The sequence below is a fragment of the Lynx rufus genome, unplaced genomic scaffold (assembly GCF_022079265.1).
Source record: "Lynx rufus isolate CCGP_SWC_20201006 ecotype Redwood Valley unplaced genomic scaffold, mLynRuf1.p SCAF_17, whole genome shotgun sequence".
Lineage (NCBI taxonomy): Eukaryota > Metazoa > Chordata > Mammalia > Carnivora > Felidae > Lynx > Lynx rufus.
Genome location: NW_025814831.1, coordinates 9,430,178 through 9,574,356, shown reverse-complemented (window position 1 = coordinate 9,574,356; position 144,179 = coordinate 9,430,178). Strand labels below are relative to the sequence as shown.

The following is a 144,179-nucleotide window of genomic DNA, read 5'->3' as shown; positions in this document are numbered from 1 at the left end:
CAAAGGCTGAACTGGGGCCAGAGGATCTGCTTCCAAGGGGGCAAGTTGGTTCCTCCCACACCGCTGCTTGAGCGCCCTCACAACATGGCTGCCAGCTGCCCCCACAGCAAGCACCCTTGCAAGGCCAAGGAAGAAACTGCAATGTGTTTTATGACAGACCGCGGACTCACACACTGTCACTGCCACCATGGGTGGGAAGCAAGTCAGCGGCTACATTCACTGCAAGAGGAACTAGACTCCACCCTTTGAAGGGAAAGGTAGCAAAAAATTGGGGGACATATCCAAATCACCACTCCGCCAGAAGAATCTTCCCAGAGCCTTTCTCCTATCCCATCACTCCCTCCTTAAAGCTCTCAGGGACAAAGCTTCACTTTCTTAGCAGCCAGTGATGACTGTCCTTTTTCCTTTATTCATCCCATCCCTGGCCACTTCCCACCTTGCCTTCCAGAACATGCCGGAGGCTTCCGCATCTCTGCACCTCCGCTCAAGCTGCTCCTTCTGCCTGGTCTTCCTCTCTCCTTGTTGGTGTTGTTTGTTTGTCTTGTTTTTTCATTTTCTTATTTGAGAATAGTGGAGACACAATGCTACCTTGGTTTCCAGGGTACAACATAGCCATCCAACTTCTCTATATGTTACGCTGTGCTCACTGCAAATGTAGCCACCCTCTGTCACCACATAACACTGTTCCTTTTGCTCTCTGTTGACATGTTCCTCGTCTTTCGAGATCCAGCTCCAGAGTCACAGAGTCACCTCTGTCCTTCTCCACACACACCCAATTCTGTGCCCCACACCCCCACGGCATCCATCACACTCTAGACCACAGTTGCCAGGAGCTTGGGCAGGGCGTGGGGGACACGTGGCACTCACCTCTGGGTCCCTACAGACAGGGTGGAGCTCAGCACAGAGAAGATGCTCAGAGCACATTGAAAGGACCATTGCAGGGGCAGGTCACGTTCTCATAGTTCGAGAGTTCGAGCCCTACGTCGGGCTCTGTGCTGACAGCTCAGAGCCTGGAGCCTGCGTGGGATGCTGTGTCTCCCTCTCTCTCTGCCCCTCCCCCACTGGTACTCGGTCTGTCTGTCTGTCTCTCTCTTTCAAAAATAAATAAAACATTAAAAAAAAGACAAGTGTTTTAAAAAAGTAAATAAATGAATACATACGTACGTACATACATACATAAATACATAAATAACAATTGCACTGAGGAATGAGTTAGTCACAGGTGCCCAGTCTGGCCGCTCAAAGCCAGCCAGCTGGTCCCGGAAGCAGAGGGGCTTTTCCTAGGAAATCCCACCGGTGAACAGCAGGTTCTTTCCCTTAGCTGTGGCTCAGCCCGCCACCCCCCACCTCCCAGCCAATGAGCCTGCCCCGGAAGGACTCACCCACCCAGGAAGAGCTCCCCTCCCACCACCTTCCCTGACTCTCCCTGCCCTGGGCACTAGGGAAACATCTACTCAGTCTTGCCCTCTGGTTGTACTCTCCGCTTTCGATGTGTCTTCACGCCCACGCTTTGAGTTGGACCTTGCAACAGCCGTACAAAGCCAGTCAAGAAGAGAGCAGTGTTTTACTCCAAAGGAAACACAATGGAAGCTCGGGCAGGCCAAGAAATTTGCCTAAGACCACACAGCTAGGGAGCTGTCCAACCCCCGTGCCTCTTGGCAGAGGGTAGAGAGGAAGTAGCCTGAACAGTGACACTTCCAGAAAATGAACCGCCCCATGGTCTGAGTCGCACCCAAGAGTGGAAGAGGAAGAAGTGAGTTAATGATACAGTCGCTAATACAGGAGCAAGAACCTGAAAACCGTGGTGCCGGTTGTTTTCATAAGTTCACGAAAAGTCGATAATTATTCGTGCTTGTTGAAGCAAGAGCACAGCTTTTTGCCCACTGTCTTGGATTCCCACCGCAGCCCTGAGAAGTAGGTTCTGTTATTCCCATTTTACAAGGTAGGTCACTGAGGTTCAGAGAGGCTAATTAACTTACCCAAGGTCACACAGCCAATGAACGCGCCGAGATATGAACTGTCTGGTTCCAAAGCCCCTGCCTTCCCTTGCCATCACGTGACCTCGGACTGTCGTCAACACTTGGCTGATGGAGGTTCTGGAAGCACAGCGCTGCCTTCTGCCAGAAGGAGACAGGGTGTGGGCAGATGGGCTGTGGTCTCGGAGGCAGGTTGGAATATCACTGTCTGGCATGATATCATCTTTCTCCTCTAATAAATTACTCACCGTGACCAGGCCACGAGAGGCTGAAAGATGCCCAGCTCCCTTGGGAGGGGCCCACGCGATAAGGAAGGAATGTGTTTTGCATCCTCCCATCACGGAAGCTTCGAGGAGGCCCAGGGCCCAAGACTGACTGTTGGTGCCGCGGGTGGACACCGTCCAAGGAAACATCCCAACGGAGCTGCCAGGCAAACAACACAAGCTCTCGGCTCAGCCCAAGGAGACGGGGTCCCTCTGAAAGACCCCAGGGAGTCGGGGGCGCCCCGGTCTCTGAGCACGCGGCAGAAAGGGCCTGAGCGCCCCTCCCGACCTCGCTTCTGGAAGCTGCTTGCTGAGTCCCCCTCCTTCTGCGTCAGTTGTCTCTCCTCCTTCTTGTGACCTTGAGGTGTAACAGCCTCTTTTGCGCTTTTCTTTCAGCGTCGAAATGCTCAACATCACCTCGCAGGTGCTTGAGTCCACTCTCAACGGGACGTCGTCCCAGGGCTGCGTCTATGCCGAGTGGTGGAGCTGGCTCAACGCCGTCCAGGCTCCCTTCCTCTGGGTCCTGTTCGTGCTGGCGGCCCTCGAAAACATCTTCGTCCTCGGCGTCTTCTGCCTGCACAAGAGCAGCTGCACGGTGGCCGAGATCTACCTGGGCAACCTGGCCGCGGCGGACCTGATCCTGGCCTGCGGGCTGCCCTTCTGGGCCATCACCATCGCCCACAACTTCGACTGGCTTTTTGGGGAGGTCCTCTGCCGCGTGGTGAACACCATGCTCTACATGAATCTATACAGCAGCATCTGCTTCCTGATGCTGGTGAGCATCGACCGCTACCTGGCCCTGGTGAAAACCATGTCCATGGGCCGGATGCGCGGGGTGCGCTGGGCCAAACTCTACAGCCTGGTGATCTGGGGGTGCACGCTGCTCCTGAGTTCGCCCATGCTGGCCTTCCGGACCATGAAGGAGTACGCGGCCGAGGGCCACAACGTCACGGCCTGCATCATCGTCTACCCGTCGCGCACCTGGGAGGTGTTCACCAACGTGCTCCTGAACTCCGTGGGCTTCCTGTTGCCCCTGGTCGTCATCACCTTCTGCACGGTGCAGATCATGAAGGTGCTGCGCAACAACGAGATGCAGAAGTTCAAGGAGATCCAGACGGAGAGGAAGGCCACGGTGCTGGTCCTGGCCGTGCTGCTGCTGTTTGTCACCTGCTGGCTGCCTTTCCAGGTCAGCACCTTCCTGGACACGCTGCTGCGCCTCAACATCCTGTCCGGCTGCTGGGATGAGCACATCGTCGACGTCTTCACGCAGATCGCGTCCTACATGGCCTACAGCAACAGCTGCCTCAACCCGCTGGTGTACGTGATCGTGGGCAAGCGCTTCCGCAAGAAGTCACGGGAGGTGTTCCGGGGACTGTGCCAGAAGGGGGGCTGCGTGTCGGAGTCCACCAAGACGGAGAACTCCATGGGCACGCTACGGACCTCCATCTCGGTGGAACGCCAGATTCACAGACTGCCCGAGTGGGTGGGGAACAGCCAGTGAGGGCCGCCCCGAGGACTACGGTTCGCGTGGGTGAGGGTGCGGTTACAGCTGCCCCTCAGGATGTGCCCGAGCAGGAACGGAAGGCATGCGACCTTGGGCAGTAAGCCGACGTCTCCGGCCAAACACAGGCGCTTCGTTCCCGCCCTGCCCAAGATGCAGCGGGCGAGGCTGTGAGGATGGGGTGACCTCGTGCCCAGAGCCAAGGGCTCCATAAACATGACGGTATTATTGTTCCCATTTGCTGCCACCCGTGGGCCAGTCTGCTTCTTCCCAGGAGTGGAGGGGGCCTGGGGACAGGGACAGGAGTGACTGAGTGTCCCTCCCACATGGTGTCCCAGCCTGCCCCAGCGTGCCAGATCACGTCTCCGGGAGAACTGCCACCCCAGCTTTGAGGCCACGGCCGGGTCCACAGGCGGGGGGCCTGGCTGGAGTTTTGCCTTCAGTCTCTTAAATCCTCTCAGCTGGGACTCCGGAGGATGATTTCTCAGATCAGTGAAGGTTGAACTCTGAGGGATCCCTGGTAAGAACCCGGAGACCAGGATCCCATCACTCCCCCTGCCCATGGGCGAGATGGTCTGTGCCAAAAAAGAACTCGATGAGCACTTAGCACTTATCTAGCACTTGCTGTATAGGCAAGTATTGAGCACCGCGGGCAAGAGGGAAGAAAAAAGCAAGTATAATCTCTGTCTCCGAGGAACTCGCAAACTCGAACAGGGATGACTACTTCCAACGACCAGAAGGCTGTTCTGCGACGTGGTGGAGCGAGGCACCCTGGCTGGTGCAGAGGAGAGGACTGAGGAGGAGCCTGACGCCCCAGTTCTGCTGATAATTAGTGGCACGTCATTTAATCCCTGCCTGTTTCGTCCTCTGTGACATCAGCTTGTTGGGAGGACTGAAAGACGTAACAGGCACGAAAGTGCTTGGGAAAAAGGAAAGGTGCTATATAAATGTGAGGCTTTATTAGGCACACAGTATGAAAATAAATTTATTATAAAGAAACGGACTCGGGTTTTACAATAGCTCTTTAGAGGAGAACCGGTATTGTAGCTAACGGTGCTGTAAATAAAGCACGTCTCAGGGTTGGCCTCATAGCAGGTGCGCAACAACGTTACCTGCCTTCCACCTTCCCGTAACGCTGCCCGCCCGCCCCCCACACATACATACATACACACGCGAGCGTTCTGCGGACACGCCACCCCTTCAACGTTTGATTTGTGATGCCCGAGAGAGATGTCTGAGTGAACTTGCCGGGGACTCATGCTCAGACTGGGGGTGGGCAGCACTCAGGCGGAGTCCAGCCCGTCCACCGTTGTCCCGGTCTCAGCAACCGAGGGCACCAACCAATTGCCACCCGAGGACAGCAGCCCAATGATTTGGCACGAGGGGTCACGGACCCCACAGCGCTGATCCTGGGACCAAGCTCCCCTACAGGGCTGAGCGCCTCATTTGGGCCAGCTGGGTCTGAGTCACGGCGTGGCTGCCTGGTCTTATGTGACCAAGAGGAAGCCCTGGGGCCCCACACGATGAACCCAGAAGGGAGAACGCCCTCCCCCAGGGGCCTCCAGCCGGCGCTGCGGAGAGGCTGTGGCTCCGCCTTCGCTGGGCGGGGCCGGCAGTGGTTGGATGGGGCAGCGGTGGGCGGGGCGATGGGGCAGCGGTGGGCGGGGTGATGGGCGGGGTGATGGGCGGGGCGGGGCGGGTCCCAGGAGTAAGGCCACAGGAAGCTGGACCAGCATCCTTGGCCAGAGGCTTAAGAGACAGTCCTATCGCCAAGCCCCCGGTGCTCCAGGGAGGATTCATTTCTTTCTTTCTACGCGGCTCCCAATCGGCCTGCTGTGGCCGGCAGGCACCGTGGGGAGTAAGGAGAACGCACCTCCTGGGCTCCAACTCTCCAACGTCATGTGGCGGAGAACCAAGGCGGGGAGGGCCAGCTCAGTAGCAGTGGAGCTCAGGAGCTACCAGGATGGTAAGGGAAGCGACACCAGGACAGCATTCATTCACTCAAAGTAATTGGGATACTTGTTAGCAAGCCCTCTCCGGAGAAGATGGAAACCCCAAAGACCAGGAAATCTTGGATGGCAAACAGCCCGTAAATCCTCATCAAACCAGCTCTAGATTTTAAAGCAAAAGGAGTCAGAAAAGATTCCCAGCCTTTGTGCCCCTGCCACGCACACCCCTCTGCCCCAATAAACACACACACTCGTAGCTGGAGAAAGAAAACGGTTGAAGAAGTAGGAAGGGTTTAACATTTTAATGGAGTTAAACCGCGCGCAGACTGTGAGTGGAATAAAAAGGAGGCTGTGCTTCGCAAATGTGTAGCACTCATCCATCAGCGGGTGTGTGATGGGCACCTAATGGTCATTTAGCTCTGGACACCTAATGGTCACTTAGGGGTCCTCCCGTGGCCTGAGGAGCCATCAGTCTGCAGGAGGGCAGCCGCCCAGTGGGTTGTTTTGACACTGTGATAAAGAACATTGTCCTGTGAAAGACCCAGAGAGCTGTTACATTGTAAGGAGGGAGCCATTCACAAACAATGAGAAATGGATGAAGTGTGTAAACATGTGTCTTTTCCATACAACTTAATAAACGGTTGAGGAGTTTTTTTGCAGTAGTTTTTGCAGAGGCTTTTCACGTCACGGTTCCCGAAAACCTTAGTTTTGTGAGGACACTGCAATCAAGAGGCAGCGAGAAGGCCATTATTTCCGCTCAACCCACTTTAGGGCTTCTGTCCTGCAGAACATCAGTGTCCAAGCTCTTGTGATTGTGTATCCCTATAAGAAAAAGAATTTTGATTATGCATACCCAATGTGTAAACTCATTAATATGTATTAAACTGTAGGCTCTAAAATATACCGAAGTAGAAATGTAAGAAAATTGAATAGGGTTTGATAGTCTCCCCTGTCCTACGTTCCTACAATGGTAACTCATCAAGCTCCCACCAGGTGCCAGCGAGCCCCCATGAGGCCCTAGAATCAGAGGGGTGGCAGCAAGTTCAATCATTCATGCATGCAATATATATTTACTGAGGACCTTCCCTCTCACCTCCCCTTCCAAGCAGGAGTGTCTTCTACAATGTCTAGATTCAACAAACAGTTGTGTAGCCATTGCTTGCATAATCCCAGTGATGGGGAACTCATTACCCACTTCATTTGGGGGACCTCCTCATTACTCACATATTCATTCATTCACTCGTTCATTAAAGAACACTTCTATTCTGTCTCTACAGAAGTGGCATTACTCTATCTATACACCTCCACGCACCCGTACTAGAAACCTGGGGGTCATCGGTCAATACACCGTCTCCCCCATCCCTCCCACCTACCGGATCAGCACCTCTTTCAGATTCCAGCCATGTGTTTCCGGGACCTATCTGCTTCTCTCTATGGCTGAGCATTCTCTCACCGCTCTTGCCGTCTCTGATACTGACCTCGACCATCTGCCAGCTCTTATCCTTCACTCTGTATCCAATGACGTGTCTTCACACAAATACAACCGTAGAGGGGCTATCCCCCGAAAGAGCAGCGTTTAGGAGCCGAGGCTTGGGATGAGGCAGACCTGGGTTGGATTCCAGTCCCGGTTCCGGCCGGGGCTCCTATTTGTCGTGTGGTCTGGAGCATCTCACCGATCCTTCCTGAGCCTACGTTTTCTCATCTGTAAAAGGGGGCGAATAAGGGCATCTGCCTTACAGAGCTGTTGACGGGATTTGCGCAGAAAAGCCTCTAGCCCGGTGCCTGGTACACGCTCGACACGTGTGAGCGGCCACGATGGTGATGATGATGGTGATGACAGCTGTGATGAAGACGATGGTGAGGGCGAGGACCATGCTCTCTAACAGGAAATCCTGCAGACGTGTCCCGGCACCCGGGATAAAGTTCTACATCCATAACGTGGCTCGCGAGGCCTGTCATGAGCCAGCCCCTGCCTTGTATCTTTCCCTCTCTCCACTTCCTGGCTCGTTCTCTGCCCTCTGGCCCTGGTGTCCACGACTGGATAGAGTCCGACAGATTTTCCGTGCTCCTTCCAGTGCTCGCGCCTCCCACTCGGCCTGCACCCTTCCCTCCCCAGCAGCTCTGAGCTTGGAGAAAGTTGCCCACCACTGCCCGAGGGAGCTCACTCCTCTGAGGGACTTTGGTCGCGGGGTAAGCGTGACTCTAGGATGTCTGCAGCCCAGAGGGAAGCCACCTGGCTGGAAGCGTGAACTGGGCTCTCGGCAGGTGGAAACGGGCTGGGAAAGCCGCCCTCCCACCTGCCCCCAGCCAGCCGAGCAACATGAGCGGCCCCTGCCTTCCCGACCCTCCGCGGCCCCCCCGCAAGCCCACCGGTGGGCCCCTGAGCCTGCCTGGCCGAGTGGGTGAGGAGGTGGGGTCGCGGTGCAAACTGAATGCCAGCGACCTGGTGGGACTGAATGCTAGCGATGAGGGCCGTCGTCGATCTCTGAAGTCCCTGGTGCAGTCTTCATGATTTGGAAAGCAAAGTCTCGATCCGCAGCCACCGGCAGTGTGGTCCCCTCTCTCCTTGCTCTTAGCCCCTGAGCCCATGGCAGAGCCACACCTTCTGACCTCTCGCCAAACCCTGGAGGATTGGGAGCAGTGGGGGGGGTGGACAGGGGCGAGGCGAGGAGGTCACGATTCAGCAGTGGGAATGGCTGGAAGCCTGATGGCTTGCTTGTTGTTTTTTGGCTGAGGTCAAATGGCCCCATGATAATGTCTCACACTCCGCTGACCTCTTTTCAGACCCTCGTGACCCTCAGGGAGGTGGGCACCTGCGTTACCGCCAGTTCATGATGGGGAAACTGAGGCCCAGAGAGGGCAGTTACTTGCTAAGACCCCACCGCTCTTCAGGAGGGGTGCTTGTGACTTCACTGGGGGGGGGGGTACGAATCTGGCCTCAAGGTGCCTTCCTGCGGGGACAGCTTCTGAGTCCGCGCTGGGGCTGTTTCTGCCCTAACAGAGTCTGAATCTTGTAGGCCTCGTGAGTATTTACCTCCTACAGAATCCACCCCCCCCCCCCCCCACACACACACCAGGGGCTGGAGGCTGACACCTTACCCTGAGATGTCCTCCGTAGCAGCTTTATCGAGATATGACTCACAAGCCAGACAGCTCACCCATTCCAGTGGGTTCCGCTTACCCCCAGAGCTGTGTGCTCACTGTTCTCTAGTTCCAGAACACGCTCATCACCCCAGCGTGAAATCCCCCAGCACCGCCTCCCCCCACCTCCGGGAGCCACTAACCTTCCCGTCTCCAGACTTGCCTCTTCTGAACATTTCGTTCGGATGGAATCATAACACCACGTGCCTTTTGGGTCTGGTTCCCTTCATGTGCCCGACGCTGAGAGGTAACATTTCATTGTAGGGGGAGAACTTGGGAGGCCAGGCCTTGAGGCCCCACCACGCCACCTACTCGCTGTGTGATCTTGGCCAACCCCTCACCCCCCCTCCAACGGCCTTTGGCCTCAGTTTCCTCATCTGGAAACTAGGCAGCTAACACCCTAAGTGTGACTGTCTTACCCAGAGCTAATGACTCTGGAAGGAGGGCTCCCTCCATAAACTGTAGAGGGCAGCACCAATGTGACAGCGACTGCCCTGGGCTTGGAGCCAGGTTCCTGGTTCACATGCCAGCTCTGTCATTCCCGCCTCTGGGAATTCGGGCAAAGCCAGTCAGGTTCTCTGAGTTTCTGTTCTCTCACCTATACAATGAGAATCCAGGTGCTGTGAAGAGGCACAGAGATCAAAGCACTCTCATGGGTTAAATAGTATTCCGTTCCCCCCTCAAGTTCATGTCCACATGGGACCTCAGAACAGGATCTTATTTGGGAATAGGGTTTTCACAGAGGTCATTAAGGTAGGAGGAGGTCGTACCGGATTACGGTGGGCCCTATGTCCAAGGACTGGGGTCCTCATAGGAGGAGGAGAGACACAGAGGCCACAAGGAGATGTAGTCAGAGATCAGAGTGACGGTCCCACAAGCCAAGGAATGTCAAAGATTCCCCAGAACCGCCAAGAAGCCAGGAAACACAGAAGACACTGTTCCTCAGAGCCTTCAGGAGGGCCCCAACTTGCCGACACCTCGATCTTGGACTTCTGGCCTCCTGACCTGTGACAGACTAAATTTCCGTTGCTCGAAGCCAGCCTGTCTGTGGCACTTGGCTCCGGCAGCCCCGGGGAGGCGGCCAGAGGCGCTGTAATCGTTCTGAGGACGCGCTCACTCACCTTTGAGCCTGCCCACCGGGGTCCACACAGACCCCTTTCCCCCCAGCAATGCAGGAGTCAACCAGAAGCTTCCTTGAGGTCTCCTGAGGGCTGGCGATGCCAGCTGGTGACAGAAGTGTCCCTAAGAAAGAGCAGGATAGAGCATCTGACAGAGCTCGAGGGAGTTTTTCCAAAGGAGGATCCCCAGGCCTTTCTCAAGGTCATGTAGGATGTTAGGGGCAAACCCAGGCCCCCCAGAGTGTACGAACCACAGACCTGCTGGAGCCGGGTTTATTAAATACCCCAGTCCCCAGGCTGCTGGCCCAGGACCGGGGCTGCCCTGTTGCCCTCTTCCTTCCCCAGGCCCCAAAGCCAGGCTGATTCAGGGCCTCCCAGACCAGGCTAAGTAGAGGCCACAGGGCCTGGCTCCCGGCTTCCGACTTGGTGGAAGGTTGTTTAGGGACAACCCCACAAGATGAACCAAGACAGGGTTCTGAAGCTTCCCCGGACACCCCGTCCACGCTGAGTCAACTTCCGAGGCCCACACCGAGGGCCAGCCCTGTCTGTCTGTTTCCTCTCTGGGGTCCCGGCCAAGACAGAGGACGGCTTACATAACCCTTCTTGTGCAAGAACAAAGCAATAACCCAGGACAGCTCCCGCTGGCTGTGTCACCACAGCGTCTCACCTGATCCCCAAACTCTGGGAAGGGGCCCGCTTCACAGACCAAGAAACCAAGGCTTCCGGAGGCGGCGCAGAAACCGGTCCGAGGTCACCCAGCTCCTCGGTGATGGAGCTAGGATCCGAACCCTCCCTGGCAGGTGGCTCTGCGGCCCAGACCCGCCCGCCCCGAATTCCAGATCAGACCTGAGGACCGGGACCTTGCTTGCAAGGCAGATTTTTCCCCCAAAGTACCTGTCCACTGGGAGGAAGACAAAGCAGTGGGACCTTGGCATCCCGACTGCTGGATGGCCTTTCGGGGCAGTCTGACCCCTGTCCTCGTGCTCCATGGGGAAGAACAGACCCTCTCACGGCGAGAACTGGTTGTCTCTCCTGGGTGCCCCCACCCCATTAACCGCCCGAATTCTTTCTCTTCAATTCAGTTCTAAAATCATTTTCTCCTAGAGCCATAGGGCTCACCTTCTACTCTGTAAGCTACTGTGGTGCCATTGTTTACTTTGGAAGATTTTCCCCGAAGTTTCTCAAAACGAAACAAAACAAAGTGAAAACAAAATAACGACGACGACAACAACAACCAAAAGCAAAACCAAAACCTGGCTCCTGATTGGTCCGATAAGTCTCGGAACTGCAACCACGACACCTTCCTCGCGAGGCTTCACAATGCACAAAAGCGTATTAAAGGCCCTGAGAAGTCCTGCAAGGAGGCATGCTTCTCTAAGCCTGGTCTAACCCCAGGTCTCCCAGACTTGATCGGCATGGAATCTGTTTTCCATTGGCTGCGCTTCCTGTTCTCCTTGCCCAGCACCTCCTTCTCCACCTAAAATGTAAATGTCGGCACTCCTCAGGCTTCAGCCCTAAGCCTTCTTCTCTTCTCTCTGCGTGGGCCACCTTGCTAATCCCAGCCAGGATCATGGTTCTAAACGCCATCTGTGATGGTGAGTCTTACGTGTCAGCTTGGCTGGGCTCCAGCACCTGGTTCTTTAATCGCACAGGAATCCGGGGTTGCTGCAAAGGTCTTTTGTAGATGTGGTGAACATCCCTTACTTTAAGTAAAGGAGATTACCCTCAATAATGTGGTGGACCTCATCCAAGCAGTTGAAAGCCTTAAGAACAACAACTAAGATTTCCAGAGAAGAAATTCTGCCTCAAAACTGCTGCATGAGCTCCTCCCTGAGTTTCTAGTCCTCTGCTCTGCCCTATGGATTTTGACATAGCCAGCCCCTGTAATCACATGAACTAATGCCTTGGAATAAATATCTTGATTGATAGATAGATGATGATGATGATGAAGATAGATCATCCATAGACAGATAGGTAGATAGATAGATGATAGACAGATAGATAGATAGATAGGTGATAGACAGATAGATAAATAAATGATATATAGACAGATAGATAGATGATAGACAGATAGATGATAGTTAAATAGATAGATGATAGATAGATAGATAGATGATAGACAGATGATAGATAGATAGACAGGTGATAGAGAGATAGATGATAGATGACAGATAGATACATGATAGATAGATAGATAGATACATAGATACATACATAGATACATAGATGATAGGTAGATACATGATAGATAGAAAGATAGATAGATAGATAGATTGACTGATGATAGATAGATAGATTGATAGATGATAGATTGATTGATTGATTGATAGATGATAGATAGATAGATAGATGATAGATAGACAGATAGATGATAGATAGATGATAGATAGACAGATGATAGATAGATAGATGATAGACAGATAGATAGATAATAGATGATAGATAGATAGATAGATAGATAGATGATAGACAGACAGATGATAGATAGATAGATAGATGATAGAAGATAGATGATAGACAGATAGATGATAGGTAGATACATGATAGATAGAAAGATAGATGATAGATAGATAGATAGATTGATAGATGATAGATAGATAGATAGATCGATGATAGATAGATAATAGATAGACATGATAGACAGATAGATGATAGATAGACAGATGATAGATAGATAGATGATAGATAGATAGATGGATGGATAGATAGATGATAGAAAACAGACAGATGATAGATAGATGATAGATACATAGATAGATGATGATAGATAGATAGATAGATAGGAATAGGTAAATATCCTATTGGTTTGGTTTCTCTGGAGAGCCCTGCCTGAGACACATCTATGCCAACAAACTCTGAAACGTTAGCTCTCTTCTGAGGCATCTTCTCCGAATGCCCAGTGGAGAACCCCATTCAACTATTTCACGTGTACCGTCGACGTATCTGTCTCTGTCACATATCTGTAGCCACCATGAGGGCTGGGACAGCCAAGGATGACCCCAAGTCTTCAAGGGAAGGTGCGCGTTGTCTTCAGCATGTCATTTCTCCTGTGCCCAGGTCGTAGAAGCATTTCTGATCACGGGGCACGGCCTGGTTTCTTGTGTTAGAGATACACGCTCACAGCATCAATCCCATCCCCGCAAAAGACATACGAGCACTACTGGTTTCTGTGGGAAACGAACTTGATTTCACGCCCCCATTTCTCACCGGACGCGTAGGCCATTTAGGCCCGTGGGCTGATTGAAAGATGAGGCAACAGGCTTTCCATACGGGCGGCTTCTGCCAGATTCCACAGAGGAAGGTCATAAAACTGGGAACATACGTACCCATAATTCATCTCATCCTGTGAACGTCCATATGATGAAAGAGTGACATTTTCCGTGGATGTATTTGATCTCCGCAACAGCTGTCAGAGCAGGCAGGGCACCTTCGCTGCCAGATGAAGAAACTGAGGGTCTGAGCCTTCCCGGGACTTCCCCGCAGGGTCCCCCGGCTCTCTTCCCACCCTCGCCCCCTCCCCCCCAGCGCCAGGGGAGTATCTGCGCTCTCAGAGAACTCACTCCGATCTGAAACCGTTTCGTGCTCTTTGCTGCACCAAAACAACAGCCTTTGGGGGCAAATCTGCACAGAGCGGACCCCAGGGCAGGGGCTGAGGGGTCCTCAAAAGGAATGAGAAAACGCGGTCTGAGGCTTGACCCTGGGCTTTCTGACTCCTAAGTTCCAAGTAAGCCTTCCACAAACAACATTTGTGCACATCCACGTGGTGGGCCTTCCACCTACAATGTTTTTTGTGTTTGTTTGTTTGTTTGTTTTGGCTGGCCTGCCTTCCAAACTCCTATTCATCTCTCAAAACCCCAGTCAAATATCCCTCTGCCATAATTCTTCCAAGACTTCCATTCTTTAGGCCTTCATACTTGGACGTAACCTTGGCTCTTCATTATCATTCTGCCTTCCAAGGCGTGCAGTCACTGTCTGCCTGCCTGCCTGTCTTTGTCCTCAGACGGACCCCGCGCTCCACAAGGGGACACGGAAAAGGCTTTGTTCACCTCCGTCTTCCCATTGCCCACAAGGGACCTGGAGCCCCCAAGGGGTTCAGGACGTGCGTGTTGACATAGGGACAAACTATTGATATTCCGATATGCAGCATAAATAAATAGGGTTATGAATTTATTCAGCAAATACGTGCTGATTGAGCACGTCGGCTCTGTTGTAGGAGTTCCGGAGTAAGACTCTCATCAAAAGAGGTAAACACCTTGCCTGGTGGAGACACAGGAAGTAAAAACTAAACAGTGTAGCCAGGTGGTGAGAAAAATGAAGCGAGCGGAAGGGAGGAGGTATTACTTCAGGGAAGGGCTCTCTGATAAGGGGGGATTTGTGGGGGCCAGGAGGACCCGAGGGATGTGGCTGTCTACGGGAAGGGTGCTCCAGGCACAGGGAACGGCCAGTGCAAAGGCCCTGAGGCGGAGAGGACGTGGCACGTCTGAGACAGAGCAAAGAGGCCAGAGAGCCAGTGGACGAGCGGGTGGGGAGCGTGAAAAGGACACTGAGAAAGGCAGCAGGGCTGTGCAGCCTTGTGGGTGGGCCACTGTCGATCTCAGCACTTTCCTGTCCCTGCGAGGGGAGCCTGAGGGTTTCAGGCAGAGACGTGACCTGGTCTGGCTCAGGCTTTAGAACATAGAGGATTGTGGCTGACCCTCCCCGGTCACAGGTCATTTCCAAGTGTTGTACCCCGGCCCCGGCTGCATTAGCTCTGGGATTCTCCTGACTCCCCTCAGGGAGGGCCTGCTGAGTCTCACTGTCCAGGCAGCGTTTTATGTGCAAATTTCTAAACTTGCACTGGTTTGTGGAACCCCTGGCCCAGTGGGCTATTTTCTGCTAAGTGGCCAGTGCCCAGAGCCCCTTACTTCTAAATTTTTTTTTTAACATTTATTTTTATTTTTGAGACACAGAGAGACAGAGCATGAACAGGGGAGGGGCAGAGAGAGAGGGAGACACAGAATCCGAAACAGGCTCCAGCCTCCGAGCCGTCAGCCCAGAGCCCGAGGCGGGGCTCGAACTCACGGACCGCGAGGTCATGACCTGAGCCGAAGTCGGACGCTCAACCGACCGAGCCACCTAGGCGCCCCGCCCCTCACTTCTAAATGGCCGTCGGCTCAGGCCAGGGCAGTGCTCCCAGCTGCCTGAATGCCCGGGACACCTTCAAGCCGGCCCCCGTCGCCCTGTCGCTTTCCAGGTATCTGTGCCTTGTTAAACCTACAAACTGTAGGATTTTGCATCTTGACACCAGACCCTGGCCCCATCCGTCCCCACCCCCTCTGTGCCGCACGCTGCGGGCTCTCGTAGAGTGGTGTTTGCACACTTGGCTGAAATGTTGGCTCGATCATTGCCAGACGCATGGGACGTGAGCGGCCCCCGGGGGCGAGGGGGGGGCGCCAGGCCTCCCCCTCCCTGCCCCCTGGCACCCAGCAGCCACCTGGCACCTTGCAGGTGCTCCCTACGTGTGTGCAGAATAGAAGGATGAACACTCAGACCTGTGCTCACAGAGGACCAAAGGGGCCTTGAATGACGGAGGCGCATTAAGCAGAAAGACAGGGGCGGGGGGGGGGGGGGGCATTTCCAGCAAACGCTCACAGGAAGGCGCGTCCAGAGGCATTAGGAGCCCAGGAGTCACCCGTCAGGAAATGTCCCAGGGTGGAGGGTGGCTCCGCGTGTTACAGCAGGACCACAGGGGAGTCCGAATTCCAGGGGGTTGGGCTGTTGTCCTAGGAAATGACAAAATCCAGGTGCTCTGGAATATTAACCCAGCACAAGCATGGACAGAAGGACAAAACTCAGAAAGCTAGGAGATTGGTTGGGAGTTCTTTGTCGCAGACGTGTCTGCCACGTGACTGTCTAACACCTACGGCCGGAAGGAAGGCTTGGACGGAGGGGAAGGTGGCCGGCTGGGCCTTCGGTCCCGGCCAGAAGCGGGCCGGCCTCGGTTCCTTTCCCGCGGCGACACGTAAAGATGATAAAAGAGACAGCTCATGTCTTGTGAGGACTGAGCGAGAGCCCTGAAGATGTCCGACATCTGTAGAGATGAGCCCAGGGAGGTGACCTTGCAGAACCTGCTGGATGTGACTAGGAGAGGAGACAGGGTGACTCCGGGGTTTAGTGACCAGAGAACTGTGTGTGTGCCATGGTGGGGACTGTGACCCGTGTGTCCCCAAGTCCCTTAAGCTCAAGCTCACCTTCTCGGAATATGCATGGAGCATAGCCCGAGCCCTCAGCTCAGGAGACCCCGCTGCCTGGAGTCCCCAACATCAGCATCAGGGACAATCCAGGGAAGGTTGACCTGTCCCAGCACGTTGGCCAGGCTGTCCTGTTTCTAGACGTCAGACGTCAGCCCTGGGTCTCTTTCCAGCCGCCTCTTCATGCCTTAGAATAGTCTCTTTGCTGTCCTGTTCTCCCTACAGAGGCCCCACACAGGCCCCAGGCCCCAGAGGACCCTCACCCCACTCCCGGCCTCCCCCTGCCTCCACGTTACAGGGGCCTGTACCCCTTCCTAGATGTAGAATTCCCTCACCCTGCCCTCAGCCTTCGGAATTCAGGCCCCCTTGACCCATAGGCTTGGGTTCCCTCACCCTGCCCTTAACCCCCCAGAATCCAGGCCCCCTCTCCCCACAGACTTGGGGTCCCTCACCCTGCCCTCAATCCCCCAAAGTCAGACCCCTCTTCCCAAGACCTGAGGTTCTCTCGCCCTGCCCTTAACCCCCCAGAATTCAGGCCCCTCTCCCTAACACTCGGGGTTCTCTCGCCTTGTCCTCAACTTCCCAGAATTTAGGTCCCCTCTCCCCACAGACTTGGGGTTCCCTCACCGTGCCCTCAACCCCCCCCCCAGAATTCAGGCCCCCTCTCCCTAACACTCAGGGTTCCCTCGCCTTGCCCTCAGCCCCTGGAATTCAGGCCCCCTGTCCCTAAGACTTGGGGTTCCCTCGCCTTGCCCTCAGCCCCTGGAATTCAGGCCCCCTCTCCCCACAGCCCAGAGGCGGAGGGCAACTCCACTCCATTTCCCACCCCGAGTGAGCCATAGGAGGAACATCCGTTTTCCTAAAAGAACTTTCCATCCCGCCCGCGGGGGGAGCCCCCAAGGCTCTGGCAAGGCTGCCACAGAGTCATCTCCCGAAGCCCCGCTCATCAACCATCACGTGGCAAGTGGGCCACCAGCAGTGGGGGCCACAGGGTCCTGCCACACACGGGCCCTTTCTCACCGTCTCACCGTCTCTCCCCGACGTGAGGCGGGGCCAGGGTCCAACCGAGTGGCTCACCTCCCGCGGAGCTGGTCTCAGGGACCCTCCCGAGTCAATGCCTGTCTGGGCAGGAAGGCATCTCCTAAGACAGACACTGGTGAGAAGCAGTCCAGTCTCCACTCCTATGGAAGAGAGAAAAGGCAGTCACTCTCTGCAAATGGTTTCCACTGGTGAGACCCCCATCTTCGTTGCTAATTAGGAAGGCCTGGGATTTGGAGGCCTTCTCTGATGAAAAGCTACCCAGACGCTGGCCGACATTCACCTAACGTCTGCGTGACTGAAACATCCCAGGTCTCTCCTCACGTGAAGGGACCGTCCCCAAAGACAAATTCCAGTCTCCTCCCTCAAATGCTCCCCAGCTGCTGAGTCTCAGAATCTTCTTTGTTTCTTCTGCTTCCACAATTTTAATATATCTAGCAACAGGAGAAACTTGCTAGAAAGTTCTAAAGTGTAGTTTGTCCCCACTGAGGTGTCAGTACAGAGAAAGGAAACAGAGAAGGCTAGACGCTGAAGACAAAGGGGACATTTTTCTGCCCCAGACACGTTGGGTTCAAGGTGACGTCAAAAGGGGACATGGAGGGGCCCCCGGGTGGCTCAGTCGGGTAAGCGTGCGACTTCGGCTCAGGTCATGATCTCCTGGTTTGTGGGTTCGAGCCCCGTGTCGGGCTTTGTGTTGACAGCTCAGAGCCTGGAGCCAGCTTCGGATTCTATCTCATTCTCTCTCTGCCCCTCCCCTGCTCATTCTCTATCTCTGTCTCTCAAAAATAAATAAATGCAAAAAAAAAAAAATTTCTTTTTAAAGAGGGGACATGGGGCATCCAAGAGGCAGGACTCGGGTGTGGGGAGGGCTGGGGCCCTGAGATTTGAGGATGACCTTTCCAGAAGCCACAATTCAAGCCCCAGGCGTGGATGCATTCTCCTGCATTTAGGGAGGGAGTTTGAAGCATCTTAATTTTTAAGAGGGAGGGTTAGGAGCATTTCAGTTACAGGATCTTGAGGCCAGACACTCAAGAAAGCCAGAAATTTCTTACTGTCTGAACAGGAGGTCTTGAGCAGTTCAATTGGATGTGTGCAGACAAATAGGTTTCAGAGCTGCTGGGGAAGATGAGGAAAAGTGTATCTGATCCCATTCAGTTCTGGACGCTGCAGGAGTCAATTTTTTTCCCAGCTCACTGTTTGTTTAATGGGGTCCACGCTAACGGATTCTTGGCCGTGTGTCCTTCAGGACTGAAACTCAAAAGGGACGTTGAAGTCAGCTCCCACAAAAGCTGAGGTTTTGTAGCAAACCTCAGGCATGTGGGACCCCGTGGTGAACGGGGCACAGTCATTACTCAATGTCCACTGAGGCTCGAAGGGACTGGATGATGCCAGAATATGGTTTAAGGGCATATTGGCCAACGTACTTTTTTTTGGCAGAGTCACTGGTCTCCCCAGATGTCTCCAAAGTAAAGAGGGGGGCTGGGAGCTGAATACTCTCTTGCCAGCCTTAGAGAACAGAGCAATTTTCCTTTTAAACCCCAGCTTGCTTCTTCCATCGAAAGACTCACTTTCTCGGCAATCCCTCCAGTGACCTCATTGGACAGGAGGTTGGGCAATTTAAGGCCATCGCGTTTCCACGGTGCTTCTCAGCCCAGAAAACACCTCCAAAGGCAGCTCTCGCCATCAGAAACCCAGACGAAGTCGCGAGCTTTTTCATCCCCTGAGTAAGTAAACAGCCGTCTCTTTTTTTTCCTTTTATGAGAGCAAGGTGTAAGAGGAGATTCACGTCTCGTTAGAAAAAACAAACAAAGAAAGCTTCCGCTTACAATGAAATACTGGCAGGATTTTCTGTTTTCTTTAAGTGTATGTTTTGTTTTTTGTTTTAAACGTAATTCTAAATCAGTGGGAGAGATTGTATTCTGTGTGCCTGCTTCAGGGTTTAGTTGCTTCTCCAGCAGAAAAGGAGGAGAGCGTCTGGACTAGCTCATGGAGGTCCCAGAAATTCTTTCTTGACATCAAGGCCGTATGAAACACGTAGAGGCTGAATAATACAGCCCCTAATGAGCTCCGTGTGGACTCTGACCAGTTTCAATCTACGAATTTTGATTTATAAAAATCAAATCGGTCTTCCCAGGATTGCTTGCAAGATTTCATAAGGCCAATAAATTGGTTGGGTTCTTTGTGGCTTGAAAATCGCATCTTAATTATGTGACTGAGTTGAGATTCATTCATCTCTCTGTATTTCAAATGCCTTTATCTCACCTCACTGTTGAAATTGGAACGAATTCCACGAGGCCCAATCCGTTGAAGAAAGTGGTCTCCCGAGTAGCACATGCCAGGGTTGAAATATGCAGACTCAGAAAATATCACGTAGAAATTACAGAATCATCTTCTCTAGCAGGCCTGCCCAACATCACCTCTCCGTTTTTCAAATAAGATCGAGTATTACCGATACTATCAATAGCTGCTGTTTATTGAGCACCTACTATGTGCCAGGCAGATATCAGAGCTAAAACTAAGAACTGGTGAAGGAAGGGCTCTCCTTTCTGTCCGACGTCATATAAACACAGACAACAGCTGGTAAAGACAAACCCTTTCAAAATGAGCCCAGCTTGAGCAGACGTGCCGTGTCCGTGGGGGGCCCACGGACACAGCTGGGTCCACTGGGACGGAGGGCAGTGTCTGCTAAACCAACCAGATTCGAGCTGAAGTCAGAGGTCTCTGCCGGTGGCTTGGGAGGCAGCCCCTGATTCCCTAGGGAGGGCGAAATTCCCTGAATTTCCTCTGGCTGCCATTAACAAATCAGCACAACCTTAGTGGCTTAAAACAACACAAATTTATTATTCTGGAAGTCAGATGTTCAAAATCAGTCGCACTGGGCTAACGTCAAGGTGTTAGAAGGGCTGTGTTCCTTCTGGAGACTCCAAGGGAGAATCCTTGCTTTTTCCAGCTTCTTTTTAAAAATTAAAAAAAAAAAAATCTTTTTTAACGTTTATTTATCTTTGAGAGACAGAGAGCGCAAGCGGGAAGGGGCAGAGAGAGAGGGAGACACAGAATCTGAAGCAGACTCCAGGCCCGAGCTGTCAGTACAGAGCCCGACGTGGGGCTTGAACTCAGGAACTGTGAGATCATGACCTGAGCCGAAGTCAGACGCTTAACCAACTGAGCCACCCAGGCACCCCTATTTTTTTAAAATTTTAATGTTTATTTTTGAGAGAGAGAGACAGACAGAGACAGAGCATGAGCAGGGCAGGGGCAGAGAGAGAAGGAGACACAGGATCCGAAGCAGGCCCCAGGCTCCGAGCTGTCAGCACAGAGCCTGACGCGGGGCTCAAACCCACAAACCATGAGAGCTTGACCTGAGCAGAAACCAAGAGTCGAGCGCGTAACCAAGGGAGCCACCCAGGCGCCCCAGACTAGAATGTATTTAGTTAAGAAAATGTCCTTGCTGTAAGTGCCGAGGTACCTGCTAATCTCTGAGCAAATTTTGCCAAGCAGAGGCTATTCTCAGGTCTGACTCTTTACATACAAAATCACGTAACTCTTTTAGCCCACGTATGTTCACAGGTGATGCCTTTATGCCCTAGTTCAGAGTGGCTTTCAACAAATATTTTTACCAGGTAATATTTTTACTCTACAAATAAGTTGTAGTTACTTCCCCTTTTTGAACGCTTTGTGAAACTTAGAGCCTGCGCATCGTAGGTTTTCTCAATTTCGTCTCATTTGTTGTACGGAATATGAATTTACCCAAGTGAAAAGATTCTTCCCACAAACTGAGATATTCCAAAGTTCACTACAGAGATTTAAAATCAAATCTTGTGTGCCACCGATCTCGCCTTCTTTAAACATTTTTCCCCTTTCGCAATAAATGTCCTTTATTTTCTGCATAATGCCTTCATTTTCAAGGTAATTACAGTCTGCTAAAAGCGTAAAAGCAGGTGTTTTGGTGCTCCATTCTTTGAGTAAGTTGATTAAAGATATCCAATTGATTTGGAACAAAATTCAAACAAAACTTAGAGTTCCGCTTTAACAAACAGCTTAGTAACATTTCCGGGCATTTAGGCGCAAGGTCCCCTAAAAGTGATTGATGATGGGGCAGCAAAGAAAGGAAATACGTGCTCTAGGGTTTGTTGTTTTTTTTTTTAATTCATCGTCGACCTTCTTACGAAAAGCTTGTGGTTCTGTAACCCTGTGCACCCATCTTTAGATTTTCTAAACTTTGTCAACTCTAACCTCCATTTTAACTGGTAGAGTATTGAGGGGCGCCTGGGTGGCTCAGTCGGTTAAGTGTCTGACTTCGGCTCAGGTCATGATCTCGCAATTGGTGAGTTTAAGCCCCACATCGGGCTCTGTGCTGACAGCTCGGAGCCTGGAGCCTGCTTCGGATTCTGTGTCTCCCTCTCTCTCTGCCCCTCCCCCGCTCATGCTCTGTCTCTCTCACACTCAAAAATAAATAACATTAAAAAAGAATTAATTGGTAGGATCCTGAAACTTATTCATATGCAGTCGCAAACGGTGTGTGCACCAGTGGCCTCTTCAAAGTACATTTCTGTTCCACTGCTCTCCTATTTTCGAAAGAACATCGCTGTTACCATGACACCACACCCCAGCAAAATCTGTATGTGTATTATCATCACAAAAATATAACTCTAGTTCCAACGTAAACAACCGAAACTGAATTTAGAATAGCATCCCCCAGAAGTCGTTGTTCCAGTCGCCCAGATGGAACTTCCAGAAGTTTTGCTTTGAGTCCGCGAATTGGATCATGTTTGGAACTGACTGATTTTTTTCTAGTGGAAGAATCAAAAGATACCGATAGCATTTTCCCTGTGCGGGGAGTTGTTATGAAGCGGACCCATGATCAGCTGTCATTTCCACTGTTACCTGTGCAGGAGATAAACTGGAACCAAAAATGAGCTGAATTAATTGGCAGAATAGTAGCTTGATCTGAATGGAAAATCCACGTTTCCCAGAGCGACCTGTAACAACGCCTTCTGCAGCTATCTGGGTGCAACTGGTGTCTTAGGGCAGACCTTTTACAATTACTAACTTCTGGGGCGCCTGGGTGGCTCAGTCGGTTGAGCGTCCGACTTCGGCTCAGGTCATGATCTCACGGTTTGTGGATTCGAGCCCCTCATCAGGCTCTGTGCTGATAGCTCAGAGCCTGGAACCTGCTTTGGAATCTGTGTCTCCCTCCCTCTCTCTCTCCCTCAGCCCCTCCCCTGCTCACACTCTGTCTCTCTCTCAAAAATAAAACACAGGGTTTAAAAAATTAAAATTACTAACTTCTGCAGTAGCAGCTTTGGGTCTTAGGTTTTCTTGTGGTTGGTGAAATCGCCACAGAGCCCTGCCTAGTGATGTAAATAAACATCAACAGTCTGTGCAACTTGCAAATTTGTTGCCAACTTCCTTGAGAAACCTTACATCGTCCGGAAACTTTCATCTTTTAGCTCATCAAGGCCAAAAGGGCATATTGCAAATTTTTAAAGTGTTTCCAGGGGAAAAAAAAAAAAAAAGAATTCCACAAAGAAAAATAAATAAATAAAACGATTCCCAAATAACCAGATAAATATTTAGCTGTGGATTTACTGCACAAGAGTGTCTCGACTCTTCCGTATGCACTCGGTCAGAGTTCTCCATGCCACAGATACTCCACAGCCACCAGCCCTTAATCCCCCGTGTATCCCACTGACCTCCCCACTCGTGGCCAAGCAGTTCATTCTCCCCTCTGTCTACATTCTCCCTCGGTGGTTTCGTCCACTCTTGGATGTCCACTGTGTCAGCTCTTGTCATTGAATACCAGACTTGAATATCTAGTCGCTGGAAATCCCCACTTGATGTCCCCACTTGATACTTCAACCTTGAACCTTGACATGTCCGAGAGTGAACTCCTGATCTCCCTGCCGCCAAACCCTGCCCCATCTTCACACTGCCATCTCCATCTCAGCTGATGGCAACGCCATATGTCCGGGTGCTCTAGACAAAAATCTTGGCATCATCCGAGCCTTCCTCTCTCCCCACCTGTATCCGACTGAAAATCATGGCGGCACTACCTTCAATATAAAATCCGGAAACTGATTCCATCTCACCATTCCCCCTGCTTACCACCCCCGTGCTACAATTTTATTCAGTATGTTTACTGTTGTGGGCTCTCTCCTCCCAGGAGGCTGGAAGCCTCTGAGGGGTCTTTGCTAGTTTGATTCACTGCTCTGTCCCAAATACCTAGAACAGGGCCGGGTACATAGTAGGTGCTCAATAAATACTGGCTCAGTAGGCAAACGCATGGAGGAACTGGTAAATTACACCTCGGTGTGAACGGCACAGCGTGTGAGTTACACACAGCATCCAAACTCGAAAGTCATCTTGTCCTCGGTTGAGGAAAGTCGTGGTCAGGGACATCAAGCGATTGCTCAAGGTCACCCAGCCAAGAATGGTTCACAAGCTGCTCGCTGTGTGAATGGGGATCATACGGGTCTCCTGAGTCAGCTGTGGCCAGCTGGACTGGCAGGTGCCCATAAATCCACGAGTAGAGGATGCGATCCCTCCTTTCCGTGGGGTTCCAGAGGGCGGCGGGACTCAGTCTGCTTGCTTCCCACCGTATTCCTCCCCCACTGAAACTCCGCGTGGGCATTTGGGAGGCAGGCCTGCTGTGTGGCTGGGACTGTGGCCTTTCGGGTCAGCACAGACTGAGGGCTCCCAGGACAGGCTGTTCGCTTCCGAGCCTGGCTTCCTCATCTACCGACTGGGAACCAAACATGTAGCAGAATCGAGGAGACAGAGGCCCGGCCTCTGGAATCAGACTGTGCCGGGCTGAATCCCCTCTCTACTCCAGCCCCCTGTGCGACTGTGGACGAGTGATCAGTCCCTCCGCGCCCCGTTTTCTGAGCAAATGTAGATGACGAGGCTCTTACCCCCACAGGGCTGCTGGGAACATTAAATGAAAAAGTACTTCAATGTCAAACTCTCCGAATGGTGTCTGGCTTAGAAATCATCTCATCAATGTTAGCTGCTTTATTAATGTTGTTTTACTGCTGGTAATTTGCAAGCCCGGCTTCTCGTGCTGGAAACCTCCCACCGTTGTCCTTACCCCGTCCACCCCACTGGTCTGGGACCCAATGGATGGACATCCCCGCTGTCTTCACCTCTTGCTAGCACTTCCTGATTCTTTCTTAGGTCCTGGCCCACTGTCTCCATGTCTGCATCGCCTCTGGACGGTGAGCACCTTCAGGCTGGGGGCTGGGTCCTTTCCCTGGCAAGGTGCTGGCACAGAGCGGGTGCTCTTTGATGTCTGCCAAAGAGCGAACGATAATAATCTGGTTGTTAATAAGACCGAGTGCTTCCTCTCGGCCAGGTGACCGTGCCAAGCTCTCCATAGATCCTGTCCCTGGTCCTCACCACGGTTACACAAGAGGGATACAACTAGCTTTGCCTTTCGAGGGATACGACTAGCTTTGCCTTTCGAAAAGGGAACTAAAAGTTAGCGGGTCTCAGTGGCTCACTCCAAGTGGCTGCGCTCGGAATTGGACTCGGCGTTCAAAGCCCTAGTCTTTTCCTGTGTCCCAAGGGGCGGCAAACTTTTCCCCAAAGGGAACAGACGGCAGCTATCTCCCGTTCTGCAAGCCGCAGCCTCGGCCGATATGTAAGTGAACAGGTGCGGCCGCGGGCCGAGACAGCTTTCTTGTCCAAAGCTGGCGGCGGGCTGCATCCGGGCCTCGGGTTGTGGCTGGCCGCCTCCCCCAGGTGATGCCACATGCTGGTCGTTGCAGGTCGCCGCGGATGGCGTCCCGGACCCTCCTGGAGCTCCTGTCCCTGAACCGGAGCCAGCCCCCGCCCGCAAACGCCACGTCCTGTGACGACGCTCGGGAGGCCTGGGACCTACTGCACGGACTGCTGCCGGCATTCATCCTCGCCATCTGCGCCTGCGGCCTGCTGGGAAACCTGCTTGTGTTGTCCGTCTTCCTCCTGCCCCGGCGGCGCCTGAACGTGGCGCAAATCTACCTGGCCAACCTGGCCGCCTCCGACCTGGTGTTCGTCCTGGGCCTGCCCTTCTGGGCGGAGAACATCTCGAACCGGTTCCGCTGGCCTTTCGGAGCCCTCCTCTGCCGCGTCGTCAACGGGGTCATCAAGGCCAACTTATTCACCAGCATCTTCCTGGTGGTGGCCATCAGCCAGGACCGCTACCGGGTGCTGGTGCACCCCATGGCCAGCCGGAGGCGGGGGCGCAGGCGGCGAGCGTGGGCCACCTGCGTGCTCATCTGGATGGCGGGGGGCCTCCTGAGCGTCCCCACGTTCCTGTTCCGCTCCCTCGCCGCCGTCCCGGAACTGAGCGACACCCGTGCCTGCGTGCTGCTGCACCCGCCCGGGGCCTGGCACTTCGCGCGGATGGTGGAGTTGAACGTGCTGGGCTTCCTCCTGCCGCTGCTGGCCATCGTCTTCTACAACGGCCAGATCCTGGCCTCCCTGCGAGGGCGCGCGGAGGTGGGCGGCACGCGGAGCGGGGGCTCCACGGATGGCAAGACCGCGGGGCTCCTCCTCACGCTCGTGGCTGCCTTCCTGGTGTGCTGGACCCCCTACCACTTCTTTGCCTTCCTGGACTTCCTGTTCCAGGTGCAGGCCGTCCGCGGCTGCTTCTGGGAGAAGTTCATAGACCTGGGCCTGCAGTATGCCAACTTCTTCGCCTTCACCAACAGCTGCCTGAACCCGGTGATTTACGTCTTCGTGGGCCGGCTCTTCAAGACCAAGGTGCGGGAGCTTTGTAAACAGTGCGTCCCTAGGAGCCTTCGTCCCGTGTGCCCGGCCCAGCGGAAAGACATCCTCCAACTTTTCTGGCAGAAGTAAACCGGCGGGGAGTCACGAAGCTTGGCTTCCGGATCCGCGATTTCGGACATCGGGAAGTCCTGTTGTGGTCGGCTGGGACAGTGAGCCCCCCGAATGGCCAGGACCCAGTCCCTGGGGACCGTGGGTGTGATTAGGGTGGGAGGACTGTGCACGGGTGATGGAGCCATGGATCTCGAGAGGGGGAGATTATAGGGGACGGTCTGGGTGGGCCCGACGGAGCCACAAAGGTCCTTGTAAAAGGGCAGCGGCAACGTCAGGGTCAGAGAAAGCCACGTGACAGCAGGATCAGAGGCTGGAGTGTCGTGAGGAGCCCCAAGCCATTGCTGGCACCCGCTGAAGGCCGGAGAAGGGAAAGGAGACGCGTTCTCCCCTCAAGCTTCCAGAAGGCGCCAGCCCTGTAGACACCTGACTTTAGCCCGAGGAGACGGACTTCGGATGTCTGGCTTCCGGATCCATAAGGCAATAAAGTCGTGTTGTTTTAAGTCATCCAGTCGGTGGTAATTTGCTACAGCAGCCATAGGAAACTCATACAAGTGTCCGGTGAGGGTCTCTTGTTACATTTCCACTTGCCCGCCCAAAATTTTCTCCGCTGACGGCTAGGCATGCAGAGATGATACGGCTAGGGGTCCTAACCCCAAGGAACTTGCAGAAATAATTAGAGTATAAAAGAAGAAAACAAGAGGGGCGCCTGAGTGGCTCAGGCGGTTAAGTGTCCAACTTCAGCTCAGGTCATGATCTCACAGTTCGTGAGTTCGAGCCCCGCGTCGGGCCCTGTGCTGACAGCTCAGAGCCTGGAGCCTCTGCTTCGGATTCTGTGTCTCCCCCTCTCCCTGCCCTCCCCCGCTCACATGCTGTCTCCCTCTCTCTCTCTCTGTCTCAAAAATGAATAAACATTTAAAAAAAAATAAAAAATAAGAATTAGGAGGTGACACAAAGCAGGGTAACTGCCCCCACCGCGTGAGAGGAGGTGCTCAGAGCCCAGAGGAGCTGGGCCCAGGATGGGTGGCTGGGCGGGGATGGGTCTGGAGGGCTTCCAGGAGGAGGAGACATATAAGCTGAGTCCAAAGAACTAGCAGTTGGCCAAACCAGATGGCAAAAAGGTGTGTTCCAGATAGAAGAAACATGCTCGACCCAGAGGCTGGGAGGCTCAGAGGTTAGGAGGGAGAAGGATGAGGAAGGTGAGGTATAAGGTGGTCACGGAGGGGTTTGAGGCTTGAGGAAGACCTAAGATGCTCAAGGGCAGGGAGGGAAGCATGGAGGCGCCGGAGGAGGGGGGTGCTAAGGGCCCGGCTGAAGCTGGAAGGCATTGATCTAACGTTGTGTGAATTACTCGAGCAACGATTTCCGGCCCCAAACAGGTAAGACAGTTGGGTTTCCCCAGCGTTGGGGTTCTTCCAGATGGATGGCCATAGTTCAGGGGTGCTGGGGGTACTACCTTCTGACTACGGAGAATGGCTGCATCAAGGAAGGAATGGACTTAGGAGGAGAGGGAGGCAGAGTGGATGCGGTTATGGAGCAGGGGGAACGTCTAGGTGACGGAGCGAAAGAACAGAGGGCTGTGGCCACAGACCGAGAGTGTCTGCATGGGACATTCCATCTCCCGCGTGGCCACGGCGTCGGGTGGCTGGAACGGAGGAAAGGAGGAGGTCGTCGGTGACAAGGCAGTCAAGGAATGGAGCGGTGGAGGATGGCCGCCCGCTGGGTCCTCTGGGCAGGCAGGTGCTGGAAGGGTCTGGGAAGGACACAGCCAGTGGGCCAGGTGCCAGGGGGCCGGTCCTCACGGGGCAGCAGCAAAGACCCAGAAGCGGTGTTCCTGGAGCCTGGCGATGGTGGTCTAAGAGGCTGGCAGGCCCTGGGCCACTAGGCCCTCGTAGGCCATCCGCGAGGACCCTCTGGCCAGCGCTCCAGCCCCTGGAGCTTCTCCTGGAGAGCAGAGATTGAGGTCAACAAGCAGGATTCAGCCTGCACATGGGTTTAATTTAGATCACATTTAATTTAATTTAGGTGTTTATTTATTTCAAAAATATTTTTCTTCTTTTTTTTTAATGTTTATTTTTGAGAGAGAGAGAGAGAGAGAGAGAGAAAGCGCGTGCAAGTGTGAGTGGGGAAGAGGTGGTGGCGGGAGGGGGGACAGAGGATCCGAAGCCGGCTCTGGGCTGACAGCAGAGAGCCCGCTTGTGGGCTTGGAACTCACCAACCGTGAGATCATGACCCGAGCCGAAGTCAGACGCTTCACCGACTGAGCCGCCCAGGCGCCCCTGGATCACACGGTGTTTAAAAAAATATTCGGGGGTTGGTTATCAGTATTTAAATTCCAGATTAAAGTCCCGATCTGGGGGCGCCTGGGTGGCGCAGTCGGTTAAGCGTCCGACTTCAGCCAGGTCACGATCTCGCGGTCCGGGAGTTCGAGCCCCGCGTCGGGCTCTGGGCTGATGGCTCGGAGCCTGGAGCCTGCTTCCGATTCTGTGTCTCCCTCTCTCTCTGCCCCTCCCCCGTTCATGCTCTGTCTCTCTCTGTCCCAAAAATAAATAAACGTTGAAAAAAAAAAAAAAATTTAAAGTCCCGATCTGGGGACTCCCTTTGGCAGATCTACAACACAGGGTCTGCCTTCTTTCTGGGGCTGATATTTATTGAGTCTCTACTTCGTGCCTGACACTGGGGCAGGCGCCGAGAGCACAGCAGGGCCCTCCTGGAGCTGACCTCCGGGTGCTCCACCCCAAGGCACCGATTCTCTGGCCCTGACGACAGGGCACCCCTCCATCGGCTACCGCCCCCTTCCGCGGGACAGAGGCCGGACCCGCCTCCCTGTTAGCGTCCCTGGCTCCAGCACCCACGTGGGCTCCCACTTTCTCTCTGCGAAGGGCCCAGTAGAGACGTGGAGCTTCTTCCCTAAATCCAGCTCCAGTTGTGGGCCTGTCATGCACATCCACGGCTGCCCTGGCCCCTCCCAATGCACCCCATTACCCCATCCGTCACGGGCACTGAGTCGCCCTAAGCACCCCCGAATCCCAGCCCGGGGAGACTCCTGGGTGTTGCAACGGACACAGGCGGGTTCTCGTCCTCCGGAGATGAGTCACGAGCTTGACGAGGAGCAAGCAGGAAGCTGTGTCCTACATGCTAGATAGAAAAGGCTTTACATTAAATTAAAATGAGTGCGTGTCAAAGCGGGGCAATCTGGATAAAATCTGAAAAAATGTGCTGGTTCTGACATTGGGCCGTACTTACGCACGATGTAACCATTAGGGGAAACGGAGTGGAAAACACAGAGGGTCTCTCTGTGAATCTACTACAAGGTTTAACAAAGAAGATACCATCAGGGTGAACCCCTCCACTTTACAGATAAGGATGCTGAGGCCCAGAGGTAGGCAGACACTTTCCCAAGGTTACCCAGTGAGCCGGACTCCTGGGACGGGGTTCTGTCTAGACCCGAGGATGCCAGCTAGACTGCGAGGTCAGAGAACAGGGCTCAGCGCCAGGGATCCCACCATGGGAATTGTCCTCCTGGTGGCAGACTCCTCGTACCCGGGACTGGATTTGAGATCACGAGCGGGAGGACAGGCTTACTTTTCAGGAATTTCAGGAGACAGGAAAGTATTAGAAGGGTCAGTTGGGGCTCAGCAAGTACGAGAGGAAGGTCCTTCAGGGTTTTCACTGACGGGGAGTTCAGTGGCTGCTGAAATAGCTGCTGGCTCCTGGGCTATATTAATAGGAGCACAGCATCTAAAATGTGGGAGGTGATACCCCATTTAGCTTAGCACTGGACAGCATACATGAAGAGTATCGTGTCCAGCTTTTGGCTCATTCAGAAGAAAGGGATCAGACTGGCGAAGGGACTCAGTATCATAACCTTCATGACACAGTGAGAGCCCGAGAGGGCTTCCCCGAAGAAGCGAAGACCTGTGGAGAAAGGGGAACAAGTGTATTTAGCGTGACCCCAATAGGACCGAAGAGGAAAAAAAATCCTGAGAAACACATTCTGGCTGAGGAAAGAGCTCTCTGATAGAGCTGTCTCATGCGAGCAGGGGAGGCTGATAAGAAGAGAGGTCGTTTCTCGGTAGGAGACGTGTAATCCACAGAGTCCGTCTGGGAGGAGTTCAGGAAACAAGGGGGTAACAGAGGAGGTGAGCCCAAGCTGGGTCTTGAAGTTAAATAGGACCGTGAGGGCATTGACCGCCCCCCCCACAGCCTTTGCCCCGTGTAAGATGTCAGCCAGTGAGATCAAGGGCAAGGCTCCGAGGTCGATGCTCCCTCTAGGCCACGAGAGTCCACGGAGCCTCTAAACAGGGGAGTGTCCCGTTCAGACCCACATTCTAGAGGGATCGCTCCGCTGGAATATGTGGAACAGGGACAATGGCCTGCAGGTCGTATAAGCTACGCGTTGCCCCCGGCGAACCACCTCCGAACTTACAGAAATAGACCCACCTTAGCTCACAGTTCTGCAGTCGACCATACGGGCTCCTGCCGGGCTGGGCCGCGCTCACGCGTGCACCTGTCATCGGCACACGGCCAGCCAGCTCTGCTTCCGGGGGTTGAGCGGGAGGGCACGGCGGGCACGGAGCCGGCCTCAGGTAAATTAAACATCACCGACAGATTAGGTGCGTGGCTGCAAGGCCGAGGCCCCCAAATCTGACCTCCCCTGTCTAAGACAGAAACAGAGTCGCTGAATCGTCCACTGCTTCGACTGCCCTTACTGGGTGTTTCATACACGCCGGGGATTGTGGGAGGCGGGGGTACAGAGGACAATGAGACGCCGTCCTTCTCTTAGGGAGGCCGCAGGACGCGGAAGAGACCGGCTAGGGCAGGCTGCTCGGTCTATGGACGGGACACCTGAAGCCCAGCATGCTTTGCCCCGTCATGGGGTGACGCCGGTCGGTGTGAGGTCTGGATGGGGGGCCAGCTCTCGTACCCTGTCTAGCCCCCTCGCCCCGTACAGTGGCTCCCCAGAAAACGCTTCCTGACGATCTCACGGTTCGTGGGTTCGAGCCCCATGTCGGGCTCTGTGCCGAGAGCTTGGAGCCCGGAGCCTGCTTCGGATTCTTTGTCTCCCTCTCTCTCTGCCCCTCCCTTGCTCCCACTCTGTCTCTCTTTCTCTTTCTCTCAAAAATAAATAAAAATATTTTTAAAAATTAAAAAAATAAAAGAAAGAATTAAGAAGCCCACTGATACCATATATCTAGGTGACATCACCCAACCGTGCCCTCCTCAGTCATGAAGGTGACATCGTGGCCCCCATCCCCTGACTCCAATCTGCCTCGCTTAGTTCCAAACAGGCAGGAAAACTGTCCTCAAACCCCAGCTCCTATTATCTTGCCCATCTCTTCCTCCAAGGGACTCAAATTCCAAATATCTGTTACTCCTTGGCAAAACCATGAAAGCCCGGTGGCGAAATGCCAATCCGATTCCCGAGAGAGTGTTCACAAAATCCTTAGTAATACCTTAGCAAGTTTTGATCCGGGGTTTCTTGGCGATATGGACGTTTTGGGCCACACAGTTCTTTGTGGTACGGGGCAGGGGGGTGGCTGTCGGGGGGCATCATAGGGTGTCCAACAGCATCTCAGACCTCCAGCCTCTACCACTAGATTCCAGAAGCCCTCCCCCAGTGCGACAACCAAAATGTCTTAAGAGATTAATTACCAAATGTCTTCCGGGAGCGAGATCGCCCCTACCCCGAGCTGAGAACCACATTATTCAGCAAGGGCCTCAAGGAAAGGCTGGTGATCTGGGGGGACTGCTCGGAAGTGGTGGGGCTTCAGCCCTCGTAGGACAGAACAAAGGGAAGGGGAGAAGCCACGGGGCCAGGTCCGCGCAAACAGGTCAGAAAGATTAAATAGCCGATCACATGAAACCACTGAGAACCACCTCCGGCATGCATTGCACACACAGTAAATATTTGCTGGTATCATTACAGCTGTCTCTCCTCCAGCCCAAATAGTGACACGGGTTTATAGCAGCGCGCCACAGATCTGGGCATCATTCCCTGGTGCTCAACAGTAAATTCCTCCAGTCAAGCCCTGTGGCTTCTCCCAAAGTCATTTTCTGGCCATCAGCCTAGAGCCAACCTTGGGGTGGGGGGAAGGCCTGAGGCCGGAAAAGGGGAAACAAAGGAAGCGAAGAATGAGATTCAATTATAATGTGCGAAGGATCAACCCTGTAAGTAAAGACAGGATCCGACAGGACTTGGCCAAGGGTTAGGTGATGGAGAAGAGCTTAGAGATGCAGAACGTGATCTTTATTTAAAGTGCTGATATTTGGGGGGTGGCTCGGTCGGTTGAGCGTCCGACTCTTGATTTCGGCTCAGGTCGTGGTCCCAGGGTCATGGGATCGAGCCTCTTGTGGGGCTCTGCACTGAGCACAGAGTCTGCTTGGGATCCTCTCTCTCCCTCTCTCTCTCTCTGCCCCTCCCCTGCTCACACACTCTCTCTCTCTCTCAAAATAAACATGTTTAAACATAAAGTAGAATAAAATTAAAATACAGTGATGATGTTTCGGGGGTCACCTGGATGGCTCGGTCTGTTTAAACGTCAAGACTCTTGACTCAGCTCGGGTGTTGATCTCAGAGTTGTGAGTTCCAGCCACGCCAACAGCATGGAGCCTGCTTTTTAAAAGGCTAATGTTTTGAGGTGCCTGGCTGGCTCCGTTGGTGGAGGACGCCATTCCTGATCTTGAGTTCAAGCCCCACGTTGAGCACAGAGCTTACTTAAAAATATAAAGGCATTACCTATTTAAAAACTAAAACTAAAATGTCGATGTTTTGTTGATCACGGATGTTGGTGCATTCATTTGTGCTTTTTAAAAGCATTGCACTAAATTATTATCTTGATTACTCATGCGCCAGGGCCGGCGCATCCCGCCTCCCAGCCCCCAGGGGCGGGGTGACCGGGCTAGGAGGCTGCATTTCCAGCAAAGAAATGAACCTTAAACAGGCTTCTGTTTCAGACTCACCCTCAGATACCCCTGCGGAAAAAACAACCAAAGATCTTTATCCGAATATAAAACGCATTTCCATTATTTCATGCCCTAAATATTCTCTTATCAGCCTGTTGTGACAACCACACCAAGCCCCAGGCATTGAGAGTTGGCCCTGGTGTGTTCTACCACCGAGGGGAGTATTTCCAGGGAGAAATTGTGAAATAAAAAGCCATTTCGTGTTTAATTTAAGCAGCGCCCTCCACCAAGAGGACGCCTGCCACGGGACAAGCCTGGCAAAACGATTGGGATAGTTAGGATTTTTCCCAAACCTTCCCACGGGGCGCGGGGGTCGGACTCCGCGCAGGCTCAGATGCGCGGCCGATGCGGGCTGGCTCCGAACTCGGTAGTTGCTGAACCGAAGTTCCACTCGGGAAGGGAGCGAGCGCCCCCTGCTGGCCGAGGGGGAGGCTTGCTCTTTCCCCACAAGGGATCCTGCACAGATTTCCAAAGCCCTTAAAAATAATTTTTTTTTAATGTTTACTTATTTTTCAGAGAGAGAGAGAGAGAGAGAGCGAGCAGGAGAGGGGCAGAGAGAGAGGGACACACAGAATCCGCAGCAGGCTCCGGGCTCTGAGCTGTCAGCACAGAGCCCGACACGGGGCTCAACCTCATGAATGGACAGATCACGACCTGAGCTGAAGTCAGATGCTCAACCGACTGAGCCACCCAGGCGCCCCTCAAAGCCCTTTTTTTTTAAAGGGTTACTTACAACAGATCAGTTCCAAAGCGTAACAGAATATAGAAATGGGAACAGGCAATGATTTCTCTGGAACGCGGTTGTTTAAAGACGTCTTCGGAAGAAAAAGATGTTTTAATGATTAACCTTGCTAGCGGGTATATGTTAGTAGGTACCACTTCAACCAGACAGCGATTGGCAAACAGACACCCAAATTTTAAATGGGTATATCATTGACTCGGTTGTTCCCCCTCATCTGATGTGTTGAACAGATAAGTCACGGAGAATCTGAGACGCAGCAAAGTTAAATAACTTACTCAAGGTCAGTCTTTGGGATGGAGAGTGGCTAAAACCCCGATTCAGCAAGTAAGACATAAAGGCTAAGAAAATGGCTTTCAAAGTGAAAGCCCGTATGAAGATTATTAAGAAGGGTTTTGAAGGGACCTCTGGATGACTCAGTCGGTTAAGCGACCGAGTCGTGGTTTCAGCTCAGGTCATGGCCTCACGGTTTGTGAGTTCGAGCCCCACCTCGGGCTCTGCGCTGACCTCGAGGGGGCTGCTTGGGGTTCTCTCTCTCCCTCTCTCTCTTTGCGCCTCCCCTGCTCGTGCTCTCTCCTCTCTCAAAATAAATCAATAAACTTAAAGAAAACAATAAAAAGGGCTTTGAAGAAAATAGTATGTGCTGAAGGGGAAAATTTAAAAAAGTAAAACTTTGCTTCATACTGAAATGGAAAAGAGAGGTGTTTATGGGGCTCCAGGAGTGTCCCTCATAAATGAAGGGAGATTTCTCACTGTGGAGTTGTTGCCACTGATACTGAAATGAAAATAGAGTGGAGAGGGGGATCGAGCCTAACTTGTCCCAAATATTAAAGGCATTCTGGAGTAATAGCCTTGAGGTCTCCAGCCCTCTAAAATTAATTGGGCCACATCTGGGCTGACAAATGCTCCCATTAGGGTTTTGGAAGAAGAACCAGAACCTTGCAGGGCACCCAGCTGGCTCAGTCGGTTAAGCGTCCGTCCAACTTCGGCTCAGGTCACGATCTCACAGCTTGTGAGTTCAAGCCCCTTGTCAGGCTCTGTGCTGACAGCTTGGAGCCTGGAGTCAGCCTCAGATTCTGTGTCTCCCACTGTCTCTGCTCCTCCCCTGCTCATGCTCACTCTCTATAAACATTAAAAAAAAAAAAAAAGCCTAGTACCTTGCACCAAGCGGTCATGTTTCCCTTTATACCTCAGTGGAATCTAAATTTAAAAGCATATTTTGCCCTCTGCTGAGAGCCTAGAAATTCTTCCTCTAAGGACGTGAGAGGTTTCATTTTTCTCGGCTGTCCCCAAACCCGAAAGACTTTGACTCCAGCACCCTCCCTGACTTTTATTTCCAAATGCTACCCAGGATGCACCCCTCAAGTCAAACTCCCCCGTAACCAGGCAATCCTGAACACGAGGCTAAAAAGGGAGCCGGCTCCCGGAAGCAATCCCGAGGCTTCCCCAGATCTGTGTTTAATGCCTGGGGAAGCCAGGTCTCTGAACGGCTGTGGGGAGAGAGACCCGAGTGGTGTCTTCAGAAGCGGGTATTCCAATTCTAAAACCTCTCTGGGTAGCGTCTGCTCCTTTCTTTGGCTTTGTGATCTATTACTTGATTTCTCAAGAGCAAAACATTGATTTCCATTTGATAAGGGACAAATGGCTGGAATGATTGTGTCTAATCGATGTCTTCCCACTGGGTTCTGAGCTCCCCAAGAGCAAGGGGACATCTTTCATCTCTAGCCTGGGACATTGCACATAGGAGGCATTCAGGAAACATCTAATGCTCACATGATACTTACACAGTGCGTGAGACACTATTCTAAGCACTCTGCGCCTATTAACTCACACAATCCTCATAATAACCATATTATTATCGCTGTACAGGAGGAAACTGAAGCCCAGAGAGGTCAAGCAACTTCCCCAAGGCCACACAGCTAACAAGTACTGAAGCCTGGGTTCGACCCTAGGCAGCCTGACTCTCTAAAATCTAGATTCTTGAGGAGCCTGGGTGGCTCAGTCAGTTAAGTGTCCGACTCTTGATTTTGGCTCAGGTTACGATCTCACGGTTTGTGAGTTCGAGCCCGGCATGGGGCTCTTTGCCGTCCGCACGGAGCCTGCTTCAGATCGTGAGTCCCGCCCCACCCTCTCTCTCTCTGCCCCTTCCCCGCACGTTCTCTCTCTCTCAAAATAAATAAACTTAAAAAATAAAATAAAATCTACATTCTTAGCCACTATACCAGTGGCTCCCCAACTTGTCTGCACACGAGTCACCGGGAAGCGTCAAAAAAAAAAAAAAAAAAAAGCCCCAGGTGTTGTGATTTTATTGGTCTTGGATGTGGCCTGAGTTTCTTTAAAAAATTTTAAAAGATCCTCCAGTGATGCGGACGACTCTGGAGGACCGTTACATGACGCCATTCTGCCTCATTACTCGGCACATCTTTCTGCTGAATTCAATCTGCACCACGTGGAACCGCTTTCAGGAATGCAAACAAGCCAGGGAGGAAAACAAAAATCCAATTCTGGTGGCGGCAAATTAACGTTGGAATGCAACCAACTGCTTATAACTCCACTCGGTAGGCGCTAACAGCACGGGTCCGCAGCCACATTCTTGCAGCGGTGGGGCCAGCGCCCCCGCCCCCAGACCCCGACTTCCTTCTTCCCTCCTAGGCTCCCAGCAAGGCCACACTGCCAGGTTGGCTTCGTGCTGGGCGTGGTCACGTGACAGGATTCGGACCAATAGCCTGCGGGCAAACGTCCCCAGCTTCGAGGCTGGCCTCCTCAATCCCCGCCTTGGGGGGGGGGGTGGAGGGGAGGCAGAGCCACGAGATGGGGGGAGCCTGGGGTCCTCCAGGATCCTAGAGGAGAGTTGCCAGACATCGGGAGCACCTGCTGGACTTGATGTGAATGAAAAGCGGTTGGGATTTGGGGGGGGTTCATCTGTCATTAGTGACCAGTGTTCCCGGACTAGCAGATGGTGTGGCTGTGGGTGGGTCACTTCTCCTAAGCATCGGTTTTGTCACCTGCAGAGCACGGATACAGGTGAGAGGATGCTGGAAAGCCCGGTGGCTCACAGCTGCCCCCCACCCAGGGGCTCCGGCAGCAGATGGGAGGTGGGGGGGGGGTGATTTGTCCCTCTGGCCCCTCTGACTACTTGGCTGTGCGAGGCCACCGCTGCTGTCGGGCACCCCCTCTCCTTCGGAGGCAGGCTCTGAGAACCTCTCTCTCCCTCTTCCCTCCAGGCCCGCAGTGAGGCTTCATGCTGCCTCGGTGTTGCTCAAAAAGCGAGAAATCACCACCGCCTCCTGGCTGAGGCCCAGGACAGACCCAGAGCTGAAAGTGAAAGGGACACCAAGGTCCCTGTGGGTCTCCCCAGCCCCCGCCCACCTCTGCTGAGTCAGTCCCTTCCTTACAGCCTCCTGGGTGCCCTGAGTGGCCGTCTGCCTCCTGCCAGGACCCCCGGCTGACGCGGAGTGTGGACGCCCCATGGTTGAGTGCTGAACACAGTCGGCACACAGTGAATACCGAACAGAAATCGCATTTTCATCTATGTTGCATATATATTTGTATTACTTCTTAAATACTGCTAAATCAGGAAAAGAGTAAAATTGCATCGAATAAAGGACTTCAAGTACTAAATCGTGTGATCTTGGGCACCTAACTTTGCCTCTTGGCTTCGTTCTCAATGGCACAGTGACCAGAGGGTTATATGACCCCTAAGGTTCATTCGTTCGTTCGCTCGCTCATCCATTCACTAGGTCCTGATGCCTTGGTTCTGGGCAAGGCCTGTGCCAGGCACCAGGTGTATGTGCACCCTGCCCTCACGGAGGGGGTCAATCAGGAGTGAAAACAAGTCCGTGTGGGTTCGTGACAGGGACCGCAAACGTTTGTTATGTTTTAAGGAGGGTGTGCGGGGACGGAGAATGAAGTAGGTAGGGTGGCTGGGCCGGTCTGAAAATGGTAACCTTTAAGCTGTGATCAGGAGGAAGCAGGCAGAGCATTCTAGAAAGGAATGTGGGAAGGCTCTTAGGCCCTGTTCTCGCTCCAGGCTGCACATGACCTCCCCACGGTCTGTCCCAGGCGGGTTCTGCCGCCCAGGGGACACTTGGCCATACCTGCAGACGTCTTTGGCTTTCGCAACTGGGGAGCGGTGCTACTGGCATCTACTGGGTCAGGCCAAGGATATTGCTAAACACCCTAAAATGCCCAAGAAGCCCCCTCAACGATGGATTATCCAGCCCCAAATGTCAAGATTGCTAAGGTGGAGAGACCCTGACTTAGCCCCATTCGCAGATTTTTATTTAATTGGTGCAGAGTGGAACCTGAGCTTCAGCATTAAAAAAAAAAAAAATCTCCAAGTGGCTCCAACCCCTGCAGCCAGGGATGCGGCAGAACTGAATGACTAGCGCGGCCGGTGCTGAGCCAGGCGAGGGGAGAGAAGCTGGAGGTGCGGGGGAGAGACGGAGAAGCAAGTTGTCCTTGCCTTGGGCTCAAGTCCTCGAAGGGTCGCGGATCTCCATCTTCTAGCAAAATTCCTTTCTTAGTATCCTCACGAGTGACGAGTTTTCACTAACTCAGACAACTGTGCAAGTTCCCCTCCAGTGATGTCTTAGGATGGGCATGGGGTCTGGGAGTCAAGCCGTGTGACCTTGGGAAAGGTTCCCTGGACTTCTCTGAACCTGCTTCCTCCTCTGGAAACCAGGGACTGTAACAAGCGCCTCTCCGAGGGGTCCTGAGGGTGACAGAGCGCCCAGGCGCCAGGAGCCCCGGGTCACAGAAAGCATCTCACAGAGGCTGCTGGCCCTCCTTCACAAGAGCCCTGTGTGGAGCATGATGGGACTTTCCCCTGGCAGCTCAAAGTGGATGGTGATGTAGTGACATCTGTCACATCAAAACCTCTTTTAAAGCGTTGCCTTTAAAAGCGTTTAACAGGACATCTGGGTGGCTCAGTCGGTTAAGCGGCCGACTTCGGCTCAGGTCATGGTCCCGCGGTTCATGAGTTCGAGCCCCACATCGGGCTCTGTGCTGACAGCTCGGAGCCTGGAGCCTGCTTCGGATTCTGTGTCTCCCTCTCTCTTGCCCCTCCTTGGCTTGTGCTGTGTGTGTGTCTCTCTCTCAAAAATAAACATATCAAAGTGTTTCTTTAAAATATCTCTTTTATAAAGCTAAAAATATTCCTCCAAATAGAACAGATTTATCAAGTATTTAAATAGGTCCCTAAGACCAAAACAGCAAGGTACGTTCACCACAAGTCCACATTGTAGGGATAATAGAGTGATTCATGCCCTAAAGCGCGCAGGAGTGGCACATTTTAAAATTACATGCCCTACATATCTGAGAGCAGGTGGATACACGATTTGCTATCGCGAGGACCCAGATCATAGGAACACTGTTTCTTGTAAACAGGATCTGACACAGACCTACACCCCACCCCCAAACGTATTTTATACAGGTTTTGGGAACAGTTCTTGGCGAAAGACAATAGTGTTTAAAGCAAACTCCAAAGAGTAAATATTTTAATTTTCTTCAAGAGTTCTCTTCATTTCATAATATTTTCAACAGTCACACTGACAAAAAGTTACATTTCCACAAAAATACTCATACAGCATCGGTATTCTTAAAGTACTCACATCCAAAATTACCTTAGGGGAAACTAGGAAACTTAGCAACGAGTACACAACATTGTGGTGAGATTAAATTCAATCTCTGAAGTCGGGATGGATTCACAGAAGAGCCGAACTTGGCGCCCCTTCCAAATTCCACCATCAAAAAGCAACCGGTCCTGGGTGATCGGCGAGTTCTATAGAAACGAGAGAAGACGAATCCAACTAGAAACTAGAAGCTGCCATTTCATATATACAAAATACGTGTCGAACAGCAAGATAAACACATTTCTTAAAGGGGGGGGCTGCTACGTCAACAACGCACTGCCCTAGAGAGAGGTCACGGAGCCAGCCAGCGTCACACCTGCCACCTCCTGACTGTCAGCAGGGGGCACTCGAAACCAAGATGCCCATGGTTGGCCCAGGAGGCAAAGATCTCTAACACCAATGTTTTTGAAAACTGCTGACATCTTGAAATGGGAATCGTTGGCACTCAAATTTCTCATCCCAAAAGCAGCCCATCGTGATGGTGTTAGAACACCTTTTCTACCTCTGGTGTGCAGACTACAATGAAAGGAAAATACTCCCCGCGTAAGCGGGCTGATGACAGCTGTGTTTATGAAGTCTACTGAGGGGAGCAGTGTGCCTGGCTGACCCCGACAATTGGGACTTAAATTGGCATCAAAGCACTCAGCTATTGTTATATGAAAAGACTAGCAGAAATGGGCTTGCTCGACAAAAGATTTTTTTCCCCTACATTAACTCTACGCTATATACATAACCTTCCTCGTTACACCTGAGACTCACAAATTCGTATTTGATTTATTCTACTTGGTATCAGCTGGCTTGTCTCATCCACCTGCAGATACAAAGAGGGTCACGAGTTTTTGACAGTCCCTTTCGAGCTTAAAGAACTTTCTCGACCTGGTCCCTAAGGTCCTAAGCAGGTTAAGAGGATGGGAGGGGAAACAGAGTAACTGCTCACCACGGAACACCAGCCCTGCCACGCTTCCTCCCCACGATTCTGAGGGAAGACGCCCAATGCAGGTGTAAGAAAACGGAAACAAAGGCCAGTGATTCAAGTCGAGGCCCGAAGCTCTCCACGGCTGTCAACCCTGAAGCCAGTTAGCGCAAGTGTTCTCATTGCAAACTGCCGGACTCCGACACTGCCCGCTGTCTCTGCGCTCTGGTGAGAGTATGCACAGCGCACAGAACCCGAACCAAACACGCCGGGACACGCGGCCCCTGCACGGGAGAGGCAGAGTCGTCTAGACGGCTTAGAAACTGAACAGAGGCCCCAAGCCTACAGAACGCAGCTTTCAAAAGGGGACGATTACAAAGTAAACAGGACTTTACTGGAAAAGTGACACACAGCAGGAGGCAGGAAACACCGGTGTTTAGTATTTTTGGCCATTTTAGGCACACGGCTGCTTGGAAAGATTTCTTAGTGGGTTTTGTGTTATAAAAACATCGATGTTAAATACGTGCGTGTAAGCGGGAATCCAAATTGGACCCAAACATGGCTAAAATGGACGTTTACTGCTCTAGAAGAAACACTAGGTCTATCCTAAAAGGCAAATCTTAAAGTGGATGTCCTACTTGTAAATAACAGCAATCTGGGGACAGAGAGGGCAACTGGGAGTGCAAGTCAGTCCCCGTTCAAGAGAAGGTACCGCCATGGACTTCGCGGTCTTAATCGAGTGGTCCTCACACGTCTCTCTAACACTGTCTATTCTAAGACTCGCTGAGGGATCTCGGTCAAGCTTGCTCGCTGGACTCCTTGGGGAGATGCCCGTTTGGCCGCCAGGCAGCACCAAGCAGACGGACGCAGTCCGCTCCGTTCAGAACCGCACCTCGAAAGTCAACCACGCGGCCACCGCAGCCACTCAAATGCAGCACTCGGAGAGATCCCAGATCTAGGGGAACCCACGGCTGCCGTGGGCGCTCTCCTTCGGCACCATCAGCGCGAGGTGGCGCAGGACTGGGGCCCTCTACCAAGCGCCACATCCCACACCGCCATTCACACACACGCGCGCACACACGCCCTCATCAGCCAAAAATCTCTGTTGGGCTCTGTCACCCAAAACCCCCTTACTTTACAGGCAGACGCTGAGACTGAAGAGAAATCAAATGTCTTGGCCACGTCACCTGCCTAGTGAGTGAGGCCCTGGCAGCCCAAGGGCCCTGCCCAACGATCTTCTTACTGCGTCATTGCGACATAAAAGCTGGAAGAGACTTTTTTTTAAGAGAAAAAATAGAAGATACTTAATTATGCAGAAGGGTTCAGATATGACCTACATAAACATCTCCAGTAAAGACCATCTGGATTAAAGAGGCAACGAACAGAACCTCGAAACTGGACCTTTCTGAGGCAGGTTTCTGGTTCCCAAACAGACGCTGTGGACAGCAGGTGCAGGAGCACAGGACACGGGCCGTGGAGATGACGTTATGGAGATGTAGGTCAAAACAGGATTTATAAACCGAATGTGTCGAAAAACCAGTCTATTTACAACTCAGAGTACAAAGAAGAGGATGATTATTTCTCCCTATGCTGTATCTAACTGAACTTAAATAATCGGTGTAACTACGGAAAACGTAAAGCTCTTCTATATTTTAAGTTTAATCCAGTTTGTTTGATTCATCATCACAGATAACATACACAGTATGCTCTGTTTTAAGGAACCTGGAACATGGTGGGGTCGGTGAGCAGGGTGGTCGGAACGTGCCCCCAAAGCAGGCTGAGGCTTCGTGGTGATGAACGGGTGTGGCTAGTGTTTCCTCGGGATCCCATTTTACACAGACTGCATTTTATAGGCACAAAGTAAAAGAAAGTTCCGTGACACTTAAACAGGCGCTTCTCTGAGTTTTTTCAACAGTACAAAGGAAAACAGAATAAAAATTAAACACTGTTTAACACAACTTTCATCAATGTTAAAGGCCCAGATTTTCGGTCTACATTGCCCTCTTGTTCAGAGAACCTAGAGAATGAAATCAATTCCACATCGTTTTTCAAACCCCTGGCTGAGAAGCAGTTCTGAAATCCAAACTCACATCAAAGACGTGAGTCTCCCCACTCTGAGAAATGAGAAGTCCCATCATGCAGCTGTAAACACTGGACAAACAAAGTCCCCCACTTGCTTTCGGCCAGATCAACCGAAAGTCAAAAATGGAGTTCTTGCGGACAACTTCCCTCTCACTCCTAGGTAAGGATTTCCTTGCTATGAACCAAATCAGTCTTGAGAAAGTGCCCCAGGTATCTTGGGATGGATCCTAGTACTGCACCTATAAATATGCTCTAAGACAAGCAAAGTATTCATGGAAGCATAGAACAATTTTACCTTTAAATAAAAATACTTTATTCATTCCCGACAGGTTATCAAAACGTACATCGTTAACCAAGTAAAGACGGTACTTCGAAATAGCTGACTAGGGCATATTTGGAGGATTTTTGGTTAATTTCACAAGAGTAAAAATCATTTCCAATCTCCCTCTCCACACAGTCCTAACAAGCCTGCACTACCCCTGCTGAAAACTGAACATATAAACAATCATATGGGCCCCAGTTCATTATAGAGTGCACATTTTCATTTACACTTCAAATAAATGGAAGTTATTACGTTTGAGTTATTAGCTTCCTTCGCCAAAAACACTCAGTTTACTCCTCTTTATATTTTGTGAAAATCTGTAAATTACATAACGAACGTATCTCGACTTGTATTAACCTAAACGCACACGCACACGCACACACACACAGAGGATAAAGTGCAACACAACAGAACACGTCTGCGACATTCACGTTCTCAAACTCCCACAGAAAGGTCTTCTGAGGAAATGGAAATCGTGTTCTCAAGTGCACGGACACTAACTCCAACCGACTAGGTTAGTTATTCCTCAGTGATATTTATATTAAGATCCTATTTGCTTTGTTTTCCCTGGAGCCTCGGTCTCTCGTTCTCAATGAAAGTTTCAAAGCTGTGGTTCTTTTTCAACCTTGAGAAAAATCAGCTCCTCGGGGCAACATAAATGGTCCTTTCAAAGCGACACGTTTCCGAATGCTCCACTGTAACAGGCGGCTTCCAATGCTCTCTCGTCTCCAGCAAGGAGAATTGTAGCCATTTCGATAAAAGCAAGCGTTTCACTCACTCAGCAGCCAACGCTTAGGACTTCTGACACCAGCCGCCAAACATTTCTACAGGCAAGTACCAAACGAGCCCTGAAACGTCACAAGTTTTTGGTTGCGTGTTTTTTTGATATTAAATTATTTAACTGAGAAACGCTTTTGTTCCTGAGATGAGCACAATAAAATTCAATGAGTTCCCTCTGAAGCTGCCGACGGGACGCTATGCTCCTCGTTTCCCCCCCGCGCTGTCTTCACGAAGAGTCACGTCTGAAAAATCAGTCTTCCCCGTGGCGCCATTTCTGGGACTCGTCCTGCCGAACATCTGGTCTAATTTGGTTTCTCATGCCACCTAATACATTTGATGTTGCTTCTGTGGCAACGATCAGAGGCTTCACCACCGCGGGAGGAATCTGGCGCAGGACCTCGCCCACGGCGCCGGTGACCCCTCTGCTCTCGTGTTCTCGAGCTGCAGTTTCGTAAATAGTCTGAGCCGTGTCTGTAAGTCCCTGAAAGTGAGAGAGGAGAGAAGGTCAGAAAAATCTCTAAATTTTCCTGCAGTACACAGCTTTAGCAGAGTTCATCAACAGTATGCTTGCAACTAGACCAAAAAAAATACCCACTGTGCTTTTGAGATAACCCAGGATAATTACATTAATGACAAAATTCTAATTATAAGGGAAAATAAAAGGCAATTATTATGACTTAGTATTTTGTTGTGACACGTGTGTGTAAAAAATACAGCTAAACTACAATTTCACGTAGGGAAGCTTAAAGAAATATTTAATGATCCAAGAGGAGCTCTCCTGGCACTATTAATCACTCTAGTTAAATCAAACTTAGCAAACAAAGCTTCCGGAATAACATAATCTCAAAAGAAATATGGTGATAATTCTTCCGATCCAACCGTAACAAGAAAACCTATTTCTACGAAACTCCAGAAAATTACTTAATTTGTTTTAAATTATCATCTATTTACTAGAAAAGATAACTATGGAACATGCACTTAAGAGAAAAGGCGAAATACAACATCTTACTGGATTAAACAGAAAAAAATCTGAGAACATAAAGCAGGAACATGTTTAATAATTAAAAACAAAGTTTCTGTAGCATGTTTTCCTCTTCTAACTGTGTAACATTAAAATAATGACCGTTAACCTTTAAAGCTGAATATGTAAAGGTGTTGATCAAACCGAGCTGGTAAAATTCAGGCACGACTTTTGAATCCAGCACTTGTCTAACTCCAGACCCCTCCCCGCAGGGGACACGAGTCCCTGTTCCGGTGTGGCCGTTTCAGGAGGGGCACAGCGCAAGGAACTGCGGGCTCTCCAGGGAAATCAAGGAAGCTGTCCTAACCCAGAATCCTGCCATCACTCTGACAGGCGAGCAAGAGTATCCCTCCCACCCGGCACAGCAGGCAAAAGCACGGAACACCGGAGCAGGGAAAGTACAGAAGAAGAAAAAACAAAAACAAAAAACCAACCACTTAAGTGCCATTTTTTACAACCATCTAGTACATACAAGAGAGAAAAGGCTCAGTTTATCCATTCGCCCCACCACCTCCCCCCTCCTCCCTCGGCTCCCCCTCCGGGTACTAGCTGACATCACCCAGCAAGCCCCACCAGCAAGTGTGGAGACAACAGAAGTAAATTCCATCTCAGCTCCGGCACTTAGGCGCTGCCTTCACCAAGTCCTTCCAATGGGGAATTTCCACGGTGTGGGGACTGTCGAGATTAAATGCCACGACGCACCTAACGACACCGGCACGGCAGGAACCGCGTATTCACTAAGCGTGTTCCGGGTCACCACCACCACCGCCGCCCTCATCACAGCTACCTGCCTCCCGCGAGGGGGAGTTATGTAAGCCGGGGTCAGCCGACTTCCTCTGGAAAGGGCCAGAAGGCAAATGTTTGTGGGCCACACAGTCTCTACTGTATATATGCTTTTTCTTTTTACGATCCTTCAAAATTGTAAAAATAACCCTGAGCTAGAAGGTCCACACAAAAACAGGCCGGGGCCAGATCTGCCCTACAGGCTATGGTGCGCAGAGCCCAGATCTAGAGGAGCAGCCTTTCTGTGAAATACACGGGGTGTTTTCTCTCGGTCTTTGAGTTACTAACATCTAAAAGGGAAAAGACATGTTTATCGCCATGTAGGTGCCTCTATTTAAAAAGTTTTTAACACAGAATTGAGATCCGTCTACAGGGTGCTCACTGTTCACACCCTCCCTCCCCCAGTCTCATCCTGACAGTTTGAGAGAAAGAAGAGGACAAGGCAGAGTGAACACCCAGGTTCCAATCCTGACCCACTCTGACCTGCCCTGTTCCACCGGGGAGCTGTTCCCACAGAGCCGGTCCTCAGGGCTGAGCAAGGAACACCACCTACCTCTGATGGTCGCTATACAGCTGGGACAAAGTAAGCACATAAATATTTTTTTTTAATGAATACAGATTAAGTTGGTCAAGCTTTGTGTAAACTGTAAAGTGCCCCATATCCAAGTGCCATTACATCTGGCTTTCAACGGCCCCCACCAGGCCTTGAAACCCAGAATCATTTTTGCAAACCTGATTTCTAACATGACTACATGTTAGATAACTAGCCCATCCTGATATCTACAGGAACAGGTCTGACCAGTAATTCTCTCTATTCTCCCAAATGAATCTCCTCTTAAGAAAGGCAAGTGGTCTTATTTATCCCACTAATACATGTCCTGGGGGCCCTACCTCAGTGGTCATCCGACTGTTCGGGACCACAGAGGCTACTTTGTCAGGGAAAAGACCGTCCTAGGCACCTGTGCCTGTCCGAATATGATGGGAAAAAAAGATCTTTAGTGAAATCCTAATATATGCATCATGAATACAACAACCTCAAACTTCATGTCATATTAAAAAAAATGTCCCCAACAAGGCCCATAAAGAACCGGGATTCACTGGCGCAACTAAACTGCAATTTGGCAAATACTTAATAAGGGTCAGGATTCGAACAGCTACACATAACCTCTTGCACAAATAAAGGGACGTTTACATGAACATTCCTAAAGCAGTGTTTTAGGGGAAAAAATGGCAACTGTCTACCAACAGGAAAATACGGTCATACAGTAAAATGCTGTAAGACAGTTTAAGTTAAATGTACACATACCAACATGGATCGATCTTGAAAGGCAGCCGTTACACAGCGATACATACACGGTGATGCCATTTATGGCGACTTTCAAAATATAAACAACAGTACATGTTGCTTAGGAATACATACATGATAACTGTACAAACGTGTACAAAAACCCACGTACCGCCTTCAGGACAGTGGAGGCACGGGATCGGGACGAGAGTGAGCGGCTCACCTGAAAAGCTGTAAAAGCTGCACTTCTCAACAAAGCTGAGCAACTACAGCGCAGTGTGACTCCTGTGTCACAGCCGGCTGGGGAGGGCACGCGCTGGTCTCCGTGACCCAGCCGGCTTCTGCACGTAAGGAGAATCGGTCTTTCCTCTGGATCATGACCCCTCTTGTGAGCCCATCACTACGTGGCCCCAGTCTCCGACCTCATGCAGATATCTGCACTCGCTACTGGGAGCAATTCGAAGTCCACTCTCAGGGATTCTCAGGAACAAATCCCAACCATGGAACGCTCGTGAGACAAAAGCCAGGAAAGCACGCCAGCTGCTTCCGCCTCATCCTCTCAAATACCACTCACCTCTTTCACAACACTGTAGGCCTTGGCCACACCTTCCCGCAGGTCCACTGGCTGGTGGGCTAGGCGGTGATGAGGAAACCTTTTGATCTTCTTGGGCTCGATAGAAAGGGTCCCAGGAGACACCATGTCATAAGCAGTCTCTGCTGCTGCCTGGATCATTTTATCAGAAAGAATGAATCAGAGGAAAAGTCTGCACACGCCCCAATGATGTACTTGACCAAAAGAACACAGGGACCCACAGGCTCTAACACAGGCACTTCTGAAGGGGCTGAGTTCTTTACAAAAAAAAACAAGAACATGAAAGGGCACATTAAGAATTAATTCCTAGGCGACGCCTGGGTGGCTCAGTCGGTTAAGCGTCCGACTTCGGCTCAGTCATGATCTCACGGCTTGTGGGTTCAAGTCCTGCATCAGGCTCTGCGCTGACAGCTCAGAGCCTGGAGCCTGCTTCGGAGTCTGTGTCTCCCTCTGTCTCTGCCCCTCCCCTGCTCTTGCTGTCTCTCTCTCTCTCTCTCTCTCAAAAATAAACGTTAAAAAAAATTAATATCTGGATCGATCAGACTTTTTCAGTGGCTCCTCTGTCCTCGGAGAACACTCTCCATGTTACCAGGCTAGTCAAGAATGCCCTGTCTGTGAACAACTAGACAAGGTCAACTAGAGCTCAATACTTAATGCAACAAACCTTAATACATCTGCTATCTGATCTGCAATGATTTCTTTACATTTAGCTATGATCTTTTCATATAACTGAGGCAAAATAAATCCTCGACTAACTTAAAGGTCATAATTTAATTGAAACAGGCAAACAAATTTGACATGGCATTCCACTTCTTTATTCTACTAATTACTTAACACCGGAAAGTTAAGCAATAAAAAAATAAAAAATTAACTCATCATAAATAAAATACCTACTCCAGCATTTTGTATAGTTTCACAATATCCTTTTAAAAGCAAACAAAAAAAACCCCAACCATTTTACAATAAGTCCTCCTCTCTGTACAGAGGAAGGCAGGCTGTGGGGAGATACCTGTATGGTTTGAACCATTCTGTTTGTGAGTTCTAGAGCAGCCATCGCTGTGGAAGTGCCAAAGGAGGCGGCGCCTCTCTGAAACCCTCTGACGATGCGCCCGTCCTTCCGGTACTGCTCAATGGGTAACCAGACCAGGTCCTTCAGGCCTTGCACTAGAACGACAGTCGATACAGGGAAATCAGGAGGAGCGATGGAGCCCGGGTCTCTGCTGTCACTCTCACCCTGGGGTTTTTAACCTGAAATGGGAGGCCAAGTGTTCTTACAGGTGTGCATGACCACGCACGTGAATTTTCTAGAAAGATGGTCCGCACAAAGACTCTCAGAGGCATCCACGAACTCCAAAAGGGTTAAGAATCACAGATCAGGCAAAAGAAATCATCTTTTGATTAAAAAAGGAAACTCACCTAATTGTACTAGAGAGTGCATAGGCCCAACGCCTCCCAAGATCCCCGGTAGCTGGTTCTTCTTAATGTCCGTGAGCCATTCGGTGATGGCATACGAAAACAATTTGTCAACACCTAGCAAGCTAGAGCAAATGGCTATTAGTATACAGAAAAGAGATTTGCAGGTTCGGATATTGTAGATATTCAGTCTGAATATATTACACACGGATGTATGTACACACATATAATCTGGTTTAACATCAGTAATTTCTGTGAGGCTTAGGTAACCAGTAGAAGTGTGTTCTTCCACTGCTCTAATTTCTCGAGCATCCAGGGATTAATTTTATTCTGGCATCAGATTAATTCAATGTCTATAAATTGCTACAGGGCTCCCAGCTACTAAGAACCATCACGCTATGAATGCCCAGTCTTTTTGCTAAATAAACTGATTTACAACTTTGGGAAATTATTTAAAAATAACTATAGCTGTTTTTGAAACATCCTCCTCTGTCCAAACTACTAGTACTCGCTCAGAATAAAAAGTAGCCCCTAATCGGGAAGCGTCCTCTAAAAACGAGCTCTCTGCAGACAATACCGTAAAGTAATTAAATTGTTTGTTTAAGAAAACTCAACATTCAATTTGTTGTAAACTAACTGTAGTAACCATACCGTAAAGCCTCACGTACTAAACCAACCTACCCGTGACGGTAGAAAAGGCGCTTCAGCTTCAGTTCCGAGCAGTTTAACTGGGCCAGACCGATCAGGATCCCTGCTAGCGTGCCCTTTGGGATTTAAAACAGATTAATGTGTAGATTGAGAGACCTCACGTTCAAAATAGTGTTATTTGGGAAAAGCAAAGTAACATTCATTCACGAATAAAGCTAGAACACTTAAAATATTTTGCAACCAAAAAAATACACAATAGGACATATGACACAACTTATAACAACCGTACTCATGGGTTCTTAAATGACGTTTACTTTAAAAACAGAATTTTAAAATCTTGCACATCATTTCAAACACACATAAACTATGACGGGAAAGGTTTAAAAATTAACTCCTAACAAAGAAAAACAAAGAGATAATTAGAAAACAAAAAAACAAAGGAGATAATTTTGTAGAGTATATTTATACAAAGTTTCCAAACCTGATCCATTGACACGTGTTTGCCGTGATAATCAAGTCGAATAGGAACTTCTGATGTGAATCTAAATTCTCTAAAGACAGACAAAGGGAGTTATTTATATTCAAAAGTACTAACAGCTGAAATTAGAAGTTAAATTTATTCAATTGGAGAATAAAAAACGAAGCCACAAAATAATGTGGATATAAGTATCTCAAAGCCTAAATAAAGGGGAATGTCTTTCAGCCAGCTCTACCTTTTCTTAAGGTAATATAACAACTTAACTGATGTTTATCATATTCTACGTTAGATTTACTTAAATTTTCCTCACAAAAATCTTTTCCTAGTTTACTAAATAATGTTTACTTTAGAAAAATTCATTCTGGCAGATATTCTCCATTTATACAGGGAACAAACTGATAAAAGCAACCTTCAAGATTAAACCAAATGATATAATCATTACCAAGAAGTAAAAAAAGAGAAGAGTAAGGGATTTAAGCTCCATGGTGAAGCAGAAAGTGCCAGAAAACCCAGCCACGAATTCCAGTTTTACCAGTTATATGTGATGCGATCGTGGGCAAGGAACTTAAACTCTGAACCTAAACATCTTCGTCAGTAAATTTTTATTTTTTACTTTTTATTTTAGACAGAGCGGAGCAGGGGGAAGGGGCAGAGGGAGAATGTCAAGCAGGCTCCACACTCGCCGTAGAGCCCGAAAGGGTGCTCGATCCCACGACCCTGAGATCATGACGTGAGCCGAAATGAAGAGTCGGGACGCTCAACCAACCGAGCCACCCAAGCACCCCAAGTCACTAAATTTTTAAAATGCCACCTACGCTGGTGGATTTTAGTGAGCATTCTTGAAATTAATGCTGATAAACAGGGTATCAACATACAGACACTGGGAGTTCTGTGACAATGAAGTCATAATTATATACCGATGGTATACCTCAAACAGAAGAAGCGGACTTCCCCAAGCTGGACTGCACAATGGACTTGAAACACAATTTTTCCACAGAGTTAATGTCTGCATTTATATCATAAGCCATTCCACAAAAGCCCAGTTTAACCCACAGTCAAATGGAAGTGCTGTATTTCCACCAGTCACTACAAGGAGCCTGGGACCCCAGGTCATCCCCCATCTTCCAAATACACATCTCCATGTGGTTTCTCCATTTGGTTTTCTCGGCAACAGCCCCTTGACGCCTGCCTCCTCCGTCCACACTTTTTCCCCATGGCACAGAATATGACAAATCATCTATTTTAATTATTTGTAATGTCAACTATATAGGGATTTTTCTCTACTTTGTTCACTGTGCCTAGGACAAGAGCTGGCTTACACAGAGCAAGAGCTCAGTAAGTATTATGGAATGGTTGGGGGAGGGGGAGCTATTAGGCCATCACTTAGAAAACGCACTGGATTTGGGATGAAGACCTGTGTTCTGGTCTTGACTTGGCCACTAACTGTGTGGTCTCGAGCAAGTCAACTCACTTCTCTGGGCATTAACTTCCTCGTCTATGAAGGGAGAAATCTGGGTTATACCACTAACTACCACCCCAGGGTCCTAGGCCCTCTAGGAGTTTTTGAGTGTATACACAGAAGTCTGTAAGCAATTTTAAATAGTCTAATGATAAAAATAAACATTTGCTTAAGTAAGTAAGGCGACACAAGCTGACTAAATAAAAAGCATCCAACCTCTTTGCTTTTAGGCCAGAACTGTTAACAATTCAATTTCTTTTGGACCGGTTATCCAGTGTTCACACAAAAACAAACCGGTATTCAAATGATTACTTCGGGTACACAGTTTCTTGGTAGAAACAAAATAAAAGAGATCCTTCTTTCATGGTGAAAGGTCTGGAACCACCAGAGATCATCTCTCCCAGGATCCTTCCAATTCTCATATTCGGTTATTTTTTTCCCTAGTTCCTAGAGTACACAAGATATATAAAACATGAAAGCACTTTAAAATAGTTACACTGCCTGCTTTGAGCCATAGCCAAAGGGTAACCTGAAGTCCACGTGGAAAGACAGAACTTGGGGACCGTCGATGTCAGCAGGAGTACAGAAAACGAGGGGAGTAGCTGACAGTCCCTCACAACACAGGTGGCCTGGTCATCATCCTCACTCCTTCCAAAGAGCCAAGGCTCCACGCCCACCATCAAGGGCTGGGAAAGAAGGAAGACGGGGAGAACGAACGGGTCAGGAAGCGAAAGACAAACTGCGACGTGCGAGCGGCTGGCTGGGCCGTGGGGCAGTAACTCCAGCAGACGGCGGCTGCGCAGGGGACCGGACTTTCCTGACAGTGCCGACTGAGCTGGGGAGCGAAGGGTCAGGAGAGACAGGACAGTGCTGGGGAAGGGCAGACGGAAAACCGCAGAAAGTTCTCACGTGGGAGGAGGAAGCGCAGGAAGCCAAGGTGTGTAAAGGACACCATGTTTGAGGAGGTGCAAATATGCCATCACAGGGGCTGGGAAGAGAGCTGAGGAGGGGGAAGCGGCAGCTAAGAGGAAAAGGACATTCCTGCTCCAGAAAAGATCAGGAGGAAGGGCTCCTGAGCCAGGGCTGCTGTGTGTAATCAAGGGGTGCGGGATGCGCGAGGCCCGCCTGTAAATAAACACACCAGTCGACGGTCTGGCAGGCACAGAAAAGCTGGCGTAATCTCACGATTAGGGAGTGGTACACGAACACATTCGAGAACAACCTGCAGGGGCACCTGGCGGCGTTTGGGGGGGGGCACGGGGGGGGGGTACGGGGGGAGGCGGGCGGGGTGCTCAGTCGGTTGAGCGTACGACTCTTGATTTTGGCTCAGGTCATGATCTCATGGTTCGTGGGTTTGAGCCCCATATCGGGCTCCGCGCTGACAACACAGAGTTTGCTTGAGATTCTCTCTCCCTCCCTCTCTTTCTGCCGCACCCCCACCAGCCCGGCTTTCGCACCCTCTCTCAAAATAAACATTAAATAATAATAATAAACCTTCAAAAGTCTAAAATAGCTTTACTTGTTATCCAAATTAAGTGATTTACCTAAAAAACACAGGCTGATCACTAACTGCTGCTTCTTCAGCTGAGAAGTCCTTCTGTTCCTCCCTGTTAACCACTTCCACGGAGCTGACACTGGTGTTCTGGGAAGGCTGCTTCGGCCCAGGGAAAGAAAGAACGAGATTTGGCTCCTTTGAGGTGCTTAAATGCCTCGGCAAACTGCAGGTGACGTCAGCTCCGGGAGACTTCTTAACTGCAAAGGTAACGTGCACACTGAAGACCCGCTGTGCTTCTTCAGAGCACCCGCTTAAAATCCAGGTAGCTGCAACTTGTGTTGCTATGTTTCACTTAATAAACACAATTACCGCTACAGAGAAAACGGACTTCCGCCTTTTAAGATGTCACTTTCACATATACTACCTTGGCGAAATATGAAAAACACACACAAAACACACTTCTATAAATCGGAACGAAGACTGGAAATACACTCTCAAATAGGCCTCAGAACAAATCAATCCAAGCACTTGTTATAGACATTTTCAAGCTACACATATTTAATACCTTCTGGATCTGGAGCCACGAGAAGCTCTACTTCTGTCGAAAGACTCGTGAAGAAATCCTTCAGGAAGAACAAAGCGTCCTAAAATGAAAAGATGCAATTATAACCAAAGGGAAGGGAAGGGAAAGGCAGATTGATTCTAAAACTAAAAAGCAGAGTGTCTTACAGTCCCATATTTGACTTCTTATTCATCTACAATTTTTACTGTGTCAGGCATTGCTCCTTTCTCTCTCTCTCTCTCTCTCTCTCTCTCACACACACACACACACATTCTGTTAATTCTCCCAACCCTGAGAAAATCAAATGTGAAAATTAAGACACAGAGGGGTTAAAAATTACATAGCTATTTCTGAATCAAAACAAATTTTAGTTTTCTTGGAAATACAGCATTCTCAGTCTTCAACACTAGTTCTCACTGCAAACCGGCGGTAGTGGTAATACCGATACGAGCAACAGCTGGGGCCGCACAAGTTCTCACTGTCTTAATGTTGCCTTTACTGCCACGTTAGGCTGCCTTAATACATGTTCTTCCTGGAACAGGGCACTCAGAATCAGTAAGCCCACTCAGTATGGTCTCTTCTGAAATTATATAGTAACAAAAATGCACAGGCCTGTCTTGATGTCATCTGAATAAACCGTATTTGCCCATTATTAGCAGCCACATTTTACCTCCCTCCCTCAAACCAACAAATCCATTTTGGAAAATATGAAAATGAAATGCCTGAGCCTCTTCTTTCTAATTCTTCCCTTGCCTTTGGAAAAATCCTAAATAAATATAACACGTTAATATCGCACCAGAAAAAGCGATGTGACAGTCAATTACAGGGCACAATATTTGGTGGCATACCAAAAGTTTGGTAATTCCAAGGGATCTGATCAACTAGTAACCACATTCACCAGAAGTATAAATGATGGAAGTTAGAAAGGTATTTTCCTAGGTAACATGGCATATGGGAGACTGAAGGATGGGGCTGAAGAATAAGCAGCTACTTATGGAAATATTCTGGTTCTGCAGTAGGGTAGTCGGTTCATGATTGGTTCATTATTTTATTATGCTTTACACACGTATATGACTTCTTGTTATTTACATTACATAATAATATGCAGATACACGTATGTATATATACACACATTTAATATACACGTGTATCGAGAACTAGATGTTAACAAAGTTAACCTAAATGTTACCTGTCATTATTGGACCGCTAGATGGCGATATTTTAACGCTATAAATGCTTTGACTCCATGACTGCCTTCAAAAAAAAAAATACTAGTAAGAGAAAACTCTAGGTAAAAATATGCTCTAAAAGGGGCACCTGAGCGGCTCAGTCGGTGATGCATCTGACTCTTGACCTCGACTCAGGTCACGATCTTGCAGAACCTGAGCTTGAGCCTCACGTCGTGCTCTGTGCTAACAGCACAGAGCCTGCTTGGGACTCACTCTCTCTCTCTGCCCCTCCCCTGTGCCACGTGCTCTCTCTCTCGCTCTCTCAAAATAAACATTTTTTTTTAAAAAAGGAAGACTACAGAGACAGCGGCTTTTATCCATTTTTACTACAAATGCACAAAACAGAAAAGGAGTACTAATCACCAGCGTTTCAATGTTCTCAGAAGTTTTGATTTTGTTATTTATGCTACTCTTTACAACTCGATAAAACCTGATTTTAAAACTAGCCAGAAACAGACTCTTCACAAATAAGTGTACAAATGTCAAAGCAGCACATGAAGAGATGCTTAGCACCATCATCAGGGGAAATCCAAATTATAACCACAATGAACACCAAATAAGACAGTTCAACACACAACACCAAGTTTGGCCAGAGTGTGAAGAAGAGGCAGCTCTCACCTGCTGCAGCGGGGGCATACGATGGCGTAACCGCTGCGGGGAACAGGCAGCTTCTCACAAGAGTTAAACACACATCTGCCTCGTGACCTGGAAATTGTTTACAATACCCAACACGAATGGAAACCCAGATCCACAAGAAGATTTGTACACTAACTTCATAACAGCTCTATTTATCAGAGCCAAAACCGAGAAAACCACGCAAATGTAAATCAGTAAGTAAACGGATACACATATTGTGGTACAGCCATACGGTGAGATCCGTACTCGGCAATAAAGGGGAACAGACTGAACAGAAATGAACAGACCTGCCTCAGCACAGAGGGAGCGCGTGGCACGGGAAGCCAAATACATTTCCACTCACACGAAGTAGTGGGACAGGAAGGCTGACCCCGCGGGGACGGGAAGGAGGTCAATGGCTACTGGTGGAGACCGACTGCAAAGGGGCCCGGGGGACTCTGAAGGGAACAGAAAATGTGCTCTATTTCAACTGGTGTAGTAGTTACTCACGTGTGTATCTTAGTCACGCTCCAACGGTACACCTAATATCCTGGCACTTTACTGTATGCAAATTATACCTCCATACAATCAATTTCTTAAAAGTTTAAAAAAAAACTTGGTTTATTATTTTTGCAAACAGACTATAGTTATTCTAGCTTTAAGGTCCTATGATACAAGATATTAACAGTACAATATGACTTAAAGTGTTAAAATAATTAATTTTCATGTCATACTCAGGCAACCAAGCAATGATGCTAAAAAAAAAACACCAATATGCAAACTGGCCCTGCCATGTATTCACCGTTTCCAACCTCAGCCAAGCACAAACTCACCTTACCAGAATGGACTCACACGTCCTCTCACACCCTGAACTAGACCCTCGATGCCTTTACAAAAAGCTTCGTGTGACTAACTCCACTGCATTCCTTAGGACACACCTCAAGAGTCACCTCCTCCAGAAAGCCTTTCCTGATTACCCTCCACACTCTTCTAAACTCCCAGACGGCTAAGGAGCCCTTTCTGCTGGGGTGTAACATGCTCTGCCTATCTTTACCACTTGTACTCACCACAGGGTGTTTAAAAAGTCCTCTGTTTTATGTTGGTCCTCCCCCCACCCCCACCGCCCCGGACAGAGGTCTTTGAGGATGGGTGTTTGCCTAGCTTCATATCTCCAACATCTTAGCACAGAAGCTGGGACAAGGCTGGCATCCAGCAGATGATCTGGGGTTAATAAGCATGTCTTCCCTATGCAGATTTCCAGGCAGTGAGACACTGAAATGGATCCCAGACTAGGAGAGTCAGGCAATCTGGCCTCTTCATATTTCAGATCCCAAACTGCCGACTTACACGACCGTCATCATCTACTTACCCTCCCCCAGACCAAAACCACCCCTTCCGCCTGGTATCCTGCCTGCCTTACGGATACACCGAGCTTTGGAAGCAATGGCACTGAACTTCAACGGCAATGCAGCTTTTTGAAAACGTGAGAAAACAGTGTGTGGCTTTCATACTTGATCCAGTTAATAAAGTCAGAGATATGTTGGCTGAGAAAAATATTACTCAAAGCACAGTCGTTCAACTGATTTGTTTTCAAAAGAAAACATGGAGAATGCGAGTAATTGGTTTTCTAACCAGATGACCATTTGCTATCTCAAACTAAGGTGGGGGGGGGGGTCGGCGCAGTGAATCCCTCCCCAACACTTGGGAGCATGGCTGTGTTCTCCTAGGGTTCACATCTTGGGGAATTATTTCCTGCTACTCCTCAGTTACACCATAACAGTTATTTCTGTTTTCTCAACAGTTAATATTTTCCCATTTCAAAATCACAATGCTTTATAGCTCTGAGTGAGAAATTAAGCCCACTATTAAAGAAAAAAGCATATTAAAGGAAACCGGGCCAAGTCTGGCAAAGTCATGCTATAAAGACGCATCTCGCACAAATTCTTGGTCAGGCTGGTGAGTTCCACGGATCAAACTTCCCATAAATACTTCATTGTATTCCTATTCCAATACAGGCCAATGTATGGATGGACCAAATTAAAATACGGGTATGCAAAGATATTCTTCTCCTAACGAGAGAACATAAATCTCAAGTGCGCATCAGCAGGACCGTCCCAGCTCAGAAGCGACCAGTATCGATGTAAAGCCGTGCTGAACTTCTGCGCTTCACGAGACTTTTCTGAGAAATGCCTGTATTTTATGATATAAATATTGATACATTATTCCTGAAATATCTGCTACTTATTTAGATAAGTCACCATTATTCAATCCATACTACTTAAGCAAACCAATAATGCTGTCCCACATACTCTCTACTTCAAAATTTTTTTTTTTCAACGTTTTTTTATTTATTTTTGGGACAGAGAGAGACAGAGCATGAACAGGGGAGGGGCAGAGAGAGAGGGAGACACAGAATCGGAAACAGGCTCCAGGCTCCGAGCCATCAGCCCAGAGCCCGACGCGGGGCTCGAACTCCCGGACCGCGAGATCGTGACCTGGCTGAAGTCGGACGCTTAACCGACTGCGCCACCCAGACGCCCCAACATACTCTCTACTTCAAACCTGAGCTCACAGCAATGTAGGCTGGGACGGGACAGTTTTGTTATTTCAAAAGCAGGCTATTCTAACAACTCCATTTATTTTCTCTGTTGTCACGTGCTTCGGTTAGTAAGAACAACAGACCTTTAACACCGTGCGCCAGGCACGAAGCTAAATATTTAACGCTCACTATCTTATTCAATCTTCATTTTTACAACTGATGCTACATCCATTACTTGGATTCTACCAGCCAAGAAACAGAGGCACGGAGAAACAACGTGCCCGGAGCCACACAACCAGGACAAGAGAACCGAGATGCAAACCCCGAGCCCGGGCCCCGCACCGCCAGGCCGCACGCCTCTGAAGCACCTCGTGGTCGTGCACCTTGAACGAGTGTGCCCAAGAGGTGCCGGCCAGGTTTTACACAGCCGAGTCAACGCAAAACCCGCAATAATTTGATGGGATGCTTGCTAAAACATGGCAAAGTGCATTTCTTTATGTTTTTCCACAAATCTCTGCTGCGTGTGATCTCTTTAGGTACCAATTTAGTGATCTGCCACTCTGCCCAGGGCAGTAGGAATTCTCTTCCAGGTGCGGCGGTTAAGACAAAACCGCTCATGGGGCGCCTGGGTGGCTCAGTCAGTCAAACGTCCCGACTTTGGCTCCGGTCATCATCTCGCGGGTTCTTGAGCTCGAGCCCCGCATGGGGCTCTGTGTCACCCGCTCAGAGCCTGGAACCGGCTTCGGATTCTGCGTCTCCTTCTCTCTCTCTGCCCCTCCCCCACTCATGCTCTATTTCTCTCTCAAAAATCAATAAACAGGGGCGCCTGGGTAGCTCAGTCGGTTAGGCGTCCGACTTCAGCTCAGGTCACGATCTCGCGGTCTGCGAGTTCGAGCCCCGCGTCGGGCTCTGGGCTGATGGCTCAGAGCCTGGAGCCTGCTTCCGATTCTGTGTCTCCCTCTCTCTCTGCCCCTCCGCCGTTCATGCTGTGTCTCTGTCTCAAAAATAAATAAACGTTAAAAAAAATTTTTTTAAAAATGAACATTAAAAAAATTTTAATTAAAAAAAAATAAAAAAGACACAACCGCTCTTATCTTTCAATCACAGATAGGAGGGAGTCCTTTAACACTCCCTGAAAACACCCATGTACCTGCACAAGCGTGTGTATGCGAGGATGAGAGCGTGGGAAGCAGGTACTCAGTGCTGCGGCACGCACGCGACGAGGAGACAGGGAATAACATCGAACGTTTACCCACCAACAGAGCAGGTCCCAAACGCCTAATGAGTCCGCCCTGCTCCTCACCAGCAGAACTCTGCTTCAGCTACGCAACTTCCGTAAAAGTGAAATCGTAAACATTTTAATTCTCCTAAATTGAACCTCTTCTTCCGGATGCGGGACATTTTTAAAATCTCAACTCCCTCAAGAATGTTTGCGGTACAAACCTGGTCAATATTGAGGCGAAGTGGCATCAGTGACACTCTTAGGCAGCATTCCTGCGGTGACCTGCCAGACTCCGGGCGCACATGTAACGCTTTCACTGTCAACTACGAGAGGAGAAAAACATTCCCCCCCACCCATGACATTACAACCTGGTTTTCATTTAAAAAGGACAAACAGAAAAGAAAAGAAAAAAAAAATCCCATTTCTCTTTCTGACACGAGAACTAGAAGTGGAGTTGTTGACCTTTTCCCTTAAGAGCCTGACTCAGACTTTTCTGGGTCACACGCTCCCTGAAGCATCTCATGAGAGGTATGGATTCTCCTTAGTGGACAAGATGCGGGTGACGGTGTCGTCTCCTGGGGGTTTGCTGGGCCCCTGAAGCTGACTACAGCCATACTCCAAAGACGGCTGCTATGACGTTTTCTTCCAGCGAGCCTGAGCGAATCATTTCTATTCCACTAAAACTTGCAAAGTGTTCGAAATCTGGAACATTTCCAGCTTCCAGCAACACTAAGTATTCTGTGTAGATCACTATGGACTTCTGGTTTTCCTCAGGCATCAATATACTGGCAATTATAATTAACGGACCCTCCAAGTGACGTGTAAAATAATTTTTAAAACATAAAACTTTAAGCAGCATATTTAAAAGGGATTTTCATGTTAAAATGAAAAAAAAAAAAAAAAAAACCAACCCAGCAATTTTCCCCAGTCTAAATCTGCAGTTAGATATAATAAAAACACTTTTCCAAAACTAATATAATGACAGAAAATAGGAGGTCTTAAATCTTACCATGTTGGAATGAGCTTTTCGAGGCATCTCTTTACTGCAATACAGGTACAAAAACTTATTCATTTGTGATGTTGCCAGACGATCTCGAATTTCAAGATCCTGCACGATGAACACCTGCCGGGAGACTGGGTGCTCTAAGAGGCTGGACTCGCATTCCGGCTTGCAAGGGGGGTAGACCTCGTGCTGAAACTTCACCTTCACATCCAAGAAGGAACACACAGCAATTTTTTACTTTTTATTCAAATTAGAATTCCTCTTTCAAATGCAAAATATCCCTCACCATTTTTTGAATTCTCACTTTCGGAGAACATAACAGTTCTTTATTTGTTCACGTATTTATTGATCTATGTGTCCCCGACAAGGATAAGCTTGACTGACATTTCTTATTTGATCTTGGCAAACTCCCTATCCTTTTCAGGCAAAACCCTCAACAGGAGTAACACACACGATCAGCACCTTGAGTACCTGTGAAACTGCTTGAAAGGGAATCAATGCATGCAGGGTTCAAGTCCCAAAGAGGGAGGCGGGGGGGGGGGGGGGGGGGGACGATCCTCACTACAATATTCCTATGTTAAGTACCCTAATATATGGCACTGGGCACAATCCCAGACAAGCTGAAAGGATTAAATGCATATAATGTCATTGGTGGCCTGAACATACTGGTCCCTGACATTCACGAGGGACTCACAGAGGTGCCATCCAACGGCAGACCCTCTCACATGGACAGACACTCAAAGGCAGTGGTTCCCCAAGTGTGGGCCTGGAAAAGGGAGTTATCAGAATCGCCTGGGGACTCATTAAAAATGCAAATTCATGGGCCCCACCTCAGACCTACTGGATCAGAAACTCTGGGGCCCAGCAACCTGTGTTTTAACAAGCCCTCAAGGTGCTTCTGACCCCTGCTCAACTCTGAGAGACACTCCTCTAGGGAAAGCCTGGGAAAACACAAAACCCCTCAAACTTCTCAGAACATTTAAGAAAGAAAAAGAGGTAAAAGTTTTACAGGACCCCTTGCACTTTTCCAATCCAGAGGCGTGGGGCTGGTGGCTCAAGAACACAAGGTGGGGGCGTGACTCCAAACCCCCATTAATGCTCCCACTTCAGGGGCTTTTTTCCTTCAAACTGCCATCTCACCTTGCTTAACTGTATTTCCATTAAAAAGTCATGGTTTCTTCCTTTTCCCCCACACACCATGTTACGTCCATGCCTCGTGGGTGTGTGAGAAGGTGAGCTGTGAGGACTGCTATAAATGGAGAAAGAACAAACAACAGCCACAACAACAAAACCTTTTGTTGCAGGAATATTCAAAGAAAGGCAATGAATGACCTCAGGAAAAACAGTAAGATAAAAAGAGAAAATTAAGATTACAGAACCATCAACATGTTGCCACAAACTGTATTTCTATGTGTCAAAGCCAAACACACGTTTAACAAGTACTTCAGGAGCCTCGAGCCCTAGCCTAGCACCCAGCGGGATGCCCGAGAGAGTCAAGGGCACACATGGTCCCTGCCTCCTGAGGCACAGGCTTTACTGCACTGCCCTCACCTGCTCACATAACGGTCCTTCTGAATGGAGGCCAGGGCCTGGGTCTTACTCATTTTGGTGAATGTGCCTCTAACACAGGCTCTGGCACAGGGTAGGTGCCCCAAAATTGTGCTGAAGGGAAATCACTTAAGTTGCCTTAGTTTGGTAAACATACAAACAATGCGAATAAGTTTACAAATGAAGAGCTTTTATATTAAAGGAGTAACTTAAATTACATAGTTTTCAATACTACTTTATTAATACTCCTTAAAATGACAAATTCTACGTATGCTGTGAAAAGAACATAGTGGCCTGTAAAAAAAACAAAAAACTTCTAGTAAGTTTTTGTAGAAACTTGTAGAAACAAGAAAACTTCTTGTAGAAATCAACTTACATATAACTTTTAGCCGGAGAAGTAGGAGGGACTGTTCCAAAATCCTTTCCTCCATAAAGATGCCAAACAAGAGAGACTTCTTTAACAACATACCGGACGACAGGGATGGGAAAGTGCAATGGGGCTTTGCTTGTATCTGTCTTCTTAATGGGCTGACTAAAATAATTCTCTCTTATTACAATTGCATCATCAACCATTATTTTTACAATTGGTTCTTCTTCCTTCTCCTACAACAAAGAAACAGGGAACACATCCTATCTTGTCGCAGTAGAAACCACTGATTACGCTGCTTATCTCAAGATTTCTTGATTCTGCATTCTTTTTAACAATAATTTCAATATACAAAACGGGGCTAGTTACAATGTAGTAATCACCACGTTGGATACTCTGCATTAACCATAAAATGGACTTTCTGTTCTACGTAAATCATTCCATAAAAAATGTTTATAGTCTTCAGTTTGGCTTTTACTATTTGTTTGATAATAAAAAAGGCACAGATATAGCAAGTGTCTATCTGTGTGTATGTGGAGGGGGCTGTATAGTTCTCTAATTCAAAGTCAATATTACATTTCAAACTTAACGTACTTCAACATGCTGACCAAATTACCATGATCCTAATAATGAACTTGTTGAGAGTTTGACTGCCTTTTAATTTCCCAGGATGTAGTAAAACAAATACACTTACCTGCCAAGTCACTACTGAGCAGTTTAACACATATATACACTAAATGGTGATGCATAAAGTTCCATTTCAGCACCAATGCTTACCCATTTTAGTAAACTGTGGATTCATTAAATCCAGACCATCCTTTTTAAATATGAGCATGACTCTCTGGGGCACATGGGTGGCTCAGCCACTTAAGCCTATGACTCTCGATTTCGGCTCAGGTCATGATTTCACGGTTCGTGAGATCAAGCCCCACATTAGGCTCTGAGCTAACAGTGCAGAGCCTGCTTGGGATTCTCTCTCTCTCTCTCTCTCTCTGCCCCTCCTCAACTCGTTCCCTCTCTCTCTCTCTCTCTCTCTCTCTCTCTGCCCCTCCTCAACTCGTTCCCTCTCTTTCAAAATAAACAAACATTAAAAATAAATACATTAATGTGAGCATGACTCTAACATGGAAATGATATGTATCAACCATCCATCAGCCTTCACACAAACCAGATCTTATCTTTCCCAATTCTTGGACTAGCAACTCTAGATAGCACTCCTTTCTGCCACTTTAATACTCTGAAGAGCTATCTTACTACACACAACATCTGCAGCTTAATAATCTATGTAGAAAATTTTGCAAACATAGAGCGTTCTTCTCTGAGTTTCTGAGAAATGTGTCATAGAAATAGTAAAGTATAGCAAACATTTGCAAAGCCTCAATAATTACAAAATGAAGTCATTCTCAACTACAAAGAGTTAAAACCTAAAGACTCTTTTTCAGGTACCCTTTGGTCAATTTTACTTGTAACACTACCTTAAGGCCTCAGTTACATGATCCATTTATTACCTGAATAGTTGCTCTTGGTGCAAAAAGAATGCAAAAGTCGTCATTCTCAGTGGGAGCACCTGTCATTGCATCACTGATCAGGTGGTGTGTGAACGAGGTGTAAGCAGGGCCGGGCTCCTGAGACACGTTCCCACTCTCATCTGGAAACAGGAAGAGGTCTGAACAACATGGCTCCTGAATCTGAGATTTTTCATTCAAAACACCTAGGTAAAACAAACAAAAACCAAAAAAAAAAAAAGAAAACACTCAATTTTGGCACATTTTGAAACATCGACAATAATGCTTGGTAACCATTTTAACCACATGTCAGCTGCACACTATGTTGAATGTTTTCACCGGCCATATCTCATTTCTGTCTGACGATAACCCTCTGGCCACTACTAAGGAAACTGACAATAAGTTTGATGTTCTCCAAGCAAACAGCGAACGACGGTCTCATAAAGTCATAGACAGTCTCCTCTTAGTTATTTGGCATCAGTGAAGCTCAGAAATTCGGCAGCAGCTGATTAGTGTTGACTGGAGGTTCGTTAAAGCCAGATTTTCATATGAACAGCTCTGTCCTGTGGGTGGAGCTCTGGAAGAAGCTTCTGGGACAATAGCGCAAGGGGAGGGAAAGTGGTTATGTATGGCCGTCCCTCCCCTAAAGACTACAGGAAATCTCTGCTTCTGGAGGGGGGTGGGTTGGAAACAGCGGCCACGCGGTTTTCGGCCAGGGAGTGGTGCCGTGTGACGGACGGGCTACTTCATCCGGTGCTGGATAGCCCAACGGGACACCTGTTCTCAGGTAGCCCTGTCAACGTGAAGTTCACAAAAGACCGCACGTGCGCCAAACCTGAATGTGAACGTACGTTTTTATGCATTTCTCCCACGTATCTTTCTCCAGTCATTCCAACCACTGGATGGATGGAGAACGCGAAGATGGATAAAGTGCCATTTTAGCCTCAAGAGGCTCCCAGACCAGATTTTAAATTCTTCTAAGTTACTCATCCCTTGTAAGTGCCTGTGCACTTACTGAATACTGAAGCTGTCCAGTAAATATTCGTGAAATATTCTTTCCCACATAAGGAGGTTAGCTGCTAATGTTTATTACAGATAATGTAGCACACACAGGAAGCTAAAAGTTCCTGTTTGTTTCCTGAGTTCTAATTTATTCTAAATTAGAACGAAAGCAACATTTAACGCTAAAGTTTTCTAACACCAGGAGATAATCTTTTAAAATTAAGATTTTAGAATATGTAGAAATGACTACATTCATCCAATTAGAAAACAAACACTTTTTAGATGGATGCTTCAAAGTATTTAGATGCTTCAGTCTGGCTATCAAGGCTCTCTCACCGGCTGGTTCCTCCCCGCCTCTCCACCTTTACTGGCCAATTCTTTTCAATAAGAAGGGAGCTTGCGCTCCAGTAACCGCCTGGGCTGTGAGATAATTAAGGCTTGTGCATGCTTCCGTGCCTCTGTCAACGTTCATGATCCTGCCAAGATTACCTCCTCTCCCTTCCACATACCTAAACCCCGTCCACTCTTGAAAAGCCAATTCATGTCACTTGCATTGAAGTCTAATGAGATGGTTCCCATCCCTCCTGAACAGCAGTTGGGGGATGGTGACACTTTCTGAAGCTCTTTCTCATGTCGTTTCTCAATCGTTCTAAGTAAGAGCATCAGTTTGGTTTAGTGCCGATCTGTTTTACGAAACTCTACGCCAACAGAAAAGATAAGCTCCGTTTTCCGTTTAATCTGTGTCCCCCACAACACCCCAGCCAGTGTCGTTTATCTACTAGACACTCGATAAACACAAGCTGATTGACTAATAAATATCCACCCAAACTCAGACTTGTCTTTTCGTTACTAAGTTACTTGCTGAAGAATGTATATGCGTACAAATAACGTAAGGCTCAACTACGGCCCCGAAGTTCCTGGGGGAAGAAGGCCGGGCCCATCGTACCGTTAGACTGGCCTTGTGCAGACGCAGTGGCCTGCTGCAGGTCAAGCTCCTCCATAGCATCACTCATCAAATCCCGTAGCATCTGTTGATCTGCTTCTGGAAGTACTGGGCCTCGTGAGGATGAGCGGCCACCGGAATCTACCTACAGCCAAAAAGCCTAATTAGAAATAACCGAAAATGCTCTAAGAAGCAAATGACTTAGCATGATTTTGTCCCGGAAATACACTACATTTTACAAACACACCGGAAGCAGGAACGCAGGCAGTGTTCCACATTCTGCTCGGCAGCGCTTACGTCTTACGTTTTTAGCATCATCACCATCACCCTGACAACTACTGGCAAACAGAAATAAATATGCCATCACGTCCCAGCCAGCACAGTGAACTGGGGTCGTGAAGAGACAGCACATTAGAAGAGACAGGATAAAAATACTGCAGTGAGGCTGGGGGAGAGGGAGTCTCTCTGCAGAGTTAGATCTGCTCAGATCTGGCAGCTACAACAAGGCTCGCCCCTTTGACACCAAAAGCCGCTGCAGATCAGAGCCTCAGGTCTTGGGATGACTGGACATCTGTCCAAGGTCAGCAGGGGGCACACAGGAGGGGAAACCTACTGAATGGGGATTCTGGGGGCTCATCTCCAGCAGGGAGCTTAACCATTTTGGTCAGTGAACTGTGCATTCATTACATCCAGATCACGCTTTTCAAATGGGAGCAGGACTCTGAACTGGAAAGATCTCATTTGAAAGGGATAATTTAAAGTAACTTTTAGTAAACCGGAGAATGTTTTTAAAAAGAGAATAAACAGTAGAGAGGGAGTGTCACGAATCACCTTCTTATCGGTGGGAATATAGCAGGAGCAAGGAGTCAAAAACAGAAGTGTAACACAAATGAAGGGTAGAAGCATCCCCTGAACAAAAGAATGCAAGGTCCATCAGGCCCTTACTAGAGGCTCCATCACCAAAGAGACAGAATTCTGTTCACAGACCAGACCATGAAAAAGAATGAAAAAACACTGAACACTTAAAAATGCTAAACACGCTCGACACTGTTCACTCTAGACATAAGAGAGGACACAGAGGTAATGTACGGGGGCATAAGAAAGCACTGAACCGGAAATCAAAATACCTGAATCTTGTTGCCATTTGGCTACTAGTTTGGGCGAATCACCTAATTCTCTGGGTTTTAATTTATTCACCTATGAAACAGAGGTGATCATCTTTACCCTGTCACACTGGGTTAAGGGAAATCACACAGGAGAACATAGACTGAAAACTGAACAGAATCCCACGTAACAAACATGAAGGAGAACAGAGGCCTCTGGAAACAATACGAACACCTGCATCTCCCCCTCTCAGAAGCAGTTTTACACACGACTTGCACATCGCAAGCTCTTACGTGCTAAGTGTTTTCTTTCTTCCTGGAGGTGAAATGAAAATAACTCAAGTCTGGAAAAAAGTATTATGTTGGCCGAGAAGATTAAGGTTTTGAAACAAAGAATATCAGACAGCAGAACGGTTTTCCAAAAAGGCCCCTGGAACCACCTTTCCAGACCTCATCACTCTGACGGTAAATAATAGAGGATTTTTCAAAGTTTCTTTTCTACCTCGTGATGGTCATGAAGACCTCACCGACTACACCTGTCACTCGTGTGGCTGCAACGGGTCAGGGTGAGTTAGTTGTAATGCACGATACCGCTGGCTGTACCTTTGTCTTTCTTTCAGGGGCTCCAGGCTCCGTCTCCGCCTTGTTAGCCGCATGTAAGTCCCCATAGCTTGCGATGTACTGAATGAGATTCATTAACGCAGCACAAGAGTCCGAGCATGTTCTGATATGGACAATGTCACTCGAACAGTGTAGCTCAAAGCGCGGCTCAGTCTGGGCGCACACAAGGGAAAATGGATGAAAACATTTTCCAGGGGCGCCTGGGTGGCTCAATCAGTTGAGCGTCCAACTCTTGGTTTCAGTTCAGGTCATGAGCTGACGGTTTGTGAGTTCGAGTCCCGCATAGCACAGAGCCTGCTTGGGATTCTCTCTCTCCCTCTCTCTCTGCCCCATCCCTGCTCGAGCTTATGCTCTTTCTCAAAAATAAATAAACTTAAAAAAAAAAATTTAAGAAAACGTTTTCCAAACGAGATAAGAATTTCTTTTGTTGCATAGGTTTACATTAAATAAAGTAGAATATAATTATTCTCGCCACAGGAAATGTGTATTTATAATGACTAAATTCCAATTTTAAAACATTTTATCTACTTCCAACCAAAACAATTTTTACAGTAAATTCAATACTTCTTTAGTCTCTCCTATAAAAAGGACTTAGATAAAAATTTCCATTTATTTTAATAACTTACTTGCTCTCCATCAGAATCAGATTTCACTGCAGTTATGGTTAATTCCAAAAGCCCCATATCCATCACACGAACATAATCTAAAATTTTTTAAATTAACAAAATATCTGAGCAAAGCTTTCAAAAAATGCTGATCCAACCAACATGTATTAAAACTAGCATCTCTTTAAAATTCATGGCAGTTGGTGCTAAAAATATTTAAAATGCAATGGAAATATAGTTTCATCCTTTAAAAGTCCTACAATTCCCTTTATTTAGAAACAAAATTAATCTTTTACTAAGTAAACAGAGTATATATAACTTGATGCACTTAACTGACATTCTAAGGACATTACAACTTCAAACTGGTATTTAACAAGATCCTTAGTTCAATGGCATCATTTCAGAGTTCAAATGCTTTAAAATATTCATGTACAAAAAATAAAGAGCATTCATCTAACCCCAGATTTTGTTTTTCAACTCTTACCTCTGTTCAGATTTATAGTAACAGTATTACACTTGTCAGACAGATGCAAAGCAGCTTCATCCAAGATTATTCTGAGGAAAAAAGATAAAATCAACCTCTAAACACTTAACTTGGAATACCTAACACGTGATCACGGCACACTTAGGTGTATCGTTCTTCTGATACACAAGTCATCAAAGTCATCTACAGTTTCTTACAAGTGCCATCTGACATTTCTTTAAAACTCACTGCTTCTGAGTGCTAGAAATATTTAATTTGTGTAAAGAGTAAGACTGAATCATCTGCTCAAATTGTAAATTTTCAGCATGTTTTAATAGATGCCCAAATTCACAAGACCTAAATTATGAAAATAAAGTGTATTAGGTCATATGGGAAGTTTATATTCTGCTTTAAGAAGTAAACTACCAATCTCAAGAATTCATTTCCTCCCTAAAAATAAAAAACAGTGATAAATAGAAGAGATGGGACGAATCATCTGAAATCTCAAAGTTGAAAACCTGGACAGAGAGACAGGACTATGAGTAAAAGAATGCTGGTTTTAACAAAAGATTGGGACTTGAATCGAGTTTAGCTAAGTATCAGTCAGCATGTTTGGACCAGCTAAATTTAGTAGTCAGCAAAGTTCACATAGACACCTGAGTGTAGATGATGATTTATCCAAGGCCACACTACTCGATACACTGAATGTTTCCACAGTGAGAAGAGATCGGATCGGCAAATAAAGAGGCCTAATACCGAAAAGAAACAAAAAACATCAGTTGGCTACAACAACAGAAACTCCCTTAAAAGAGCAGCGTGAACCTTAATTTGAATTACGTATTTTTTCAAAACTCAGTACCTACTTTGAATAGAATTTTATTTAGTCCATCTGTGAACTAACCTATAATCAAGTGCACAGCTCCAGAGATGAACGTGAAAAGTTGTAAATGAAGTTGGAGGATTATATCCCAGGACAGGTTCATCAGCAATATTCAAGAAGTATAAAATCTATAATCACAAAAATATTAAATGCCCTGCTTTAGAGGAAAAAAAAAAAAGTTTTGATAGGATATCCTTAATACCAATGTAAAATAAAATATCTCACAGAAAAAGCAACCGTTTATTGGAAAAATCAAAGCTAAAAGTAGAAAATCATCATTTTGAAGGAATTCATTTCAAAACAGTATTTGCAAAACTAGGGTCTGAAATGATGAGAGAGGCCCATCTGACAACTGCAATGCTACAGAAGTCTTGGAAAAATCCTATCTTATGAAACTGAAGTACGTATGATATACTTTTACATTATTTTGCCAGAGACAATTCTCGAAAAAAATAAATTTTGCTAAAGACTGCTTACGCTCCGCCTGGTTTTCTACACAATCCATTTTCGGGAAAAGTTATTTTTCCCTACATTATACCTCACTCAGTCTCAGTCTCTCTTACCGACATCCATTCTCCCATATTTCTATCTAAATAGGGTTAGACTAACCTCTCCCTTACAACCGAGTTCAGCGTTCACCCCAACTGTCTCTTTCCCCTCACCACACTGTTCTAAGCCTCCTTGTGTTCCCTAAATGCTTTTATGAAAGCTCTCTGAAAACTTTCGAGTATGAACTAATTTATTATTTTCAGAGGAAAGGAAAAAGTTCCCCTTTCTAAGGAAAATGAACAAGAATCATTGTACAATTCTCACATAGAAAAGAAATTAACCAACTGTTATTTCATTAATCAAACAGTTGTTGCACTGGAAATTAATTACAAAAATCATTCTAAATGCCTCAAAGCATGTTACTGGCCTAGGGAATCACTCTGCAATCACTCTGAAATATACCTTAAGGAATACAGGGTTAGAAGTGCAAGTCAATACACCATTCATCTCTTCTCCATACCAGGTGCTCTAAGATTCTGGGTCACAGAATCCCTTCCCTTAAGTGACATACACGATAACTCTGTCTGTGGGAGATTTAGGGTCCAAACTTTAAGGTAAAAAAAAATCAATTTCGTTCTGGAGTGGTGATGATATTCCACTTCCTGACCTGAGAGGTGGTTATTTGGGAGTGTTTACTCCAGGGAAAACTCAGTGAGCACTGCTCCTTTATGATCTGTGACTTCACAGTGTGTATACTACATGTCAGTATGAAGTCAGAAGGAGACCAATACGCGTAACAACTCTCTTACCTGTTCGTGCCAGCTAAGCCCAGAAGGAAGCATCCTGTGCTGGAGTGTGGCTCCTTTCAATCCTACAGCAATGAGAAATTCCTACACACAACAACACGAAGAATTCCATTTACCACCTATGTAACCCTCTAAATCAAAACTTGAAAAGTTTTTCTAAGGGAAAAAATGTGTTGCCTTTTATGCAATCACTTGGAGCTAGGAATCAAAGGAATGGCAAGTACATAATGGTACAAAAATACAAAAGACAAACCTTTGTATTGGACTCCGATTTATCAGACAGTATTTTAACTGCGACAGAGAGCATATTCGAAGTGTCACCTCCAACACCATCTGAAGCAGCTCTACTGAGGCCATCTTCTTCAGAGGAATAAATAGTTGGTTCCAACCAATGCGGGCGGGTTGAACTGGGCAGTCGTGTTTCTGTGGGAAGACTCACTCCATCCACTATGCCTACATCCACAACGAGATGACGACATAACGAAATGATCATCTGAAATTAGTTCAGACTTTCACAACTCAAAACAAAACTCTATATACTTCCATTGACTATAATGACCAAGAACCAGCTTGACATTAATAATCTGTATGTCTCTGCTAATGTTGGTATGAATGACGGTACTCAAGAAAAAAATTAAGATAGGAAATGCTAGGAAAATTAAATTTAAACAGAAAAATCTGATAAACATTAAGACTGTCCAAGTACTGTTTTCTACACTTAGAAGAAAAAAAAAAAAAAGAATGTTGCAAATATCTTCTATTGACAAGGTAACAGGGAATGTGCTCACAGGATGGTAAATTCTGTATCTGTTACCACAAGGAGATACTGTTTGAGAGTAACGACCATAAAGTCTTATCAACTCATCGGTGGATAATAAGATATGGTATATCCATAAAATGGAGTGTTATTCAGCAATGAAAAAGGATAAAACACCATCACACCTGGATGAGGCTTGGAAACAACATGACAAATGAAAGAAGCCAGTCACAAAAGACCACATACTGAATGATTCCATAAACATACAGAATACATAAATCCACAAAGCAGATCAGAGGTTATTTAGTGCTGGGCAGGGTGAAGGCTATGGGAGGGGTACAGCTAAGGGGTACCTAGTTTCTTTTAGGGGTGATGAAAACATTCTAAAGTTGACTGTGATGATGTTGCAACAATTCTGTGAAATAGTAAAAGCCAATGAAATGTAGAGTTTAAATGGGTGAAATGGATGGTACATGAATTGTATCTCAATAAAGTTGTTGCCCCAAAAAACATAAAGTCAACTCCTAATGTACAATAAGCATCACTTTGCCAATGGAATCAGACCACCCCACAGAAAAAAATTTCTATTATCAGAGTTCTGTTCTCAATAGATTTTGTGAAATAAAATTTAAACCGGTCTAAACAGAAGCGAACAACACACACATGAAACGTGTCCTACCTTTGTGGTATAGACTGAAACTGCTAGAATGAAGGCAGATGTAGTGCTTGTCATCAAAACCTTCGTATTTTGTCACACAAAACAAGGAACCACTATTGAACTCTAACCAGAATTCACCATGCTTGTTCTCCAACAGATCTCCATTATCTTGCTAAAAAAAAAAAAAAAAAAAAAAAAAAAAAGATCAGAAAAATACAGAAGTCATTATTTACTTGCAGAAAAGGAAGAATGACCCTTGGGTTGCTCCTTCCTGATTCAGCTTCGAAGTTCCTCCCATGTGGTGGCAACTGGTCTGATTCTGGAACCACCCACCACAGTGGTATTAAAAACTGAGTAATTAAATGCTGGTGGGGCCTCTTCTGCCAAATGAATCCCTGTCCTTCATCCGCCTTTGTAACAGATAAAATTTCTAGCGATCACTGCAGGAGCAGAACCAGCATTTTTGCCAAAAGGACCATGTAACACTTGTCTTCTGATCTGCAGTGACAGCTCGTTCCCCAAAGCTGCGGTCACCAAGTCACCGTGGAGCGAGAGCCTCACGACACTGATCTTCCCCAGGCCCGAGGCAACCTCCCACTCCCTCGATGACTGCATGTATGGATCAGAGGAGATTTGAAATAAGATACACTTGAAACACTCTGCATTTGCAAATCCTCACCTTTACTTCTGTGAACACTGCCATTAATCCATGATTAACACTCAGAAGAACTGAGAGAAAACTTTGTGAGTTCTTGTTCTGAGAGTCTAGTTTTTTTTTCCTACGGGAACGATAGTTGGGATCAAGGGTAGAGAAATACTGCAACGTCTCCTCCTCGGATCCACTTTCCTCATCTGCGAGAAACAAATGTCATAATTCTACGGTTCTGACAGTTATTAAAATAAAACAGTAACTGGAACATTATCACAATTCTTATCTTACAACCTGTTTTGTTCTTTTGTTTTTTTTTACCAAGAATCTGGCCTCACAATAAGAACGTACTTACTATATTGCTCTCTTTCCCAATGAACTTAAGACAACGTGTATGGTGTCACTATAAAGGCAACACGTTTCATTGATAATATTCTCAATATATAGATGAAAGTGGGGAAATACTGTAAGTTACTAAAAGATATTATAAAATACATTACGAGTAGAAAACAGCCAAAAAATATTTTAATGCCAATTGAGAAAGGGTTGCTAATTTACTGATAAACCAGGCATTTTAATTCCAAACAAATTTAAAATACATTACCATAGTGAACTGTAGATTTAAATTGACTACAACTATCTTTGTTGAAGGTATTAATCAGTTGACTGGCTACGGAAAGACCAATACCATATGAAATATTCTCAAATGTCTCCACTGGCGAAGGGGCAGTTGGTTCCCAGAGCAGCAAGTCGTTAAAGATCCTATTATAGACAGAAGTTGAAAAAATAAGGACATCACTCGTAGTTCCACTGAAGGTACACGACAGAACATGCCTTTAAGAAGTCACGTGAATAATAATTTTTCTAAATGGTGACACAGAAATTAGACCCTACAAAAAAAAAAAAGTTTTGTTTTTTGGTTTTTGTTTTTTTTAAACATCCATTACGTTCTTTCAAAGGAAAAAGCACTGGTATGGCGCTAGTGGGGGGCCGTGAGAAAGGAATCCGTACGATGAGATAACCTCATCAGCTATCTGCCTAGTTTTACCTGTGTGGTGTGCATACATCTAAATGCACTTTAAAGGAGGCAGTTAATTTAAAAACCCATGAGGAACAAGGGAAAACTGCTCCCACAGGAGAGCACTCTGCAAGCTGCAACACAGCACGCTCTGTCTCATGTGATGCCCCCCCATCCCACGGGGCAGCCAAGGAAGAACCATCACCCTCACTTCACGCTCGGAGAAGCTGCCTCCCACAGGCCACACAGCTGATCTGCGGGGGAACTGGGGCCACAGCCCACATCTCGTCCAGCTCTCTCCTCCATCGCTCACCGTCCCTAGATAAGTGCGTTCCCTCCCACAGAAAGAGCAGCTTCATTGGGGAGTGTGCAGGAGACCAAGAGTGCAAGTGAAACATGAGACCCTCTCACGAGCTGCGCAGCCAAGTCAAGACCGGTGACTAACGGGTTGATACGTGTCAAGCCAGGCGACCAACACATCCTCCTTTTTCAAAGAAATCTCTGTCCCTATTCTGATGCCCTTCTGTTCCTCCCCCCACCCTCATCACCCATGCTCTACATTTCCACGAAAACTCAGACTTTACAACATCCTCTCTGAAGCCTTCTGATCGATTTGGACCCCCAGCAAATCCTTCACAGATGTGACTCAATCATGGTGCCTACAACACTCTATTCTCTTGCTTCCCCTTCCTAGACTGCAGCCTCTCAGAGAGAGGGACGTAGGTCTTGGGCACCCTTCTATGTGCCTCACACAGTGACTGTCACGTAACAGGCACCAAGGGTTTGATGACTCACATGCAAGGACTGTCAAAAGCACAGACTCATCGTAAAGCCTAGTGTGAATACCAGCTAAGGTGCCAAGCCATGATGGCGCCCTGGCCCTTCCTGTGGGAAACCACTTGTCTAGGAATTTTCTGGGCCAATTCCTGAGCTTCTGCAGCCCTAGAAAGTATACACCAGGATGGAGTACTGTGACCCTCAGTAGACTGAAATCCCCACCCTGAAAGCTCTCCATCTGGGAAGCGTCATAGGTGAAGAATACCAGTGACACAGGCCAGAAATAGGTCTCATCCCAGACACAATGACAGCTGTGCCCCAAAACTGTGTGGTACTCATTGGCTTGCTGGCTTCTCTTGGGTATATTACTTATAGGACAAAGAAATGAAAGAGTCTAAACCCCGACCTTACTTTGAACTCCTATGTAAATAAATAACAAAGATATAAAAGGGAAAAAAAAAAACAAAATGAAGAATCTTCTCGGGAAATAACTCTTCTCTTACTTATTCCCCACAACTATTCTCTTATCTTCATAGGTTAAAGAGAAACCATCACTTTATCTAAAACCTGGAGTTCCTGGGAGGTGACCTGTAAAGATAAGTTTCATATGACTTTACATTTTCCTTAATTTACATGTTGGTCTAAACACAGTCTTGGTACCATTAATACTGCAAAACACGGGTGATGTTTCTAACACCAAGAAAGAAGACGCCTAAGATATTTAAGGACATATCACCATGGGCCTGTGGCTGTGAGCTTAAAATATAAGATGCTCAATAAATATCTGGTCTAAAAAGCTAGTGAAAATTCTTTTTTTTACATTCTATTCTAAAGGACTTTTGAAATAGAAAAAACGGTCCCGTACCTGAGACTGTGTGTCTAAACAGGGCCAGATGACCCAGGCACTGAGGGAATAAACCAAGATCTTAAATGTGTGAAGTTAAGGCAACGTTGGTTATAACTCCTGGTCAGAGTTATGTTTTTAGATGTACAAAAATTAAAAATAAGAATAAAAGTTATACTATAATATATAATAATACACATTACATAATACATTAATTATATTATATTATATTATATGTATTTTATGTTATATATTATAGAATACATAACAGTATAATACAGAACATATAATTATATAATTAAAAGGGCAATATTGAAACATTTAGCAAAACTCAAATGGGGTCTGAGGACTAGGTAGCGCCAAGTATCAATTTTCTCACTTTGATGGCTGAGTTACAATTATGTAGAAGAATGTCCTTGTTTGTGGGCAGTACACACCCAAGTGCTCAGAGAGCCTCAGGCCAGCAGCTCAGTCTCAAAGGATTCAGGAGAAAAAAAAAAAGCTCTTTGTGCCATTTTCTGTTAAGCTGGAGAATATTTGAAAACTTTGATATTAACTTCAAAATAAAAATATACATATTCACAGCCAAATAAGGAGCAAAGAATTCACAGCCCGGAGAGCTTCGTTCGATATGTGACTTATAAGATCCACAAGGTAAGGGAACACTTCAGTATTTACAGAACTGTAGGCATCTGACAGCAGAAGTGGGCAGAGTGAGGCACGACAGAAATGCTCTTCGGCAACCCCCCATGTAACCCATCCTCAGAAGAACAGATACTCTCTAGCACCCCGATGGGAGCAGTCACCTGCCCCACGTGCCATGCTGACTGATGTCCCCCATATGCTGACTGCTGGCTCCTTGGGACTGCTCTCCAGCACACCGGAGAATGCTGCTCCCACCAGGCGAGCTCGACGTTCTGTGTATTCACCAAGTGTCACTGTGTCTGGCCTCAAATGTGCTCATCCCAGCTGTATTTATTGCTGTAAGTAGATTTTAATAAAATAGTGTGCTAGCAGATGACTTTTAAGTATATAGACTGAAAAAATCTTAAAATCCAAGGATTTTGCACTCAGATTACTTTGAAACTGTTCAGAAATTAAAAACTGCAGACAAAACCTTTTGGGTTATACTTCTGTAAATCCTCCAACCAAGGACTCATGTTAAAAAAAAAAAACAAAAAACCTGGTCTTGTATTTAAAATGTGGTAAATGAACAGATTTATAAATTGAATTTGTTTAAGATGCATATTTCTGTTCTGATCTCCCAATTTAACCAACAGCCACCTGCTTGAGCAAATGCAGAAAGTGTAAGAAATGGACTAAGCCCTCTGACCTCTGGGCTGGACTTTGAACTAATCTTTCATTTTTCTGTCTCAGCCTTACACATCCGTGAGCTCTTAGTTATTTCGCAACTATAAAAGAATGGTTGAGAGATCAGTGGTTTCCAAACCTTAGATCATGTGTAAACCCCTAACAGCTAAAAGAAAAACCTGTAAAAGCCTTCTGATGTGTCTATAAATTATATGCTTCAATTTATACATTATGAATATTTTAAAGCAAATATATAAATTTTATAAGACTTTTTAAAAAGTTAAACAGAAGAACATTCTCTTCCTGCATCTCAATGGACTGTCCTATGAACCTATCTCATCATCAAGACAACTGAACTTGGTGGATCTTTCTTGAACTTAAATTTTCTAAGATCAACAGTCTTGGGTAGGCAATAAGGAGATCCAGAGCATATTATTAGTAACAGTTAAGGAATAAAGGGCCAGGGATATCTGATACCAAGTAAATGTACAGCAGAAACAAAGGTGGCGCTTCTGAAAATAAAATAATAAAATAAAATAGTAAAAATGAGAATAGCATGTTTACATATGGGAAGCTAGTGATGACAGACACTAAGAACATCTTTTTCTAGGCCATCTTTCAGGTATGCTATAGAAGAGATTCCTTCAGTGTATAGGAACGAGGACAGTGACAAGAGGACTACTGAGTGCTTACTATATGCTAGGCAGTATTCTCAGAACTTTCCAAGTACTGTATCATCTAATCCTCTATACAACGCTTTGAGACAGGTATAAGTATCACCCGCTTTTTTTTTTTTTTTTTTTTTTTTTATAGATGAGGAAACTGAGCTTGGGGAGGCCAGGTAAGCTAGGAAGGTCTTCAGAGGCTAGGATATTTCAACTCTAGAATCCCATTTACTTCAACATATTTGCTTGGTATGTATATTTAAGGATATTTATAATTAATTTAAACTGTTACATGCAAACTGACAAGTTTGAATTGTAGAATTCTAACAGGATGCTTTTTTAAACTCTGAAAAAAGATGCTCCTTACACAAAGATTCTAGGATTCTGACTCCACCCTAGCACCTGCTGGCCCTCCATCCAGGACCTCCCAACTCTTTTCATGTCACTGCACACACAGAAGACATATTTTCTCAGTACCCTGTGGTAAGGTGACAGCAGCCAGCTAACGACGGTGGAGGAAATAAACATTTCACACACAAGTAACCGAGTTACCAGGCACACCGGTTAGGAAACTCTGCTGTGACAACAGCCCACTGTAACGTTAAGTTTCATAATCAACAGCACACAAGGTACCCAGAGACGGCAGATAATATTAAAGCAAGGAAAGAAAAGGGGGAAGTGGGGAAACAGGGAGGCAGTGAGGCAGAAACGTCCAATCCCAAAGACTCAACTGAATGCGTTTAAACTCACCTATTATACAGCTTCTCATAAAAACTTTTATTAGGTAGTGTTATATGAGTGCTGGGTAATGTAAGTTCCAGCACATAGTGAGAATTGCTGATTGCTTTATCCTGAAACTCTGTCATTTCCACAGGGTCTCCTGGCATCACCATCTAAAATAGAATAGTTGGGTGCAAAAAAAGCATCAAATGACCATTTCGTATTTAGAATTAAGAGTAGCATCTTCTCGCCCTATCCATAGGACTTGGTATGTGAGCAAGTTAACAAACACATAATCACTTTTAACCAAGAAAGAAATAGGTATTATTCAGTCTTGGCGTTAAAAACCTAGTAAACGTAGTATACAAAGTACTTTTTAAAAATAATGAAAATGATTGGTACGTGATGGAGGATAATCCCTTCATTGCCTGCTCACTTTTATTTTACCTGCTCATTTTCAAACATGACTCTGCGAGAAGAAAAGGGAGATGGGGCTGGTCTTCGCAGATCACAAACATCCTTTAGGGAATGAGCACCTCCTTCCTCTTCTTCCTGATAGCGGCCATCACTCTCTTCTTCCTCGGCTGCTATCCTCTCCAAAATGGAATGCATGGCTGGCGGATTTATTTTCAGTACAATTCTGACAGCAAAGACAATTTAAAAACTCAAGGTCTCAGTGGAAACGGCAAAGCTTTAACTTTTCTGCACACTGACACAAAAACCACTGACAATAGCATTCAGCTTCTCTACGAAGTCTAGTTATTGACACGTAACCACTTCGGAGTGTGTTGTAACTTCGAAGTACAGAAGTAAATAAAACAGGGGCATTACCATTTTATACTTGGCTGACAGAAAAATCTGATCTTTTGAGGACACAAGGTGATCTGTAAATTTCACTAAGAGCCAACGAATTTTACCTAAGAAGTCTATTTAGTATCACGAAACCAAATGCTTCTGGGGTTCTGCTATCATGGAACACTTGCTTACCTAAGAGACCTTACATTCTAGAAACTGTTCAAATGGAAAAGGAGATAAGGGAATAACCTAGAACTGCGACGATGAAGTAATTCTTTCCTTCAGGAATTTCAATCATGAAAGGCTTGCAGGGTTGCCTTTGTATGGAAGCTACAAACCGGGAATAAAGGAGCTGATGCCCTCGGCCCCTCCCTTCCTCCTCCCTGCTCCTCACTAGTAAAGGATCTGCAGTCTGCCCTTCGACACCGCTGTGAGGAGGCCTGATGCCCTCAAGCAAAACAGCTGTCGTGCATCTATAATGGGTTTTCCCCTAAGTAGGTGGTGCCGGTTGGCTCTAGTGACGAACAGTGACCAATGTTTCCTAATTTTGATATTCTAATAGAAAATGTGCTTCCAAATTAACTGAAGTAGATCCATTTCTTATGCTGGAAACTCATACAGTAAACTGCTCATTACCAGGCACGAACTGATCACGCCTAAGAGCCTGCAAGGCCTGATATACTGGGGGCAGGTAAAAATGGCGCTAAAGAAAGACCGTTTTAATTCTCAGGTTTCAAATACTCAGTTTTCAATATAACAAAAAGTCATTATTTCAAGTAAATGACATCCTTTCAAACATATCAAAGCCCACTATCAGGCCATCAAGTTAAATAATAATCTTGTTCCAATATCTACTGAGTAACAAGTGTGTTAAGGAATAATCAGTAGCCTATAATAAATATAATTATTTTATTAATTCTAAGAAATCCTGAAGTAATTTTTGACATCCACCTGTACACTAGAATCACCTGATGTAATTCTGGACTATCCTGATGCCCACGCTCCATCCCAAAATCTCAGGGTGGGGTCCATGAATCAGTATCTTGTAAAAGCTCCCCAGATTTGTAAAACGCTGTCACGGACTTTTTTTGAAAAAAAGAGATCACGGACTAGAAGATTCATCTGACGACTAACCAAATGATGCCACATGACTCTTCGCCTGTAGCCCTGAATGATTTTTAAAACAGTTACGGATTCTTCTGTCCCTCTACTTAAACTGGGTAACTTGAGACCAGGGAATACACTTTAAACTTCATCTCTCACAATAAAAACAGACACCTTTCATCATGGAGTAATACACTCAATATGGATTTTTATTTTATTATTTTTTTTAACATTTATTTGTTTTTGAGACAGAGAGAGACAGAGCATGAACAGGGGAGGGGCAGAGAAAGAGGGAGACACATTCTGAAACAGGCTCCAGGCTCTAAGCTGTCAGCACAGAGCCTGACGCGGGGCTCGAACTCACGGACCGTGAGATCATGACCTGAGCCGAAGTCGGACGCTTAAGCGACCAAGCCACCCAGGCGCCCCTCAGTATGGATTTTTAAATTGATTTTGTCCATCTTCCTCTGAGTTCTCGCATTAAGGGAGAGTATTTTTAAATTCATAGCCAAAATGTCAATTAAAAGTGCTACAGCGATTTATTCTAGAAACAATAGTCTCACTAAATGTCTATCATATACATCTGGTACTCACCGTGGCCAGTCAAAGTCATCTGATGATGCTGTATCTCCATCTACCCCACTAGACACATGGAAAAACTTAACAGATGATTCTCCTTTATCTTCCTGGAATGACCCTAATAAAACAAGACTGATTCACTAAAATGCATTTCTTTTCAAGTGCTAAGAGTAAAAGTAGTTTCCTCCTTACATAAGCAAAGGTCCTCTGGATGAGGGACACAGTGCAACATTAAGTTGTACAGCACTTATTCTTTTGTCCCTGTTTCATGGGTACATGTGGGGAGACAGGATGAGCAGATGAACTAAAGATGATGTTTTCTGCCCAAACTCAAATTCTTAAGGCTCCAAGTTTAATGTGTAAGGTACATAATCATGACAGTAAATACAGCAGGTGCCACTTAGTGAGTGTCACTCAATGATTATTCTACACAAAAGTTTATGCAGCTCATCTAGGAACACAGGGATAATAACTATATTTCTTAAACGCTTTGTACCAAGCATTGTAAGAATTCCCTCCGTTCACAATAACCAATGCGTGATTTTTCAGTCCATTTTACAAAGAATGACTTTCCTCCAGAATACTGTTTCCTACCACTGTCGATTAGATCAGATAACGCCTAAAGGCCCTTTAATGAAGTCATAATCAGCAAATCAACTGTAAATATCTGTAAAGATGTGTAAAACTCAGAACAAGGGAAAAGAGACTTTACAACATTCCCCTGTAGAAAAGTACTTTAACGAAGTGAATAATCATGCTTAGTAACTAAAACAAAAAAATAATTGTATCCCATATTGGTATACAACACTGGAAAAAAGCCATTCCTCTTGTTTTCTAACGGTGTCTAATGTTATTAATATTGCGGACTGTCAGACTTTTTCATGTTTGTTTCAGTAGCGGTTATTTCTGGTCTGGCTCTTACAGGCACGTTCAATCTTACCAACTAGTTCTCTAAAGGTAAGTTCCAATTTAATCTGTTCTGGGGTTGATCCTCCTATAAATTCAGTCTTAAATTCTAGATCTGTGAATGCTAAATGAAGGATCTCCTTCTGAAGCGACTTCTTGAACCACGGTCCTCTTTCCTGATCTGACCGAAGATCGGGTATTGGGAAGCGGACAGAAAGGTTTAATGCCGGTGTGGCAACCTGGACTGATATCCGACAATTTGCAGGACTGTGTGAATCATCCAGAAATACTTCGGTGAAAGCCTTGTGCTAAAACACAAAATATCAAAAATACACCAAAATGTCAAATTAAGTAAATAAGCACAAACGATGTTAGTATTCAACAATATGTATAATCACTACTTCCTCATTCAGTATAAAGCATTAAAATAAAATTCAAATTAACTACTACCATGTTAATTTAGAGTAATGGAATTTTATAATGTAACAGCTATTGACAAAATTCCAAATTACTGGCAAAAGTTAAATCCTCATATCAAATCAGTCAAAATAAAAACTGAACCAAAGACACAGGTGCTATAGATGCATACATATATTAGTACAGACTAAAAAAGGACAGTGTGTAAAGTAGGTTATCAATAAGTCCAATACAGTTAAAAATCAACTTAACTTCCAATACGAAGAATCTGTCTACCACTATGCTACTTCAAAGGCTCAATGTGAAATTAGATACATTGAGCCAAATGCAAAGGCCCATCCATCCCTGACTCAATTCTGTATTTCCAGGCCGAAGCCCAGAGCCTGGCACAGTGTAAGTTCTAAATATTCACCAGATGACTCACTCTGAGCTCCCATCCAACCCAAGTGTATAAGCCCATCAAATGGCTCTTAGAAACCAAGACATGTATGTACCCTTTACTCAAAACCATGTTACAACAAAAGTATCAAAGAACATGCCCTTCAGATAAAAGTCTGTTTTTTTTGTTTTTTTTTTCCTAAAATGCATTGAAGCTTATAAAGCTTTAGTCCAGGGGTGCCTGGGTCGCTCAGTCAGTTGAGCATCCAACTTCGGCTCAGGTCATGACCTTGTGGTTTTTGAGTTCAAGTCCCACATCGGGCTCTGTGCTGACAGCCCAGAGCCTGGATTCCACTTCGGATTCTGTGTCTCCCTCTCTCTCTGTTCCTCCCCCACTTGCATTTCTGTCTCGCTGTCTCTCAAAAATAAAGAATAAAAAAAAAAAAAGCTTTAGTCCAGACTACACTGCAGGTGAGAACACTCCCCCCTACTTCTAGTCTAACCTCCCAGATTAGAAAGTCCCCTTCTTACCCTAGACTTGGATTTTTTTTTAATTTTTTTTTTAATGTTTATTTATTTTTGAGACAGAGAGAGACAGAGCATGAATGGGGGAGGGGCAGAGAGAGAGGGAGACACAATCGGAAGCAGGCTCCAGGCTCTGAGCCATCAGCCCAGAGCCTGATGCAGGGCTCGAACTCACGAACCGTGAGATCGTGACCTGAGCCGAAGTCGGACGCTCAACTGACTGAGCCACCCAGACGCCCCTAGACTTGGATTTTTAACACACCTATCCTTTCTCTCCCCTATTGGACTTTGTAATACTAACCCCTATTCTCAGCAAAAATAACCCAAGAGATTAAGCCATCATCTTGGTACATCTACAGCCAACGGTAAACACGCACACTAGCCCCACAGAACTTCAAATAATTAGCAATTGGTGACAACAAAAATTAAAGAACGCTGATTTAATGCGAATGCCCACCACTAACTGAGGGAGAAACAAGTAAGTAGAAAAATAGCTTTTCCCTTTTCTTTTTAAACCAAAGTTGTCTATATCTGTTCCCGGTCCTTATAGCGCCCGAATTCCAGCCCCAAAATTCCTAACGGATTTCTTGCAAATCTGACTTACTTGCTTAGAAAAGACACCAAGCACCAGACAGATCTAAGTAAAGGTGACCTAATGCGATGCCCAATAACCCAATACTATAAATTAAATTCCCACCTTCACAAGTGTATCTTTCATCATATGGGCTACATTTTACAGGTAGACCAAGTAGTTTGCTAAATGCGTGAATGAGTTTTGCACAGATATTGTAATTGAAATTTATAAAATTTGGGCAAACACAGAAAAGGAAAGGGAATCTAATGCCACACTCTAACATAATCAATGCTACCAACTGGTTCAGTTCTATCCATTCTTTTTCTATACCTCAAGTTTATTTACACAGTGGTCACAAAAGTTTATGTGGAGTAACACGTTCCACTTTTAATACTCCTTCATGAGCTTTCTTCATGTGGCCCGTCTTTATAACCATCATTCAAAATGGCCACGAAAGTATTTGACTCCATATATTAGCAAAGTGTATTCAGCTAGTCTATCACCTAGGCATTAAAGTCTTCATTTTTCATTATTATGAATGATGTTGTTTTAATAATAGGTGCTAATTAAGCTATTAAGAATACTTAAGCCCAGAAATGATCCCAATAAGCCCATTAGCTAGCTATACTTACGATTAGTATTTGCAATGTTCTGAATACTTACCAGACTAATAGGTTTATTGTAGGACGTATACATGTGAGATGCCATCATTTCCACTGTAGTAAGTTTCTGTGGTTGAAGCAAGGAATTTAATCTGTCCACAATACTGATATCCAGCTCGCAGAACACTGGACTTAACTTAATTTGTAATTCTGCCTTCTGAGGAACAGAACTAAGTCTTGCTTGATTACCCTTAAAAAAAAAAAAAAAAAAAAAGGAAAACATTAATATAACCACTAATACCACAAAATGAAGTAAAAACCTTATGACTGTGAGAAAATACATATCAAATGAAAGTTTACAGGTGGTAATCACATAAAAAGGCCTCTTACCTGGGGTCCTTTATTCTCAGAATGCTTATAATGAAGCTGAAGACACACAGGGAGATGGGAATCAGTCCGCTCTTTGGAATGAAACATTAAAAGCTTACAAAGAAAGACAAAGATAAATTAAATGTAAGATATTAAACTATCATTAATTTCATGAATTAACAGAGGTGCTAATATAATAGTGGGAAAAGCTTAAGCTTTTTGAAGTCAAGAAAAAGGGAGTTTACATTTCATTTTGGGCTCTTACAAGCAGCGTGAATCCTAGACAAGTTAGTTCACTACTGGGATACTTAGGATCTCATCTGCAAAATGTACCTGAGAATTCAAGTAAATTAATGCCCAAGAAAGTACTCTGAAAATAAAATAACGTACAAAGTAACAACAATAAATGTTATCATGAATAACTTTGGAAAGTTTCTCTAGAACAGGTTTTAGAATTAGAAAAAAAAAAAATGAGACTACTAATAAATGAACAAAAGACATTTTGCTGGTATTAAACAGTGCTTCTTAGCACACTGCAGGCATTCAGTATTTGTTGAATGGCAGAAATCTTCTGAAATTAATGGTACTTGGAAAGTTAGTGAAATGAAATCATCAGTCTCATAATCTGCCTGCCACTTTAAAACAAGTCAACTCTAAATTAAGAGGTCTAACAGACTCTTACAATGACCTTGACTGCCGTACATTAAAATGTTCAACAGGGACACCTGGGTGGCTCAGTCGATTAAGCATCTGACTCTTGGTTTCAGCTCAGGTTACGATCTCACAGTTTGGGAGACCGAGCCCTATGCGTTGTCCGCATGGAGCCTGCTTCAGATGCTCTCCCTCCTCTCTCTCTGCCCCTCCCCTGCTCGTGCTCTCTCACCCTCTCTCTCAAACTTTAAGGAAAAAAAAAAAGGAAGAATCTAAAGAAAAAGTATCTAGCATTTACCTCTGTGTAGTGAGGAGGAACAGAATGAAAATCAGTTGGAAACAGGCACTCCAAAAGTTCCATTTGCCCAATGGACATATCCGTACTAAAATATCGGGAAGCTGATCTTTGTCTTTGTTCATAGGACACTTTGATGCCAGTACCTATAAATCTATTATAAAAAATGAAGCATTTAAGAGTATTCATGTACTTCTAGATTAACCAATGTGTTAAAGAAGAGTACACAAGTGTTGTTAAAGCACAATTATCCACCTATCCTGACAGGTTCAAGTTGTTAGTGATAACTAATATTCCTAAGGGTATTAACCAGCAAGACTGCTTCAAATTTCCCATTCCCTGACATAAGAAAGCAGTTCCATCATCAGGAAATTATCCAGGATATATTTATTTCCCAACACTGACCTTTGTTCTTTGACATTTTAAAATTTACACTGCAGTGGACAAAAACTTTCATATCTGTAAAATATACGTAATAGATTCTTAAAATTGTCTAAAAGCCTCATGCAATATTTTTAAAACTTCAGTCAGGGGATCTCAAGTGTAAGCTCGTTTCCAGTTGTTGCTGCTTTTCTTATATTTCCTACTGGCATATATTTGAAACCCTGTCAAAAATGGGGGTGGGGAGAGGTTTTTACAATTTTATTATAAATACTATGGTCCTCACCATAGAGTTTCTTTTGCTATGTATAAAAACTACTCTGTATAGTAACTGTTAATACTTAAAGTTAAAATAAAGGGCCAAACTGTTTTCTAAAAATACTAATGTATGTGCCTAAACTATCATTTACAATATGAAAGATCACTTTGTTAAACAATATTTACGTATTAAGAATATCATACTTACAAATTTAATCATCTCCTCACCTAGTAGGACTCAACTCATGAAAAGATCACTGGCTATTTGGACGGCTTTAATTTTTTAAAACAGAAGTTGAAAGTGCAGGATCCAGGCTCAAGATTAGCCTTGGTGCTGTCCCCCTCCCCACGGCAGAGGACTGGGGCACATCCCTTCTCATGAACTCACTCCACTCCTACCACCACTGCCATCTCTGCTGAGCCACTGACAGTAGGAACTATTTTTAGGATTATAATGGTGTCACTATTTTAACTGGCCAAATGTGGTCGAAAAAACTTGTCAAGAGCAGAGAAAACTCCAGATTATCTCAATCTTCTATGTGAATTGTTTCACGTGGCAACTAACCTGAACGAGAGATTCTATGGTAAGCATGTCTGCAGCACTGAAAGAAACCTCACTCATTCCCTCGTTTCCAAGTAAAATGGGAATTAGAAAAACAAATGGTGATAGGTAGACACAAAAGCCCACATCATCCGGTTCTTTTCCAAGGAGCATTAATAAATACGAGAGAATTTACCTAAGGTGATCGTGTTTGCAAGCTTCGGCAAATACTGCTCGGAAAGACTTCAAATCATCTGCTGAAAATCTTGCTGGGTCAATCTTTTCTATGCAAGTAAAAAAAGCTATTGCCAAAGGTGTCAATGGATTAAGGTTCAATGACGTTTCAGGTGGAGACAAAGGATCGATGTGAAGCACAGAGATGGAGAAGGTTCCCACAGCTAGTCTAAAAATAAGTTCAGGCCTGGATTCATCCACTGAAACAGATCTAGATGGGAGAGCTGGAACACATGGGTTAAAATGAGATACATAAAATACTTAAAAATAATCCATTATATCAAAATTATAAAACATTTACTCGTGTTAGTTTAAAAATTTTTTTCAATGTTTATTTATTTTTTGAGAGACAGAGAGTGGGGGAGGGGCAGAGATAGTAGGAGACACAGAATCCAAAGCAGGTTCCAGTCTCTGAACTGTCAGCACAGAGCCCGAATGCGGGGCTCGAACTCACAAACCATGAGATCATGACCTGAGCTGAAGTCGGACGCTTAACCGACTGAGCCACCCAGGCTCCCCTACTTGTGTTAGTTTTAAAAAACAGGTGATCACACGACAGTTCGAATGATATTTGATGTTAAACAAGATAAACTGTTAACTCTCTGCATTTTATATCCTGGATCCTTGATACACATATGGAGATGCCTGGCTGGCTCAGTCGGTAGAGCACAGGACTCAATCTCAGGTTTATGAGTTCAAGCCTCACGCTGTGCAGAGATTAAATAAATAAAACTTAAAAAAAAACAACAACAATGGGGAGTCTGGGTGTCTCAGTCCGTTAAGCAGCTGGCTCTTGATCCTGGCTCAGGTTATGACCTCACGGTTGTGAGACTGAGCCTGGCATCAGGCTCAGTGGAGCCTGCTTGGGATTCTCTCTTCTCTCTCTCTCTGCTCCACCCTTGCTCGTGCTCTAATAAATAAATCTTAAAAAAAAAAAAATACACACACATGGAAACAAAACTTTTGCAGTGATAAAACTGTATTGGAAAAGTCACAGATCAACCACAAGTTGCTCAAATTTTCCTGTAAGCCTCGTGTCTATTTCAAACCTGAGGTTCTCTTTCAAGAAAAGCGTCAGATGGTGGGTGAGACGCCTAAGCTGCGATAATAATATGAAACTTACACGCACTTTTTAATAAAAATATTTAAATACACAAAGACTACAAGTTCACATTTTCTTTCTAAATTTGGTTAAATGGCCTAGATCAAAAGAAAATCTTCTGAAGGGAAAGAAAAGCAGTGGCAGAATGGCATTTTCAAGAAAGAAACAATGTGTTTTAATTTTTAAATTTTCAAAAATTCTAGTGGCACTATCAACAAATGTCTTACGCTACGTACAAGTTTTCTGTAAAGCTGGTGGGGGCGCCAGGTTGGATGGCAATGCTGACCCTCTTACTGGCTGTTCTTTATGATGATCAAGGAAATCTCCCCACGTTGGCTGAAGCTGTAAAAGAAATTTTTTTTTAATCACATGAATAAAGCGTAGAATTTTAGAAGCCACTTTTCAAGCCGAGAGTAACAATTAAATAATACTTTACCACAGTAGCACTTAATGGAGATCCTGCTGGAGTATTTGTATATGTACTAGTTAACGACAACTCAAGGTCCACATTTGGAGGGTCTCCAAGGGGTGGAAGAGAAGAGAGACTATGGGACATGTCCATATCAGCCATGGAGAAGAAAACTTCTTCTTCTAGAGAGAATTAAACCTTGTCAATTGTGTAATTCATGTCTTTATAGTAAGTTAACATGTATTAATGTCATATTCTTCCTTCAGATTATCTGCAGTACGGCGATGCCCTAAAGTTTACATTACTTCCAGTAGGGTACTTCATTTGGATCCAAGATATAAATGGCATAATAAAAACTCGACCAAATACAAGTTAACAAAGTTATGCTATCCTACTGGGGAACTTGTTTTGTGGTTTTTTGTTTTTTTTTCCAAATATATGACATGGACTACATGGTATATTTTTAGGTGTCATGTGACAGTTTGGGAGTTAAAACCCAACTTTAAAATAGTATGAAGATCTTGCGATATCTGGTTTCATATGGATACAGCTTTTTCTTTAAAAACAAACCTGAATATATCATTTAGAATTCTATTTACCTTTCACTTTCTTCTTTCTGGAGGTTGTTTCACCCTGAGGCGAATGAAGTTTGTTATGGCCAAAATTGCTTGAATACGCTTTAATTTCTTAGTTTTTAATTTATTTAGTTCAACATTCTGTATTTAAAGTGATTCTTATTATTTAAGGTATTAGTGCTTAAATAAACATTGTAAAACACCTGTAAATGCCAGGTTTAGTTGGTAAAGACTATATTTACATATAATTGATAGAAGAGTAGAGAAAGGTTCCTAAAGGGATCTGCCATAAATCATTATACAAGTATGTAAGAATTTGACAAAATGAATAATTATCCCCAAATTATCTTTTGTGTATGCATTTTTGTGAATTGACTATCCTTAGAATAAAAAAAACAGAATAAATCATGACTTATGAAACAAGATTACACAATCAAAAAAAAGGTCCATGTGCCAGTGCATCACTGTAATTAATGACATGGTTAGATCAACTTACTAACTGAAACCTTCTTATAGCACAGCTCTTTTGTTCTTTCATTACTAAACTCCATTTCACAACAGCCAAATTGTTTACTCTGCTCTTTGATGACATTGTAGGAATCTAGTGTCAACGGTTTTAGTTGCTTACCACGGCTAGAAGGTGTCCGAGCAGATTCTGTCTCATAAAAGCTTTGCTCTGAAGATACACCCACGGAGAGGGAATCTTTTCTCAAATAATACCGGTTTAATTCCATCTGAATTCGATATTCGTCTTCCTGCTGCATAGGTCGGTTTTTTCTATCTTTATTACCTAATCCTATTTTGCTAGAATTTTCTGGAAGTATAGAAAGGAAAGCAAAGGAAAGCAAAACAGTAATTAAATCTGGAGTTAATCATCTCTCTCCCAAAACCCACTTGTTCAATACTAACAGCAACTTCATGCCAGTCAATTCAGAACTACCACTATTTAATATTAATCAGAAACCTATGCAGTAGTTTTAAGCAGCTAGCTAGAAATCATAGAATCTTTGATCTTAACTAAAAAATTTCAAAGTTAAAAATAATAACAGAGTAACCCGTTGCCATACTTGCCTGGTCCGGCAATAGCTGCTAACATATCCAAAAGCAAGTGCACCTGCCTCGGTGACAGGAATAGGTGAATAGAGTCTATCTGTCCATCAATATCCAACTTCAAAACAAAAAACAAAAACAAAACCACTCAGGATAAACACTCTTAAAACCTCATCACCACAAATCCCAGTATACTTTAATGCACGGAGATCAATACAGATTAGTCAGTCTTAAATTCTTTTACCTAAGATTCCATCCACGAATTCAGACAATCTAAATAAAAAGACTTATAGGCCATCAAACTGTTGTTCTAAGAGGGGAAATCGTCCCGAGAAATTCCATGTTGGCAAGTCCAACGTCACACTTTTTGTCTCTGTAAGCTTACTATAGAGTATTTAAGGTATTTGAGGCCTTAAGACACAGCCACTAAGAAAGAATGTCAAGTTAGTAGTACAGTTTTCCTTCCCAGCAGGACTTCAAGACTCGAGTCATAATCCTCAAAGCTGGAGTCACACCAATAGCAAATAAAGTTGGCTTTCCCAAGTTTGCCCACTTGCTAGCACAGCACTCGGGGACACTTGCCTATCAGCAGCGTGCCCTCCAGATGCCCCGTATTCCACAAAGCCCACTCCCCGCTAGGTAGGAAAGCATAAGCCACAGCAGAGATGCCAGTGGAGTTGGGCGATCAGGTGAACTGCCTTGCTCTTTTCCAAGTCTTTGTCCAATTTTCCTCCTAGAAATAAGAGCCCACCCAGTCCCGTCTTGATTCCCGTGGAGTATATTCTGACAAAAACAATTACTCCACTCTCTACACCACATTCTAAAAAGTTGAATATGCTATGGCCGCCTTACTTTTCATTCACCTCCTCTTAGTCCTAATGCTAACACTCCCATTATCTTTATGCCATTTTGCAATTTAAAAGGAATTCAATTAATAAAATACATTTATATTTGGAAAATGGCACCTTCCCCAGGGGAAAAAACAAATTTCCTCTGATTCTAAAAACAAAAAATATTGTATTATATAGTAACTCTGAGAAATGTCCATGATCTGAGAATATAACAACATTCTCCAATAATAACAATCATCACTATCACTTTTTGTTTTTGCTTTTTTAAGTGCTGGGGCACTATGCCCCAACCAGCATGGGATTCTCTCTCTCTGCCCCTCCCCCACTCATGCTTTTTCTCTCTCTCCGAATAAACAAACTTTAGCAAAAATTAAAAAATAAAGTCAAATAATTTCAAACTCAATATGACACGGTAACTGAAATGAAATCTCTATAAATTCAATACATACAAGTCCTCTATGTTCTTATATAGCACATTCCTGAAAGTACGTGCTAAAACTGAGTATGTGAACCATAAGGCTTACACACTATTTGGGGTGGGTACCAGTCTCAGAGAACTAAAATAAATAAATAAATAATAAAATAACATAAAATATCTTTCATAACATTTTGAACTCACAGTTGAAAGACGTGGGTCTAATGAACATCAGAGGGACTAAAGATCGGGCACTTTGAGCACCCCTAACCAATGCCATCTTTGTCTACACTGTATTGTTCATGAGATTTACATTTCTCAATGCTAACATCTAGAACTTTTATTTCTCCATTTAGTCTTCATTTTCATTAAATAAGAACAATATGTACTCAAAAATCAAGTTACTACCGCAAAAACAATTACCAGATAGGCGAGGAGAGTAAGATCCCCAAATATCACACACTGGCTGGCAATCATACCCTCATGCAGTGATTCCACGTGTTATTTGTCACCTAATACACAGATGTCCAAAAGCAACATCGAAAAGGCACTTATGCAAATCAACACGTAGTGTGCAAAAGTCTGGGTCTGCTCAAAGATCAAGTATATAAATGCTGAAAACTATATTTAATCAAAACAGAACTATAAAAGTTACTATCGTTCTCCCTTCTTAGAGAAAGAGTAAATGCACCCCCCCAACCCCGCCCAGAGGCAGGAGTGTGTTAGTTTCCCCAGGATTTTAGCACATCGGGGGATTCCCTGAGGGTTTAAACACACCTATAGCTTTCTCATGTTATTTTATGAAGAGGCTTTTAAGAACTGGAGAAAGGAGGTCCTAGCACCTAGGGTAGGACAGAGCACTAAACGAAGGAGAGGGAGTCCTCAGAAATAGGAAGGCTGAGGTTCTGATTATCCCCTTCCCCTGCCTCCACCTCTAGCCAGGAGTGCCAACCCAAGGACGGGTTGCTGGAGATCCTTCAATCCTCTGAAAATCCTACGTGCATTCACGTGCACTCAGTTGCTCCCTCTCCCATGCCCCTCCCCCCAGCAATCTCTATAGCTCCCATTATACGCTGTATTAAGGCGAAGACAGTATTCCACTCTTCTTTGCATCTCCCCGAGAAGTTGCAGAGGGCCTGGCACACAGCACTCAAACACCTACAGCTAGTTAGCACAGTGAGTAAAATGACTAAATCCTGACATCTTCTTAATTTAAACTACATTTTACACAGATTATATAGCAAATTAGTTTTCAAAGTTTGAAAATAACACGCCACAAATACGTTTTTAACCAGCTACACAAACACAAGCTTCCTGATTCCCCAGCAGACCGCCCAATACTGCTCCCTACAAAACAGGTGTTGTCTTTACAAGCTCTACAAAAGCCATGAGTTACCATGGGGGGGGGGGGGGGAAATCAATCTCTTTTCATAAATATTCCACAACATAAAAACAGTCATTCTGTTCAAAATGCACAAAGGTGGGCATTTTTACATGCATACAATTAAGCACCTTCTACAGTCAACTTCTTGCTTTCCAAATCTCTTCTCCTAAACTTACTTTTGTGATAACAGATTCCTTAATAAATTGCTAGTTTCTGAACTAACGAATGTTTCTGAACCGCTCGAGTGCAGGAAAGTGAGTGTAGGAGACAGTGCTAAACCCAAGCAGCAGCAGAAGGGCAAAGGCAGTCCTCACGTGAGCCTTAAGACGGGAGGACAGAGGCCCCAGCGGAGAGTAAGAACGCTGACTCCAGGACAGTGGGCACCCTAGTCACAGGACAATCCAGTGACCAATCGGTGAGACCACTGCACAGATTAAAGAATGCTTGTACTTTTGTTTTGTTTTACTATAGAAAATAAAACAAACACTTACCTTAGCTCCAGGCAGTACTTCATTCTGTTTCAACGTGAGACTCAACTCCAACCTACCGATCAGCCCTCCAATCTGCACTGGGTCAGAGGGTGCCATCTCTGGTAAATTTCTAGTTAGTTGTGGGTGTGGCTCATAGACAATTTTGGGATTCCAGCTAGGTGACAGCTTTGGCTCAGTTTCCTACAATGAGGCAATAAGAATAAAATAATTCTTGGGAATGCAAGCTGGTGCAGCCACTCTGGAAAACAGTATGGAGGGTCCTCAAAAAACTAAAACTAAAACTACCCTAACGAACCAGCAATTGCACTACTAGGCATTTATCCAAGGGATACAGGTGTGATGCTTCGAAGGGACACAGGCACCCCCACGTTTATAGCAGCCCTATTGACAACAGCCAAAGTCTGGAAAGAGCCCAAATGTCCACCTATGGATGGATGGATAAAGAAGATGTGGTATGTATGTATGTATATATATATATATATGTGTATACATATACACACATACATATATACATATGTATACATATACATATACACACACATACATATATACATACAACGGAGTATTACTCGGCCATCAAAAAGAATGAAATCTTGGGGCACCTGGGTGGCGCAGTCGGTTAAGCGTCCGACTTCAGCCAGGTCACGATCTTGCGGTCCGTGAGTTCGAGCCCCGCGTCGGGCTCTGGGCTGATGGCTCAGAGCCTGAAGCCTGTTTCCGATTCTGTGTCTCCCTCTCTCTCTGCCCCTCCCCCATTCATGCTCTGTCTCTCTCTGTCCCAAAAATAAATAAACGTTGAAAAAAAGAATGAAATCTTGCCATTTGCAACTACGTGGATGGAACTGGAGGGTATTATGCTAAGTGAAATTAGTCAGAGAAAAACAAAAATCATACGACTTCACTAATATGAAGACTTTAAGAGACAAAAGAGATGAACATAAGGGAAGGGAAACAAAAACAATATAAAAACAGGGAGGGGGACAAAGCATAAGAGACTCATAAATATGGAGAACAAACTGAGGGTTTCTGGAGGGGTTGTGGGAGGGGGAATGGGCTAAATGGGGAAGGGGCACTAAGGAATCTACTCCTGAAATCATCGTTCCACTAGATGCTAACTAATTTGGATGTAAGTTTTAAAAAACAAAAAATAAAATTAAAGAAAAGAATAAAGTAATTCTTTAAAATACCTTAGTGTAAATAAACTGAAATGCAAAATACAAATGTCAGCATAAGAGTAAAATATTTGACATGAAAAACTTATTACGTGACCATGAATAAACCAGTATCTTATAGCTAGCATGAAACAGTAGTAATAAGGCAAATCATGGAAAAGGACTTCATGGAAAAAAAGCACAGTATCTATTCAAATTATAGCAATAAGAAAAAAAAGACATTCTGTAATCATGAAAATCTGAAATAATGCAAAAGATGAATTATGGAAGGACTGATTTATGAAAGGACTCTTTACTCTCAGAAAGGATTAATAAAAAGTTCTTAATTATAAAACCCTTTTAAGCTGTAAGTTTTCAGCACTATTCATTATGTAAGGTAATGTGAACACTGCTTGGGATTTTATCATAAAATGGTATTCACGGTCATCATACCACTTTCCCCCAAAACACAGTATCCTATGTTATACACCTCACAGGTAGGAAAGGCATCGATCATAAATAGGAGTATTTTAAAAACCCCGAAAGGTAGGCATCACTGAATATTTGTGTTAACTTCCAGATCAGATGGATCTGTATACCCCAGCAAAACCTAATAGCCCCCATTTAAACCTTTTACAAATCTAGGATTTAGCGTTTGGTTTTTTGTTTGGTTTTTCTTACCACTGGTGCAGTTGAACACACTGGGGAGGATTTTGCTGACGCAGAAAACTCATCCCAGAAGAGGGCCACTCCGGAGAGCTGCAGCAACTTGTGCGCAAACGCTGTAGGCTGATGCACGTTCATTCCTGCAGACTCGTCAGCAGCTTCGTCACAGTACACGGTCCTGCGCGTTCAAAACAAGAGCATTTGCACAACACTCCGGAGAAAACCTACTTGCAAGTCTAAGAAACACACACAGCCTTTTCACTTAAAGGATTGTTCAAGTGTTAGCACAACTGAGAAAATGAGAAAAGGTAACGTGGTCAGCATTACGGTGCTTTGCTACGGGAAAACGTTTTCACCAAGAGACCTCAGCCACAGGAAGGGTAATTTTAGGGGGTCCTAAACTGGCGGGGGGCGGGCGGGGGGGGAGACGGGATTAATAACTGCCTAAAGTTCGCCTCCAGAAAACAATCCCTGTGCTCCCTCACAAACCTATCTTGGCTCCAAGGCACGTGTCTGACATGAATGGCATTTCTTGAACTCTTCCGACTGTTCGTTCCAGGAGTTCAGTTTAAACGAAATACAGAAAGTAGTTCTACATGCTCTACATGTGAGATTTCAGTAGCTTTTTAATGTACCATTTCAGGGAAATGCAACCTAATTTCAAAATTCTGTTGACAAGAACTTTCACGGGACACCTGGGTGGCTCGGTGGGTTAAGCGTCCAACTCCTGATTAACGGCTCAGGTCATGGACTCACAGTTGGCAAGATCAAGTCCCACGTCAGGCTCTACACTGACAGCGTGGAGCCTGCTTGGGATTCTCTCTCTGTGCCTCTCTCTCTCTGCCTTTCCCCTGCTCAAGCTTGCTCTCTCTCAAAAATAAATGAATATTAAAAAAAATAACCGTTTCACTAATACGTATGATGTTTTGTGAAAGACGGAAACCGTATCTGCTCAAAATCTGGCAAAAGCCCCCAGCAGATCTGTATACGACAGAGCCGTATACTGAGCACTAAGTGTCTTTGGTGCTCGGTGTACATATTTCATCCCGTGTGTTTCTGCAGGCATTCGTAGCACATTAAAACACACGCGAACAGTGACAACCTCAAATCAACACTCAAAAGTGTGTACATGAATCAATCTCTGCTTCAGAGCTGTTTAGAAGGTTCCAAGCGGGCAAAACCACAAAACTAAGTGCTGGTTTCTATATTTTTAAGGAAATCACTATCACACATATTGACTTTAAGATACTCTCACAGAATCCTCAAAGAAAACAGCAGCAGCTTTTTCATGCAAAGCAGCACTTAGACCAAGCAAAGGAAAGCAAAAAAGCCCCTCATACTAATGAGACATACCAAAACAACACATCGCTCACATGAAAAAACTCCACCAGGAGTGCCTTAAATTCAGCAGCGCTCAACTATTCATGATTTTTATTTGATACTAACTAAAAAGAGAACCATTTGCTTTGAATTCAGTATTATATACAAATTATACCCCAACTGGCATTTGAAGTTTTCAATAATGGGATTAGAACATATCTTGGAGAGCAGTGCTTTACTGTGAAATCATACCATGTATTAACAGCATCACCTCTAATCTCTAAAAGCATCATAAAATCTAATGCGAGACTTAGATCTTACCATTTATAAAAGAAAAGAATAGGGTCATTTATTCTCAGAGATAAGAAGTCTTACCTTTCTATTCGAATTTCAAGTGCAGTTCCAGTTTTGGAATTTTCTGGCACGTGTTCGATTCTCAAGACAGTGTCTATAAAAGTGACTTTTACTCTTCTTAGCACTAGAGTAAACAGGTCACCGTCAACATGAGACCATATGTATACTCAATAAAAACTTCTAATGAAAGGAATACAAAACAAAAAAGTTGTCTTTCCTTAAAGATCCCCAAACCTTAAGTTTGGTAATAAATATTTTGTCTTACTGAGCACCTACTATGTCATATCTCAGCAGACACTTGGGTACAGCTAACACTCTCCATTGAATTAAAATCCCTTACACAAGCACAATAAAATAAACAGGAGAAACTAGGACACAAAGAACATGAAATTAAATCAGATACAATATTTAAAATAACCTCAATTCTAAAGTTTTGAAGTGAGAACAGTATTTCTGTTTAAAAACAAATCACTCCAACGGATTTACCTTATGTGAGACTTACTAAATAAAAGGTACTAATATACTAAAAACAAAACAAAAATCTAAAATTTTTGAAAATATTCAATAATGCCAAACCTGTTTCAATGGTTTCAGCAAACTTTTCAAGTCCTTCAAAAGGCTGGGATCCTTCTCCTTGTTCATCCGTTAATTTCTGGCTAAGACATTCTTTTGCCAACTGCATACTGCTGGTCATGAAACTTGACCAATACATAGGCTCAGAACCAGTTGCTGCAAAAAATATAGATGAATTCTAAATAACTTCTCATAGTTCCAACAAAGCCATTTCGTAAAATGCCACATTTGAAATAAGTGAATTCTTAATCCTCTAAGAGATATTTAGCATCATGATGTTCCCTAGGCATAGAATACTCTAGAAATCACTCTTGCAAGAGATTCAACCACCACCTTATAATAACTGGGAAGAAAAAATAAAAGATCACAGAACACATGTCCAGAGACTTGTGTTCTCATTAAATGATACACATCTGCCAAATGTTAATTCGCGAATTCGTTCAACAAGTATTTAATGCATGCATGGTACTGTTTAAAAGTCTATAGAATAGAGGTCAGCAAACTTCTTTGGCAAGGGTCAGACGGTACAGATTTCAGGTTTTGTGGGTCCTTGGGTCTCTACCATGATGACTCAACTCTCTCACTCTGGTGCAAAAGCAGCAGAGAGAATAAATGAATGAGTATGGTAGTGTTCCTACACCAATTTACAAAAATAAGACAGACCAAATTTGGCCTACAGGCCAGAGTTAGCTGACCCTGCTGTAAGGGATCCAAAAAATATTAATTCTGCCCTCCCAGAGCCTACAATAGAAGAAATATGTTGCGGTTAAGATGAATTAGTAAGCAACTATGCAGTGTCAACAGAAAACACAGCTGAATCGAGAGGTTAATTCTTCTCACTGACAGAATGTAACAGGAAATCTGGCAGAGCTGGTACTCGGCCGAGGCTCTGGAAGGGGAGTAGAAATGTAGACAAGATAGAAAAGCATCCTTGGAGGGATAGATGAACTGGGAAAAATCCTTTCTAGATCTTTCCTCATCAGAGAGCTGCACCATACTCTCTTACGTTATCCAAAACAAAGTGACAGAGATCACTAGAATTCTTGCCTTCCAAAAATGGAATTTAAAAGCCCTTCTCATGGAATATTTTTAAAGTAAGGGAGAATATTTGACTTTCCACAGGGAAAGTACTATTATATCTAGTCATCATGGTTAAAAAAATATTACTGTTAATTAAATGCCATTATCAAGGAGGACTTCCATGCACAGACTACCAATTTTCAAACTACAGGTGCCACTGATTCCAGGAAGTACACTTTAAACTTTGGTGTTCCGGACAGCACTTGGGCTTATAATCCGCCAGGTATATCTTGGTAAACATCACTTGCCACTGAAAGAATTTAAATTCAGAATTTAAGATGATTCACGTCACGACTCTATTGGTTTAGAAAATACACATACGCCACACACACACTCCGAAGTAGAAAATCCTAAGCTACAACATCACATGGTGGTTCAGAACAGGGACTCCACAACTAGGTTGCCTGGGTTCAGATCCCATCTTCCCACTTAACTAGCCGTGACCTTGGACAAGTCTGGAATCTACCTCTGCTTCAATTCCCTGTTCTGTAAAATGGAGATAATAAAAAATATCTATTTCAAAGAGCTATTATAAAATAATATTTGTACAGCATTTAGAACAGTATGTGGCATCTAAGAAGCACTATACACGTTGGATACGTCGGAAAACATCACGCATGTAATTAAAGCTATACCACACACACGTACTTGTAAATAATGACTTACTACCACTTTAAAACTTTTCCCTCCCCAAGTTTTCTTTTGAAAATTTTCAATCCTAAGAAAGAGGTGAAAGAATGGTACCATGAACACCCACACAGCCTTCACTTAGACTCATCATGAATGTGTCACACGCACACAAATACACACAAACTCTCATCCTTTTGCTGAACTATCTGAAGGTAAACCTCAGGCATCCTAACACTCACTCCTAAATACTTGAGCATACAACTCCTAAGAATACAATGAACATTCCCCAGCAAAAGCTCAGTAAGGATAACACTCCCAAGAAACATAACCCTGGCAAAACATTATCTTCCTTACAGGCCACACCCAAATTTCCCTAGCTGTCTCAGTAACATCCTTCGTAGCAAAAGCAAAAACACAGGATTAACTATTGCAGTTATTTGTGTCTTAGTCTTTTTAATCTGGAACAATTCCTCCACCTTTCTTGTCTTTCGTGATACGGATACTTCTAAAGACTACCAACCAGTGAGTCTGTAGAATTTCCTTATTTTGGATTTGTCTGCCTTCTTCCTTATAATCTGATTCAGATTAAGCACTTTTAACAGGAACGGTACATATATGATGTGTCCTCCTCAGCCATCACATCAGGACACACATGATGTCGGTTTGATCCACTATCAACGAGATTAAGTTTGATCACTAGGTTGTTGTGATGACTGTCAATTTCTTTCATTGTGAAAGAAACATTTTTCTCTTTGTAAATAATATGTAATCGATAGGAGGTATGCTGATACCATCTAAATATAAAGCTCCTCAACAACTTTCACCAAACGATGTTAGAATTCATTGATGATTATCACCTGTATCAAGTGTTTTTTCGTATTTTGGTTTTTTTTTTTTTTTGCCATGGTGGCCAAAAACATGGTTATGGTCTATCATCTTTTTCTACTCTATGAACTAGGCACCCTAGTGCAATAAAGACCTTTCCCTTCTTCCTGACTCTCTTACATACTGATTACTTATTTATAACAATATAAACTTAAAGAGAAATTTTGTTTTAATTTAGTGTGCTATAACCCATTATTGCCATTATTCTTTGTTTACTCAAGTATTCCCAGATTTGGCCAATGAGAGCCCCTAAAGCCCAATCCTGTGTCCTTTTAACATTTCTCCATCAATCTTTAAGCAATTCCTTTCTTTCTGGCACAATACTCCGAATCTTTAAAACACGAGTCACTTTAGATAATCAGTAACAAATAATTAAACCAAATCATCATTATACCAAAGTTCCTGCAGGGCGAGAAGTAATCCTAAAGGTAAAAATCACACACCCCCAAGTCCTAATATTTTTATCTACTGAAAAGCTCACAAATACAATGCTAAGTAATAAATACTGAATTTAATACAATTAGGTTACTTTCCCAATCTCTGAGGAATACAAATAGAAACAAATCAAACAAACACAACACACGTACCTAGGCGAGGTCTAGGCCGGAAGACCATTTCTAGCCCTTTCACTTCCAGTGCACAATTATCCTGTAGCAAGGAGCCCCATGGAACTGACAGAGAAATGGACTGTATGAATCCTTCAGTGACTTCTAAAGGCGCATCTGCCGACTCCAGGATCTCATTGAGACACTAAAGAGAAAAAACATGTACATTTTGAAATCACAGGGACAAGAATTCCAAATTGGTAACTTACTCAAAGATGCTGAATATGCTCATATAGGTGTCAGACACTAGGGATTAAGAAAGCAGAGTCGAGGGGGCACCTGGGTGGTTCAGTCGATTAAGCGTCCAACTGTGGCTGAGGTTATGATCTCATGGCTCATGAGTTCGATCCCCACATCAGGCTATGTGCTGACAGCTCAGAGCCTGGAGTCTGCTTCAGATTCTGCGTCTCCCTCTCTCTCTGCCCCTCCCCTGCTCGTGCTCGCTCGCTCAAAAATAAAATTTAAAAACTATTTTTAAAAAAATGAAAGAAAAAGAAAGCAGAGTCCAAGATAAAGACTCCCCATCCTCACGAAATTTACTAAATAGCTTACCATGGAAGACGCACATAATTAAGATGTGATGAGCTACATGAAAGAGGAAATACACTGTAGTATTTGAGCATATAATAGAACCCAACCTGGCACCAGAGGAAGTACTATTGCAAAGTGAGACCAGAGAAGGCTGAGGAGTTAACCAAAGGGGTCCACACAGACTACGGCGTGTGCAAGGATTCAGAGAAAGCAGAGGTCAGAGACGCAAGACTTTTTGAAAAGGAAAAGTTACTCTAGACTCTAGTGCAGTGTGCTAGGGTGAGGAGCCAAAGATAAAGCTACATAGATAAGGGAGAGGGAGTCCAAACAGCCTTGTAATTCATGTTCAGGAGTCTGACATTTATCTCAAGAGCAGAGTGAAGCCATTGAAAGATTTCAAGCAGGGGACCAAGATGAGATTGGAACTTTTAGCGAACCACTTCAGCCACCACACCAAGCATGTATTGGAGGAAAGCAAAATTCAGGCAGAAAGGTTGTTATGAGTAAGAGAAGCCAGGGAAATTGGTTTGGCGAGGACAGTGACACTGAGGGTGGTTAGAAGTGGACAGGTTTTGGGGCGCCTGGGTGGCGCAGTCGGTTAAGCGTCCGACTTCAGCCAGGTCACGATCTCGCGGTCCGTGAGTTCGAGCCCCGCGTCGGGCTCTGGGCTGATGGCTCAGAGCCTGGAGCCTGTTTCTGATTCTGTGTCTCCCTCTCTCTCTGCCCCTCCCCCGTTCATGCTCTGTCTCTCTCTGTCCCAAAAATAAATAAACGTTGAAAAAAAAAATTAAAAAAAAAAAAAGAAGTGGACAGATTTTTGTAGTATATTTATTAGGAAGTAGGATTGGCATCATGAGAAATAAAAAAAAAAAAGGACTGAAGGATGACTCCCGGGGTGCTGACCCGGGCAACTGGTTAGACAGTGCTATTGACATTGAAAAAACCTGGAGAAGCAGGTTAGAGGAAGCGGAGAAGTTCGGTTCCCAAGAGCAGACATCTAGGTGGAGACGTCAGAGGCAGCTGGCTATTCTGGTCTCGATATCAGGGGAGCCATCTGGGCTGAGGCTCTAGGGTGATGAGAGAGGGCCTTTGGAAACTTAGGTAGAGTTAGATGATAAGAGGCCTACAACAGAATCCTGATAAGCACCCCAACATTTAAGAACTAAGAATTATTTTATGAAAGAGGCACCTGCAAACTAGAAAAAAGCAAACAGAGAAGAAGGAAAATCAAGTCTTACATTCCCAGAAAATCACGGAAAGACCACTATAAAAAGAGGGGTCCCGGGCAACAAAAGGTAACAAGAGGCCAAACATTTTTAAATGTCCACCGGATTCTGTGATATTTAGGCCACTGGTGATCCCAGTGAGAGCAATTTCAATAGCGTGGTAAGGCAAACCAGATTACAACAGAAGGAAGACAGGATGGATGTAAATATAAGTAACAGAATAATTAAATGTATTTCTTGATAATGTACTTTTTAAATTAAATTAAAATAACACACGTTCACTAAATGCCAGTTTATACGTGTGGTACTTCCTGCGTGCCATGGTAACCACAGTGTCATACTTCTTTGTTACTAACCTAACACTGAATGTTGAGATTTGGACTGGCTCGTGTTTTGTCATTGGAGGTTACCACTTTAAAAGGCTTTCTCCATGCTGGTGTTTGTGTAATCTTACAGACTTTCTGAAGAGTACTTGGGCATGGATTGTTTTAAGGTAAACACATCCAGGTGCTCACATTCCAAATATATTCTGTTCTAAAGCTGATCGATCTTCCTGAGAAGAGTACTTAACGGTGGCACCATGTTGGATCGCCTCTCCTGTATTCCCTTGTACAATCTCCCTGCCCCGACTTAGCCAAAAAGGCCTACCTTTTCCCTTCCTGAATCATCCTTCGTGCACCGCCCAGGGTATAAAAATCTCCAGGCAGGACCAGCATTAAGTTTGCTATTGTTTCCCTATCTTATACATATTTTTGGTATGGCACTCAAAGAACTAAGCGATGTTGCTACTGCAAAATCCCTTCAAGTCTCATCTATTTCTTTTTTTAAAAAAATTTTTTTTTCAACGTTTATTTATTTTTGGGACAGAGAGAGACAGAGCATGAATGGGGGAGGGGCAGAGAGAGAGGGAGACACAGAATCGGAAACAGGCTCCAGGCTCTGAGCCATCAGCCCAGAGCCTGACGCGGGGCTCGAACTCACGGACCGCGAGATCGTGACCTGGCTGAAGTCGGACGCTTAACCGACTGCGCCACCCAGGCGCCCCTAGTCTCATCTATTTCTTTATGACATCAGCATTTGTCAAGCTTGTAACTATTTCAAAAACTTGGAATGAAATTTATAATGAGCCCTATCAAATTCTAGTTAAGTATATTCATCTATAGATACATGAGCTAATCAGGGAAGAGGGGGAAAACCACCTAGCCACATCATTAAGAAAGGTATTTCCAAGAGAAATTTTTAAGTTTAATATTTCAAACATATTCATATCGTTTTGATCAACTGCACACTTATAACAACACAATCCAGAGGAAAAATCTTAACACTTAAAGCCTAACGATTACCTGAAGGAAATACTGATAAGATTAATATGGTAAGGCCTAGAGAACTACTAAGAAGACCACTATAAAACTCAAAAAACAGAAAGTGAAGAAATCATTAAAGGAATTAAAATGGGAATTAAAAGGAATTTAAAAGGAATAAGGAGGGGCACCTAGATGGCTCAGTCGGTTAGGCATCTGACTTCAGCTCAGGTCATGTTGTTCCGAGTTGTGAGTTAGAGCCCCACACTGGGCTCTGTGCTGACAGCTAAGAGCCTGGAGCCTGCTTCAGATTCTGCGTCTCCCTCTCTCTCTCTGGCCCTCCTCCTCTCACGGTTTATCTCTGTCTCTCTGTCTCTGTCTCTGTCTCTCTCTCCCTCTCAAAAATAAATATTTAAAAAACAGGAATAAGGAAATATTTACTTAATGCAAAAGAAAGCTTGATAGCAAGTTTTAAAATATGATCTCTTTCAGTTTAGTTACATGTTTTTACTGTAGAGAAATTACAGCATGATCAATAAAAGACTGAAGCATAAAATACATGTCATGATAAAATTTTGCAGAAGATGAACATAAGAGTTCAATGGGAAAAAATACAATGTTAAATTTCCAACTATTAATGAAGAGCTTCTTCAACCATTTTCAAATGCATAATGGTAGATATTTAGATCCTACTGGGTGAAAAAAAATATTTTTTATATCAATATTTACAACACAGGATTACTCTCTACAACTATTTAAGCTGTTAAGAAAACGAAAGGCCAAGGTGGCGTCACTCGCCCACCAGGACAGCAAATCAAGACTTAATTGCAGTTTCAACCCCTCCAAGAGTGAAATTTTAAGCCAATCAATCTGGATTTTCTGGTTGGCACCAAGGAGGTAATCCTCTCCCCTAGAGGAAGATGAGGTAATCCACCTAAGACTCTCCCTTCTTCTCCCCTAGGGAAAGAAGTTCTGGCCTGAAACAATCTTTTCTTTTGCTAATAACTTCTTGCCCCAACCTCCTCCCTCCTTCCTATAAAAACCTTACCTTTTGCACAACTTTGGAACTCCCCATACAAGCTAGGTGTGGTGCTGACTGATTCATGTATTGATTAAAAAAGCCAATTAGATTTTCAAATGTTCTTGGGTGAATTGCTTTTTTGTTTTAATCAAAATTTATAATGAAAACCTTTTAAGTCAATTTTACTTTAATATTTGAGAGCGCGCGCGCGCGCGCGCACACACACACACACACACACACACACACACACACACACACACACACGGAGTGGAGAGAGAGAATCCGTGCTGTCAAAACAGAGCCCAACATGGGGTTCGACCTCAGGACCATGAGATCATGACCTAAGCCAAAAATCAAAAGTCAGACGCATAACCATTAAGTCAATTTTAATTTTTTTTTAATGTTTACTTTAGAGAGGGACAGAGTGCAAGCGGGGGAGGGGAGGGAGGGAGACACAGAATCCAAAGCAGCCTCCAGGCTCAAAGCTGTCAGCACAGAGCCCGACGCAGGGCTTGAACTCTCGAGCCATGGGATTGTGACCTGAGCCGACGTCAGACGATTAACCGATAAGCCACCCAGGGGACTCAAACTGTTAGGTCAGTTTTAAAATGCACAAGGAATATGGTAAATTTTCAAAAATTTTAAGAGAAAATTGGGCAAATGTTTGAAGGACACTCTTTTAAAAGAGCATGTGTTCTGGTCCTAGCTCAATCACTTACTAGTTGGGTGGTCTTGGACAAGTTCTTGAATCTCAATTTCCTCATCCATAAAATGGGATAGTATCTATTTCATACACTTATTGTGAGCACAAATGAGGTAATAACATGGAAAGCTACCAACACAGTTCCTGATACCAAGTACACACCTTATAAATGTTGACTATTGTTCTTTATCTTCCACAGTGCCTACCTAGCACAATGATGAGCACTCTTAGGGATTCCAAGGTGTTTGACAGTATGCAGACAGAAAAACATCAAGTTATGTTTTTCTTTAATACCATAAGACTAGGAAATATATCCTTATTAGTTTAAACCAAGGCATCAGAATTCAGAGATAAAATAGAGCATAAAAATTAGCAAGACCCAACTTGGACCAATTAACACTTGATTAGCACTTATTACATACAGGATACCGCACTATACTATCTCATACCCACGTTATTGCATTAACTCATCACAATAGCCCTCTGAACTAGGTATTTTTGTGCCCGTTTTCCAGATATGGCAACTGAGATCAGAAAAGTTAACTTTCAAAAGCTCTTCAATTAATCACTCCAGAAACTATAAAAAAGAAATACAAAATTTTCCATTGTGAAAATATGTAAGAGGCAAATCAAAACGATGTAGTAACATCAGTAAGTCTCAAAAAAACAGCACATGGGCTTAGGAGCTGGCTTATAGAACAAACTTTCTATGATAGAAAACTTCTCAATCCCTTTGTACCAGTTTTTCAAATTTCAGTCAAGGACAATAGGTGTCAGACTCCGGAAGGATGCTTCCTAAAAATGCAGATTCTTGGGTTTTTAGAACAAGAATCTATAGGCAAGGGGCCACAAGTCTGCATGTTACCAAAGTTCCCAGGTGAACCCAGTGCTGCTAGTGTTTTTAGAAGCTCTGCTTTCTTGAATCTTTTGAACCAGTGTGATGTACAAAAAGCACATAGGAGTTGGAAAGACTTAGGTTTAAAATCTCGCCGCACTGCTAATCCTAAACCTGAGTAAGTTACTTAACCTCATGGTAAAATGGAAATTGGTTGCACCCAACTTAGAGCAAGAAAACCTACATAAAAGCACCCACTACAGTATACAGAGATGGAAGGTGCTTAATAAACGGTCGCTATTATCTTCAGAAGCAGAATAAAATCCCCCACCTTGACTCCCTGTGCCCTCTAGTCATCCTCTCTGGGTAGCCAAGGCAGCCATTTCCTCACCACCAACTACTACCTGCCTTCTAACCCTCAGCTCCTGTGACACCGCTCTTAACTCTGCCAGAAAGAACTGCCAACAACAATGAACAATACGCAGTCCTCCCCTCCCCGTGAGTTCTCAGCTCTAACTCCTATGGCACTTCCCTTTTTGGGATTCTAACTTTACTTCGCTTCTTCACCACTCTTCATGCTTCCTCTCACTCTTCTCTCCAACCCTTCACCACTCAATGTCGGTATTCGCCTAAGTTTCATCTTCAGCCTTTTTGGTTTCTCAGTCTAGTCTACAGACTAACCACACACCTTGTGTGCTGTTTTAGTCACTACTGATACTCTGATAATGTCCAAATCTTTGGCCCCGGCTCTTCCTCAGCTCCCTACTATCCATATTGTGAAAAGAAATAAAAGGAAACCTCGTTTAAAATGGAGCCGGGAGGCCAGCAGGGAGAGTTCTCACGTCCCTACTGCTGGTGGTCAGCTGCAGACCCAACAAGAAGAGACCTACCTTCCAGGTCCATTCTGCCTGAGCTACTAAGTCCTGTCCCAACAGGAGGTAGGAAATTTTCCTCCTTTCCCCGCCCCCACAACAGCCCAGCCAGGAAGAGACTTCACAGCTCAGCCAAAGAAGGGCCACTCCACCTTGAACTTCCAGTTTACTCCAATGGACTTCTGGTTTATAAAGGCCCTCCCAACTTCCCTCTTTCCTCTGTAAAACAGCTTACTCCTCCTTTGTTCTCCAGACTTGCCTAGGGTTTTAATGTAGCTTACTTGTCCCAGATTGCAATTCTCTGCTATAAAAAAAAACAAAAACAGAAACAATTTTTGTTGGTAAAGTAACTGGCAGTTTTATTTTTAAGGTTAACAACACACAGCTCCCACCGCCTGCTGAGCATCTCTGTCTAGATGCTCCAAAGTTCCCTTAAAATCAGTGTTAAAACTTATTCTCCCCCCAATTTCAATTTTCTTTCCTCTCCCATTTGCTCCTCACCCCTACAGGGACAGGGTGGGAAGGAGGAACACAACCTTCTCTACTATTTCCTATTAAACCAATAAACTAGTGCAGGAAGCGATGGTCATTCAAGATTCATACCTCTACTCATGTTTTTCATATATTCATAACAATTCTAAGAGAAAAATTTAGAATGTGTGACTCTAAAGCGGCCCATCATATAAGACCAAAAAAAGTTCAGAATGGCTTATTTCATGGGTTATTTCCATAATTAAAAGTTTGAAATTTGCGTACCATATTGTTATCTCTGGGAGAGATGAGATTAAGGGCTGTTCATACTTAATATATTTTACATACATATGTATATTTCATCTTTCTTTCCCATTTGAATTTTTCACAATTAGCATGTAAGCTATATAATAAAAGTAAACAACTTAAAATATACCAAAATGTTTTAAACTGTATACAGGCAATGACAGCCCCTGTAACATGGGCATCTGTCAACATTAGACAACTATCTAGGAAATCGATTTTGATAGAATTCTCTTCCCAATAAACACTAAGTTTTCATTTGTCTCGATTTTGTTTTAAATAGAACAGGATGTTTTATTACCGCACTGAAGAATGGTATTAAAAGAAATCTGGTTAAGGAAATAGTTCTAGAGAGAGTAAACAGTTCAAGAATTTAAACAGTGCCACTAAGGTACAAAATAATATCCCTAAAAATAAGATGTTTTAAATAGATCACACTTCTACAGTCTTAGATGCACTTGGGCAAAATCCTCTATATCTAATATCATAAGGTACTTAGAAATTCACTCATTCTATGCAACTCCAAGGTCTACTACAGTATACAACTAGGACAAAATTCTTAGATAACGGAATCAATTTGGCCAGGTAGGCTATCTACTCAGGAAATATTTTCCTCATCAGCCCATAGAAGTATATCCTTGAGACTGAATAATTCTTGACCTAAAAGCAGAGACCTGAAATGCTAAGCAAGTGTCTTATAGATTACCTTAGAGTTTCTCTTATCTTAAAGGCCATTTAGCTTTTAGTTATCAATGAGTTTCATGCATATAGATAAAGGGAAGGTAACACTGGTCTACTGGACCATCTGGCAAAGAATTAGTAACCAATATTGCTTGAACTGAAGATTAATTTTATTCTTTATACCAGTATAAGTAGGAAAGCAAAACAAAGATTATTAGGTTGAAATTCAAAGGCTTCAAAGTCTTAATGTCTACCCTCCAGGACATACTGAACTTCTGTGAGGAAAGGGTCTTTATCTAGTTCACTGCTCCACCCCCAGCTCCTCATAGTGGCACATGCTAAGAACTCCAGAAGTGTAACGAACCAACTGATGAAAACACTTTAATTAAAAAAAATATGGGGCGCCTGGGTGGCTCAGTTGGTTAACCGTTGTCCGACTTTGGCTCAGGTCATGATCTCACATTCTGTGAGTTCGAGCCCAGCATCCGGCTCTGTGCTGACAGCTCAGAGCCTGGAGCCTGCTTGACATTCTGTGTTTCCCTCTCTCTCTGCCCCTCCCCTGCTCATGCTCTCTCTCCTTCTCCCTCTCACTCTCTCTATTAAAAAAAATTATATATATATATGTGTATATATATATATATGTATACGTATATGAATAAATAAATAAATAAGGCACCTGGGTGGATCAGTCAGTTGGGTGTCTGACTCTTGATTTCGGTTCAGGTCATAATCTCACAGTTCATGGGATCAAGCCCCAAACCAGAACCTGCTTGGTATTCTCTCTGCCCCTCTCCCACCCAAGTACTCTCTCAAAATAAACAAACATTAAAAAAAAAGAAGAAGAAAGTCAGGGTTTTTTTTATTTTTAATGTTTATTTTTGAGAGGGTGAGAGTGGGGGAGGGGCAGAGAGTGAGGGAGACACAGAATCGGAAGCAGGCTCCAGGCTAGAAGCTGTCAGCACAGAGCCCGACACGGGGCTCAAACTCACGAACCATGAGATCATGACCTGAACCAAAGTCGGACACTCAACCAACTGAGCCACCCAGGTGCCCCAATAAAGTCAGTCTTAAAGAGTTGGAAAAGAATGAGTCATCAAATCCCAAACTCCTCCCCAAGTAGAATTTCCTTCTTTCAACATTTTACATTTCCAAACACCTCCTTGGGGAACTCATGAACTTAGGAGCACATTACAGTTGTGGAATAGATCCAAACCTCCTGCTTCTATTTCTCCCTCCCACTTCAAGCCCTTCTAAGGTCATGATCTCCCAAATGGGGTGTATGAATACCAGAGAGTATGAGTTGATCTATAGGTATGTTAGAAGAAAATTAGGCATTCCATATGCAATTTCTCAAAGTTTTAGATTTAAAAGTTGTACCACTAGTTAATACACAAACGGGCACTGGCACGCTCACTCAGGCCAGGCATCCGAATGGCACAAAGGGAAGATCAGTAGTCCCACAATGGGGAAAAGCCAAGAGTGGCGCCCTCACCTGGATATTCATTCCATGTCAGCATCCTGAAACTTATTTGGGCATATGTTCTACATAATAAAAACAGACCTAAACACAGAATCCTTTGAAAGAGAACATGACAATAACTTTCTGATTTCCTGGTTTTCTTATGGCCAATTATTGAAGAGTTGAAATTAAAGATAAGCAGTTTTCTTCTACAGAAAGGGTTCCAAATAGAGTAATCATTTATGAGATGACCCATGGCTATCAGCAGTATATGCTACCTAGCAGGTATATTCCAAAAAACAAAACACGCTTTATATTTGCAAAGTAAAGACATTTTTTTTTTAGAGACTTTATTTTTAAGTAATCTCTACACCCAACGTGGGGCTCAGAGTCACAATCACTCGATCAAGAGTCACAACCACTCGATCAAGAGTCACATGCTCCTCGGACTGAGCTAGCCAGGTGCCCCAAGGTATCGCTTTAATAATGAGAAAATAACTGATCTTGGGAACGTGAGTTTGAGCTCCGCATTGGGCTCCATGCTGGGTGTGGAGTCTACTTAAATAAAAAAAAAAAATTTTAGGGGCACCTGGGTGGCTCAGTCAGTTAAGTGTCCGGTTTTGGCTCAGGTCATGATCTTGCAGTTCATGGGTTCAAGCCCTGCATCAGGCTCTGTGCTGACAGCTCAGAGCCTGGAGCCTACTTCGGATTCTGTGTCTCTCTCTCTCTCTCTGTCCCATCCCTGCTCATTCTCTGTCTCTCAAAGGTGAATAAACGTTAAAAAAAAAACAAATTTTTAAAATAAACAAAATAGGTTAAAAAAAATTTTTTTAATATTTCTTTATGAGAGAAAGAGAAATGGAACGTGAGCAGGGGAGGGGCAGAGAGCGAGGGAGATACAGAATCCAAAGCAGGCTCCAGACTCCGAGCTGTCAGCACAGAGCCCCACGCAGGGCTCGAATTCATGAACCGTGAGATTAAGGCCTGAGCTGAAGTCAGATGCTTAACCCACTGAGCACCCCCCCAGGCGCCCCAATAAAATAGCTTTTAAAGTTAATTTATATATGTGTGTGTATATATATGTGCATATATGTGTATGTACATATATATAAATGCAACAACTTCAATCAATTATCAAGAAAAACTGAGATCAAGGAAGAAAGGAATGTCACAGCCCACTGCAACACAACTCTGTGCATAATTGATGGCGGAGAATTAAAACATTACTAATGTCACTAATGACATGATTCTTCCATTTGAACCTATAAATCTTCGTGAGGCATCTTTTATTTTTTCAGAGACAAAGTCATTAAAATCAAAAGCCAAAAGCAACTGAATTTGGAATCAGAACTTTGAAGAGTTATTATTATTTTTTTTTTTTCAACGTTTATTTATTTTTGGGACAGAGAGAGACAGAGCATGAACGGGGGAGGGGCAGAGAGAGAGGGAGACACAGAATCGGAAACAGGCTCCAGGCTCTGAGCCATCAGCCCAGAGCCTGACGCGGGGCTCGAACTCACAGACCGCGAGATCGTGACCTGGCTGAAGTCGGACGCTTAACCGACTGCGCCACCCAGGCGCCCCGTGAAGAGTTATTATTTAAGTGTCACATCAAAATTTATCCTAGTTCATACACAGCACACTATAATAAATAAATCGACAACATCACATGTTTACTGGATGCTTTGACAAATTCTTCCCCTTCAAGGAACAGAACCATAATCTTCAGATCAAGTCTAGCCATAAATCATTTTGTCAACAATCCTGAAGTCAAACTGTAAATTCAAATACCACCATCTCTGACTTCCCATGAAGATTAAAACTACACAAATAAAGTGCCTAGCACAGTGTCTGAAATAAACAGATGCTCAATAAACATTAACGGCTCTTTCCCTGGCTTGAAGCCATGTGATTAGTGAAGAAATAGGGGCTTAAGATTTAGGTTTGAATTCTCATGGTACCACTTGCTAGCTGTGTAACATATTATTTAACTCCAACTTTAAAATGGAAATAATACCCATCTTATAAGATCAATGTGAAAAGTCATTAAAGAATAATTCATACAGTTATTCAACCCACAAAAGAATTAATAAATATCCAATCCAGGGCACCTGGGTGGCTCAGTCAGTTAAGCGTCTGACTTAAGGCTCAGGTCATGATCTCACTGTTTGTGAGTTCGAGCCCCACGTGGGGCTCCTGTGCTGACAGCACAGAGTCTGAAGCCTGCTTCATATTCTGTGTCTCCATCTCTCTCTGCCCCTCCCCCACTTGTGCTTGCACTCTCTCTCTCCCTCTTGCTCAAAACTAAATATTTAAAAGAATTTTAATAAAATAAGTGTCCAATACTCCTCCTTTAAGATAGCTTACTCATATCTATACCAAAAGTATAGATTCATGGGTCACCAAACTTAAAAATATCCATCACAATCCCTACCTTCTGCTAAGAATTACAGCAATATTGTACCCTGACACAGTGCATAGCATGGAATGTATACTCCGTTAATGTTTACTAAATTCAGGTGAATGACCATGTCCACGGGCACTTAGCTAACTGGCAGCCTGGGCTAGCCTGATCTAGCCAGGTGTGGGGCTGGGTCTACTGAAACCAGGGCTCTTTCCACTACCATTTGAACTCTCCCTAGTTAAGTCATCTACTCACCGAAAAAAATTATATGTTTATCCATACTAGTACAAATTAATTGAAGGGTCATAATAAGGTGTTACCCGTAATTTGAATTTTTCAGGTTTCTGTGGCTAAAGAAGTCATTACTCTATTAAAATACTTTTATATAAAAGGAAAAAAAAACATTTGTTGTTGTTGTTTTTACACAGCTTCTATGGGGGGGGGGGGTCCTTTTGTTTTGCACAACTACCACCGGAAAGTCACCTATGTTCCTTTCTCCTAAATGTCACCTGCGTAGGATTCAAATGCTAGCAGCAAACTGTAGCGCAGCAAGTAAAGGGCTGGGGAAGGAGAAAAGCCGTCCCATTCGTGTTCGACTCCGGACTGAATACAATGTAAGCAGACTACCATGCCCTGAACATACAAATGCAGGCACATCTCCACGTGGGGAGTTTAACCATATGTGAAGCACCTGTAAGACACACGGAGTCAACTCACAGCCTCGGGATGACAAGCCGACAACAGGTTTTTTAAAGGGTCTGAAACTCGCAGCTTCAGCGCTCTCGCAACACCTGTTAGCGATCTGTCACGTGAAGCAAATAGGCGTAATTCAACGGCACCACCCGGGCCACACAACCACTCGCAGGGTGGCCCTGTAGACGTACCATCAGGCAAAAAAAAAAAAAAAACCCAGGCAAACCGGCAAGAGGCCTTCGCCTAACTTGCCTTCCAGATAGCAAACGCCGTACCAACAGACCGCGGGGTTCAAACAGCCCACCCAGAATAAATAAAGGAATACGAATTGTGACATCCTCAAAGGTCCTCCCTCATCCTTCAGCTTTCCAGAGTGTCATCCCATGAAATAGGATTTGTTTGCCACAGAACCCCGCGACCCCTGCTACCCCAGGGACAGCGCGGGTCGCCTCCTTCCAGGGACCCGTTGCGGCCAGCGTCAAAGACCCCAAAACCACTGACGCAACTGCTTCCCTCAGTGGAGACTCCATCACGTCTGTTAAGTTTCAGAAACACGTGATTTGGGGACGCAAACTTGCTAGAAACGGGCTAAACACTTGAACACGTTTCTGTGAGCCCCTGGCACACTCCACTTGGATCCCAACCATTCCCAGGGAGGGGCTGCCCGTCACCAATCCTGGGTGACACGCGTTCAAACCGCCCCAAGGAGGGCAGCAAGACCCTCCGGGCCGGCCGCCGGCCGCTCTTACCCATTTGTCCAAAGGGACTTGGGCGAGGGACCCGGTGCCCTGGTACAGGTCCAGGCTGAGCTGCTCCAGGCTCAGCTTCTCCTGAAGGAAGTGGCCCAGGTACCTCTGCAGGAGGTACCGACAGGCCCTCTTCTTGATGGACTCCGAAAACGGCCAAGGCATGACGAGGGCTGGCCGCGGGGCCCGCGGGGACTGCAGGCGGCGGCTCCGGCCCTGGGGCCCAGGCTCCGGCTCCAGGCCGCGGCGGCGGCGCCTCGGGTCCCGGCCGGCGTCCCCGGTCCGCGGCGGGGCCTAAGCCCGGGACGGCCCCTCCATGCCCGCTCGGCGCCGGGCGTCCCTCAGGGCGACCCCATCGCCGGAGCCGCGTCGCTCGCGCTAGGCCCGGCAGGGACCAGGCGCGGGGAAGCCCCCGTCGCCCCGGGCCCGGGACACCTCCGGGAGGATCCTACTCGGCACAGAGAGGGGATGCAAGAGAACACGCGGGGAGGCGGCAGGGCCCGAGGCAGGTACTTAGGCACCCTCCTCCACCGCCGCCGCCGCCGCCGCGCGTCGAATTTGTTGTCATCCGCGGGGCGCGCTCCCGGCTCTGGGGCGCTCCCGGCTCTGGGACGCTCCCGGCGCGTTCACGAGACCCACGCTCGCGGCGCGCCGCCGGTCGCTGGCGGAAGTGACGCCACACTAGGGCTAAGGAGGCGGGGAGAAGGGCCCTGAAGGGAGCGGTTCCGGCTCCGAGGGGGCGGGGCGAGGGCGGGAGGCGGGACGGCGCCGCGGGGCCGCTCCAGAAGCCCCGGGAGGGAGGAAGAGGAGGACGCTGGGCGCGCGCAGGTGAGCTGTCGCGGGGCCGGATGCGGACGGGCGGCCGCCGAGAGGGGCTCGGGGGCCCTGCGAGCCCTGGGGCCCTGCGAGCGGGACGCAGCGGGCCGGGCCGTGGGGGGCGACGGCGGAAGGGGCCCGGTGGCCGCGTTGACAGGGGTCTGAGGGTGCGTTTGGCCTGGGCCGTGCGGTCACCCGGGACCCCGACCCCGGAAACGGGCGCTCCGAGCTCCTCGCGCCCCACGCGAAGGGCTGCAGCACCTCCACGTCCTTCCCGCCCCCGGTATGGACCGGTGCCCATTGTCAGCAAGTTATGCGTCCCCCGCCTCTTTCAGGTATTGTTTCCCAAGCTTCGTCCTCGGTACTGTTTGGCTAGCGGCTGGCAGTTTCCAGAGCGCTGCCTTCGTGCGGGGTGTGCTGCACTGGCGACCGGGAAACTTGAGTTTGGGAGGCATCTGTGGGCAGAACTGCTTTCTCTGACCGATGCCAGAGCCTCCGGACCCCGCCGAAACCTGGGCGAAGTACTTGTGCTGCTCTGGGAATCTGCGCAATCGTATTTCTGCCTTCATTTGGGGGGAAACTCCTGCAGAGGCCGAGCCGGCCGTTAACTTGGTCAACCCCCCCCCCCCGAAAGGCCTGCGTGCGGGTGTTCTGTGTCCTGGAGGCCAGATGCCCGGGGTTAGGATCCAGACTAGCCCAGCTTGAAATTGGGGGCGAACCTAAACAGAGCCGCGATACACAACGGTTTCATTAGGGATAGCGAATGAAGACGACCGGTTTAAGATTTCACTGATGTGTGGGTAACTTCCACAAATGCCTTAGAAACACCGAGACAGCCCGGAAGTGTTGACAGATGAGAAAGCGGAAAAACCCCTTTCCACAACCACCTTTTCATTTGAGAACCAGAGTGTTCTCTGGTATATGTAGTTGCTTGGATTGTTGGTTCCCCTCCTTCTTTGTAGACTTGTCCCAAGTATCCTCAGTAACTTCATTCCCCTTGCTCTTCATTCATTCATTCAAAAACATTCGTTAAGGGTCCATGAAATCTAGGTCTCCGCAGTTGGTGATGTGGAAAAGGTAGAAAAGAATCCAAGGAGTTTGTGTTCTATAGTGAAAGGGCCATTACTGTCTTCAGTGAGTATTGATTTATTGAGTGCTATGTGCCAGGGACTGTTCTCGGTGCTGGGGATGCAGCAGTGAACGGATTAAGTGTCTGACCTCATGGAGCTTCACATTTCACTGAAAGGAAGGGAAACAGTAATTAAATAGTATATCATATGCCCTGTGCTGGTAAGTGCTGTAGAAAAAACATAAAGCGATATAATGAAGAAGGAAGAGATTTACCACTTTTACGTAGAGGGGTGAGAGAAGGCCTGTCTTATTTAATAAGATGGTGGGTTTTTTTTTTTTTTAAATATTTTCTTTTTAATTTATTTTTGAAAGCAAGAGAGACAGATCATGAGCGGAGGGGGAAAGGCGGAGAGAGGGAGGAAGACAGAATACAAAACAGGCTTCAGGCTCCTAGCTGTCAGCACAGAGCCCTACAAGGGGGGGGGGGGGCTAGAACTCACAGAACGCGAAACCGTGACCTGAGCCACCCAGGTACCCCAATAAGGTGATGCTTTAAAAGAGACAGAGAAAACTGGGAAGCAAGGCATGGGAATACCTGGAAGAGTTGTTTCCCGGGGCAGGGGACAGCAGGTGCAGACCCTATGGCAAGGGCATGCTTGGTGAGTTCAGAGAACATCAGCGGCGAATGAAGGGGAGTTGAAGCTGGGGGCTAGAGAGTAGGCAGTCTTACAGAGCCCCATAAGGACTTTGGCCTTTTACTCGGGGTGGGTGAATGGGTTAGAGAAGAGGAATGACATAATCTGGCCTAATTTTCCACAGGGTCATGCTAACTGCGTTCTGGAGGTGGGAGGACCGAAGGAGAAAAAGCCAGGCCAGTTAGAGAGAGGTATTGCAGTAGTCCAAGCAACAGAAGGCAGTAGCTTGGACTAGAGTAGTAGTGGTAAAGGTAGTAAGTAGCAGTTAGTTTCTGGGTGTATTTTGAAGATGATAAGATGTGTGTATGAATGATAATTATGTTTGCCGTAAAAAGAGTATAAACAAAGTGATGAAAAAGTGAGATCTCATCTGGCTGGCAATCAGAATAGGCCTTGGAAGATTTGAACTGGACTTTTGACAAATGGATACAGTTGACTTCTTTCAAGTCCGAGTGACATGTGACTTCTTTTGGAATACAGAATTGCATTCAGGCTGTCCGTGAAACACCTGAAATTTCCATCCGTAAAGAAAAATCGGAAGATTTTACAACTTACATGCTCCCTTTGAGTGTTAAGCGTGTTGCCTTGTGCATGCTATGTTTTCTAGGAGAAATTCAGCATAAATGTTAAGGCTTAGGACATAGCATTATTACACCTTTAGCTCAAATAGTGTATGAACTCACCGTAAATCCCAGTGCTATTTTCGTGTTTTCATCATCGCAAAATGTTAACACCTAGTGCTAATTAAATGAGGAAAGTGAAGAAACACCGTCAACTGAACACTGTCAACTTTTTAAGAATTCTGTAAAAGGCTTTGAAGTGACAGGTTAGAAGCTATATACCAGAGCTACGTACATCCTTCAAAGAAATCCATGTTAATGTGTGAAGCAAAAGGAAAGCGGATGAAATGCTCTTGGCCTTTTGAGACTTGCACTTGAGGTAGGATTATTGGCCATAGGGCTCCCACATCGCATGGTCCTGGGAGTTGTACAAGACAGCAACGGCCACGGCACTTTACATGGTGTGAAGAGGACCAAACTCAGAGTTAAGTGGCTTGAGTTTCAGGGTCAGGTCTTTAGCTATCTTTTTAATATATATATTAAAAAGATATATATCATATATCTGATATATATTATATCTAATATATCTGATATATGATATATATCTTTTTAATATATAATAATTGACAGTATTTCCTGAGCTTAGCACCATGCTAAGCACTTTCCATAAACTCACTCATTTAGTACTTGTGGTATCCCTCTAGGTAGGGGCTGTGGTTAGCTCTGTTTAGAGAGGAAGGACTGTGTGACTAGAGAGATTCAAGTATCTTGCCCCAAGTCTCAGAGTAAGTGGCAGAGCTCAGATTGCTGCCCTTTTCAAGACCCTTTAACCACTGCACCATACTGGCCACTTCTTGTCCATATTGAGAGGGTTTGCCAGGCTGAAAATCAAATAAAAGTAATCATGATTAAGATACTGCGTTCCAGCCCTCTGTGGACTTTTGCAGTGTCAAACTCTCAAAGTGAAAATATGAACTCTATATACTGCTCTTGAAATCATGCTGCCTCTATTCTTTTATCATGCTGTATGTATGCACTGTGTTTTGTCATCAAGGACAAATCCACAGTCTTTTTTCAGCTCTTTGATGCTGTAAATTTGTGTTGAAACGCAGCAAAGCCTACTAAATTAAGTAGAGAATGAACAACTTAGTGATAAATACCTTGGTAACCAGTTCATAAATCCTCCAAAACACTAACATAGCACAAAGATTATACCAACGGACGAAGTAAGAGCTTGTTCCTAAATAATTGATGTATGATGTTATAAGGAATGATTTTGGAAACTTTATACAAGGTGACACAATCTACCAGAATAACTGATAGCACCAGTAAGGTATTCCAGTTTTTTGAAGGTGCTGGTGATGGAATATTGCTCAGAACCTGGTAGAGAGCCAATTCAGAGTTGAAATGGAAAGCAGAGAGGTTTTGTATTTTATATCTCTTTGGATATTGATTTCTCTTATGTTGCTTATACTGTACGTTATATTAAGTGTAGACCAAATCCTCTGCATAACCTAGAGGATTACATGGAAACAAACTAATGCTGGGAGGATTTTTATTTTAAGCATTTAGTATTTGAGACTTTTCTTAGAATTTCATTTGTAATTTCTGGTTTTGAAGGAAAGGTTGTTTATGGGGGTGTAGTGCTGATGCTTATTTACAGTTTTTTTTTTAATATGAACTTTATTGTCCAGTTGGTTTCCATACAACACCCAGTGCTCATCCCAACAGGTGCCCTCCTCAATGCCCATCACCCACCTCCCCTCCCTCCCATCCCCCATCAACCCTGTTTGTTCTCAGTTTTTTAAAAAAAATTTTTAATGTTTATTTGTTTTTCAGAGAGAGAGACAGAGACAGAGTATGAGCAGGGGAAGGGCAGAGAGAGAGTGAGACAGGATCTGAAGCAGGCTCCAGGCTCTGAGCTGTCATCACAGAGCCTGACATGGGGCTCGAACTCACAAACCGTGAGATCATGCCCTGAGCCAAAGGTGGAGACTTAATGGACTGAGCCACCCAGGCGCCCCTGTTCTCAGTTTTTAAGAGTCTCTTATATTTTGACTCCCTCCCTCTCTAACCTCTTTTTTTTTTCTTCCCCTCCCCCATGGTCTTCTGTTAAGTTTGTCAGGATCCACATAAGAGTGAAAACATATGGTATCTGTCTTTCTCCGTATGACTTATTTCACTCAGCATCACACTCTCCACTTCCATCCACGTTGCTACAAAAGGCCAGATTTCATTCTTTCTCATTGCCAAGTAGTATTCCATTGTGTATATAAACCGCAATTTCTTTATCCATTCACCAGTTGATGGACATTTAGGCTCTTTCCATAATTTGGCTATTGTTGTAAGTGCCGCTATAAACATTGGGGTACAAGTGCCCCTATGCATCAGCACTCCTGGATCCCTTGGGTGAATTGCTAGCAGTGCTATTGCTGGGTCATAGGGTAGATCTATTTATAATTTTTTGAAGAACCTCCACACTGTTTTCCAGAGCAGCTGCACCAGTCTGCATTCCCACCAACAGTGCAAGAGGGTTCCCGTTTCTCCGCATCCTCGCCAGCATCTATAGTCTCCTGATTTGTTCATTTCAGCCACTCTGACTGGCGTGAGGTGGTATCTGAGTGTGGTTTTGATTTGTATTTCCCTGATGAGGAGCGACGTTGAGCATCTTTTCACGTGCCTGTTGGCCATCCGGATGTCTTCTTTAGAGAAGTGATTAATGTTTTCTGCCCATTTCTTCACTGGATTATTTGTTTTTCGGGTGTGGAGTTTGGTGAGCTCTTTATAGATTTTGGATACTAGCCCTTTGTCCGATATGTCATTTGCAAATATCTTTTCCCATTCCGTTGGTTGCTTTTTAGTTTTGTTGATTGTGTCCTTTGTGGTGCAGAAGCTTTTTATCTTCATGAGGTCCCAATAGTTCATTTTTGCTTTTAATTCCCTTGCCTTTGGAGACGTGTCAAGTAAGAAATTGCTGTGGCTGAGGTCAGAGAGGTTTTTTTCCTGCTTTCTCCTCTAGGGTTTTGATAGTTTCCTGTCTCACATTCAGGTCCTTTATCCATTTTGAGTTTATTTTTGTGAATGGTGTAAGAATGTGGTCTAGTTTCATCCTTCTTCATGTTGCTGTCCAGTTCACCCAGCACCATTTGTTAAAGAGACTGTCTTTTGTCCATTGGATATTCTTTCCTGCTTTGTCAAAGATTAGTTGGCCATACTTTTGTGGGTCTAATTCTGGGGTTTCTATTCTATTCCATTGGTCTATGTGTCTGTGTTTGTGCCAATACCATGCTGTCTTGATGATTACAGCTTTGTAGTAGAGGCTAAAGTCTGGGATTGTGATGCCTCCTGCTTTGGTCTTCTTCTTCAAAATTACTTTGGCTCTTCAGGGCCTTTTGTGATTCCATACAAATTTCTAGCTTCGAGGAGAATGCTGGTACAGTTTTGATTGGGATTGCATTGAATGTGTAGATAGCTTTGGGTAGTATTGACATTTTAACAATATTCTTCCAATCCATGAACACGGAATGTTTTTCCTTTTCTTTATAACTTCTTCAGTTTCCTTCATAAGCTGTCTATAGTTTTCAGCATACAGATATTTTACATCTTTGGTTAGGTTTATTCCTAGGTATTTTATGCTTCTTGGTGCAATTGTGAATGGGATCCGTTTCTTTATTTGTCTTTCTGTTGCTTCATTATTAGTGTATAAGAATGCAACTGATTTCTGTACATTGATTTTGTATCCTGCGACTTTGCTGAATTCATGTATCAGTTCTAGCAGACTTTTGGTGGAGTCTGTCAGGTTTTCCGTGTATAATATCATGTCATCTGCAAAATGAAAGCTTGACTTCACCTTTGCCAATTTTGATGCCTTTGATTTCCTTTTGTTGTCTGATTGCTGATGCTAGAACTTCCAACACTATGTTAAACAACCGCAGTGAGAGTGGACATCCCTGTCGTGTTCCTGATCTCAGGGAGAAAGCTCTCAGTTTTTCCCCATTGAGGATGATGTTAGCTGTGGGCTTTTCATAAATGGCTTTTATGATGTTAAAGTATGTTCCTTCTATCCTGACTTTCTCGAGGGTTTTTATTAAGAAAGGATGCTGAATTTTGTCAAATGCTTTTTTCTGCATCGCTTGACAGGATCATATGGTTCTTATCTTTTCTTTTATTAATGTGATGTATCACATTGATAGATTTGCGAATGGTGAACCAGCCCTGTAGCCCAGGAATGAATCCCACTTGATCATGGTGAATAATTCTTTTTTTTTTTTTTGAATAATTCTTATTATATGCTGTTGAATTCGATTTGCTAGTATCTTATTGAGAATTTTTGCATCCATATTCACCAGGGATATTGGCCTGTAGTTCTCTTTTTTTACTGGGTCTCTGTCTGGTTTAGGAATCAAAGTAATGCTGGCTTCATAGAATGAGTCTGGAAGTTTTCCTTCCCTTTTTATTTTTTGGAACAGCTTGAGAAGGATAGGTATTATCTCTGCTTTACATGTCTGGTAGAATTCCCCAGGGAAGCCATCTGGTCCTGGACTCTTATTTGTTGGGAGATTTTTGATAACTGATTCAATTTCTTCACTGGTTATGGGTCCATTCAAGTTTTCTATTTCCTCCTGTTTGAGTTTTGGAAGTATGTGGGTGCTTAGGAATTTGTCCATTTCTTCCAGGTGGTCCAGTTTGTTGGCATATAATTTTTCATAGTATTCCCTGATAATTGCTTTTATTTCTGAGGGATTGGTTGTAATAATTCTATTTTCATTCATGATTTTATCTATTTGGGTCATCTCCCTTTTCTTTTTGAGAAGCCTGGCTAGAGGTTTATCAATTTTGTTTATTTTTTCAAAAAACCAACTCTTGGTTTCATTTATCTGCTCTACAGTTTTTTTAGATTCGATATTGTTTATTTCTGCTCTGATCTTTATTATTTCTCTTCTTCTGGGTTTGGGGTGTCTTTGCTGTTCTGCTTCTGTTTCCTTTAGGTGTGCTGTTAGATTTTGTATTTGGGATTTTTCTTGTTTCTTGAGATAGGCCTGGATTGCAATGTATTTTCCTCTCAGGACTGCCTTCGCTGCATCCCAGGTGTTTGGATTGTTGTATTTTCATTTTCATTTGTTTCCATATATTTTTTAATATCTTCTCAATTGCCTGGGTGACCCATTCATCCTTTAGTAGGGTGTTCTTTAACCTCCATGGTTTTGGAGGTTTTCCAGACTTTTTCCTGTGGTTGATTTCAAGCTTCATAGCATTGGTCTGAAAGTGTGCATGGTATGATCTCAATTCTTGTATACTTATGAAGGGCTGTTTTGTGACCCAGTATGTTATCTATTTTGGAAAATGTTCCATGTGCACTTGAGAAGAAAGTATATTCTGTTGCTTTGGGATGCAGAGTTCTAAATGTATCTGTCAAGTCCATATGATCCAATGTATCATTCAGGGCCCTCGTTTCTTTATTGATCCTGTGTCTAGATGATCTATTCTTGTTGTAAGTGGAGTATTAAAGTCCCCTGCAATTACCACATTCTTATCAATAAAGTTGCTTATGTTTGTGATTAATTGTTTTATATGTTTGGGGGCTTCCGTATTTGGGGCATAGACATTTATAATTGTTAGCTCTTCCTGATGGATAGACCCTGTAATTATTATATAATGCCCTTCTTCACTTCTTGTTACAGCCTTTAATTTAAAGTCTAGTTTGTCTGGTATAAGTATGGCTACTCCAGCTTTCTTTTGACTTCTAGTAGCATGATAGGTAGTTCTCCATCCCCTCACTTTCAATCTGAAGGTGTCCTCAGGTCTAAAAGGAGTCTCTTGTAGACAGCAAATAGATGGGTCTTGTTTTTTTATCCATTCCGATAACCTATGTCTTTTGGTTGGAGCATTTAGTCTGTTTACATTTGGTGTTATTATAGAAAGATATGGGTTTAGGGTCATTGTGATGTATGTAGGTTTCATGCTTGTAGTGATGTCTCTGGTACTTTGTGGTCCTTGTAACATTTCACTCACAGAATCCCCTTTGGATCTCTTGTAGGGCCGGTTTACTGGTGATGAATTCCTTCAGTTTTTGTTTGTTTGGGAAGACCTTTATCTCTCCTTCTATTCTAAATGACAGACTTGCTGGATAAAGGATTCTCGGCTGCATATTTTTTCTGTTCATCACATTGAAGATTTCCTGCCATTCCTTTCTGGCCTGCCAAGTTTCAGTAGATAAATCTGTCACTAGTCTTATCGGTCTCCCTTTATATGTTAGAGTGTGTTTATCCCTAGCTGCTTTTAGAATTTTCTCTTTATCCTTGTATTTTGCCAGTTTCACTATGCTATGTCATGCAGAAGATCGATTGAAGTTATGTCTCAAGGGAGTTCTCTGTGCCTCTTGGATTTCAATGCCTTTTTCCTTCCCCAGATCAGGGAAGTTCTCAGCTATGATTTGTTCAAGTACACCTTCAGCCCCTTTCTCTCTCTCTTCCTCTTCTGGAATTCCTATTATACGGATATTGTTCCATTTCATTGCATCACTTTGTTCTCTAATTCTCCCCTCATACTCTTGGATTTTTTTCTCTCTCTTTTTCTCAGCTTCCTCTTTGTCTCCATAATTATATCTTCTAATTCACCTATTCTCTCCTGTCTCTTCAGTCCCAGCTGTGGTCGCATCCATTTTATTTTGCGCCTCATTTATAGCATTTTTTAGTTCCTCATGACTGTTTCTTAGTCCCTTGATCTCTGTAGCAATAGATTCTCTGCTGTCTATACTTTTTTCAAGCCCAGCAATTAATTTTATGACCATTATTCTAAATTCTTGTTCTGTTATATTGCTTAAATCGTTTTTGATCAATTCGTTAGTTGTCACTACTTCCTGGAGTTTCTTTTGAGGAGAGTTCTTCTGTTTCATCATTTTGGATAGTCCCTGGGGCAGTGGAACCGCAGGGCACTTCCCCTGTGGTCCGGAGTAACTTGTGTTGGTGGGCGGGGCCGCAGTCAGACCCGATGTCTGTCACCAGCCCACCACTGGGGCCACAGTCAGACTGGTGTCTACCTTATCTTCCCCTCTCCCAGGGGCAGGACTCACTGTGGAGTGGTGTGGCCCCTGTCTGGGCTACTTGCACACTGCCAGGCTTGTGGTGCTGCTTTGATGGGATCTGGCGTATTAGCCGGGGTGGATCCGCAAGGTGCACAGGGGCAGGAGGGGCAGACTCAGCTTGCTTTGCCCTCGGTGGTCCCCTGCGGGAGGGGCCCTGCAGCCCTGGGAGGGAGGCAGACCCCTCGGAGGGATGGATCCGCAGAAGCACAGCGTTGGGTGTTTGCGCCGTGCAAGCAAGGTCAGTGACGGGAACTGGTTTCCTTTGGGATTTCAGCTGGGGGATGGGAGGGGGAGATGGCGCTGGCCAGCGTCTTTGTTCCCCGCCTAGCTGAGCTCTGTCTTCCGGGGCTCAACACCTCTCCCTCCCAGTGTCCTCTTGCCCTCCCGCTCTCTGAGTAGAGCTGTTGACTTTTAACATTTCAGATGTTAAGTCCAGCTGGCTGTCAGAACTCACTTAGGCCGGCCCCTCCGCTTTTGCAGGCCAGACTGGGGGGCTCTGCCTGGCCAGGCGGGCTGCCCCTCCACCGCCCCGGCTCCCTCCCGCCAGTCTGTAGCGCGCACCGCCTCTCCGCCCTTCCTACCCTCTTCCGTGGGCCTCTCATCTGCGCCTGGCTCCAGAGAGTCCGTTCTGCTAGTCTTCTGCCGGTTTTCTGGGTTATTTAGGCCAATGTGGGTGGAATCTAGGCGATCAGCAGAACGCGGTGAGCCCAGCGTCCTCCTGTGCCACCATCTTCTCCGCTTATTTGCAGTTTAAAAGGCCTCTCAAATTAATGCTATCTGTATATTTCTTCACTGTTAGCTCCCTCCATAATCAGCAAAAGTACCGTACAATTCTGTTGGCTTGATTCGTTATTACTCAGTTGTGTATATGTGTCTCTGCCATTGTTGGAAATGGGGTGCAGAGTAATTTTATAAATCAGTGTACAAATGGAAAAATAGGCCATTTTCATTTGAATTGCAAATACCATGGGGGTGCCTGGTTGGCTCAGTCGGTTAAGTGTCCAACTCAGGTCATGATCTCATGGTTCTGGAATTCGAGCCCCGCTTCGGGCTCTGTGCTGACAGCTCAGAGCCTGGTGACTGCTTTAGATTCTGTGTCGCCCTCTCTCTTTGCCCCTCCTCTACTTGCTTTCTGTCTCTCTGTCTCTCTCTCTCAAAAAGAAACAAACATTAAAAATATTTTTTAATAAAATTCTGTATATTTGTAATACTATAAATGATTCTGATTTTAATTTCAAAACACACATATATCTTAGAAAACACACAAAATGTTATGTGTTAATAGAAAACAAAGATTAAACTAGCTTTGGCTGATTCCTGAATGTTGCTAATTATAATGAATCAACTTTATTCATCTTTACTTTCAAAATACTTGTTTGAAGTGCAGATAAATTCAGACCTCTCAAGCTACCAGTTACTTTAACTATCTCAACAGCTTGGCTTCTCTAAGAAGAATGTTTCCGCTTCTATACCTTGTACTTCCCAATGTATCATGTTTTCGAAACAGGTTTGTCTTATTGCAAACATAATATATTTCCTTTTTGCCATAGAAAAAGTAGAAGATAAAAAGTTAAGAGGTTGGGAATAAAGGCCTTAGTAATCAACATGTTGATAACCAGTTTCCTGCATCTTCCAAAAACACTACCAGAGCTCCAAAACCATACCACCAGATGGAGTAAGAGCTATCAAGAATTACCTTGGCTGTTTGCAAAACACAGTATCCTAACTGCAGTGGGAGGAGATATAAAGACTTAGAGAGGTCTAACTCGATACTAACCTGCTACCCTTCCACTAGCTTCCACCTCTGCTCATTAATTTTATACCCCTAGCTAGATCCAGTGCCTGGAATTTTAAGCCTTTTGAGTTAATTTCTAAGATTAGAGCAGTATTTCTTTTATTTTTCACTCAAATATTTTTATCAGAAGCAAACTCTAGGGGTATGGAGGCATAACCTGAAGAGGATATGGCTTAAGACCTCCGTGTGCTTTAAAGTTCTAGGCAATTTTGCATCGTGCTACCTAATACTGTTACTATAACAGTGACGTGTATTTGAGGGGAATGTCTACAGTGTTTATCCGGTGGCTTTGTATGCCCCTTGTCACAGGGCCAAGTATCACAGCTTGAGAAGCAGAGAGTTAGAGTTTTTTCTTTGGTTTATTCATTCGGAAAATATTCAGTGAGAAGCACCTGTCTGGCTTAGTCAGTGGAGTGTGTGACTCTTGATCTCGGGATTGTGAGTTCGAGCCCCACATTGGGTGTAGAGATTATAAATAAATAAACTTAAGTATATACATATACACACACGCACACATATGTATACATATATACATATGTATATATATATACATATATGTGTGTACACATATGTATATATAGATATATATATATTCAGTAAAGATCTGCCTTATGGGAGATGTGCTGATGCTGTAGACATCACGGACCCTGATTTGCAATGAAGTATGAAAACTTGCAGCAATACTGATGCAAAGGAAGAAGGACATAGTGATTTACTCTCTCTTGAGATCAGATACAGAATCCTGAAATAAATGTGTCTGAGCTGAATTTTGACGAATTAAAAGTCTGAAAGTACAGCTCAACTTTGAAAAATGCAGGCACCAACCCCTATGTAGTTGAAAGTCCAGATATAACTTTTGACTCCCCAAACTCTGAACCAATAGCCTACTGTTGACCTGAAGTCATACCAATGATATGAACAGTTAACATATATTTTGTATGTTGCATGCATTATGTGCTTTATTTTTAACAATCAGTAGAGAAAAGACATTATTAAATAAGTCACAAAGAAGAGAAAATAGATTTATAGTACATTATTTTAAAAATCTGCATGTAAGTGGAACAATGCATATCAAACCCATGTTGTTCAAGGGTCACCTGCAGTGTCAAAATACAATGGTTTTTAAGTTTGAAACATGAGTCTCATACAAACTTAGTAATAAGCATGTGTCAGAAATGTATTTAACTCCATAGAGTGAGTCATGAGAATAGAAGGCACAGTCTAAGAAATAGTTATTGATGTTGTAATAGCTGTGTAACAGGACAGGTGGTAGCCACACTCGGGGTGAACACGGCGTTAACGTATGAACTTGTCAAGTCATTAAGTTACATACCTGAGACTAACATCATGTGTCAACTGTACTCAAATTTGTGTAATGTATTTAATTCATTAATGAAGGAACTGGCAAGGTGGTAAAGCTGATCCAAAGTAATATGGGAAAGGAGTGCCTGGTTGGCTTGGTTGCTGGACAGTACGACTCTTGACCTTGGGGTCATGAGTTTGAGCCCCCATGTTTGGTGTAGAGATTACTTTAAACCTTTTAAAATATATATATATATGGGATTGTCCAAAATCACTGAAAGAAAAACTGAGAAATAAGATCACGAAGTTAGCTCAAAACTGGCTACTGGGATATGCACTTGCAGCGAAGGCAGAGGGACAGGGCCCAGATTTCCCCTTCTATCTGAAACAGTGAGAAAGTGGGCAAAAATATATGGGAGAAAAAGGCTTTTAAGACTTAGGGCATCAGACAATGAAGAACACTGATCCCTGAGAGGCAAGATACAAATGAGATGAGCCCAGGGGCGCCTGGGTGGCTCAGTCAGTTAAGTGGCCGACTTCGGCTCAAGGTCATGAAATCGCGGTCTGTGAGTTTGAGCCCCGCGTCGGGCTCTGTGCTGACAGCTCAGAGACTGGAACCTGCTTCAGATTCTGTGTCTCCTCTTCTCTGCCCCTCCCCCGCTCATACTCTGTCTCTCTGTCTCAAAAATACATAAATATTACAAAAAAAAAAAAAATGAGATGAGCCCATTGCCCCAGCTTATTGCCTCAAGAGAATTTCTAGCCATGGCACCAGGAGAAGAAGCCCATGTGGAGCCCAGTAGTCTCCCTTCCCTTAATTGAGGATATGGAGCTAGGAGTTCAGAAAGGCGAAGCCAGCTAGCGGGGAATACTAGAAAGTAGAGAACTTCACAGAAAGCAAGAAATACACAGAGGATCCTTCTCCAGCCTGCAGCTGAGTGCTGATCAACACGTAGGTGTGAGGAAACTACCCAAAAGAATTAGAGGACTTTTCAGAACTCAGACAGGACCAGGGATGTACCTGTTCCTATCACCCTTAATGGAAAACCTCATAATCCCTAGGACATCAGAATGTTCAGGAAGGTTTTTGACTCTATAGTTGTGTCAAAATTAACCAGAAGTGAAGTGTAGCTTTGATACTGCCTTGAAAAGTCTAAAAGCAAGACCCAAAAGGACCAAGCTGTTTCCAGATAACTATACCCCAGAAGAATGCTCGATAATAATTATAGGAGTATTAAAATAGCCAAGACCATACAAGGTAAAATACACATTGTCTGGCATCCAATAAAAAATTACCAGGCATGCAAAGCAGGTTTACTCTAGGTTTACAACCTATAGTAAGAAAAATCTATAAGTTGAAATTAACCCAGAAATAGCAAATCAGTAGACAGGGACATTAAAACTCTATTTCATATGTTTAAAAAGCTAGAGAAAAGACTGAACAAATTAAGCAGAGACATGGAAAATATGTATTTTTTTAAGACTCAAGTTGAAGAGATTGGATACAGCAAAAGAAAAGATTCGTGAATTTGAAGACATAGCAATAAAAGCTCTTCAAAGTGAAACACAGAGAGAAAGAGACTAAAAACATGAAAAAAGGAGTAGGACAACTTCACTTAGACTAATGTTTATTAAATTGTGGCGTCCCTGAAGAGGGGAGGAACAGATCAATGTTTGAAGAAATAATGGCCAAGGGACACCTGGGTGGTTCATTCGGTTGAACATCCAACTCTTGGTTTTAGCTCAGGCCATGATCTCATGATTTGTGAGTTGAAGCCCTGTGCCTGTCTCTGCCCCGATAGTGCAGAGCCTGCTTGGGATTCACTCTCTCCCTCTCTTTGCCCCTCTCCCACTCATGCATGCTCACACTCTCTCTCAAATAAATAAAAACTTAAAAAAAAGAATTTCCAAATGTTTCCAAATTTGTTAAAAACTGTATAAACCCACAGATGCAAGAGACTCAGTGAACCCCAAGTAAAAGAAACAAGGAAAACTACACCAAGAGGAACAGAGATAACAGTGACATTAGATTTCTCATAGGAAATCACGTAAGCAAGAAAATAGAGAAACATCTTTAAAGTCTTGAAAGGCAGGGGAGGGGGGGGAACCCTGTTAACCTAGGATTCTATACCCGGCAAAACTATCTTTGAAAAATGAAGGTAAAAGGAAGACTTAGTTAAATAAAAGCTGAAAGAATTTATTAACAGCGGGTCTGCACTACAGGAATGTTAAAGGAAATGTTCAGGCAGAGAAATATGATACAAATCATAGACACAAATGTAGACAAACAGGAAGGAATGCGGAACACCAGAGATGGAACTATCTGGTTAAATATAAAATACTTGTTTTCTTATTATCTAAATCTCTGAAAAATTATTGACTGTTTAAAACAAAAGTAGTATGTACTATCAAGTTTCTGACATGTAGAAGTAAAATAAGACAAAAATAGCACAAAGGCTACATAATATACTCTTGTAAAGTTCTTATACTGTACGTGAAGTGGTATATCACTTCAAGGTTGAAGGTAGATGATGATAATTAAAGATGTATAAAGTAACCACTAAAAACACACAAAGAGTTCTAGTTAATAAGCCACCAAACGATATAAAATAGAATCCTAAAAAGTGGTCAGTCCAAAAGTAGGCAGAAAAAGAAGGAAAAGGGAAGAGAATATAAATCGCATAAAGAAAAAACAAGGGGGGCGCCTGGGTGGCGCAGTCGGTTAAGCGTCCGACTTCAGCCAGGTCACGATCTCGCGGTCCGGGAGTTCGAGCCCCGCGTCAGGCTCTGGGCTGATGGCTCAGAGCCTGGAGCCTGTTTCCGATTCTGTGTCTCCGTCTCTCTCTGCCCCTCCCCCGTTCGTGCTCTGTCTCTCTCTGTCCCAAAAATAAATAAACGTTGAAAAAAAAAATTTTTTTTAAAAAAAGAAAAAACAAGGTAAATAACCATATCAATAATTATAGTAATGTTAAATATAAGTGGTCTAAACACTACGATTAAAAGGTAAAGATTGTCAGATTGGATAAAAAGGCAGGACCAAACTATATGCTGCCTAAAAGAAACCCACTTTAAATATAAAGACGTTGTTATTACCATTCTCAAAGCTTAAAACTATTATATCAAAATCAAATTTTCCTGTCTGGGTATCAGCACCCATCAAATTGGGCCATCTGTATCTATTATTACTCTCCTAACATTGTCCTTGTATTAGACTAGTTAGACTAGTCTCCTCAGAATTCCTGCCACACCCCGTGCAGATTTTTGCTTATGCTCTGTTCCCTATGAAGAGTTCTTCACAGCTCTAAGGTTCTTTCTGCTTTACCCATAATTTCATCTGTGCTCATTCAAGACCAGTTTTGACTGACCTGTTCCATGAGTCAAAGTCAAGCCGCATCATAAATGACAATTGCATCATAGATCACAGAATGTCCGAGCTTTCAAGAGCAGTAAAGAATTTGTCTATTTCCCTTATTTTATAGGTGAGAAAACCATGAGTCCAGTGAGGTTACGTGACCAGCCCAAGTTCGTACAAGTTTAGTGGTAAGTTTGTAGAAGGACAAAAACATTGCTTTCTCTAATTATCTGCCACTCACGATTAAGTACATTTCTTAGGTTATAATTATGATGCATGTACGTAGCGTTAATATTTATGTACGTATTTCATGTGCTTGTCTTATTTCCCAAACTAAGCTACCAGTAGAAACCTCTAATTAGTATTCTAATGCTTAGAAAAATGCTGGATATATAGATGCACAGTGGATTACAATATTCAATTAATAAACGTAGAGTCTAAATTGACAAGATCACAAAACATAAAAATAATTCATTACTTTTTACCATTTGAAACAAAATGGTTAATTACCCTCCATAGGGTAGCTAAGCTTCAAAATGTTTTTTCTAACATGTATTTCTAAATCTTGCTACTCCTATATAAAATAAGTTTCCTTTAGTACTTTTCTATCTACTGATTTTTTTCAACCATAGTATAAACTCAGTTAATCATGTTAATCATTTTACTCATGAGTATTCACAAAGGTCTATACCTGTGCTGTCTGCTACAGGAACCACTATTTAAACTTAGATGAATGAAAATGAAATAAAATTTGAAATTCAGTTCCTCTGTCACTCTAACCAAGCTTGCTGGTAGCTATTGTATTCTGTGGTGATAAAGAATGTTTCTGTCATTGCACAAAGTTCTATCGGGTCTAGAATTTGTTATATGATGATAAATTGTTTTGCCTGCAGAAAGGGAAACCAAAGATTTTTACCAGATTCTCATACTGATGAGAGAACCATTCTGGTAACCAGACTGCAGCTCCAAGGTGTCGGTAGTAATCCCAGTAGTGTCCCTTCACCGAAACGGACATGCATCCCCTCATCCTGTGTGGTGCAGGCCTCCACAGCCAGGTACACGAGATAATCCATTGAGAAGTAAGAGAAAATAGTTTAAATTCATATTTGTGTGTTTGTAATATTTTAATTGTAGTAGAATATGTGTCTAAGTAGACATATACCAAGGTGTCTGCTCAAAGTATTTTTGTTCCTGGAATGCGTAATCAGAAATGTAGAAACCATTTCCTTAGTGTCCCAGTGATAAAGCCACCCTATTGCTCCCTGGTCTCTCTGCTGTAGCTCCCGCACTGTCCCCACCAACCGACTTCCTGTTTTTTGGCTCTGTGTTCAATCTACTCATGAGAGGATCTGTTTGGATAGGCCACTCACCATCCGGAGTCCAGTAGTTGGACAGAGCTCTTGACTCAGGATACTTTATAAACCCCTTGCCAGCCTTGAGATGGTACCTTTAATTGAAACACCGTCCCCAGTATTTTGCTGTGGTCATGGTCCTGGAGTGACAGAGTACAAAGCATGAGCCTGTAATTAAGGAACCTTTCCAAAGAAAGCACTAAGTTTGGCAGGTGCTCTGAGCCTTCTTTTAAGAGAACCATGTAAACTGCCTAGTACTTTACATTGCCCATCCAGTGTGTGTATTAAAAATAAATTATAACTTCCAAAAAAGAAAGTCAGAAAATGAAGTCTCTTTGACTGTCTTCATACTCCTTTCCTGCCAATAGGGTACAGACACTGTGGTGGACAGAATAATGGCCCCCAAAGATGTCTGTGTTTTAATCACCAGAAACTGAGTATGTTACCTTATATGATAAAAGGAACTTTGCAGGTTTGGCTAACTCTAGGGCCGTGGGTCTGGGACATATCCTTGATTGTCCGGGTAGGCCCAGTGTAAGTACAAGGCTCCTTGTAAGAGGGGTGCCCATGTCAAGAGTCAGGAAAGGAAGGTGTCACTGCAGAACCGGAGGGTGGAGTGATGTGTTCTGAAGGTACAGGAAGGGACCATGAGCCAAGGAATACCGCCAACTTCTAGAAGCTAGAAAAGACAAGAAAACAGATTCTCCTTTGAAGGTTCCAGAAGTATTGCATCCCTGCTGATACCTGGATTTTAGATTTCTCTCCTTCAGAATTATAGGAAAAGAAACGTGTTGTTTTAAGCCACTAGATTTGCGGTAATTTGTTACATTAGCAATAGGAAGCTAATACAGACGCATACTTCTATTCACGTTTTACAGAGCTTTTATTAGGCACTTTCTGCGTGACAGGCACAAAAATATCAGAGTTTAATTTTTTATTTTTTTAAAGTTTATTTATTTTGAGAAAGAGCACATGCATGCGTAAGGTGGGGGCGAAAAGAGAGGGAGAGAGAGAATCCCAAACAGTCTCCGTGCTGTCAGTGCGGAGCCCGATGCAAGTCTCGCAAGACTCGATCCGAAGACCCCATTTTTAAAATCTCTTTACTTTTATAAAACCAGTGAAGAGCTAGGGGCACCTGGGTGGTTCAGTCAGTTTAGCATCCAACTCTTGATTTCAGCTCAGGTCATGATCTCACGGTTCGTGGGATTGAGCCCCACATGCTTAGCATGGAGCCTGCTTGGGATTCTCTTTCTCTGTCTCTCCCTCTGGGCCCCTTCCCCCCACCCCCAAATAAATAACAAATAAATATAAAAAACCGTTGACAAGCTAGATCAGTCACTGCTTTTCATTTTGGGTAGACTTGTATATCAGTTAGGATGCTTTCAGTTGCCTGTAAAGAATGGGAAATTGTTGGATTCAGTAACTGAAAATGTGAAGTTCGGACAGCTGTCAGGACTTTGGCCCCATTTCCCTCTGTATCTCTTAGCTCTGTTCTTCCCCACTGTCAGGATCATGCTTGGGCTAGTTTCCTGTCTCAGGATGGCCACCGGGAACAACTGGGGCTGTGCGCTCAAACTGTTCTGGATTGAAGTGACTGGAAAGAATTCATGCATTGATTAGGACAGTCTTTAGCCAGGACTGGAGTCAGTCTCACTCATGTTGCTTGGTTACCTGACTCAGTAGGAGAAGGAAGTGTTGTTAGGAAAAGGAAAGTGTATCGATAAAGCAAGAACCTGTTAAAAACAACAAAAGATAAAATTGTAATATCTTGAATACTGCTTCATATCGTTTCATCTATGTATATCATCACCAGCAGTTCTGAACATGTCTATTTTATGCATCATGTAAAGACGTTCTAGGAAAAACTCTTCTAAAAGATTGTAGTTGGGAACGTTGTGTCTTTTTTGTCCACTGGTGATAATTATTACAGAACAGTTGGATGACTAACTTTATTGACCTGTGAGGATGTCTTCATTCTGCTGTTGGATTCTTCATCTTTCTCCATTATTAAAGTCCTAATTACAATGAATTAGACTCTTGCTTTAAAAGCTCGTCAAGATTTCTCATATAAACATCTTTTTTATGTGATGATTATCATTTCTGACATCCACAATTGAGGTACCTGTAGAAAAAGAGCTGGAATTTTTAAGATAGTAGAAAATTATATAAATATTCATAACAAGTTGGAGAATCAATCATACTATATTCAGGACAATGGATGCTTATTCTAGCTCAGAGAAATGAAATCTTAACTGACTTTTAAAGCCTGCGGGTAAAAAGAAACCGTATTTCCTTATAAAGAAGCCTCCCTACGTTCCAACGCAATCTGACATTCATTAACTTTTCTCATTTGTGTATTTCAAATTTTAACAATGCTCACTGCTACCCCAGTCACAGAAGAGAAGCTAGAACTACATAGCAGCCGGCAGTAATGTTGGATTGAGTTCGCCTGAGAAATAATATTTTTCAAATTATAATCTTTGGATCAGTTCAAAGAAATGGTGAAAACATGAGTCATTCAATAAATGTTGTTGGGACAGTAAGCCATCCATTTCAAAAATAAAGCTACACAAAATAAATTCCAGCTGGATCAGAGAATTAACTACACATACAGAGAATGAGAGCTCAGAAGAGTACTTAAGAGGTTTTTAAAATGTGATCATCGGATGGGGAAGGCCTTCTTAAAACCCCAAATCCAAAAGTCATAAAAGGAGCTATTGAGAGTAGTGTAGTGTAGTAGGTCAGAATTTGTATTCTGATTTCAGAGACGAGCTGAGTTCATTTCCATTTCTGTTTTTTACAGCTGTATGATCTCGGAACTAAGAATACCCTGTAAATATTCAGAAAGATGTTTAATCGAAAAAATATATACTCACTGAGGCCTCATTCTGCCTCTCAAATGGGTAAATATTAGAAAAGATTGTCAAGAGGGTAGTGAAAAAGAGTATAGTCCCTCATATTCTACTCACAGGGTATAAATGAGTACAGCCTGTTTTTTGAAGGTGAATCAGCAGTCTGTTGAAAGTTAAAATGAGCACACACTTTGACTCAGCAATTCCAATTTTAAATACCTACACTAGAAAAATAATTACACATTAGAAAGAAGAATGTACTAGGATTTTTATTGAGACATTGTTTGAAATAGCTAAAAGCTAATATTCTGAATTAGTGTCACTGTGGGGGAGGAGTGGAAAACCTAGGTCTTTTTTTTTTTTTTTTTTTTTGAAAATCTGTACACGTCTGTGAAAAACAATCAAAAATGGTTTTAAATTTTTTTAACATTTATTCATTTTTGAGAGACAGAGAGCGAGAGGGGGAGGGGCAGAGAGAGGGGAAGACACAGAATCCAAAGCAGGCTCCAGGCTCTGAGCTGTCAGCACACAGCCCCACGCGGGGCTCGAACCCACGAACCGTGAGATCATGACCTGAGCCGAAGTCGGACGCTTAACCGACTGAGCCACCCCGGCGCCCCCCAAAAATGGTTTTAGACAGTATTTTCCCTAAAAGTTGTTATTAATTCATTACTGTTTTCTATTGGGCCGTAGCTACTTTTCATCAAACAATAATATTTGGCATGTCCGTCTGTAAACACGTTTTATATCTGCTTCTTTGCAGAATGGAAACAGACTGTAATTCCATGGAGCTAAGTAGCATGTCAGGATTTGAAGAAGATGCGCAGCTTAATGGTTTTGAAGAAGCTGATATGAAAGATATGAAGCTAGAAGCTGAAGCAGTTGTCAACGATGTTCTCTTTGCTGTTAACAACATGTTTGTCTCAAAAAACTTGCGCTGTGCAGATGATGTGGCCTATATCAATGTGGAAACAAGAGAGAGGAACAGATACTGCCTGGAGCTGACTGAAGCAGGGCTCAGGGTAAGTCACCTTTCTTTTTAGGGGGAAAAAAAAAATTTATTGCCGTCTTTACCGTTTTAGGGGTCAGGAGTGGAAGGGGTGTTAACTGAGGACACTCAGCAGCTCCAAGATTTTTGTAAGGAAACTTTTTTCCCTATGAATTCTTACTGATTCTAAAGTCTTTGGGTCAACATGGGGAAACTGGATTTTTTAAAAGAGAAAAACCATTTGATTTGCAGAGTGTTAGTTTGCTTTGATCATCACCCCCCAAAGTAACTTATTTCTTGTCTGTAGCTAAATATGCCCGCCAAAATCAGGCATTCTCTACACTGGATGAGTTTTGCGATCATTGTGTTAAGAGGACCTTTTCCCACCTCTCATAAAATGTCTCTTCTGGGGCACCTGGGTGGCTCAGTCTGTTGAGCATCTGACTCTTGATTTCGGCTCAGGTCATGATCCCAGGGTCATGGGATTGAGGTCTGCATTAGGCTCTGTGCTGGGCGTGGAGCCTGCTTGGGACTCTCTCTCTCCCTCTCACTCTCTCTGCCCCTCCCCTGCTCACTGCTCACATGCTCACTTGCTCGCTCCCTCAATAAATAAATAAACTTAAAAAAAAAAAACAGAAATAGGCAAATGAAAAGTAGAGATACATGACCCTGCATAAATTAATGTGATCTTACATGGATTAATTCCAAGGTGATGGTGTGAAGGTAGGAAGGATTCTGATCAGAGTGAGAACCCAGTGTGAATTTGAGTCATCTTGGGTGAGTCATTCTGCCTCTCTGAGTCCTTGCTTCTTTATAACCTAAAGACTAGAAAAGGAAGGAAGGAAGGAAGGAAGGAAGGAAGGAAGGAAGGAAGGAAGGAAGGAAGGGGTAAGAAAACTAAAGAGGATGGGGGGATGATTATATGAATAGCTTGCAGAAAGGTCTAGATCACTTACAAACCTGGCACATAGGTATCCAAATATTTGTTTTTGCACTTTTACTCAGTTAAGTTACTGAGCAGCTGTCCTGTGTCAGGAATTGAAAATCAAACCGTGAGTAAGACATGATCCCCATCCACTAGGAAAACTACCGTCTAGCAAGGAAGAGAGGGGCAAACGGAACTGTAATCCAAGCAGACGGTGCTGCGGCCTGGCGGTTCTGAAGAGGGGTGACTCGTCGTCTGTAGATGCCTGCCTCTGCCTTTCATTTAAAGCAAAAACAGTGCCACTTCCAACATAAACTTGCATCTTCTATGACTTGAGTAGATGCCATAAAAAATTAGAGTTCATATATGGAATTCTCACACTTTGGTCAAGTCAACAAAAACTAAATTGATTTCCCCCTACCCTGTGCTGGTGAACCCGGATTCATCTTGTTGGGGAAAAAAGCTCTCATTGTGTTTAAAGACAACGCACACACAGAATAGCATTCCCTTTTATCTCACAGGGCTGAGCACGTGTTTCCCTGACAGATAAGTAACGTGCTTATAACGTTAAACTAGTAATGTAACTAATTGTAAAGCATGATCAATAGAGATTCTTTAAAGATAAGATCTTTTAAAACATTTTGAAAAAGGAATAAGTGAAAAATAATTTTTGTAAATCTTTAAAATATGGACTGATATATATATTATCTATGATGTGCCTTTAATTAATGATCCTTAATATATGTGGGATTAAGTAGAAGGACGTTCCAGTCTATGAAAATGAAATACTGGTTCTGTGTAGCTTTCTACATTCCTTTTTAGAATCAGGAGTAGGTAAATTAAACTTTTACATTTTGAGAAAAGAGTGATAAAGAGGGCATTTTAAAGCTGGTGGTGTTCCCATGTTTCAGACTGATTAGAAATATGCATATTCTAGGGGCACCCGGGTGGCTCAGTCAGTTAAGCGTCCAACTCTTGGTTTCGGCTCGGATCGCGACCTCACAGTTTCGTGAAATCGAGCCCTGCATCGCACTCTGTGCCGACAGTGCGGAGCCTGCTTGAGATACTCTCCCTCCCTCTCTCTGCCCCTCCCCCATCACACTGTCTCTGTCTCTCAAATAAGATGAAGTAAAACTTAAAAAAGAAATCTGCATATTCTGACTATTGATTGAGAAATCATGTCGTTGGGGAATGGCCTGTGTAAACAGTTGGTTTTTGCTTTCTGTACCGAGATGAAGTCTGGTTCTTTAATTCACTGTTGCGTTTCTCTTGTAGGTGGTAGGTTATGCTTTTGACCAAGTGGACGATCACTTACACACCCCCTATCATGAAACAGTCTACTCTTTGCTGGATACCCTCAGCCCTGCCTACCGGGAAGCATTTGGAAACGCACTCCTTCAAAGACTGGAAGCTTTGAAAAGGGATGGACAGTCATGACTAAGCTTTTTCCTTCTAGAGGGGGCTGCTGCTGGTACAAAATGTTGACATAAAGCTTGAAATTCTTACATACTGTCATAGTGGAAAATGCATCTTTGGTTTTAGGTCTGTCATTTCTTGCTTCAAATTTAGGCTTTTGACTCATATTATTATTGACTAATGGATTCTCTTTCTTAGTTTTGGATTCATTAAGGGAATCCTGAGGCCATTGCTGTGACACCATCATTAAGACCTTCAAATTTCTTCATATAGTATCTCTGCGTTTCAAAACCTAATCAGTATTTCATTCTGTTGTTTCAGGATTTCAATGCTGCCAGCACTGTCTTTTACATAGGAAATTCTAGGTTTGCACAGTAATAGGAATTAAAATGACCTAACTTCAGACTTTGATTCAGCTTGCTGAATCAGGGGTCTGCTACTAGCTTAGACTGACTTTGTAGTAATTATTTTGCTACTAGCCTTATCGGAAACAAATTATCAACTAGTTTCCCCTGCACAAATTTTGGAATTCACTGCTTCACCTAATCTATTTATATTACTAATATGGACTGATAAAGATGAATTAATTATATATATTACTTCGCTAGTATTAAATGGAAAACAGGTACTGAAATGATAGTTCTGTATTCCTTGTTTGCAACAGCCAGCCAACTAAGAGGACAAACCGTTAGCAAATGAATGTAGTAATCACTTGTTTCCAAGATATTGAAGCACATAAGCAAATATAGGAACAGGCTCCATTTTTCTTAACAAAAAAACATCTTCAGTGTGTGTGTGATTGAAAAGGATGAAGATTCTGATGTCCTAGAAGACAATATTTTGGCCTGTGTTGATTCTTACTATGAATGTTTGTTTACATAATGTACAGTATATATTCAGAAAGTATTTTTGCTTCTACGTTTGCTTTCTCTAATGCAGTGCTCTGGTATTCCCGCAGCTCCCCCCACCCCCCGCCCTTTCCCAACAGATGCACAGTGTGCCGTCTCCATGCTAAATCTGAATGTAATGTGAGTGCATCGTGTGGGTTTGAAACCAAAGGATGAGTGGAACATTCAGAAGCTTAATATTTAAAAGAGGGAGACTCGGTTTTTATATTTGATTACAGGTACTAATATTTATAAAAAATAAACTGTGCCATGCTGCTACATGGTTTCAAGTACACGTGGGATACGAAGGATCGGGGAGTCGACTTTTTAGTAGCAATCTAAAGCAGCAGCTGTGGAAATGTTGAACTACATTCTGCATCTGGACGCACCTTCGTAATTTGTCATCTGCGGACCTTTTTGAATCATGATTAGGCAATAGGTACTTTTAGGCTCTGAAGGTCATGTAGACCAGATTGAAGTTTGGTTTGTATCAGTATTCATTGTCAAAGGTCACCGCAAGGCTCTACCTATGTTTGCTAAATTCGTGTTCATTCACAACTTTATTTTCAGATGCTAACTGTTTGGGCAGTGAAGTCCAACTGCAGGTCGGATTTTCTCACGCTTACTCTCAGGCTAAATAAATGTAAAGGAGATTTGTAAAGTTTGAATAAAATTCTGTTTACTCATTCTGAGCTAAGTATGAACAAAAGTGATTGTATGTTCGAAAATTGACATTGTCCGTTTTGTGATAAGTGGCTGGTTCCAGGAGCTTTTGTGTCCATTTTTGAATTCCATATTGTTACATTTTGTTGTCAAGTGATTTGCTCTTTTTATTATCATGAAAGAGGAACACAGAGAGAAGACATTAATAAAGCTATACAGACACTAAAACTATTTCATCTAGGTTGTTTAAAGAATTTAGTAAGACAAATAAAGTAACAAGTAAAAGATAAAGGAAGCCTTGATTTCACTCCCCCAAAAAGGGGGAGGAAAAAAAGAAAAACCTCTAAATAAGTAACTCTTACAAGTCAACAAGAAAAAAAGGAAACAGTGGGCATATAATATGATCAGACAACTCTGGAAAATATATAGATGTTCAGGAACCACTTGAAAGATATTCAACCTGACCAGAAGAAAGGAAAGGAAAGGAAAATAGGGTTAGCTAATAATAACTTCTCTAATTTCACCTAATAATAACTTCTCTTATTTAAATATAATCATCTCAATAAGGATTTAGTGAGGGGCACTCTTACATTCTATCAGAGGGTATATTGAAACCTTTCTGGAAAACACTGGTAATAGAGCCTTTATAAAAAGCTTTTAACTTACGGACTGGTAGTATCTTAGCTATCTAGCATAGGGAAGTGATTCAGCAGAAGATACACTACAAGGATATTCATTTTCTCTAACGAAACATTGGAAAGGCTCTAAAAAGTGGTTGTTATGCTACGTCCTCCTGATGGAAAAATGTGCGGCCGTTAAAAATCATGAGGAAAGGGGCGCCTGGGTGGCTAGTCAGTGGAGCATCCCACTTCGGCTCAGGTCATGATCTCACGATCTGTGAGTTCGAGCCACACATCAGGCTCTCTGCTGTCAGCACAGAGCCCCCTTCAGTTCCTCTGTCCACCCCTCCCCACGTCAACCCCCCCCCCGCTCATGCACTCTCAAAAATGAACTTCAAAAAATAATGAAAAAAAATGGCAACGGGAAAAAATTATACCACATGAAAAAAAGATATCTAAAACTGTGATCTGTTTTCGAACAACGGGAAGAATAAAATGTTCTGCAGTGTTAACACGAGCTATCAGTAGGTGATAAGATCGGTGATTTTCGTCGTCTTCATACCTTTTCACAGTTTCTTCATTAGCTTCTAGGCGATAATTCGGCGAGATCTGGATGGTGCTTCAGCGGCCGAAGAACCTTTTCCTCGCGAAAGCACCAAGCGGCACTCATCGTGCTCACTCCCAGGACCCTTGAAGAGGCAGCTTGACTGCGAAGCCAGGACTGCCCGCCCACCCCCCTGCCCAGGACGACAGCCTTCCTCCCACCTTTCCTCCAGGTCAGCAGCGAATCGGCCGCTAGTGGTGTCCTTAGCCGCCTCCATCACACCGCGCTCTTCCCTGTCTGGTGTTCAAACACCCAGGATGTGCTGTTTGTCACGGGGAACGGGGTGAAACACAGATCCTGACGTGTGCCACGCGGACCTCCGAACTCTGCCCTCGGCCCCTTTGTTTTGGGGATGGCTTGGCCGAGACGTGGACAGAGGGAGGGCCTTGCTCAGCAGTCCACCCGTGAGCACGCGTGGGGTCAGAACCCCGTCTTCCGTCTCCACCAACTGTCCCCATCCAGTGACACAAGCGTCACCTGAACTCCGTGGCTGCAGGCTTACTTCATTTTATTGCGCTTCACAGATAATGCAGGGGAGGGGAGAGGCAGGGCGGACAGTTCCCACAAATTAAAGGTATATTTGTGTGGTCACCTGTGATCAGTGATCTTTGATGTTACTATTATCATTGTTACGGGTGCCACAAAGCACACCCATACAGGACGGTGAACCTTATTGATAAACTGTGTTCTGACGGCTCCAGCGACCGGCCGTTCCCCCCCCCCCCCGTCTCTCTCCCTCTCCTTGCACTTCCCGATTCCCCGAGCCACAATATTGAAATTAGGCCAGTTAATAACCCTACGGTGGCCTCTTAAGTGTGCAAGTAAAAGGAAGAGTTGCACATCTCTCACTTTAAATTTTTTTTTAACGTTTATTCATTTTTGAGACAGCATGAACAGGGGAAGGTCAGAGAGAGAGGGAGACACAGAATCTGAAACAGGCTCCAGGCTCTGAGCTGTCAGCACGGAGCCTGATGCGGGGCTCGAACTCATGAACCGCAAGATCATGACCCGAGCCGAAGGTGGACACGCCATGACTGAGCCACCCAGACGTCCTGCACATCTCTCATTTTAAACCAAAAGCTAGAAATGTTTAGCGAGGAACACATGGAAAGCCAAGGTAGGCCAAAAGTGAGGCCTCTTGCACCAGTTAGCTGAGATGTGAACGCAAGGGGAAAGTTCTTGAAGGAAACTAATAGTGCCGCTCCGGTGAACACACAAATGATAAAGCAAAACAGCCTTACTGCTCGTGTGGAGGAAGTCGTGGTCTAGATAGATCATCAGCCAACCACCACATTCCCTTATACCAGGAAACCTCAGCCAGAGCAAGGCCTTAATTCTTCAATCCTATGAAGGGTGGGAAAGGTGAGCAAGCTGCAGAAGAGAAGTTCAAAGCTGCCAGAGGTTAGTCAGGAGGTTTAAGGAAAGACATTGTCTCCATATCATAAAAGTCCAATTCAAAGCAAGCTATCTAGAAGATACAGCCAAGCTAACTAATGAAGGCGGCCACACTAAACATTTTCCATGTGAATGAAACAGCCTTCTACTGGAAGAAGATGCCTTCTAGGACTGTGATAGCTAGAGAACAGTCAATGCCTGGCTTCAAAGGACGGGCTGACTTGTTAGGAGCTAACGTAGCAGTGACTTTAATTGGAAGCCGATGCTCATTTACCATTCCCCAAATCCCAGGGCCCTTGAGAATTATGCTAAATCCACTGTGTGCTCTATAAAATGGAACAGCTAAGCCTGGGTGACGGCACATCTGTTTACAACATAATCTGCTAAATATTTTAAGCCCCTGTTGAGACCTGTTGAGAAAAAAAAAAATCATTTCAAAATATTACCGCTTATCGACAATGTATACCCGATGAAGACGTGCAATGAGATGAATGTTACTTTCATGCCTGTTAACAACAGGCAGGTCTGTTCTGTTCTGCAGCCCACGGATCAAGGAGTAATTTCGACTTTGGAGTCTTATTTAAGAAATACATTTTGAAAAGCTGTAGCTGTCTCATAATTCCTCTGATGGATTTGGGCAAGGTAAATTGAAAACCTAAAAAGGATTCACCATTCTAGACGCCATGAAAACATTCATGATTTACGAGAAGAGGTCAAAATACCAACATAGAGGAGTTTGGAAGAAGTTCATTCCAGCCCTCATGGATGATGTGGGGGGTTTCAAGACATCAGTGGAGGAAGTCACTGCAGATGTGATAGAAACAGGAGAGTTAGAATTGGAAGGGCAGCCTGAAGACGGGACTGATTTGCTACAATCTCACAATAAAACTTGAACGGGTGGGCAGTTGCTTCTTCTGGATGAGCTAAGAAAGTGAGTTTCTCAAGATGGAATCTACTGGTGAAGATTGTTGAAATGACAAGGTTTAGAATATCTCATAAATCTAGCTCACAAAGCAGGAGTAGAGGTTGAGAGGATTCACTCCAATTTTGAAAGAAGTGTGGGTAAAACACTACCAAACAGCATCACATGCTAGAGAAATGATTCTTGAAAGGAATGGTCAATCAATGGTGTGCAATTCATTGTTGTCTTATTTTAAGAAACTGCCCCAGCCACCCCAACCCTCAGCAAACACCACACTGATTAACCAACCAGCAGCCATCAACACTGAGGCAAGACCCTGCACCAACAAAAAGATTTAAACTCACCGAGCACTCAAATAATGGTTAGCATTTTTTAGCAATAAAGTATTTTTTAATTATGGTGCATCGATTTTTTTTTTTTTAGACATAATCCTATAGCACACTTAATCGACTACACTGTAGGGTAAACACAACTTTCATATGCACTGGGAAACCAAGAATTCACTCACTTTGTTGCAATATTCTCTTTATTGTGGTGGTCTGGAAACCAAAATTCTCCCAAGATATGCCTGTATATGAAAGCTGATTCTAAAAAAAGAATAACAAAGAAAGGGACATTACTTGTTGACATAATAGAATTAATCAATAGACCCTCCTTCCCTCACTACCAACATGACAGCTGTAAAATAAATGCTCTGGAAGCCATCCACTTAGAACTATGGCACCAGGTCGCTTACCAGTTAGCAGGAGGAGAAACGATAAGAATGAAACAAAGCTGAGCTATTACACAGTAAGACGACCAGTTGAATCACTTTCAAAATACTCACCTGCTTAGCTGCATATCATTAAGGACAAACTAAAATCGAAATGAGGCATCTAGTGAATTCTAGAATATTTGGACTAAAGTCATTTGAAAGAATGCTGAAGAATATTTACTCCATAAAGTTTTGCACTGGTCTTGCATGAATATTTTTACATCTTGTTGATAACTTTTAAAAAAATGTTGCTGTGAGCAAGCTGTTCCCAAAGTGAGTGCAAAATTTCAAGGTGTTAATTATTGTATCAAAACAAGTTTTAGTGAGACGTATATAAAAAAGAAAAGGGGGTGGAGACAAGAAAGAAAGAAAAGAGACAAAGAGAAAGAAAGAAAAAGAAAGAAAAAAAAATGAAAGGCTCCCATTTGCAGACCTGTGCCTTAGCCTTGCAGAAAAATAAAAGGCGATTTCACCTTTGGACACCGCTTCAGAAAATGCTGTCATCTATATCTTAATCCTAACAGCGCTGTTAGGCTGGTGATTTCACTCCTGTTTTACAGCCAATTTAACAGCTGAGGTAAGGTTAAAACATTATCCCAATCTCCCACAAATGGCTGCAGAGCTGGGATTCAAGGCCAAATCTGCTGAGTGCCCAGAACCTACAAGTTGTATGAAGCTCCTGGGTCACATCCATTTTTGAGGCAATTAAATACACACACACACACACACACACACACACACACACACACACACACAGGGCGCCTGGGTGGCTCAGTCAGCTAAGCTGCCATCTCTTGATTTCTGTTGGGGTCACATCGCACCATTGGTAAGTTCAAGCCCCGGAGACTGGCTCCACGTTGACAGTGCAGAGCCTACCTTGGATTCCGTCTCCCCCGCCCTCTGCCCCTCCCCCATGCTCTCTCTAAATAAATACAGTGTGTATTAAAAAAAAAAATGCTGCATGGGTTAAATATCTACATTTAACAAGTTATTGTGTAGAACACAAAGCATTTCAATAGAATCAGACTGCTCCAAGACAAGGGCAGGATATATAGTCCACAAGGTCATTTGTGGTCCTGTGATAAGACAAACTGAATGTCATCTTTTAATTTGTAGGTTTAGCTGGGCACCTGCATGTATAATCTCATTTGGAAAGGTCAAAAGCCTTTCACTGGGAATGTGGATGA

General features: G+C 44.7%; 4 protein-coding genes across 12 annotated transcripts in view; 3 read left to right on the top strand and 1 right to left on the bottom strand.

Moving 5' to 3' along the window:
* BDKRB2 (bradykinin receptor B2) overlaps positions 1 to 3,740 on the top strand; it is a 4,783-nt gene extending 1,043 nt beyond the window's left edge. Inside the window, exon 2 of the mRNA XM_047079767.1 lies at positions 2,636 to 3,740. Within this exon, the coding sequence (XP_046935723.1) occupies positions 2,636 to 3,740 (1,105 nt within the window). The remainder of the gene's footprint in view (positions 1 to 2,635) is intronic.
* Positions 3,741 to 24,992: 21,252 nt separating this feature from the next.
* Positions 24,993 to 26,054, top strand: BDKRB1 (bradykinin receptor B1). Its single transcript, XM_047079908.1, has one exon. It carries the CDS (start codon positions 24,993 to 24,995, stop codon positions 26,052 to 26,054), a length of 1,062 nt encoding a protein of 353 aa, XP_046935864.1.
* Positions 26,055 to 39,219: 13,165 nt separating this feature from the next.
* ATG2B (autophagy related 2B) lies at positions 39,220 to 113,494 on the bottom strand. Of its 5 annotated transcripts, none has more exons than XM_047080149.1 (42): positions 112,943 to 113,494; positions 99,676 to 99,838; positions 96,497 to 96,649; positions 95,942 to 96,044; positions 94,262 to 94,424; positions 92,430 to 92,609; positions 89,310 to 89,406; positions 88,867 to 89,052; positions 87,691 to 87,845; positions 87,491 to 87,596; positions 86,115 to 86,376; positions 84,742 to 84,892; positions 83,814 to 83,906; positions 83,485 to 83,673; positions 80,962 to 81,235; positions 80,037 to 80,139; positions 77,991 to 78,183; positions 77,574 to 77,716; positions 72,813 to 72,970; positions 72,239 to 72,411; positions 71,581 to 71,731; positions 70,398 to 70,597; positions 70,148 to 70,228; positions 68,871 to 68,977; positions 68,626 to 68,718; positions 67,991 to 68,061; positions 67,528 to 67,604; positions 66,884 to 67,054; positions 65,181 to 65,322; positions 63,236 to 63,438; positions 61,737 to 61,963; positions 60,953 to 61,061; positions 59,819 to 60,013; positions 59,031 to 59,132; positions 53,208 to 53,286; positions 52,692 to 52,899; positions 49,692 to 49,761; positions 49,244 to 49,326; positions 48,566 to 48,687; positions 48,159 to 48,313; positions 47,132 to 47,281; positions 39,220 to 43,949 (listed from the first exon to the last, which is right to left on the bottom strand). In XM_047080149.1, the coding sequence occupies exons 1-42, from the start codon at positions 113,102 to 113,104 to the stop codon at positions 43,719 to 43,721; spliced, it is 6,234 nt and encodes a 2,077-aa protein (XP_046936105.1). In that variant the 5' UTR covers positions 113,105 to 113,494; the 3' UTR covers positions 39,220 to 43,718. The 5 variants fall into 5 exon arrangements, with proteins under 5 accessions (XP_046936105.1, XP_046936106.1, XP_046936108.1 ...); XM_047080150.1 differs by having other exon boundaries at positions 60,953 to 61,058; XM_047080152.1 differs by having other exon boundaries at positions 72,897 to 72,970.
* Positions 113,495 to 113,703: 209 nt separating this feature from the next.
* On the top strand, positions 113,704 to 138,726 carry GSKIP (GSK3B interacting protein). 5 transcript variants are annotated; one of them, XM_047080146.1, is made up of 5 exons: positions 113,704 to 113,767; positions 129,742 to 129,802; positions 130,508 to 130,669; positions 134,582 to 134,840; positions 137,007 to 138,726. In XM_047080146.1, exons 4-5 carry the CDS (start codon positions 134,583 to 134,585, stop codon positions 137,166 to 137,168), a joined length of 420 nt encoding a protein of 139 aa, XP_046936102.1. In that variant the 5' UTR covers positions 113,704 to 113,767; positions 129,742 to 129,802; positions 130,508 to 130,669; position 134,582; the 3' UTR covers positions 137,169 to 138,726. The 5 variants fall into 5 exon arrangements, with proteins under 5 accessions (XP_046936102.1, XP_046936104.1, XP_046936099.1 ...); XM_047080148.1 differs by having other exon boundaries at positions 130,508 to 130,693; XM_047080147.1 differs by lacking the exon at positions 113,704 to 113,767 and adding an exon at positions 113,828 to 114,090.
* The last annotated feature ends 5,453 nt before the right edge of the window (positions 138,727 to 144,179 follow it).

Excerpts from the sequence above, each read along its gene's own strand:
- BDKRB1 (XM_047079908.1), top strand. The coding sequence starts at position 24,993 with ATGGCGTCCCGGACCCTCCTGGAGCTCCTGTCCCTGAACCGGAGCCAG.
- ATG2B (XM_047080149.1), bottom strand. The coding sequence starts at position 113,104 with ATGCCTTGGCCGTTTTCGGAGTCCATCAAGAAGAGGGCCTGTCGGTAC. Across the intron at positions 87,597-87,690 it reads CTCCATTAAGTGCTACTGTG|CTTCAGCCAACGTGGGGAGA; the intron begins GTAAAGTATTAT and ends TTTCTTTTACAG. Across the intron at positions 71,732-72,238 it reads CAGTGTTCACAGAAGTAAAG|CAAGATAATGGAGATCTGTT; the intron begins GTGAGGATTTGC and ends TTTTTTTTTTAG.
- GSKIP (XM_047080143.1), top strand. The coding sequence starts at position 134,583 with ATGGAAACAGACTGTAATTCCATGGAGCTAAGTAGCATGTCAGGATTT. Across the intron at positions 134,841-137,006 it reads TGACTGAAGCAGGGCTCAGG|GTGGTAGGTTATGCTTTTGA; the intron begins GTAAGTCACCTT and ends TTTCTCTTGTAG.